Source organism: Oncorhynchus clarkii, unplaced genomic scaffold (genome assembly GCF_045791955.1).
Source record: "Oncorhynchus clarkii lewisi isolate Uvic-CL-2024 unplaced genomic scaffold, UVic_Ocla_1.0 unplaced_contig_716_pilon_pilon, whole genome shotgun sequence".
Classification (NCBI taxonomy): Eukaryota; Metazoa; Chordata; class Actinopteri; order Salmoniformes; family Salmonidae; genus Oncorhynchus; species Oncorhynchus clarkii.
Window position 1 is genome coordinate 3,747 of NW_027260855.1, and position 144,179 is coordinate 147,925.

Consider the following 144,179-nt stretch of genomic DNA (forward strand, 5'->3'; position numbering starts at 1 on the left):
TTGTGACACAGTGAATTATAAGTGAAATAATCGGTCTGTAAACAATTGTTGGAAAAATGACTTGTGTCATGCACAAAGTAGCTGTCCTAACCGACTTGTCAAAACTATGGTTTGTTAACAAGAAATTTGTGGAGTGGTTGAAAAATGAGTTTTAATGACTCCAATCTAAGTGTACATAAACTTACAACTTCAACTGTACACACAATGACACAAAGTGCCCATTTCAAAGCTACTACTGTTTTGCACAGAAGACCAAGCATAATATGTTGCTATTTTGTGAACCACTATATTTCTGTAATAAGCCATACTTTTAACCAACATGCCACCAATGTTAGAATAGTACCGTTGTGGCAGAGCTGCGTTTTGACATTATGGTGAGAGGCCAAGACAAGTTAAGCCATTTGCATTAGAGCATGAACATTAATCTATTTTTTCCCTGATCCTTACATGGACAGAGAACACAGAGTACAGGCAAGATGGCTGCTCCCAAAGTGACAGAGCAGAGGCGATATACACTGAGTGTACAAAACATTAGGAACACCTTACTAATATTGAGTTGCACCCCCTTTTGCCCTCAGAACAGCCTCAATTCATCGGGGCATGGACTCTACAAGGTGCCAAAAGCGTTCCACAGGGATGCTGACCCATGTTGACTCCAATGCTTCCCACAGTTTTGTCAAATAGGCTGGATGTCCTTTGGGTGGTGGACCATTCTTGATACACATGTGAAACTGTTGTGTGTGGAAAAACCCAGCAGCGTTACAGTTCTTGACACACTCAAACCGGTGCACCTAGCACCTACTACCATACCTTGTTCAAAGGCACTCAAATATGTTGTCTTGCCCATTCACCCTCTGAATGGCACACATACACAATCCATGTCTCAGCTCTCTAAGCTTAGAAATCCTTCTTTAACCTGTCCCCCCCTTCATCTACACTGATTGAAGTGGATTTAATGGGTGACATCAATAAGGGATCATAGCTTTCATCTGAATTCACCTGGTCAGTCTGTCATGGAAAGAGCAGGTGTTCCTAATGTTTCGACACTCAGTGTATAAAGGAAAATAAGTATCAGATGTCTAATGAAATAACATGCAATACACTTAGAAATATGATTACAATGTATGAAATACAGATGTATTTTGTTCAATGCCATGACTCTTTTTGCTCTAGCAAAGAACAGGCATTATGCAAGGAAAATTCCTTATTTATAAGATTTTGTCCTGATACAAACTTTGGCCTGACCCAATCTAGAAGTAATTGAGAATGATCAGCCATCATTTATGGCCCATAATTCTTTCAAAATGACATCACAAATCCAGACAACCTTCTGTCTTCCCTCTTTCATACTTCTATCAATAAGACAGCCATCTGAGTATATTCAATAAGTCATCCCTCCCTCCCTCCCACTCAATCCCCATCCTCTCACTCCCATGCAATGATAATAGCATAGATAGTGTGGCCAATTTAGGGGAGCGAAACTGTGTCTGTATCATTGATCATAAAATATCTAAGCTCCATAATTGCATTAAAAGTTAAACTAAGCCTGTGGACTGGATCTTTATGAAATGATGTTTCAGAGTCATTGTTGTATCCAGTACTTCTCCATATAACACTACTTGTATACTACTGTGTACGTCACCATAAGACCAGTTTATTCTGGACTACTGTTACTGCACTGAAAGAACACAACATATCATATCTTGAGTTAGAACAAATTAACAGGAAAACGTCAGTAATTATTATATATATATTTTTTAAACCTAAATAAATTCCAAAACAATGAACCAAAACAAACATAAAATCCAATATCAGGAAATGTGCCAATGAACACAGAGAACATAGTAGCTTCCACAAGCACCAAGCTTCCCCGTCACTCTCCATTCACTACTGTTTTATGGTGGTGACTGACTGTGGCAGTGGCAGGTCCATTAACACCTCCGCACCACACCGCCCAGCCCCCTCGATAAACAGCCCAGCCGGGGTCCACCCTAATGGGCCAAACTCATTCTCAGCCCAGCCTGTCTCCAGGTGTGGAAGTGTGGCCCTGTAATTGATAATTAAGGGGCAATAGCCCAGTGGTCAATGCAGACCCACAGCAGGGGAGAGAGAGGGAGGGGCCAGGCCCCACACTGTCACTCAAAGAAAAGAGAGCGGGAGAGAGATAGGTTGTTGGCTGCAATTCAGTAAGGGAAGCTTGGAGAGACAAACACACAAACAGGCAGGCATGGCTTGCACATTGGCAGGCATGAACGCAGGTATGAACTTAGGCAGGCAGGCATACCCTCACACACACACACAATGCTGAGAAACAGATAGATGTGATAAAGGAGGACCACACAGATGAATCACACACCCACACTGATCTGCAGCATACAAATTATAATGGAAAACACAGAGACTGACACACACACACACACACACACAGATAGTGCTGTAGGTGTGGCACAGTGGCAGAGGTACTGACTGGAACGTGTCTGTATGTCTATGGTGGCAGCAGTGTGAGGTTGCAGACGGTGCTGGTTGGTTGGTTGGTTGGGCTTCCACCCAAGTCTGAGAGGGATAGAGCACTTACAGTTACACCTCAGATCTTATCAATCACATAGAGCTGTGATGACAGCTGTTTAATCCACCTTGCCACTGTAGGTTTAGGCAAAGCAGCACATGACGATGAGCGCCTCTCAGATGAACACTTTACATGAACATGAAGGCAGAAGATGACAACATCTGCTTTTCCTGCAATGCTGCTGCACACAGATCAGTTTAGCCTTTTAGATCATAATGAATACGATTAAATGTTCAGGGGGAAACCTGATCCTAGATCAGCACTCCTACTCTAAGACGCTTCATGAATACGGGCCTCCACAGATCTTATAGTGCTCTTCCTTCACATGTGCAATTCCTCAGTCAGCTTCCATCATCATTCAACAGTAATGTTGTTGTGTAGATGAACCTCACAGGAGTTACTCAAAGGAGACTGTAGTTAGGAGTAATGAGAAGTGGCGTTTTATTCATTTATGTATTTATTGTCATTTTCCCCTTATCTGGTTTACTGCTCTTGAAAAGCATTAAGCCTGACAGGGGCTATCAATCAGCTGCTAATGGGTTGTGTAATTGCAGTCAGTTCCAAGCATAGAAATATAGTTACTAGAACGGAAATAAAAACGTGCATTCTAATGGGTACACTCAATATGGCTGCCGATCCACCAATTAAAGATCATTCACTTGAATGGGGATGTCCGTTCTAGTCGTGGTATTTCTTTGGTTAAAATTTGAGAGGCAGCAGCGTCACTCAGGGTGAAACCGGCCAATAGGCCTGCAGCATCAGCCAGTGAACTACAATGAACATTATCACATTTTGAAATCATGTCCAATTTATTTTACATATCTAAATGTCATATAAGTACATTTTTGTCGGCTAGTTTCAGCGACCTCCCCTTTTTCAAATTATGAACTATGATAAATATGTCAGAGTTGCAGTGATATCTTAAACTAAATAGACAGAGACCATCTTCTTATAAGGCTTTAATTGATCCAACATGAGTAAAGAGCAGAGACTGGGGGATTTTATACAAATCTGGCAACCCCGGTTTGAGTATCCCTGTTGCTCTCCAAGACAAGGCCACCTGGCGATCATTCTGATGCTATCTTAACAGATGTTGATGACAGGCAGTTTAAGAATCCAGCACGTGATACAGTCCTCCAACCATAATGAGAAGCTACAGTAAACAATCATTCCAGGTTAGATTGTGTACTAAATAGCCTAGTTTTCAGGGTGGAACTCGAGGAATAACACCTATACTGTCACCATGTTAACAACCCTTTACTGGCAGACACCGATTCTATCTGGTTCTTGTTTGTTAGCAACAGAAATCATTTTAAAACAGTTTCAAATGGAAAACAGAAAAATGGTTTCTTATTTGACAAGTCCAAGTAGTCTGTCGCTGTTTTTGAGTTCTCTTTCATTTGGGGTCCGATTCAGACATAGGAAATGTATGCCTTTTCCTACTCACTTCTCAGTAGTTGCTATTCAGACTTAAAGAAGATTTATGGTTGATCTAGGAATGTGGTCCGGAGGCTCCGTATGGACGCGTGAAACAATTGAGGAGCCTCCGGTAGCTTGCAGAGGCCAAATTGAGCTCTGTACTGCGTTGTCATGCACCTCCTAAATGTTGTAACAATGTGGAGGGCTCCGCATAGCTCCACATTGACATGATTGGTTGACGGTAGGTGGGGGCGGTACATCCTGTATAAACACAAACTCACTTCCTTGACAACACACATGGAGAATCTTTGACAAAATGCTATTATAACTAGATCACAAATAAAATACATCTTTATGATACCTTTTGTTTGGATTTCAAAAGATACCAAAAGGTATTTTAACTCCTGGAAAGAGATCGGGGATGTAATGGGGATAGACGCGGTAAAGAGGTTAATGGAATTCAGACCGTTTGGGGTAGAAGGACAGTGAGTGAATAGGCGCATATTCAACAAATCTGATTCTAACAAAGTGGATATTTATCAAATCCGTCATGATTGAGGTATTGCAACAGGCTCACAATGTGGCTACTAAAATCTGATTGTTTTCGCTGCATAACATTTAGAAGTGGTTGCTCATTTAGAAGAAACACTTTTCAGGTTTAGAAGAAGTGACTGCTAAGTGCTAACTCCCGTTTGTATTAGCTGATTAGCATAGCTAGCATAGAGAAATGGGTGGTGGTAGACAGTCGTTTTTAACTGTAATGCAGTTGATTGGTAACGATGACATGGACATGTATTTGGGTTGACTTCCATACCAGCATTATACTCCGATGTTTACCTGAAATACACATATAAACAATAGCCTAAATGTTGGCTAATTTTTCTGGGGGGCAGAGAAGATTCAGGATGGAGATGCAGGTGGGAAAACAGTGCAGCCTTTAAACTTCATGCTATCTTGGCTGTGCTCTTATATCAAGCACCGGGAAACGGACTCCAACATCTCAGAAGCGGTAAGGTCTAATCTTTTCGTTTAGCCAGTTGCTCGTAATTAAATGGATGCTTATAGAGATTAGCCCTGAATCACTACGAGTGGTGCGGTGCAGAACTATTTATTGGATGCCTATGACAGCAGTCTGAATGCTCTGACTTCTGCAGAGGCCCTATTGCTGTAAATGCTGTACTGGTTCTGCAGATATCCAATTGACCATAAATCGGCTTTTACCGAATGAAGGTGTGTAACAAGGTTTGCGGGTGTGGCTCCCTTGCGCACACTCGATAAATATAATTCCACCCCAGAATACACACCCGCTGGGTAGCCTACCAATTTGAAGAGGGAGTTGTTGTTAAATTTGTTTTTCTGTTCTTTCATCTAAAATAATCCCTTTAATACCGTGTACCTTTAATTTGAATTTGGTCGGCACCAGACTAGTAGACTATTGAGAATGTGTTCACAATATGGAAAGATAGCCATGAAAACATACACACAGTGTAGAAAGCATGCTTTTCCATGACAGACTGACCAGGCCAATCCTGGTGAAAGCTATGATCCCTTATTGATGTCACCTGTTATTTTAATTTCAATCAGTGTAGATGAAGGGGAGGAGACAGGTTAAATAAGGATGTTTAAGCCTTGAGACATGGACATGTGTAATGTGTGCCATTCAGAGGGTGAATGGCCAAGAACAAATATTTAAGTGCCTTTGAGCAGGGTATGGTAGTAGGTGCCAGGGCAACCGTTTGAGTGTGTCAAAAACTGCAACACTGCTGTGTTTTTCACACTCAACCACTTCCTGTGTGTATAGAGAATGGTCAACCACCCAAAGAACATCCAGCCAACTTGACACAACTGTGGGAAGCATTGGAGTCAACACGGGCCAGGATCCCTGTGGAAGGTTTGACACCTTGTTGTCCATGCTCTGACAAATTGAGTCATGTTCCTAATGTTTTGTACAATCAGTGGATAATTGTCTCCATTTCAGAACCCACCATTAGATTTAAAAACAGTGATTTTACACACATTTATGTTTAGGGAATAATCACAAATCCTACTTCATGGAACAATAGCATAACGGTGTGGAAGTTATTAGGGAAGGTCAGAAATCAAGTAGAGTATCTGTAGACACACCTCTGCCAGACCGCCATTTATGTGATCTCCTCCCAAATGAAGAGCTGGCTGGCACATGCATTTCCTCATGCTTAAGTTCAAGGTCAGAATGCAGAGAGAAAAGTATGTGAAAAATAAGTTCCATTTACACCATTTATTTGAAATCACCAACGTTTCTGCCTTCACCACGGCCCTGCAGCATGTGAAAGCCAGTCTTGTATGTGTTGACTACACTACAGCATAGGACCACAGTAGGCCCTCATCAGTGGCCTGTGTATTATTATAGAACCTTATAGAACTCCACATTCAGTGATAACTCGGTCACAAACATTTTGAAATATAACTAAACCCAAAGACATGTTACAGTGACTCACGTTCAGAAACAGTTTCAACGTGAGATAAACAGTCCATGGAAAGAGATGAAGAATCGAGATAAGCAAGTAAATAAACACACACACAAAGCCCCGCTGCCTTGCCACCCAATTATTTTCCAAACCACGTTACCATCCATCGGTTAGCCCTTTATAAAGTGGTTGGTACAATCTTCTAAATCTCCAGGCTTTTTCAGCGAGCAGCAGCCACAGATGACTAATGGACGCAGGGGCCAGTAATGCATGTCATTTGCAGAGACTGCATGTTGAGCAGGAGAGAGAGGGGAAGCAGCTTGAAGATCCTAATGTTACCTTTTAGTGGCAATTTGAAGATGTTTTTCCCCCAGGAGTGGCACTCTAACACCCACCCCCAGAACCCTCACCACCGTGACAACTCACAGATTACAGGAAACATGCAGATCTCAACACTTCACTTGATAGGCCTTGATAGTTCTCTGAGAAATACATTTTAATTAAATAATTACAATCTTTAAATACTTTAAGCTTTTGGTGTCATCTGCCTGCCTTTTGGGACTAATCTATTGGCCCATTACTCAGCCAGGCAAGCTCGCTCAACCACAAATAAACCATTTTAAATGATTTCAAATAGTATTTGGAGCAGGTTGGGTACAGAGCTGCCATTCCTCTTTGGTTGGTTTTCTTTCACCCGCTCTGTGATGATGTGTTGTGTAATTGAGGAGATCAGTCAGTGGAGGCCTATTGGTGACTGCTCCCCAACTCATTACCAGATGTTGGGAGGTCACTGCTGTTTACACACACACGTGAAATAAACAGTCAAGAGAATAGAAAGTAACAAAGTGGATACATTCATATGGACAAATTCACTTGGTTTGTGCAGGTGAAGAACCTTGAGATTTCATTGTATTTGATGGAAGCTGTGCTGTACAAATCTAATGAATTATAATATTGTTTAGTGCAGTGACAACGATGGTGGTGTTCATTCACTTGGAGGTCAAGGTGGAGGTCAATGTGTTTCTAGATATGGAAAAACAAAAACACTGAGCTTTTACACAACCGCCCTATCTGACATTTAACAAAAACAAACTTAAAGTAAACTTAAACACATGATCTCATATTCGATATGTAGCTAGCTGACCAAACTGTACACTGACTGGTAGTGGTGGGATATCCACAACCATCACATATTTAAGCTCTACATCTAGTCTAACTTTTTATTTATTAATCCCTATTGCTTTGATAGATGCCATATTTATTCATATCCCCTCTTATCAAAGATAAATGAAATCCCACCTTCCTTCAGCCTGACAGGCAGTGTCATCTGATAATGTAAGAATAAATGAGCAGGTTTCTGAACAGGAGTCTGATAAGGATGTTTGTAGAAAACTTGTTGTGGAAACAGTTTCCTATATACACACACACACCTCTGTTTTGCGCTTTGTGTTATTCGCTAAACAGGTTGTGCCCTTTATCCTTAAAGGGTTGCTCATGCAAGGATATAATCGTACTATATTGCTAAATATTGTAATCGCAAACCCACAAATACACACACTCCCTCTTTGAAGGGAACAGAAAAAAAATATGATTTGAAAAGTAACAATATCTAACTTAGTGACAGTTGAAATGACAGCTTGCCTCTCTTGGTTGATGGAGGTTTATACGTGTGTCGTGTTAATAGGCTTGAGCCTGATTGCAATATGCTGAGATAATATATCATTCCATTATTCACACAAACATTCCATTGTGAGCATATGAAAACCTTTCAATGGAGTTCAAATCTCGACAATTCCCCTTCAAGTCAGTATTTGACCGTTGGAGTCACATTGAATCCAGTCCAGCAACCTTAGACCACAGTGTGGACCCTGAAAGGTTACAGTCCAACAGAGTGATGATTGTCCAATCTCCTCCAATAGCAGAGCAGCAGCTTCTTCATGGGAAACGTAGTGCCAAGTGTCTGTGGTACTGAATGTTCCAAATAAATATACATTCTTATAAGGCAGTGTTCCATGTCACATCGGACAAAAGGATCAGGTGGAAAATCCTTTTAATAAGATGGGGATTGTGAAAAGGGGGAGAGCGTGAAGAGAAGTATCAGAGAGAAGCACATACAGTATGTTGGGAATCCTAGTGGCAGAAAAGTGGTACTGCAGCTTCTGATCTACTCAAAAGTTATAGTTAGCACCATTGTCTCCCTCCCCCCTATTTAAACTCAGGACTGCTTCCGAAACATGAAGATGTCTCTGGTCTTGGAGCCTCTCTTGCCCTCGGGGAGTGGGGTGGGGTTGGGTGAGGGGGAGGGTGAGGGTGACGGGGAGGCTGAGGGCTGGGGGGTGGCTGTGCCTCCATAGGGGCAGCTCTGGGAGTCGGGGTGCTCCCCAGAACACTCCACGGCCGGGATGTAGCGACTGTCCCACATCCCTGGACCGCACAGCTTACACAGGTCATGGAGGCTGCACGGGATTCTGGGTAACAGACGGAACTGGTAGAGCAGACTACGGGCCTGGTAGTAGGAAGGGTGGGAGAGAGAAAGGAAGAGAGAGAACGTAAGAGAGAGTCAAGGAATGGAGAGAAAGAGAGCATGTGAGAGAACAAGGGACTGGAGGAGAGGAGTGGCAGTGAATGAGAGAAAGGTTAAACACGAGGAAAACACGTAGAAAGGAGGAAACAGAAGGCAGCGAAGAAGCTATACCTCAAGACTTACAAAACAGCTAACAGTATCACACTTAGTATCATGGAGATTTGAATAACATTTGACTAAATCAATAGCTCCTTCAGACGTGGAAGAACATGATCTAACACAGCCAAAATCAATTAACGTGATCTAATTTAAACTAAATAGGGCTGAGCTGTTCAGACACATCAAACCTGATAGGGGTTCTATAACAGTCCTAACACCTGCATGCTAAAATGTGCTGTTGCTGCTGCAGCAGCACTACTAACATGGCATCCATAAACATACACACACTACCGGCCATGACTCAGAAATCCTCAACATGGCATCCATAAACATGAGGAGAAGACAGAGACACTACCGGCCATGACTCAGAAATCCTCAACATGGCATCCATAAACACGAGGAGAAGACAGAGACACACTACCAGCCATGACTCAGAAATCCTCAACATGGCATCCATAAACATGAGGAGAAGACAGAGACACTACCGGCCATGACTCAGAAATCCTCAACATGGCAGGATCACAGCAAGTATTTCAAGACTCCTTGAGGGCTGGGGAGCAACAAGGACTATTATGCTTTGTTGTATTACAAACGCCATTCCTTTTAAATCCCTTCGGCGCAGGCGATGAGTGTACACTGAGGGGATGAGTTAAGAATTAAACAGCCACCATAGTATGCTAACTAGAGGGTAAAATGCTAGCGTTGCATAACATGCTAGTATAGCCTAGCATAGCATGAGGAAAAGTGGCCCAGCCTTGGATGGAGTAACGCATCGTCATGCTAACGTTACCTTGCGCAGCACCAGCTCCCCGTTCATGTGCATGGAGAGGTTACTGAAGTGGAGCAACATCTGGTCGGTGGCTAACTGCTGCTCCGTCACGTCATCACCGTACAGCACGATGATGGCCACACACGCAAACAGATGGAAGTAGTCCGTCTGAGGGAGCGATAGCGTGTTATTGACAAAGTACATTTATAATGGACTGTGGAGAGCCTGCCTACAGTACAGTTTGTGTGTCTGGTTGTGTCTACATCCAACTCTAATCTCCATAACTAGTGTGTTGTATGAATGATGGTTATACCTATGGCAGGCTATAAACTCCTAACATTGTTACACACAGTTGCTAATACACATTGTTTGATATTGGTGTATGTATGCTAATGTTGTGTGTTTGTATTGTTCTATGTATACCAATTCCACGTACAACATGATAAAGTTGCTCTGTGTACACCAATGCCATGTACAACATGATGATGTTGCTCCGTGTACACCAATGCCATGTACAACATGATGTTGCTGTGCGTATGCTGATGTAAACTTGGGTACCTGGTAGTGTGCCCAGCAGGCCTCCCACATACGCAGGGCCTCTGTGTCGGGGAACTCCCGTTTGAAGCAGAGTAGGAGCCAGCGGTGACAGAACAGCAGCTGTAGGCCGTCCTCCCCCAGCTGGGTCAGGTGCTGGTGGAACCGGGGCAGCATCAGACGCAACAGCTCCCTCAGGTACATCTGGAACGCGGGAGAGAGAGATGGTTAGGGCACTAATGTGGATATGAATGTAACACCACACACACACACAAAATAAAACACGAGAATCACAGATAGCGAGAGAGAAAAGTGTGTGTAATAAAAAGAGAGAAAGACACTTTCTCTGTCCCCTTACCAGTTGTCTCTCCATGTCCTCGTCGCGGGGAGAGCTGATGAAGATGGTGTTCTCCATCAGGCCTACGAAGCACCAGAACGTGTCACTCTCATCCTGCACCTCGGTCAGCAGGGGGGCCACCAGGTCAGACATGCCCTGGCAGTAGCCCATCTCTGGGTTGAACACCGCGTAGTTCAGCAGCACACACCTGGAGGAAGAGAGGAACACCACCACAGACAATATCAAGAGATCATAGTCGCCTCATACTAAGTTATACATATTACCTCATACTAAGTCATACATAAAGTTTTACATACAAAGTCATACTAACCCATCACCCTAACCAACAGGTCGTATAGATGTTTAGACACTGTCGTTAAAACAATCAATTTAGACCAAATCAAATTGTATTTTTCACATGCTTTGTAAACAGGTGTAGACCAACAGTGAAATGCTTACTTCTCATCCTAACTATTCAGAGAGATAAATACACAATGAGTAATGATAGCTTGGCTATATACACGAGGTACCAGTACAGAGTCCATGTACAGGGGTACGAGGTCATTGAGGTAGATATGTACATATAGGTAGGGCCCTATAAAGTGACTAGGTAACAGGATAGATAATAAACAGTCACAGCAGTGTATGCAGTTAGTCAAAAACGTTAAGGCAAAAAGGGTCAATGAAGATAGTTAAACAGTTAACCAATAGCCACCCGGACTAACTATTTAGCAGTCTTATAGCTTGGGGGTAGAAGCTGTTCAGGGTCCTGTTGGTTCCAGACTTGGTGCATTGGTACCGCTTTCCGTTCGGTAGCAAAGAGAACAGTCTATGACGTGGGTGGCTGGAGTCTGATCATTTTTAGGGCCTTCCTTTGACACCGCCTAGTATAGAGGTCCTTAATGGCAGGAAGCTCGGCCCCAGTGATGTACTGGGCCGTACACACTACCCTCTATAGCGCCTTGCGGTCGGATGCCAAGCTGTTGCCAAACAAAGCGGTGATGCAGCCAGTCAAGATGCTCTCAATGGTGCAGCTGTTGAACTTTATAACGATCCGAGGGTCCCTGCCAAATCTTTTCAGCCTCCTGAGGGGGAAGAGGTGTTGTTGTGCCTTCACGACTGTGTTGGAGTGTGTGGACCATGATCAGTCCTTAGTGATGTGGACACAGAGGAACTTAAAGCTAAACAACACTATGGCATTAAAACAGAGTAAGCGAATGAATAAGACAAATATGAAAAGTGGTGAGACAATATTGGTCCATAATAATACATGAGAGTTCTAACCTCCCCCACCCCTACTCTACTTGACCCAGTTACTTTTACCAATACCGAGAACCAGCCATGAGTCACTTAACAGCCTGGTTTTGAAAGCCTTTAGCTCCTTCATTTAGGAAGCTATTAGCTGTAAGTATGCATCAGAACTAGTGCTCTAACAACTTACTGGGAGTCAATAAAGCATGAAAGTCATTAGCTAGCTTCCCCCAGGGTTCAGAATATGATATTCATGTACAATATTACCTCCTGTGCACTGGACTATGGGATAGGAAAGATGAGAAATGGAAAAGGTGAGGAAGAAAGGGAGGAGAAAAGAGTGGTAAGAGAGGAGAGAGTGAAATGTAGAATAAAGAGTGACAGAGGGAAGGATATGGATAGAGATGAGAGGAAAGACAAGTGGTAGGGGAGAGAAAGTGTAAGAGAAGAGAGGGAAATACCCAGACAGAGCCATCTGTCCTGACCTCATGATCTCCACATTGGGGTTGTTCTCTCCCCTGAAGAAGTGGTTGCTGCGGTCTGTTCTCACCACGTCCTTATCCACGGTGAACTGAACCTTCCTCCAGAAGTCACTGTGCTCCTCAGGACTCATAGACAACCTGGGCATGGCAGGGACAGACAGGGGTTTTTACTGGGTTAAATACTGGGGCTACGCACTAATGTCAACCAAACTTAAGGGCAGTTACTCAACTTCAAAAATGTACTTTTAATTTAACCCTTGATAGGATGTCAGGAAAAGGGTAGGGTGAGGATGTTGGGGCAATGTAAACCACTTAAACAACCTATGATCTAACCCTAACCCCCTCCCATCACTCTCTGGCTGAGAACCTGAACACGGAGGACCTGACCCCTACCCTAACGAGCAGAGCAGAGGGGATTTCATTAACACTATTTGTTTTCCATTGAGCCCCGCCAGGAACAATAACACTGGGCCTGATGCAACTTCACGCAACTGTTTACTTTCTGGGTCTGTGTTTGTCTGCCTCTCCCTCGGCGTCTCCTCCCTCACTCCCTTCTCTCTCCCAGTCCCTTGATCCCTCTCTCCCAGTCCCTTGTCCCCTCTCTACCTCCATGCCTCACTCTCCCTCTTCTTCCCTTTCTGGAGAACTGTCAGCAGCTGTACCTGGTCCTGCTACCAGAATCCCCTAATCGTGTAACTCAACATTAACATGTAAGACCACAGAGACACCAGACCTTGTAGAAAATAGATGAGCAAACTGAATCAACTCTCCACAACCCTCTCCTCCTCCAGTGTTTGTTCAGAACAGGTATATACTGACATCTCTCTCCTCTCCAGCAGGATCATCCATGTTTAACATCTTCAACAGTACTGGCTACAGCACAGAACATCAAATCAAACAAGCAATAATTGATTCTTCAAAATGTGACTTATATAAATAATGTAATGTTTTATTTCCATACAGAACTAATTGATTTAATTAACAGGGGCTGGTCGTTAGTCAGGATCACAAACAGATGATTATAAGGGTGTCATACATGTTCATGACAAGTCTAATCAGTTATTATACCTGTATCATAATGCATCATATCTGCAGGCTTTAAGTAGAGTGTTACCGGTGCCACCACCTTTAGAAGGCCGAGACTGTAGTTCCAGGGTCTTAATGATGAGCCAATGGCCCCCGGAGGCTCAGTCAAGTGTTTTTCCATCAGCCTCATCACATCACAGGAGGAAGAGAGCGTCTAATTGGCTGGTTTGGATGACATTTTCTGATGTAATCTAAAGGTTAATACGCCATTCCGCTGAAGACCAGACAATTATCATATCAATTCTGTGCACTCGTGCATCACACCTGTGCAAACATGCACACTGTGTGGAAGCTTAGGTAGCCTAGCGGTTAAGAGCAAACGGCCATTAACCAAATGGTCGCTGGTTCGAATATCCAAGCCGACTAGGTGAAACATCTGCCAATGTGCCCTGGATCAAGGCACTTAACTCGAATTGCTCCTGAAAGTGGCTCTAGACAAGCGTCTGCTAAATGACTCAAATGTCAAATGTAAATGTATTGAAAAAGAAAAAGGATTAGGGACAGACAGACAAGTAACGCTGGGAGGTTCAAATAAATGACTGGTTGAACCCTTTACTCTCTTTTAGTGTGTGTGTGGTGTGTGCATGCGTGGTGTGTGCGTGCGTGGTGTGTGCATTTCGAGCATATTGATAGAATATGAGAGTAGAATATGAGAATATGATTTGATCAGCGATTACATGTTTTTACCCAGGAGGCCTGTTAATTTACACCCAGCACTCCCATAACAACGTTCTGTAATTGTGTCTATTGATTGCTCCATTTGCAAAGTGAAACCACAAGGTGTGTGTGTGTGTGTGTAACAGTTAGCAGGATATGGCTTGGTGCCACCTTATTCCTTTGTATAAATTAACCACATACTGTATGTACCATTGTTATGAATGTCCTTCTTTCATCGAAAACAACACAATAGAACCCCCCCCCACCCACACACACACACGGTCAGCAGCAGTGCAGCTCCCCTGGATGGAGAGCCATTAGTTATAGTAAACCCCCCAGCCACCTACCTCCTCTGCTGGATGTGGTGGTACTCAGAGCGTTTCTGCAGTCTCCAGGCCTCTCTCTCCTGGGAGGAGGAGTCACAGCTGTAGTAGTGCAGTAAGAAGGGCCACACCTCCCCGCGGATGGATGGGTCAATGCCCCCAAAGAAGATGGCCTGAGGGGGGGGACGGAGAGGACATGATCAGCCTGGGTAGTAGAAGTCTAGAATTCAACAATGTTATTTACAGTAACTACACCAGGGTTCCCCAACTGGTGGCCCATTGGCCGAATTAGTGCTGTGGTGGTTTTATTTGGCCCCCCATTTATTGGGAGAATTTTTAAGAAAAAGTTTTTGACATGAGACTAAAAACACCAGGAAATCAGCTCCATGTCATTTTTAGTTAAGAAATCTGTTCAAATATTCCCATGCATAATAGAGACACGTGATCGTATACAAATGTAAGCAAGTTTGTCAGTCTTCCAAGGTCTTATCCCAGCTACACACTCACCTTGCGTAGCTTGTACTCCTCCTCCACCTGTCCGTTGTGGTTGAGGTGTCGGAGCCAGGTGGTGACGTCCAGGCGGCGGTACAGACGTTCCTCCGGGTGGGTCTCAGAGGACGGCAGGGTGGGTCTCCGGATGGAGAACTGCATACATGACTTCTCATCCACTACCTGGAAGAGAAAGAGAGATCGATAGGTGGGGGGAAGAGAGGGAGCGAGACAGATGGGTGTGGGGCAGAGAGCGAGAGATATCAAGGAACTAGCCATTATGCTAACACTGAAATAACATGGTATCTAGCCACAATGCTAACACTGTAGGAACATGATATCTAGCCCCAATGCTAACACTGTAGGAACATGATATCTAGCCCCAATGCTAACACTGTAGGAACATGATATCTAGCCCCAATGCTAACACTGTAGGAACATGATATCTAGCCCCAATGCTAACATGCCTCACCTGGTCTTTGAGCTGCGTCTCTCTGCAGCACTTCCACTGTTGGAAGACCTCAGCCAGCTTGTCCAGACCTGCGTGGTGGAAGTGGAGGACCTTATACTGGCTCTCCCTGCTGGCGATCACCAGCTGACCACTATTACACGCATCATCACTGGAATCACAACATACAGAAACACTGGCTGAAAGAAACACACATACAATGTTACTGCACTGCTAAAACATGGCTTATAACATATACAGCAAACTCTCAGTTGGAGAAGAATTTCAGAAACCTTTCCTGGATTGTCAAATACAGTCATTTTTTACATACATATAGGCCCAGTTTCTGAAGTGACTTTTCATTTTTGTAATCGCTGGACAATGATAATCCTCCCCTTTACCCTCACAGGCCAAACAACACAACTGTATGCAGGTGAGTTGTTATGAGAGTAAAGTTCCTGAGGTCTTAAAGTATCCAGACAACATGACCCCACATGACCCCTGGCTGACCTGAAGAAGAGGCGGAGCGACCTCATGTGACCCAGGTCGACCCGGAACACTCCCCCCAGCTGCTCCAACGCCAGCACCTTCTGCTGTTCCTCCCACCGCATGCCCTGCAATTGGCTGTTGTTCTCAGAGGGAGCGTGGCTGTCCAGGCTGGAGGCGGAGCTAGCCGAATGGGTCATGGACTCGTCGCACAGCTCCCTGAGAAAATGAGGGGGGGGGGAGAAGTTGAGTTGGTTATAGGATCAGATAAACTTACACCCACAACTATTACTGGCTCAATGCAAAACAGACCTTAGATCAGCGTCTAAGGGAAACTGATGGGACCATGATTTTGGAGAATCATTGCATTGCACACAGATGTAATTCTAACAACACATAAGCATAGATATGGCAAACAGGGTACTGTTTGTACAAACATGTACTGTTTGTGACTAGTGTTGAATATCAGGAGTCTATTTTACTGCCCTGTTGTGGTTCCTTGCTTTATGTCCTGGGATTGTTCTGGCTTAGACCATGGGACAGAGAAGAATGCATGGCGGTTACTGTGCAGGGGGGGAACCACGCACATCACACACACACACAGTGCACACAACAGAAACTGTACACACACACACACGTCACAGCGTCTGCCTTCCAATTTCCCCAGTCATTCCCCCACGGCCACTGTTTGTTTCCCCGGCACTGTAACCCGAGCTGGGGGTTCCTCTACTGCGTTAAAACACACACACACACACCTGGGTAAGGGGGTAAATCAAACAATTAACAACCAAAACACACCCCATGACAAGTCTCGGAGAGCCAGACCTGAGAAGCACAGTGACGTATTAATTGCAAATAGGGCCAGTAAACACAAGTCAATCATATGGAAAACATTCACATGTAAATGCTGTTTCCTTGTATGCCGATGGAACAGTATTTCTCTAAGTCCATAATAAATACAAACAGCCTATTGGTCCCATGAGAGGAGCCAGAGCTGGTCAGTTTCAAACTAAATCAATGGTAGTGAATTGATCATGTCTCGGGTTGTCACATACCTGTATATGGGAAAATAATGTGAGATCCATCGAGACAGCAAGGTCTCACCTCATTGGTCAGATTCACTGCCCTCTGGATCATGTATCAAATCATGAACAAGGTCCCAGTCCTGGGACACTACAGCACAGAGGAGTGGGGAGATTCTCTCTGCCTCAATATAAACCTAGTCATAGCAGACCTGGGTTCAAAAACTATTTGAAATCTGTCTGGAGTGCCCGGTGAACGGGCGTTGCAGATTTTGGACTTGTCTATCGGTTCCATTGCAACAGGAAATCTCAATCAAGCCCGGCAGAAGAATTTGAAATGATTTTTAAAAGTATTTGAACCCAGGTCTGCGTCATAGGCCTATTGTATTACATTGAGGTGCTGAGAGAACATACAGAAACCAAAAGTCTCACACTTAATGGTCTGCTTGAATAAAATCTGACAACATTTGATTGATTAAAACATTGCTTCAATAAAGGAATATTTAAACTGCGCTACATGCTAACTACTGTAACTGTCAGAGATATTGCTAAGCTATCTGTCTCTATGGGCTTTCCAGTTAACTAATCAGCATCAACAGAAGGTGTTGAACATGGACCTGTTTTAAATGTCGTCTACTTAATCAATGAAGTGAAGATAGCTTACAGTAACATAACAGTGGGTGCTTACGGAGAGGTTTTAAATGCCATTTACCTCAGTGGATCTCAATTAGCTAATGCTAAATATTCACACTAGTAGCTGATGCTGTTCTCTATAGCGACTACACTATAGCCTATGTATACAGTGTTAGACACAGACTATGCACTGAGTGGACAAAACATTAACACCTGCTCTTTCCATGACAGACTGAATCCAGGTGAAAGTTATGATCCCTTATTGATGTCACTTGTGAAATCCACTACAATCAGTGTAGATGAATGGAAAGAAACAGGTTAAAGAAGGATTTTGAGACGTGGATTGTGTATGTGTGGCATTCAGAGGGTGAATGCACAAGACAAAATATTTTAGTGCCAAGAACTGCAGCGGTGCTGGGTTTTTCATGCACAACAGTTTCCGGCGGGTATCTAGAATGGTCCACCACCCAAATGACATCCAGCCAATTTGTCGACTGTGGGAAGCATTGGAGTCAACATGGGCCAGCATCCCTGTGGAACGCTTGACACCTTGTAGAGTCCATACCCTGACAAATTGAGGCTGTTCTGAGGGCAAAAAGTAGTGTGGGGGGGGGGGGGGGGGGGGTGCAACTCAATATTAGGAAGGTGTTCTTAATGTTTAGTACACTCAGTATATGTCAACAGCATGTTTTGATGGAAAAGCTGTTTTAATGGCATGTCCCTCGTCAGGGGAGCTACAGCTACAAGCTCCCCACCTACGTGATGCTCTACCCTAGGGACAGAGCTCTGGCGTCACCCTGAGAACCAGAGACTGGGGCTCAACCCCCATGGTCCCTAAACTCAATGAATGATGTGGCTGTTGAGCAAGTAGAAGAGACTACACTTCTTGGTGTTCTATTAGATTGTAAACTGTCAAGGGCAAAGCATATTGATTGCATTGTTGTAAAGATGGGGAGAGGTCCGTCTGTGATAAAGAGATGCTCTGATTTGTTTTTACATCACATGCAACCAAACAGTTGTCCAGTCAGGTGCGGCAAAACAAATACCTAGAAAAGCTGCAGCTGGCACAGAACAGAGCAGCACGTCTGGCCCTCAAATGTACATGGAGGGCCAATGTCAATAACATGCATATCAGCCACTCCTGGCTCAGAGTGGACGAGAGATTGACTGAATCACTGTCGATCGTTGTAAGAAATATTGATGTGTTGAAAGTACCACGTTGTCTTTTCAGCCCGTTATCACAGCTCAAAAACCCAGTCCCCAAGTAAGAACAGAGACTGGGAAAATGACTACATGGTAACTCAGGCAAGAAATATGAAACACCTCAAGGAACAACGCGGACTGTGAAGAGACACACACTAACAGTTTTCTTTAGATGTTTTAAATGTAGCTTTACATTTGTGTTCTTATCTATTAGTGTTCTGCATGTTGTCATGTTCTATGTTGTGTGGCTGCTGCTTTTTCAACAGCTAATGAAATACACAAATATGCAACAATTTCAACAATTTTACTGAATTACAGTTCATAAGAGGAAATCAGTCAATTGAAACTAATTCATTAGGCCCTAATCAATGGATTTCACATTACTGGGACTACAGAAATGCATCAGTTGGTCACAGATACCTTAAAGAAAATGTAGGGGCGTGGATCAGTATACCAGTCAGTATCTGGTGGGACCACCATTTGCTTCATGCAGCGCGACACATCTTCATACATAGAGTTGATCAGGCTGTTGAATGTGGCCTGTGGAATGTTGTCCAGGTTCCAGCTTCCAGGAATTGTGTATAGATCCTTGCGACATGGGGCAGTGCATTATCATGCTGAAACATGAGGTGATGGCGGCAGATGAATGGCACGACAATGGGCCTCAGGATCTCGTCATGGTATCTCTGTGCATTCAAACTTGCCATCGATAAAATGTAATTGTGTTTGTTCATAGCTTATGTCTGCCCATACCATAACCTCACCACGAGACACTCGGTTTCACAACATTGACATCAGCAAACCACTCGCCCACACAACGCCATCTGACCGTTAGAGTTGAAACTGGCATTAATCCATGAAGAGCACACTTCTCCAGCGTACCAGTGGCCATCGAAGGTGAGAATTTGCACCCTGAAGTTGGTGAACAGCAGTCAGGTCAAGCCCCTGGTGAGAACGACCAGCACGCAGATGAGCTTCCCTGAGACGGTTTCTGACAGTTGTACAGAAGTTCTTCGGTTGTGCAAATCCACAGTTTCATCAGCTGTCTGCGTGGCTGGTCTCAGACGATCCCGCAGGTGAAGAAGCCAGATGTGGAGATCCTGGGCTGGCGTGGTTACATGTTGTCTGTGATTGTGAAGCCGGTTGGGCTCTGCCAAATTCTCTAAAACAATGTTGGAGGCGGCTTATGGTAGAGAAATAAACATTAAATTATCTAGCAACAGCTCTGGTGGACATTCCTGCAGTCAGCATGCCAATTGCATGCTCCCTCAAAACATGTGTTCTTCACATGTGTTTTGTGAAGAAAAAAATTCCCCAGCATAAGGTGCACCTGTGTAATGATCATGCTATTTAATCAGCATCTTGATATGCCACACCTGTCAGGTGGATGGATTATCTTGACAAAGGAGAAATGCTCACTAACAGGGATGTAAGCAAATTTGTGCACAAAATTTGAGAGAAATAAGCTTTTGTTCATATTGAAAATTTCTGAGATCTTATATTTCAGCTCATGAAACAGGGGACCAACACATGACATGTTTTTATACTAAACAAAAATATAAACACAACATCTAATCAAAACTCTGGGGAGGGCAGGGAAAGGAGGAGAGCTAAAAATAGGTTTTATGTTGTTATATAAATATATTATTGTACATTTGCATGGAAATTCACTATGATTTAATTACCTATGTTTAGGATTCTAACAATTGTACAGGGCAGCAAAATACTTTTGAGATACATTAAGAATTTAAAAGTTTTAAAGAAAAAAAATAGCAATTTTGTCCTACAGACGCACTACATTCAGTGGTTTAGAATACTGTACTGGAGCCATATATAGTTGAAGACGGAAGTTTACATACACCTTAGCCTAATACATTTAAACTACGTTTTTCACAATTCCTGACATTTAATCCCCGTAAAAATTCCCTGTCTTAGGTCAGATAGGATCTTGTTTATTTCAGCTTTTATTTCTTTCATCACATTCCCGGTGGGTCAGAAGTTTACACACATTCAATTAGTATTTGGTAGCATTGCCTTTAAAATTGTTGAACTTGGGTCAAATGTTTCAGGTAGCCTTCCACAAGCTTCCCACAATAAGTTGGGTGAATTTTGGCCCATTCCTCCTGACAGCGCTGTTGTAACTGAGTCAGGTTCTGCCCACAAATTTTCTATAGCATTGAGGTCAGGGCTTTGTGATGGCCACTCCAATACCTTGACTTTGTTGCCCTTAAGACATTTTTCCACAACTTTGGAAGTATGCTTGCTTTCCTGACTGATGTCTTGAGATGTTGCTTCAATATATCCACATCATTTTCCTTCTCATGATGCCATCTATTTTGTGAAGTGCATCAGTCCCTCCTGCAGCAATGCACCCCCACAACATGATGCTGCCACCCCCATGCTTCACGGTTGGGATGGTGGTGTTCTTTTTTTGTTTCATCAGACAAGAGGACATTTCTCCAAAAAGTACAATCTTTGTCACCATGTTCAGTTGCAAACCGTAGTCTGGCTTTGGAGCAGTGGCTTCTTCCTTGCTGAGCGGCCTTTCAGGTTATGTCGATATAGGACTCGTTTTACTGTGGATATAGATACTTTTGTACCGGTTTCCTCCAGCATCTTCACAAGGTCCTTTGCTGTTGTTCTGGGATTGATTTGCACTTTTGGGACCAAAGTACGTTCATCTCAAGGAGACAGAACACGTCTCCTTCCTGAGCGGTATGATGGCTGCGTGGTCCCAAGGTGTTTATACTTGCGTACTATTGTTTGTACAGGTGAACGCGGTACCTTCAGGCGTTTGGAAATTGCTCCCAAGGATGAACCAGACTTGTGGAGCTCTACCATTTTTTTCCTGAGGTCTTGGCTGATTTCTTTTGATTTTCCCATGATGTCAAGCAAAGAGGCACTGAGTTTGAAGGTAGGCCTTGAAATAAATCCACAGGTACACCTCTAATTGACTCAAATTATGCCAATTAGCATATCAGAAGCTTCTAAAGCCATTACATTTTTTGGAAATTTCCAAGCTGTTTGAAGGCACAGTCAATTTAGTGCATGTAAACTTCTGACCCACTGGAATTGTAAGTGAAATAATCTGTCTGTAAATAATTGTTGGAAAAATTACTTGTGTCAGGCACAAAGTAGTTGTCCTAACCGACTTGCCAAAACTATAGTTTATTAACAAGAAATTTGTGGAGTGGTTGAAAAACGAGTTTTAATGGCTTCAACCTAAGTGTTTGTAAACTTCTGACTTCAACTATAGATGCTGTACTGGAGCCATATAGATGCTGTACTGGAGCCATATAGATGCTGTACTGGAGCCATATAGATGCTGTACTGGAGCCATATAGATGCTGTACTGGAGCCAATAATAGCTTAACCATATAGATGAGTTTCAAAAGTGTGAAACAATAATAGCATTGGGAACACGTATGCATGCATGCACACACACAAAGCTACAATACACAGTCTCTCCCACACAACAACATAATGTACTCTCTCACTTTCTTACACTCCCTCTTCCCACTCACTTTCTTGCACACAGATTATTTCTCTCTGCATGATTCCTAGTGACATGTTTCCAGTCCCAGGCCCCTTAACAGTGTCAATTAAAGCTGAGAGCTGTGCTGTTCCAGAGGGGTTGGCTGCTGCCTGTAGGCCCCGACCAGACCACTCTCCATTCCTCTAATCCACCCAGTTGACACACAGCCCAGTACAACAACCCCAGGAGCAGGGAGGAATCAAAGAGAGTTTCACACAGACCCAGGGAGGGAGAGGGGGTGAAGAGGGGAGAGGAAGTACAGGGAGAAAAAAAATGGAGATTGAGTTAAAGAGAAACATTAGCGAAGGATAAAGAGAGAGAGAGAGCGAGAGAGCGAGAGAACGAGTGAAAGAGAGAAAGAAAAAGAGAGAGAGCGAGAGAGAGGAAGAAAAGGTTAGAGGCAGTGCAAGAGAAAGCTGCCAAGTCACACACTAACTGCACTTACAGTGTTAAATGGACAAACACACACTTCAAACTCCCTCATCCTGGGCTGTGTTTCTGGCCAAATACCTCTGTGTGGAAACGACCTCTGAGGGATGTATAAAGGAGAATGGCCATAAGGTCAGTACAGCAACATGATAGTGGTTTAGTCCAGATGGTTTAGTTGGTTGGAGCAGAGTGTTGGTAGAATTCCTGCATGGACCACATAATGAATGTGTGTGCTAACTGCTAACTCCTAACTGCTAACTCCTAACTGCTAACTCCTAACTGCTAACTAAGCGGCTTTAATTGAATCGATTTAGCGAAGGACAATGTGTGTGTTTTGGCCCATGTTGCCAATAAGAACCTTGTAACCTTGTAATTGTCTGCTTTAACAGCCCGTTCTCTCCTACAGTGACACATCCAGCCTTGGGAGGCAGTAATAGTTAACAAATTCTAATTTACAGACTTGCCTAGTTAAATAAAGGTTTAATTTAAAAAAATGCTGTGTGAAGTGTGAACCTCCCCCAATGACAGTAAGAGTACACTTATCCCCTTCTCTGTGGCTCCACCATGTGGTAGGTTTGGCCTATTACAACTACCTTGATCTGGTGAGAAATTCTGTCTTGCGAGGTGAGAAACTGGCATCTGGAGTGTAGGTTCAACATGATTCAAGGTTATAGCCGGTAAACACGGACGACCACTGCTGCTCTCTCTCGCTCTCTTTTTAAAACTCTTTTATAAAGTGGTGGGGAAACGATCAAATCGCCAGTTACCTAAAATATCCATAGGATATTTATGCAAATGGTTGCAGGTTCTTGTTGGCATTCAGTTTCAAATATGTATTTAACAAGTTGGATGCTTCTCTACCCAAATAATTGGAAAAGCATTTCTGTCATGTGCTTATATGCTTAAACTATTTCAATATGTCTCCACTGCGAGATAAGACACCAATATTCAGCGTCTGAACTGACAGACTGGATTCAATACATACATAAATTATAAATACCATGGAAACTACAGCTCCATTTGTGCCCTGCATATCAATAGCTAACTTGCATAGATAATTCACACAAAATCCAACTGATAATAACTCACCAAAACACCCCATTCATATCCATGTCTAACACAAGTCACAAACAAATACGTGCACACAACAGACCTGCATTCAAATACTGAAATCTTTGAAATACTTTTATTTGCATTAGCCTGATTTTTTCTATTGGTTTAATGATAACATGTAAACTCAAAGCCCTGATAAAGTATTTGAAAGGATTTAAATTACAATATGAACCAAGGTCTGTATTATCCACACACACAAGCCCATCCCCTCCCAGCTCACCTGCTCTCGTTGTCCAGGAACACAGAGCCGCTGCTCTCAAAGAGGGACTCGCTGACGGGCGACAGACAGAAGGGTGAGGAGAAGGTGGTGTCTGAGTCCGAGCCCATGGTGCTGTCCCTGCTCACCTCGTCAGCCGACAGCTCATCCCCCTCATCCGTCCCAGACTGGGACTGCTGTTGCTGGGGAGGAGGGGGCTCTATGCTGGCCTCCAGACCCAGGCCCCCTCCAATCCCAGTTCCGTTCCCAATCCTCTCCTCCTCCTCCCGGTCCTCATCTTCCTCCTGGGCAGGAGGGTGTCGGGAGTGGGGCCTGCAGGTAGGGTTAACATTAGCGTTACCGTAAAATGAGGATGAAATTCGACCAGATGGAAATTAAGGAAACAGTGTTCACCTATATTACGTTCAGGCTCAGTTGTCAGGATACAAGCAGTTATCACAATAAAACCTGTTACCGCGATGCAAGCAGTTATCACAATAAAACCTGTTACCGCGATGCAAGCAGTGTTCACCTCACAATAAAACCTGTTACCGCGATGCAAGCAGGTTATACAAGCAGTTATCACAATAAAACCTGTTACCGCGATGCAAGCAGTTATCACAATAAAACCTGTTACCGCGATGCAAGCAGTTATCACAATAAAACCTGTTACCGCGATGCAAGCAGTTATCACAATAAAACCTGTTACCGCGATGCAAGCAGTTATCACGATAAAACCTGTTACCGCGATACAAGTCGTTTTCACGATAACACCCGTTATTGCAATATCACCAGCTACAGAAGTCCATTACGTTCCCTTCCCCCCACTCTACCTGCGGGGCCTGCGCCGAGCGTTCCTGCGGACAGGTGAGCTCTCTGGGGTGATGTAACGCAGGGCCTCCTCGTCCTGTCTCTGGATGCGGGAGTTGGGAACCCAGGTTAGGATCAGAGTGGTTCCCAGGCTCTCATCCTTCTCCATGTGCACACACAGGTACCCTGAGGAGAGAAGGGAGTCATGAGAGAGATGGAGAAACATGGCCACAAACACACAGGAACACAGACAACAACACACACACACGAGAACACACACTCACCCTGATGAAATCATATCATCAGAGGATTGGAGACAGGTTGAGAAAGAGGACACACAAGAAAACACAAGAACCGAAGTCACTTGAGAAGATCACACTAAGAGAAAAGGATCCCAGAACCCAGTCAGTTCTCCTCAGGACAAACCTTCTTCCTATGAACCAGAAGTCAGATAGATAGATATACCAAATCTGGAGTCAATCTGACTTCTGGTTCATGGGAAAAATATTTTGGCCTGAGAACTATAATATATTAGACATCTATAACCTTAATAAGTTGATACACAAATATACTGTCCATAGCTAACATACCATACCATGATGGAAGAGGTGACAAAGTAGTGGCATACTGTACATGGAAACATTACTAGGTATGACACAAAACAAGTGAGGCAAAGAGGAAGTAACCTGAAAAGAAATAAGGAGATCTGACTCATGAACAAACAAGGAAATGCAGAGGTGAGAGACAATGAACCATACAGTCTCATATCTCTCAGGTGAGAGTTCATCGGTACATGGTGGAAAGAGAGAGAGACACTATAGGACACACTGGGAAGAGAAGAACAGCAGAGGAATAGGTGAACGCTATAGTCATAGCTGTGGCCTGTTCAGGAGGATGTAATGTTACAGAACATTCAGATAGAAATGTATGGTGTAGAACAAATATGATTGTCAGGTAGAATAGGTAATCGTGTTAGTGCTATTCATTACATTTCTGTGATGTTCAGAATAGTTCAGCTCACTGAATACACCCCAGGGTTGTATGTACTAGGCACCAAATGCAAGAAAACGGACTGAAACAGGAAGGGACTGCCTGAACTTGTCCGATAAATGCTTTTCTCCATTGCAAAGACGTTCGTTACGGTGTGCCCTAATGAATAGGACCCTTATGTAGGGGACTCTTAGACAGCTATATACTGTACCTGGGTGGTGTTCGGGCAGGCCCGGGAGGGGCTCGGCAGGGTGCACACACACATTGTTCTTGGAGAAGATGATCTCTCCGTCCAAGCCATTCCGCGAACCCGCCGACCCTGGGTTAAAGGTCAGGAGGTCCGAGGCCTTGGAGGAGGCGCGTCGCAAGAGCCGACCGAGAGACATCTACACCGACACCAGGACTCTGCGCCCATCCTCTGGGGTGGGGGGAGGAGGAAAGGTGAGAGAGGGGGACAGGTATGGAGAGACAGAATCAGGTCAGAATGGAGGACATGGGGCACTAGTGTTTTACAGTATGACATTTACCTATTCAAATGAACAAATCATATATAGAGTGCCTTCAGAAAGTATTCAGACCCCTTGACCTTTTCTCCATTATGTTACAGCCTTATTCTAAAATGTATTAAATTGTCTTTTCCCCTCATCTATACACAATACTCCATAATGACAAAGCAAAAAACTGTTTTTTATAAATGTTAGCTAATTTATTAAAAATAAAAACTGAAATATCACATTTATATATTCTTCATTTTACTTTTAGGTTGTGCAATACGCACAACCTAAAAGTAAAATGAAGAATATATAAATGTGATATTTCAGACTCCTGCCACTGAAAAACATCCCCACAGCATGATGCTGCCACCACCATGCTTCACTGTAGGGATGGTGCCAGATTTCCTCCAGACGTGACGCTTGGCATTCAGGCCAAAGAGTTCAATCTTGGTTTCATCAGACCAGAGAATCTAGATTTTTTTGTATGAAAAGAAACAAATAGAGCTAAGCACAGGCAAGATCCTAGGGGAAAACCTGGTTCAGTCTGCTTTCCAACAGACACTGGGAGACAAATGACCTTTTCAGCAGGACAATATCCTAAAACACAAGGTCAAATATACAATGGAGTTGCTTACCAAGACGACATTGAATGTTTCAATGTGGCCTAGTTACAGTTTTGACTCAAATCTACTTCAAAATCTATGGCAAGAATTGAAAATGGCTGTCTAGAAATGATCAACAAACCAATTTGACAGAGCTTGAAGAATTTTTAAAAGAATAATGTGCAAATATTGTACAATCCAGGTGTGCAAAGCTCTTAAAATGTCCTAACGTTTCTAAAAACATGTTCTCACATTGTCATTATTATTGTGTGTAGATGGGTGTGAAAAATATTATTTTATTAATTTTTAATTCAGGCTATAACAACATAAATCGAGGGCTGTGAATAGTTTCTGAAGGCAACGTATATAGTCATACATGGCAAAGCTAACTCTTTTACAGGTTGAGCTTTCATTTAAAGGCAGTGACAGACATTTGTACTCAAGTTACACTGTGATGTTTGTACAGTATTAGTGTGTTCTTACCCCGACAAGTCAACCCTGCCATGCAACAAAAACTCACAGTTAGTGTTTTCCTATGCCACGTCAACCATCTTGACTCACACACTTGGCTCTGTTAGTGTAGGCGTGTGTGCAAGTGTGTCCCCCACCTTGAATAAACACACACACACACACACACACTACACAAACCTGGTCTATCCTTCTATGTGAAATCCTAGTCTGTTATTAGGAGCTAACAGATGTCAGCATCTATGGCTATTCTCAACATGTCACACAACTGTGCACTATGACTGCTCTCACATGCCAGACTCATAGCTTTCACAGCAGCTGATGAGAGACTACACTATGACTAGTCTCATGTGCCAGACTCATAGCTTTCACAGCAGCTGATGAGAGACTACACTAGGACTGGTCTCATGCCAGACTCATAGCTTTCACAGCAGCTGATGAGAGACTACACTATGACTAGTCTCATGTGCCAGACTCATAGCTTTCACAGCAGCTGATGAGAGACTACACTATGACTGGTCTCATGCCAGACTCATAGCTTTCACAGCGGCTGATGAAAGAGACTACACTAGGACTGTAAACAAAATCATTTTGCTGTTCACTCCAGTCAACCTTTCTGCTATGACTGGAATTGGCCACTAGCGCTACTGGCATATCAGTGTTGGTCCATACTATGTAAGTTCCTCTGTGCGACCCTATGATAATGTAGCCTAGTTCCCTATCACTACAGTCTATGACATCGAACACATTCCCAGTGCCCCACTACTCCTGAATGTGTGGAATGTTCCCTCCTTTTCCTCTTCCTGAGAACCCGGAGTCATGACCTGTGACCCAAATGGCACCCTATCCCCTATATGGTGCACTACTTTAGTCCAGAGCCCTATGTGCCGAGGTAGAAAGTACTGTGCTACATAGAGAATAGAGTGCCATTTGGGAGGTAGCCATGTTTACCTTCTCTGATTAACTCTATGCCGCATGACTTCCTGTTAACAGGGCTTCAGGGTGAAGTTTCCCCTCGGTAAAGATCTAGGATCAGCTTCCCCTCTCCCAATTCTAACAATTTGTGGGGGAAATGCAAAACTGACACAAGATCAGCATCTAGGGGTAACTTCACCCTACTGGCTTATCAGGACTCGGACAGGAAGTCTTCTTACCCGGAATCCGGGCAAGGCCAGTGAGTATGTACTGTAGCCTGGTCCCAGATATGTTTGTGCCGTCTTGCCAACTGCTATGGTCTTTGGACTGACAATGATCATAGGAGTTGGCAGGGCAGGACAGCACAAACAGACCGGGTACCAGGCTAGGGAGAGTGAGTGAGGTACTCATTTGGCCGGGTAACACTTTACAATGATTAAGTTTCTCTCTTAGAACACTGCATGTCCACACTATTCTTCAGAACTACAACCATCCTAAAACCACTCTGACCATAGCGCTGAGCTGCTCACCTAAACATTTGCATGGTAACTGCTTACAGAACAAAGCCAATCCATTGAATTCACTTGCAAATGAGCAGTAGTAAACCAGGCTGAACTCACTATACCAGGTGTTCAGTGTCAACTATACCCCCCTGGACCTTCCATCCTCACCTCAGCAGATTAAAGCTACATTTCATAGTCCATTCTTCTTCTGATCGCCCCAGACAACAGCTACCCCTAACCAGTTGATAGACAGTGGAGATCTCCACCAAAACAGCGAAGTTAGAGGTTATTTGGTGGTAAAACAACAGCTATAGCCAGTTCTCTGTGTGTATCCATAGCCTGAGGTTATTCTGGTCGGTATGATAGCAGCAGGGCGAGAAGAGGTCAGAGTGTGATATGATTCCATATTCAGCGTATGACTAAGCAGGGAGCCTGACTGATATAGCACAATGCTCTCTCCTTCTTCCATGCTGTCATCACCTCAGTGTGTGTTCACACATTGCCTTGTCTCCTCCACTTTAGCCTCGGTCACCTCACACTGGTCCTACTGTAGCATTCCAACAATGGAGACAGCTTTCCAAAGAACGTGTTACTCTCCTGTGAGTGTGAAGTCTGCATTCGGTCATCATTTTTTCTGTAGCCATTAATCTAATTTAGTATTCATCTCCTTCTGCCTTGCTGTATGGAGATGTTTTGTCAGAAAAACATCAAACAAAACAGTCCTAAGGATTTTCTGAGACAACCAAACGTTCCCCAATGAGATTACAGAGCGAGTGTATCAGTACAGTATCCCACTGTGTCCTGCCAGCCTCAATGACTATAAACGCAGAGGATTCCAGTGCCTCAGATCAGTGTGTCCAAGTTCACCTCCGGGCCACGCTAACAAACTTGTCAGGCTGCTGACATTTGAATAGAGGAGGCTTCCATAATGAACTGCCTCTCCTGTTCATCTGGATCGTGACACCAAACCACTGCCTCAGGGGCAGCTAAAGGACTTTAAATAACCACATGGACTCTCAGTGAGTTGCAATCCCTCAGGCTGACTCACTTCCATGAGCAAAGAGTCAATAGACTATGTATCAGACACAGACAGAGCAATAAGTATTCTGTTTACATTAGACCTAGTAAAGTAGAGCTTGAATGGAAGTAGCCTAGGTGAGACAACTCGAATGGGAGCTGAAAATTGTTGGGTTAGCTCACCTTTCCAAATCACATTCACAAAGCATAGGCCTATAATTTGATCCTGTTATAGCTATAAACTGATAGATATGAAGTCAATGAGATAGCCATATGTACATTTTAGCTGTAGGCTATCAATAGCCTACGCGACATAGTAACGGAGGAGTATCCTCAAGAGTGGCGTCCCGTCCGTGATGACGAGGCTACATCAACTATTGACACATTGTACCAATGACAGGGAACATCAATTTGACAGGAGAGGATGGAGCAGCGGAATTCTCGCTGCCGCACCATTATTTTTCACGGGCCCGGTCCTTCTCCTGCCTCTCCGACATTGCTATCGGTTTGGCCGGGCAGGGATTTTATCTGTAGTTAAGCCTACCATCACGAATACATATTTTAGTCTAGTTGTCTGGCCTATGTCCTCAAATTTCTCCCCATCACATGCAGTGCACATCCCGACCAACCCGCATAGTTCGCCAAAGGAATAGCCTAGCCTAGGAAATAAGGGGGTCGTGTAGGCTACAAACAGCATAACCTTATCCATAATAAACGAGGTCGTTTGATTCTTTCTCGGTCATCGGTGTACACCTGTGCGAGCAGTGGACTTAATAAATAAATGCACACTCAAAAACACAGGCGATGCGGTCTTGCTTTCTCACCCTCTGTCCCACCCGAGACTACTGTCTTTGCCGCTTATCCATTCCGGAGCGATGTTTATGGTGGTTGTATCCGTGTAGTTTGAGGTCACGTCTTCGGTATTTTGTTACGCGGTGTGAGTGTTTGTATCCGTGCGGTCTTTCTCTACCGCACGCGGAGCTGCTATGTTTCTCTAACCCAACCCCCAAATTCCTCTGCTTCCGGGATGGCAGACTGGATAAAGGCTGCTTCTGTGAATGCACGGACCAGTCAACTATTAGGATCGCCTTACATTTGGAAGTATGTTTGTCTTATTAGCAAAAGCAAATGATCGTCAACACACCACAATGATATATCTAAGTAAGGCTGACCTTTTATCATAGTATGACGTTTTAGAGGTCAATGCCGAAAGCTTCACTGCAGTTGGCTGATCCCGAACTCACATGAGCATTATCAGGACCAGTGGAGCTGGAGTCGGAGCATCATGACGCGGATCTCAGATGTCCCGCTGGAACTCTTATATATGGCAGGTAAACCACTAGCAGCAAGGACAGACAATGAGCAATAATTTAAACAATAAACAGCACTTTTCAAAATTACTATTTAAAAACAAGGTATTTCGAGGGCAATGTTTTAAACAATAACAAAAAATAATTTAAAACATAAGCTAACATAACCATATTACAGGTATGATATTTTGTACAATTCAGAATAGTTTACAATATGTAACTGTATTGAGCTTAACTGCACTGAGTTATAAGGAAGATGTTCCAGATGGGAAGACTATTTTTATTTAACTAGGCAAGTCAGTTAAGAACAAATTCTAATTTACAATGACGGCCTACCCCGGACGACGCTGGGCTAATTGTGCCTTGCCCTATGGGACTCACAATCATGGCCGGAAGTGATACAGCCTGGAATCGAACCATGGTCCGTAGTGATGCCTCTAGCACTGAGAAGCAGTGCCTTAGACCACCCTCGGGACTATGAAGTAGATTAAGAAAGAGATAATTGACTGCACATTCAAACACTGAGTGGTGACAGCTCACTAATAGGAGAACACGAGAAACAATGCTTAGCTTAGGAGAAACAAACCCAGAGCTATCAATTGCCTTTAATGGTAACAATGTGGCAATATCACTGGAAGTCATTTGATGAGACTTAACACAGAGCCTACCATCATACTAGAAGAGTACAGAATGGGCATATTCTGGTCAATTTTAGATGTTCAATTAATACAAATAATTGTGTTGAGCCACTGCTGTCCTCCTCAGCACAATATTTATCAATTAATCAGATGTTATTTATAGAGAACATTTCTTACAGGTGATGCATTTCAAAAGTGCTTAACAAATAAAATAAAAGGTTAGAAAGATTTTTACAAATATTTATATATTCTTAGAGACAAATTAAAATAGTAAAACAACAATACATTTTGGCCTAGTGTTCTAGAATGACCACAATTCTCAAATTCACACCACTGTCTCAGCATCTCACCTGAGACAATGTCATGTAATCACTCATCTGCAACAACAAGGACATGGAGAGATATCTGATAGAGCTTTAACCCACACAGTTCACTTAGTTCACATCATTTTATTGAAAATACAGTTGAATATAAAAACATGATTTCCAAAAATTCTTCAGTGTAGTCTGTCCATTCAGAAACCCAGGAGTCTATTAGAGTAATGTCTTATCCAGGGTAGCAGTGATTGAGGGGAAACGTTGGGTGGAGGTTTTTGTCAGAGATGTGCTAGGTCAGGAGTTCCAGAACTACCTGAGAGGCTGTCTACTGGGTCAGAGTCCACTGAGTCATACAGTTCATAAGGCTCACAAGGTCCAGAGGACTTCAAACACCTCTGACATGGGCAGGGCCAGGCTGGTCACCGTCAGAACCTACAGACAGACACAGAAAGAAAGGATTATAAACAATATATCATATTATACTGTAGAATAGAATAGACAGGTAGGCAAGCAGAATTAGACTGTTCGTTCTACTATTTCTTAATTCTGAACTCTATAGAGGTAACTCAGACAGCTACAGCTCACCTTGGTGTCAGTCTGATAAGAGAAATCCCACACTTTCTTTCCGTTGGCCCATACATAGCGGGGTGGGGAAGGCACCCCGAACACTCGCAGCCCTCCCAGCACCAGCCCGTCCAGCGCCCCGTTCTGACGCAGGGGGTCACTCATCACCTGGGACTGGGTCAAATGAAAACCTTATTTATCCCCACTGGCAAACACACACATGTATAGTACCAGTATAGATTAGACATTAACAGTTAGGTCTACTGTTCACAGGATGGCAGGGAAAGAGTATGTCTTCTATCTTGATTGGATTGGACCTGGATCTCAATCTTGAGAGCATTGCTAGAAACATACTGTACTGCAGAAACATCCAAATCACCCTAGATAATTCTCTGATCTCCATCCTCTTTAAAGTCCAATTAGGGCCCTACGTTTTTCCTACCCAGTTGTCATGAAATACCTTGAAGTAGGACAGACAAAAGGTTTGATGGTCCGCACTCAAAAAGATGTCACATAAAGCTTACTTCCTTTTCTTCACTGCATCAGGGATAGCCTTGAAGTGGGCTATAACTTGGGCCCAGAGTTTTCCTTGCTCAGGTCATGTGATCAGGAAAAACTCAGGACCCTATGTGACCTCTACATCTCCTACCTGTCCAGCGATGAAGATAACATAGGAGTAGTCTCCTCTCTGGAAGGTGTCCAGACTGTCCCCGTCGTCCCAGAACAGGTCACCCCAGGCCCAGCCCCCAGCAGACAGCGCCACAGTCAGGAGGAAAGGGTTACTGCGAGAAGCTGAGGTAGTCAGGCCTGGCTCCTGTATCTCAGAGGGAGTTTGAGGGGATTTTTCATTGAAAGATATAATATAATTACTGATTAAGACAGGCAACAGGTTTTACACAAACTCATACAAGCTTCAAAACAACATTGTCAGATTAGTATGCAGAGAGTATTTCATTTGAGGTTTTATCACATAGTTTCACAAAGGAATTTTGGGTCTCTTGTTCTATGACAAATAACTTTAATTGATTTCATGATATAAGAGTTTGGCAGCTCATTCATCTCCTCCACCATCAGTATGTAACACCCACAATATGGGCCTAAGATGAAGCTTTGTCGCACAATGAAACAACAGACAACCAAATTCTATTGTGTACAGAGGACACACACCTGCTGTGGGATGATGTGTCCCTCTCTCACATGGACATTGATGGTGTCCAGAGGGGCTGGGAGGAGCAGGTACTGACCCTTGCTGTAGAACGGCTGGCCCTAGTGAGGAAGGGATGAAAGAGGTGACCACTGAAATATGGTTCTAGTATACACAGTACAACCGTATTACACATCTTTGCCTGGTCCTAAAGTAAGCCTTCAAGACCCTAAGAAAGGCTCACACAGATGGATTTTTATCAATCTGTGTGATGACAGAAAATATGGTCTTGGTCTCCTAGGAATCCCTTTAATCAGTTGCAAACTAATTGCAGTGACATTATGAAAGGCCTATAGAAATACACTGAGTGTACAAAACATTAGGATCACCTGCTCTTTCCATGCCATGGACTGATCCAGGTGAAAGCTATGATCTCTTGTTGTCACTTGTTAAATCCACTTCAATCAGTGTAGATGAAGGGGAGGAGAAGTGAAATAAGGATTTTTAAACCTTGAGACAATTGAGACATGGATTGTTTATGTGTGCCATTCAAAGGGTGAATGGGCAAGACAAAATATTTAAGTGCCTATGAACGGGGTATGGTAGTAGGTGCCAGGCGCACCAGTTTGTGTCAAGAACTGCAACGCTGCTGGGCTTTCAATAGTTTCCCGTGTGTATCAAGAATGGTCCACCACCCAAAGGACATCCAGCCAACTTGACACAACTGTGGGAAGCATTGGAGTCAACATGGGCCAGCATCCTTGTGAAAGGCTTTCGGCACCTTGTAGAGTTTGTGCCCCGACAAATTGAGCCTGTTCTGAGGGCAAGGGGGGGCCAACTCAATATTAGGAAGGTGTTCATAATGTTTTGTACGCTCAGTGTATAACTGTATTGAATCTCGGAGCTGTTTACATTGTGCAGACTGTACCAAGTCCCCGGGGGGAGGTAGGCAGCCAGCTCCACTGCCCCCTGCTCTAACACTGGGCTGACAAGCAGAGAACTCCCCCACAGGAACTGTCTGTCTATGGTCTGGCAGTTAGGGTCTGAGGGGAACCTGGGAGAGATGGACAGAGAGGAAGGGCCAGAGAACAGTATCAACACAGTAAATAAGATGTGTTACAATAGTATCCAAATGTTGAAGAGAGAGAGAAGGGACGTACTGGAGGAAGAGAGGCGTTGCCACAGTGTCTGCGGAGGTGTGTGCGTGGTAGAAGAGTGTGTAGAGGAATGGCAGGAGAGAGTAACGTAACATCACCGCGCTACGCATGGCTGTCTGGGCCTCCTGACCAAACACATAGGGCTCCTGGGGCTACACACAGAGCTAGAGTTACCTCAATTCATAATACATGGGACTGATGGACTGTTACATAGACACAGTGAAAAGACACTAGCAGGTCAGCCACCATGGTAAATAGGAAAACATTGTAACTTGGTTACATGGAGACAGTGCAAAGACACTAGCAGGTCAGCCACCATGGTAAATAGGAAAACATTGTAACTTGGTTACATAGAGACAGTGAAAAGACACTAGCAGGTCAGCCACCATGGTAAATAGGAAAACATTGTAACTTGGTTACATAGAGACAGTGAAAAGTCACTAGCAGGTCAGCCACCATGGTAAATAGGAAAACATTGTAACTTGGTTACATAGAGACAGTGAAAAGACACTAGCAGGTCAGCCACCATGGTAAATAGAAAACATTGTAACTTGGTTTCATAGAGACAGTGAAAAGTCACTAGCAGGTCAGCCACCATGGTAAATAGGAAAACATTGTAACTTGGTTTCATAGAGACAGTGAAAAGATATTAGCAGGTCAGGAAAAGATTGTGGTAAATTCCTATCCAACCGAGTTAACTGTAAAGACCATAAAACCACCCACCCACCCACACCCACACACACAGCGTTGGGCTTGTCGTTGTGGTTCCTCATGAAGGGGTAGAAGGCTCCAAGCTGGGTCCAGCGTACACACAGCTCCTCTGTGGTGTCCCCCCCGAACCCACACACATCCGCCCCCACCAGGGGCACCCCGAACAGGCCAAACAGCAGCACCGCTGGGGGGGTGGAGGGACAGGTGGATATTGAACATATTAATTCCCTTTATTCATTATTACTGTATTCATTATTTAACTTTGATGTCAGGCAGTCAGAGGCATCTCTCTGTACTTGCTAGCTACATAGTATCAAATAAATAGTAGGTGGTTCCATTACAAGTCTGGGCATTTTTCTATTCAAACCCCTCATTCAAATCCATGGATAACTACCACTGAAAAGACTAACTCTGTCTAGGCACTCTTTCAACTAAAGACAACAGAGACAAACTGCTGAGTAAGAGCACACTGCAACATGTACTGTCTGGATGGTGCATCGGTACCATTAGTACTCTGATGGCTAAAACACACAGGGCTTGTGAATGGCTTTGGGAATGTCGTTGAGAATAGGAATGGCTTGGAACGGAGATGGGAATGTTGGGGATGTCTTTCCCCTCACCAGGGATGGAGTATCTGAGCTGCTCCCAGTCGCTCCTCACGTCTCCCGTCCAGACTCCGGAGAAACGGCCAATGCCAGGGAAGGAGGAGCGGGACAGCACGAAGGGTCGCGACCCCCGAACCTTCACCAGGGCACTGAGAGGGTCAAAGGCTATAACTGATCTTCCAACTACAGTTACAAATATGTAATGTAGACAAGATAAATAAAATCAGCTTCATTCAAACAAGCAGAAGTAAAAGTGCCAACAGTCTCAGGATAAGTACGCACTGATCCCTGTGGTGCTGTGTCTGACCTGTGGGTGGCGCTAGCCTCCGTCAGCCCATAGAGGTTATGCAGGTTGTAGTGAGTGGACAGGTTCTGCTGAGCTGACATGCAGAGTGTACCAGTGTTCAGCTGTCCTCCAATCACCGCTGTATGACCGTATGGAGACAGAATGGAAATGAATGAATGAATTCACTAAATTCCTCTATTGATATTAAATAGACAGGAAACTACTCAGCTGCAGTACACTCACGTGGCACGTAGGGGGGGCTATCCAAATCACTGTCAGGACACCCCTCCACAGAGCCCTGCACAAAACTGGCTGGTTCATTCATATCCTGAGAACAGAGGGACAAGAGAAAGAGTATGCTGGATGCTGAGTAGCATTGACACAGCCTGGATGATGCAAGCTTGTTAGTGCAAATATAGAATAGAATATAGAATACAATACAATATAATAGGGGATCATTTCAGCCCTCTACAAGACATTTCTATCTGAGACACACTCACAATCCACAGGCCATCTAGCGGGACTCTGGAGTGGAACTCCCGAATGCAGTCCTCCCACCAGCTCTGTGTCTCTGGGTTGGTGAAGTCAGGGAACGCTGTCGGACCAGGCCACACCTGGACACAGAGGAAGACGAGTGAGGAACCAAACATGCATACCTTTCCACATAACGCACGCACGCACGCACGCACGCACGCACACACACACACACACACACACACACACACACACACACACACACACACACACACACACACACACACACACACACACACACACACACACACACACACAGCTTCAAGAGGGGGTTTTGTTTAGTGTAACCTTGGCATTTCAGAGGACACATTACTTGAATACACAATGGACATACACAATGTTATCAAGCAGATAAAAAATACGTTCTTTCCAAACTATTCACAGTATATGTAGCCCAGTTTACAGTGGGTCTCCAGATAGAGAAGTGAGAGTTTTAGGTCTGACCTTCCCTATGAGTGTCTGTCCTGTAGAGTTCCTGATGAAGACCCCTCTCCGCTGACCCTCATCAAAGGGTGGGTAAGTACCAGGGGGGCTGGTGCTGCTGATCCCAGGGTCCTGGGAAAGAGAACAAACAGGAAAGATGCCTCTAAAATAAATGACAGTAATGCTTTTGCTGCCATCTTGTGGATTGAGAAGGAAAGTTTCCTTGACTTGTACCTTCCAATACTGCACTTTTAACAATTTAATCACAACGCAGACTGTAATTTAGAATCAAAAATTAAATTGAACCACTATTTCAAGCTAATATGAGTTATTAGTGTGCCTATGTGTCCCACATGTTGTGAGGGTTGAGGCCTCTCTCTTACCAGGATGAGAATGTACTTCATGCCCTTCTGATGGAACTCCTTCACCATGTCTGGCAGGTCCACAAAGCGCTGGGGGTCAAAGGTGAACACCCGACGCTTGTCTGCGTAATCCAGGTCATTCCACTGCACGTCCTGACCAAAAACAAAAGCAGTTGAACTAAAGAGTGTAGTGAGTGTTTTCCATGAGTTGTGAACCCTCAGTGACATGATAATACTGTACTTGAGAGCGCAAACATCCAATTAGCATTAGCATGGAGAAAACCCATTGTAGCATGATAATACTATAATGAGTTTTCTCCATGCTAATCTGCTAATCCAATGTTGATGCTCATTCAATGTTAGCATTACCCAATAGTTGTCAACCCAAGTGATAATGTAGTACAATATAAGTGTTTTCTCCAGCATCTTTACCAGGGGGAAGTTGGCGTTGTGCATGCGTCGCACCACCTCTCGGGTTGCGTTAGTGGACCGGTAACCCCATCGACACAGGTGGAACCCCAGTGACCAATAAGGAGGCATCATAGGGTACCCTGGGGGAGGAGGACGGGATAAACATTAGCTATGATGGAAGATTCACAAAAGGTGAGAGCAAACCAACCTGCTCAAATTGGACTTACGTAGCAAAATTTGAATTTTTTAAATGTATTTTTACATTGGATAAAAGTAGAGACTCACAGCTATGGTATATCATACACTGCATGTTTGAGGAACAATGGGAAAGAAATTCTGCTTTGAAAGTTGATAAACTTGAACTCACTTTTGAGAAAACGGCCTTTGAATGTTTTGGTACCTACTGGAGCTATGATACCTATGATTTGGTACCTACTGGAGCTATGATACCTATGATTTGGTACCTACTGGAGCTATGATACCTATGATTTGGTACCTATTGGAGAGCTCTTTGTCTACACCCATTCAGCATTGTTCACACCCTCTTAAGCCTTAGCCCCACCCATCTCTTTAAGGAAAGATTCAGATTTAAAGTGGTAAAAGTAGTAGTCTACAATAATGAAAAGTTCCAGGTAAACAGAAAGTGTCCAGATAAAAATATTTTATAAATATTGATTGACTCTTACCCAGACACACTTAATTGATGGGTCATGTGAAAGAAATGCTATAACCCTAGCCACATCTTGCCAAGTGGATGGGTCTCTATAGAAGGTGTAAACGGCACAGCCAAATGGTTACCTGCATAGTAGCAATATCAGAAAGTGTCAAAATAAATATAATATACAGTATGTACAATAACAATATCAGTGATAGATGAGGAAGTTATATGCATACAATCAGGGGAAAAGTGGCTGAGCAGCAGGATAAAATAAATAATAGTAGCAGGAGTCATTTGAATAGAGGCACTGCAGATAGTGCTAATGGTCTGTCTGAACCACACATGAACAAGGGAATCTATATTTATTTGGAGAGCCTGTTTCTGTCCTGCCCTTGACTTTGGTGCAGGGTATGTGATGTCCATAGCCTCTTCGTCAGCAAAAATCCCTGATCTTCTCAAAAACATATGTTTGTGTAGCTGTGTCCAGGTGGTGCTTGTACAGGCAGACCATCCATGGGAGGAAGGATGTCAGCATTGCGCAGCAGCAGAGTCTGAATGCTCCTTGGCGACAACAACACCAGACTCCAGAGCATTGAAGCTGTAAAACAGGAAATAACCCCAAAAATATAGAAGACATCAATTCACCTCCCAAGTTTAGATAAGAAGAATAACCTCATACAATGCAATGAAAATGATATTCACCTGAAGTGCTGGTACCGCTTGAACTGTGGCAGCGACCTGAAGTACGGAGTCAGGTGTTGTTACCAGCCATAGCTTTCCACCAGCACCGTACCATCCTCCAGTCCAACCAGCTGTGGGATGTTGACTCCTGTCACAGTGCTGTCCTTCACAACACCAGCAATCTCAGACAAAGTGTTCACTCTGGTCTTTCTGAAGCGCTGTTTGATGAGGCTGAAGCACCAGTCGCGGGCAAACTTGGTGTGGCCTGTGATCAGGAAGTGAAGGCCCAGACTGTGGTGGAGCTTGTGTATGGTCCACCAGGCACAATACCAGAACACAAACTTGTTCTTGTTTCGGCCACTGCAGTTTTCACAATTCAGGTCCACACTCCGTAGTTGGTGAAGAAATGGTGCATGTAGTTGAAGAAATGGTGCATGTAGTTGATGACCGCGCTGCTGCCTTTGCTGGATGACATGCTTTCATCAATCAAGTAGTTGACTTGTTGTGGTATTACTTCACAGCAGACACCAAACAAGCCACACCATATTATGGTGGATGGTGCCTATATGGTGGATGGTGCCTATATGGTGGATAATACCTATATGGTGATGGTGCCTATATGGTGGATAATACCTATATGGTGGATGGTGCCTAATGGTGGATAATACCTATATGGTGGATAATACCTATATGGTGGATGGTGCCTATATGGTGGATAATACCTATATGGTGGATGGTGCCTAATGGTGGATAATACCTATATGGTGGATGGTGCCTATATGGTGGATAATACCTATATGGTGGATGGTGCCTCTATGGTGGATGGTGCCTAATGGTGGATAATACCTATATGGTGGATGGTGCCTATATGGTGGATGGTGCCTATATGGTGGATGGTGCCTAATGGTGGATAATACCTATATGGTGGATGGTGCCTATATGGTGGATAATACCTATATGGTGGATAATACCTATATGGTGGATAATACCTATATGGTGGATAATACCTATATGGTGGATAATACCTATATGGTGGATAATACCTATATGGTGGATGGTGCCTATATGGTGGATAATACCTATATGGTGGATAATACCTATATGGTGGATGGTGCCTATATGGTGGATAATACCTATATGGTGGATAATACCTATATGGTGGATAATACCTATATGGTGGATGGTGCCTATGGATAATACCTATATGGTGGATAATACCTATATGGTGGATAATACCTATATGGTGGATGGTGCCTATATGGTGGATAATACCTATATGGTGGATAATACCTATATGGTGGATAATACCTATATGGTGGATAATACCTATATGGTGGATAATACCTATATGGTGGATGGTGCCTATATGGTGGATAATACCTATATGGTGGATAATACCTATATGGTGGATAATACCTATATGGTGGATAATACCTATATGGTGGATAATACCTATATGGTGGATAATACCTATATGGTGGATAATACCTATATGGTGGATGGTGCCTATATGGTGGATAATACCTAAATGGTGGATAATACCTATATGGTGGATGGTGCCTATATGGTGGATAATACCTATATGGTGGATAATACCTATATGGTGGATAATACCTATATGGTGGATAATACCTATATGGTGGATAATACCTATATGGTGGATAATACCTATATGGTGGATGGTGCCTATAGGTGGATAATACCTATATGGTGGATGGTGCCTATATGGTGGATAATACCTATATGGTGGATAATACCTATATGGTGGATGGTGCCTATATGGTGGATAATACCTATATGGTGGATGGTGCCTATATGGTGGATGGTGCCTATATGGTGGATAATACCTATATGGTGGATAATACCTATATGGTGGATGGTGCCTATATGGTGGATAATACCTATATGGTGGATGGTGCCTATATGGTGGATAATAACTATATGGTGGATAATACCTATATGGTGGATAATACCTATATGGTGGATGGTGCCTATATGGTGGATAATACCTATATGGTGGATGGTGCCTAATGGTGGATAATACCTATATGGTGGATGGTGCCTATATGGTGGATAATACCTATATGGTGGATAATACCTATATGGTGGATAATACCTATATGATGGATGGTGCCTATATGGTGGATAATACCTATATGGTGGATGGTGCCTAATGGTGGATAATACCTATATGGTGGATGGTGCCTATATGGTGGATAATACCTATATGGTGGATGATGCCTAATGGTGGATAATACCTATATGGTGGATGGTGCCTATATGGTGGATAATACCTATATGGTGGATGGTGCCTATATGGTGGATAATACCTATATGGTGGATGGTGCCTAATGGTGGATAATACCTATATGGTGGATGGTGCCTATATGGTGGATAATACCTATATGGTGGATAATACCTATATGGTGGATGGTGCCTAATGGTGGATAATACCTATATGGTGGATAATACCTATATGGTGGATAATACCTATATGGTGGATAATACCTATATGGTGGATAATACCTATATGGTGGATAGTGCCTATATGGTGGATAATACCTATATGGTGGATGGTGCCTAATGGTGGATAATACCTATATGGTGGATGGTGCCTATATGGTGGATAATACCTATATGGTGGATAATACCTATATGGTGGATGGTGCCTACCTATATGGTGGATGGTGCCTAATGGTGGATAATACCTATATGGTGGATGGTGCCTATATGGTGGATAATACCTATATGGTGGATAATACCTATATGGTGGATAATACCTATATGGTGGATAATACCTATATGGTGGATGGTGCCTAATGGTGGATAATACCTATATGGTGGATAATACCTATATGGTGGATAATACCTATATGGTGGATAATACCTATATGGTGGATGGTGCCTAATGGTGGATAATACCTATATGGTGGATGGTGCCTATATGGTGGATGGTGCCTATATGGTGGATAATACCTATATGGTGGATAATACCTATATGGTGGATGGTGCCTATATGGTGGATAATACCTATATGGTGGATGGTGCCTATATGGTGGATAATACCTATATGGTGGATAATACCTATATGGTGGATAATACCTATATGGTGGATGGTGCCTATATGGTGGATAATACCTATATGGTGGATGGTGCCTAATGGTGGATAATACCTATATGGTGGATGGTGCCTATATGGTGGATAATACCTATATGGTGGATAATACCTATATGGTGGATAATACCTATATGATGGATGGTGCCTATATGGTGGATAATACCTATATGGTGGATGGTGCCTATATGGTGGATAATACCTATATGGTGGATGGTGCCTATATGGTGGATAATACCTATATGGTGGATATGCCTATGGTGGATAATACCTATATGGTGGATGGTGCCTATATGGTGGATAATACCTATATGGTGGATGGTGCCTATATGGTGGATAATACCTATATGGTGGATGGTGCCTATATGGTGGATAATACCTATATGGTGGATGGTGCCTATATGGTGGATAATACCTATATGGTGGATAATACCTATATGGTGGATGGTGCCTAATGGTGGATAATACCTATATGGTGGATAATACCTATATGGTGGATAATACCTATATGGTGGATAATACCTATATGGTGGATAATACCTATATGGTGGATAGTGCCTATATGGTGGATAATACCTATATGGTGGATGGTGCCTAATGGTGGATAATACCTATATGGTGGCCTATATGGTGGATAATACCTATATGGTGGATAATACCTATATGGTGGATGGTGCCTATATGGTGGATAATACCTATATGGTGGATGGTGCCTAATGGTGGATAATACCTATATGGTGGATGGTGCCTATATGGTGGATAATACCTATATGGTGGATAATACCTATATGGTGGATAATACCTATATGGTGGATGGTGCCTAATGGTGGATAATACCTATATGGTGGATAATACCTATATGGTGGATAATACCTATATGGTGGATAATACCTATATGGTGGATGGTGCCTAATGGTGGATAATACCTATATGGTGGATGGTGCCTATATGGTGGATAATACCTATATGGTGGATAATACCTATATGGTGGATAATACCTATATGGTGGATAATACCTATATGGTGGATAATACCTATATGGTGGATGGTGCCTAATGGTGGATAATACCTATATGGTGGATGGTGCCTATATGGTGGATGGTGCCTATATGGTGGATGGTGCCTATATGGTGGATAATACCTATATGGTGGATAATACCTATATGGTGGATAATACCTATATGGTGGATAATACCTATATGGTGGATAATACCTATATACCTACTGTACTCTATATCATCGACGGTATCCTTATGTAATACATGTATCACTAGCCACTTTATACTATACTATGCCACTTTGTTTACATACTCATCTCATTTGTACATACTGTACCCGATACCATCTACTGTATCTTGCCTATGCTGCTCTGTACCATCACTCATTCATATATCCTTATGTACATATTCTTTATCCCCTTACACTGTGTACAAGACAGTAGTTTTGGAATTGTTAGTTAGATTACTTGTTATTACTGCATTGTCGGAACTAGAAGCACAAGCATTTCGCTACACTCGCATTAACATCTGCTAACCATGTGTATGTGACAAATAAAATTTGATTTGATTTGATTTGATTTGGTGGATAATACCTATATGGTGGATGGTGCCTAATGGTGGATAATACCTATATGGTGGATGGTGCCTATATGGTGGATGGTGCCTAATGGTGGATAATACCTATATGGTGGATAATACCTATATGGCGGATGGTGCCTATATGGTGGATAATACTATATGGTGGATAATATATGGATAATACCTATATGGATGGTGCCTAATGGTGGATAATACCTATATGGTGGATAAGACCTATATGGTGGATAATACCTATATGGTGGATAATACCTATATGGTGGATGGTGCCTATATGGTGGATAATACCTATATGGTGGATAATACCTATATGGTGGATAATACCTATATGGTACCTATATGGTGGATAATACCTATATGGTGGATGGTGCCTATATGGTGGATAATACCTATATGGTGGATAATACCTATATGGTGGATGGTGCCTATATGGTGGATGGTGCCTATATGGTGGATAATACCTATATGGTGGATAATACCTATATGGTGGATGGTGCCTATATGGTGGATAATACCTATATGGTGGATGGTGCCTATATGGTGGATAATACCTATATGGTGGATGGTGCCTATATGGTGGATAATACCTATATGGTGGATAATACCTATATGGTGGATAATACCTATATGGTGGATAATACCTATATGGTGGATAATACCTATATGGTGGATAATACCTATATGGTGGATGGTGCCTATATGGTGGATAATACCTATATGGTGGATAATACCTATATGGTGGATAATACCTATATGGTGGATGGTGCGTATATGGTGGATAATACCTATATGGTGGATAATACCTATATGGTGGATAATACCTATATGGTACCTATATGGTGGATAATACCTATAAGGTGGATGGTGCCTAATGGTGGAAAATGTATTTGCTTTCACCAGTCTAGTTCTTTCACATAAGTGAAAGGAGATGAATGAAAGGAGATGAGGCAGCAAGTTCAGACTACTAGGACATTGGGACACAGACAGCCACTATCTTTCCCTTAGCCATTACCCAAAAGGAATTAGTTGTGACCCAGCAGTGGCCCGACCCACCACAGCAACATTGGGATATGAGACAAGAAAAGGATATTCAGTAACAGGAAGTTACAGCTAAAGGTCATATATAGCCATACCTATAACCTGGAGGTACTGTCTGACAACACTCTGAGGGTCAGGGCCCAGGAAGATGTACAGGTCCAGGATTCCTCCCACAGCCACCCAGGTCAGAGCAGGGCTAGGCTGCAGCACCACCTCTACAGAGAGGAGGTCAAACTCAGCTCCATCATGTAAATCTGTATCTTGATACAGTTGAAGTACTGTGCCATGTGAACACAACAAAATTCTGTCCAGAGCTGCTAAGTAGCATGATACATTACAAACTCTACTAGCTCAAACCAAAGCTATCCTATTAGAACAAAACATTTCTGCTTAAGGATATGGTACATGGAGCAACATGCTTTCTTACCCATGGCATTACTGTTGAGCAGGAAGACCCCGTGAGCCTGTCCATCCCCCTCCTGCACCATGTAGAACGGATGAGAGCCATAAAGGTTGGCATCGCCCTGCATGGAGGAGAAAGAAGACACATGACTTCCCACTCCTGACCATGATTTAAAAAGGAAACAAATGAATGATAATGATGACGATAATGATAATGACGTCAGACTCACGTGGGGCGCCATGTCCCTGTTCCAAAGGGTAAGGGAGGTCCAATTGAGGTCCAGGCTGAGGGGGGTGTAGTGTTCCCCCAGCCCAGACACCAGTGAGGAGGCCAGGGAGGTGGACAGCTGCAGGTACTGGTCAGCATACAGCAGCGGGGCCACCGTGGTGTTCACACTGACAGACAGAAGACAGAGGTGTCATGATTATGACAGTTGTAAGTCAGGACAGAGAGCATCTTAAGTCATGCTTATGGCAACTATAAGTAGGGACAGGGGCACCTTATGTCATGCTTATGACTGCTACAAGTAGAAACACAGCGATATAAATCAAATGAAATTGTATCGGTCACATACACATATTTAGCAGGAGTTATTGCAGGTGTAGCAAAATGCTTGTGTTTCTAGCTCCAACAGTGCAGTAGTATCTGCAAGCCAATTTACCCTTTGGGATCTATAAATCCTAACTGATCTTATGTGTTAGTCCTATGACATGGTTACAACAGTTTTATGTCAGGTTTATAAGATCTGATCAATGAACCAGTGCCAGACATATTAGACATAAAGAACAACTGACAATGAATACTCACAGGACACGGCCGTTGGATTTTCGGCGCACTATGAACCCAAAAGGGTCGGGTTGAAACTCAGTGACATATTGGTGGTCCTGGGTGTCAGTGTTACCCCTGGACTGGGCAGTGGATAAAGGAACTTCATATCGCCGGGACAACGGATCCTTCAACTGTCAGGAGAAGAAACGTGTTATGACTCTTACACAATAATGTGGTCTGAGGAGAATGATTCTCAGTGATGAGCGATTGGTTATAATAAAAGTCATGAAAAAGTAAAGAGAAAACATTTAGCAAATACTGTACGCCCTTTTCAGAGGCAGCACTTTTAAAATAAATGTTATAGAGAAAGACAATGGCAACCAAACCCTGTATCTCTGCAGTAAATATACGAGTGGTTTTCAGCCACAGAGACTCACCGTGAGGTGCAGTCGGCCTTCTGTCTCATCCAGGATCTCCAACCGGAGCGTAGAGATATCCCGGGGCAGGTAGGAGGGAGTGGGCCTCGTAAGGGTGGCAGCCTGGCCCCTGGAAGTGGGAGTGAGGGGCCCCATCCTGTAGCCGCTGTATGACGGGGGGTAGAAGCACCAGGGGGGTCCTCCAGAGAGGCCTTGAGGTAGGGGGGCATAGCAGCACCCTCTCCCCTGACACTCTGTCTGGCTCAGAACTCGGTCCCGGGCGCAGTCAAAGCGGCTCTCCAGGGCCCCCCTCCTACACTCTGCCTCTCTGGGACCACTGGAGATGGCTGGATGGGGGCCTTCCCACAGCAATCTGTGGCTGGGGGCTGGATGGGTGCTACCCCTCTGGAGGTTCACTATCTCCCTCTCACCGGCCTGTTTTGTTGCTGGATCTTCCTCTAAACCAGGTCTTACTGATAGGTGTATTGGTGTCTCATCTGGTTGTTGTTTGCTAGTTAACTTTATCAGTGACAACTTTTGGTCAGACAGGTAGCTAAGGTGTAAACAAGTTATCAAGGCCAGGGTGAGCAGGGCTGAGAGAGACAGGGCAGACAGACAACTAGACAAACCCATGGCCTGTGTCGAGTTGGGACATCTGGGAGGTGTTAGGGAAAAACTGTCTCCAAATGCTGACGAGCCCGTATGTCAGTGTAGAAGTCTGAAAAATTATATGAAACGGTCGCCTAGGCTAATTGGCAACTATGGACTTACTACAACAAATTGTGGACCTACCACTTACTATAGATGTTATTTGTCAGCTGACAGACGTAACGTTACACAGTCTACACACATTAACAAGGAAGTGTGCAAGCTAGCTAGAACAAACTGTAGCTAGAATTGTATGCCTAGTGCATACATAGCTAAACGTTAGCAAGGGATATTAGAAAGCGGGTGAAAATTAGGAGATGAAAAGTATGCATTTTCCCCAAGACTTACTCTAGGGCAGGCCACACAAAATGCATTGAATGTCGCTTGTCCTCGCACATGGAAAGTTGTTGTTGAACTGGACTGAGACATTTCGACGGCATGCCGCTAGGGACAAACTGGGCGCTGCCTATTGGGCTACCACACAGTGGAAGTAACCTATACTTAGATTATTTGAGTGCATCTATCTAAAACGTCTTGTGTTGTTTAAAACTACCAATACAAACATTATCCATTATGCTCATGTGTTAATTGTAATGAATGTGAAGTGAACCCGTTTCCAATTACTGGGACTTAGAGAATATTTAGGATATTGAGGCACCATGTGAACCACTAGTTTTGAGTGATTAGATTTCGCAAAGCTTCAAAATGAATTAGTAGCTACAGTACAGACATCATGTTATCACATTCGGAAAGTATTCAGACCCCTTGACTTTTCCACATTTTGTTATGTTACAGCCTTATTCTAAAGTTGATTAAATCGTTTTTCCCCCTCATCAATATACACATATAGTGACAAAGCAAAAACAGGTTTGGTTTTTTTTTGCAAAATGTTTACAAATAAAAACGAAATATCACATTTCCATAAGTATTCAGACCCTTTACTCAGTACTTTGTTTGAAGCCCCTTTGGCAGCGATTACAGCCTCAAGTCTTCTTGGGTATGATGCTGCAAGCTTGGCACACCGGTATTTGGGGAGTTTCTCCCATTCTCTGCAGATCCTCAAAAAAAAAGACAGAATATTTGGTCTGGTGGCTTGGTTGTCATCACTTCAAAGGTTGGTGTAAAGTACTTTTTGGTCTTAGGCTGTGGGTGTGTCATAGACCATCCACGCCTCTCTTAACTTGGAGTAGCATTTCTGGAAAGTCAGCTCCTCAGCACAGGTGTGCATGGCCAGGTATGTGTTCAGCAGCAGGTGGGGGAAGCAGGAGGTGAAGTAGGACATAAAGCCTTTTGGGAATGTCTGATGGAGATCAGGAATTTCATCGTAATGGCTACTCTATGGGAAACAGCATACAGTTTATCGAATGTCACTTGCACACATTTAGTGAGGCTATCAATACCGAACAAAAATACAAACACAACATGTAAAGTGTTGGTCCCATGTTTCATGAGCTGAAATAAAAGACCCCTGAAATCATCCATACACACAAAAAGCGTATTTCTCTCAAATCTTGTGCAGAAATTTGTTTACATCCCTGTTAGTGAGCATTTCTCCTTGCCAAGATAATCCATCCACCTAACTGGTGTGGTATATCAAGAAGCTGATGAAACAGCATGATCATTACACAGGTGCACTTTGTGCTGGGGACAATAAAAGGCCACACTGAAATGTGCAGTTTTGTCACACAACACAGTGCCACAGATGTCTCAAGTTTTGAGGAAGCGTGGTATTGACATGCTGACTGCTGGAATGTCCACCAGAGCTGTCGCCAGATAATTTAATGTTCATTTCTCTGCCATAAACTGTCTCAAAAGTCGTTTTAGGGAATTTGACAGCATGCCCAACCAGCCTTCCAAACGCAGTCCACGTGTAACCTCGCCAGCCCAGGACCTCCACATCCGGCTTTTTCACCTGTGGGATTGTCTGAGATCAGCCACCCAGACAGCTAATGAAACTAAGGAGTATTTCTGTCTGTAATAACATCCTCTTGTGGGGAAAAACTAATTCTCTCTCATTGGCTGAGCCTGGCTCCCCAGTGGTTGGGCCTTTCTCCCAAGTGGGTGGGCCTATTTACTCCCAGGCCCACCCGTGGCTGCGCCCCTGCCCAGTCATGTGAAATCCACAGATTAGGGCCAAATTCATTTATTTAAATTGACTGATTTGCTTATATGAATTGTAACTCAGTTAAATCATTGACATTTTTGCATGTTGTGTTTATATTTTTGTTCAGTAAATTAAAAAGGAGGCTGTAGTCACAAATAAATATGTCTATATGTTATATATTTGATGAATTCTGATAACAATCTTAATTTTTTCAATAATTAAATAAGTATTAATGTTACACAATTAACTACTAATACCAATATAGTTTTTCATTCGAGTGGCAGCACCTTAGGGCAGCAGTATCTATGTACAACACTGGTCACTTTAATGCTTACATACTGTTTTACCGACTTCATATATATATATACTGTATTCTAGTAAAGGCTCATCCTATATAACTACTGCTGTACACACCTTTTCTATTCATATACTGTCCGTACTGTCTGTACACACCATTATATACACAGTGTACAAAACATTATGAACACCTTCCTAATATTGAGTTGCAGTGTGTCTTGTTTGCAATGAAACTGTCCCTGTTTGTAAATAATTAAATCTGGGACCTCATTAGGAATCTGAGCATGGTACTTTCAAAAGTTAGGCCTACCATTCCATCCCAGGCCTACAGACGCAGGAAAAATATGCTTTAACTGCTGGCTGATCTTCTTCCTTGGCTTAACACAATGAGAGAAGGTCACAAGTGCTTCCCTAAAAGCTGTCTGGGTTTAGAAATGTTCTATTGTTCAGAAAGCGAATAGTTCATCAATTGATAGTGACAGAACTAGATTACATCCCAAGTAAAGTACATTTTGTGTCTCCTCGGCTATAAAAGGTTGTAGCTATGCCTCAATGTCAAAGAAACAAAACAATGATACAGTGCCTCGTGAAAGTATTCACGCACTTGGTGATTTTACTATTTTGTTGCAGTACAACCTGTAATTTAAATTTATTTTTATTTGGATTTCATGCAATGGACATAAACAAAATAGTCAAAAAATTGAAAAGTGGTGCGTGCATATGTGTTCACCCCCTTTGCTATGAAGCCCCTAAATAAGATCTGGTGCAACCAGTTACCTTCATAATTAGCTAAATAGAGTTCACTTGTGTGCACTCTAAGTGTCACATGATCTGTCACATGATCTCAGTATATATACACACACACACCTGTTCTGAAAGTTCCCAGAGTCTGCAACACCATTGCAAGTGACCAAAGACCTCTCCAAACAGGTCAAGGACAAAGTTGTGGAGAAGTACAGATCAGGGTTGTGTTATAAAAAAATATCCAAAACGTTGAACATCCCACGGAGCACCATTAAATACATTTTTTTTAAATGGAAAGAATATGGCACCACAACAAACCTGCAAAGAGAAGGCCACCCACCAAAACTCACAGACCAGGCAAGGAGGCTATTAATCAAAGAGGCAGCAAAGAGACCAAAGATAACCCTGAAGGAGCTGCAAAGCTCCACAGAGGAGATTAGAGTATCTGTCCGTAGGACCACTTTAAGCCGTACACTCCACAGAGCTGGGCTTTACGGAAGAGTGGACAGAAAAAAGCAAATTGAAACGTTTACATCGTAACACTAGATGTTTTAACATTAAAGTTAAGAAACTGCTTGTCTAAACCTTGATTCAGTGTAATTTTGATTATGCCTGCTCTGCTTGGTATAGTGGGCTATCAAAAAATCTGTTATCAGTTACGTATATGCTGAATGTCCCCCCTAGGATCCATATATGGGTACAGGAGTTCCGGGAGGTGGGCTTGTTGACTGTGTTGACTGTCAACAAGCCTGTGACTGTGTCTATAACCAACACAGTCACAACACCAGAGCTAGTGTTATGTCTTGTAAAATCTTCGAGGAGCAAGTTTTTCCATACAGGCATTTGTCTATGGAAGCCAAGCCTTCTCTTGGAGATCAAGAAAATAAAAAGTAAAAATAGCTTTAAAAAGCAGGCAAAGGTTTCCATTTGGACAAGGTTGTCTAAGAAAGGGAAACCACACCACTGCCCCTTGTGCCCCCTACAGCTGGTCAGGTGTTTTTATTTGAAGGATCAGTATGATGTGCAATTAATATATTATTAAAGTGACTATGCATGGATGACAACAGAGAGTAGCACTGGTGTAAAGAGGGGGGGGGGGGGTGCAAATATTCTGGGTAGCCACTTGACTAGATGTTCAGGAGTCTTATGGCTTGGGCCTAGACTTGGCGCTCCGGTACCGCTTGCCGTGCGGTAGCAGAGAGAACAATCTATGACTAGGGTGGCTGGAGTCTTTGACAATTTGTAGGGCCTTCCTCTGACACCGCCTGGTATAGAGGTCAAATTTAATGATGGTGTTGGAGTCGTGCCTGGCCGTGCAGTCATGAGTGAACAGGGAGTACAGGAGGGGACTGAGCACGCACCCCTGAGAGGGCCCCTGTTCACTCATCAGTGTGTTGTTACCTACCCTTACCACCTTTTATTTTACCTTTATTTAACTAGGCAAGTCAGTTAAGAACAAATTCTTATTTTCAATGACGGCCTAGGAACAGTGGGTTCTGCCTGTTCAGGGGCAGAACGACAGAACGGCACCTTGTCAGCTCGGGGATTTGAACTTGCAACCTTTCGGTTACTAGTCCAACACTCGGCTACCCTGCCGCCCCACCTAGGGGCGGCCCGTCAGGAAGTCCAGCATCCAGTTGCAGAGGGAGATGTTTACTCCCAGGGTCCTTAGCTTATTGATAAGCTTTGAGGGCACTTTGGTGTTGAACACTGAGCTGTAGTCAATGAATAGCATTCTCAAGTGAAATCGTCTGGGTCCACATTGTGCATTTTGTTATATATGTCTGTTGCCAAAAATAAATTAAATTCAATTCAATGAGCTGCCCTTTTACGATTGATTGTGTCGCTGCTTCAGGTTTCAGCACCACAATGTAAGTTACTAGAATCTGTCTTATTGTGATGTCAATAAGTCTGATAAATAGACCTACATCATGGGCAACAAACATACTGTTTTGAACAAAAATAAATTATAGTATTAGCAAGCTATCAAAGTTGACCTGGAGTCCTCCTTCTCATATTCACTTTCTCCTTCTCAAACTGAACAGAACATAGGCTAGGCCTAATCAACAAATATTCGGAAAAAGCTTTTGACAGGTTTTTGATCAGTAAGAGCAGAGCAGGCCAGGGCTCAGGGTTGGAATGTCCATTGCAGTGTGTAATACAGCCTAGTTGTATTTACACCATCTCAGCAGCTATCATAGAAATATAACTTTGCTCTGTGCTTCTCCAAGCATGCACTTTGTAGCCGATGGTCTCAATAAAATGTCCACAGCCTTCACTAAATAGCCTATAGGCACACTTGATATTGCACGCCCTGTGGAGAATCAGAGATGGGGGCGACATCGGGCACACAGCGATATAAATAGCCTGATAAAAAATTAATTCTAAAAAAATGAGAAATATTGACATTTCATCAATTACAAATGACAAGACTCTCCCCTGAACTAGAGTTATAAAATAATAAACCCTTCCCTGAGGGTTAAAAATTGAAAAAGCATGACCCTCCTCCAGTTTCCTCCAGGTAACCATTATGTAAATGTATATCCTTAAGCATTTCACTGCACCTGCAATAACATCTGCAAAATGTGTACGAGACCAGTAACATTTTATAATATACAATTACTAGAATAATATAACACATACAGTATATCAATAGATATGATGTAATTCATTACCAATGGACAGAACACTTACCTTGTTTCTTATGGCCCATAGAAGACTTACAACAGACTCCTCTTTATATGCTCCTTTGCGTTTTTCTAGATCTGCAGAGGGAGGAGCGACAGCCAGTAAGCAAACAATGATAACTACATCTACAGTATAGCAAGAATTGATCCAGAAGTATGTCGTCACGAGAGGCCATCATTTTGTGATTCCACCAAGAAAGGAGATGTTGCTGTAGCCTGGTCCAGATCTGTTTTAGCCAACACCTCTGACAATCATTGTCGTGCCAGTCATGGTGCTCTTGAGTTGGACCAGGCTAAAGTGGCTGTGATGTACAGTACTTCAATTATATTAAGGACTTACAGCCTGTTGGTGTTCAAATACTGGTCCTCAGACACTTAACTTTCAGGAAGATCCTCAGTGATGTGTTCCATCCAGTTCCTCTTGACCACTGTTTCTGCCTCTGACTCCAGCTGATTGATGATGGCATCATACAACTCCTTCAGACTATGCAACAATCCAGTCACTCACATCCTACAGGGGAAAACATGGCTTAATTCCTCAAAGATCTCCTTTATTACCTTATTGCTGTATATAGCTAAGGGAGCCCACAATTTCAGATGGCCAGAAAATAACTAAATAAAAGATTTAGCAAGCATGATATGCATAATGCTCTAATTAATGACTCAAGGCCAAACAGACTCCAGAAAGAGATTCCAGTCATCGAGAAAGAGGGCTACAGGATTGCCTCTTGTAGTTCTATTTACTGTATCCCCATTGTAGTTATTTTTGGTAAGATTTATTCAGGGAATAAAATGACTTGATTTTCTATTGTAACTAAAGGTGACCAATTATACTTGATCGTGACCTGGAAGAACATCAGTTGTTTCTCCAGGCTCCAGAATGGGTGTTTGAGCACGCTCTCAGTAGAAGGCCTCCACTTGGGCTCTTATAATCAGCATCTATTCTATCAGGTGTTTGGCCAAGTTCTCTGGGATAGTGTGAGAAACACGCTGTGGTAGGATTTTAACAGTGAGGCAACAACAATACAGAACTGATTTTTCCTGCTCAGAGTGAGGCTTTTATTTGCAAAGTGAGGATAAAGAGCCGGCAAACTGTACAATTATTTACACAATCAAATAAATAGACCTTACCCTGTCTGTCTCTAAAACCATGAGAATACAGGGTTCTTATACCCCTACCCATAATGCATTTAACCAATAAAAACAAGGCATTTCACACACTCAATCAACATTCAAAAGACATGAATTACAATATAAATGTCTTCAGATCATAAACATACTTGAACATACAGTATACATGCACACATATCAATAAGGGGGCTTCCCCTGCTTTAAGCATTAATACAACCTGGGATATAAACATGTACATCCCCCGGGATAGGCTACTACCACATTACCCGTCCCAGTCAATAACTATGCAGTCGAACGCACCACTGCTTGCCCATCAATTCTCAGACCAGGAAATTAACAGAACCCTCTTCAATAAACAAAGAATACAAGATAATCATACTCATTTCGGACTACCTTCACATTTTAAAGCTGCAATATGTCACTTTTTAGGCGACCTGACCAAATTCACATAGAAATGTGAGTTATCGATCTGTCATTCCCATTGACAGCAAGTCTAACAAGCTGTAGATGTTCTATGTGCACTATTTATATGCTTCCCGTTCTTTAGTTTCATTTTTACTCCTTTTACTTTCAGTTTTGTACACCAGCTTCAAACACCTGGAAATACAATATTCTTACTATTGAAGAGATATTTCACCACAGTTTAGATGGTGCAATGATTCTCTACACTATATTACTTGTTTTGTCACAAACTGAAATTAGGCAAACTATTGAAATTTAAGAAACCAGGAATGGCAGAGTGATTTCTACATATTGCACCTTTAACGAACTCATCAACATTCTTTTTGAAGGACTATCATCAATCCAGATGCCTAGATATTTATTAGTTATCAATGAGGGCACCATCCAATGTACGTATGCATAAATCATCAGATACATTTTTTACGTGATATGGAATATAATATATACTTGGTTTTACCTTGCATTAATTATGTAACAATTTCAGTTAATAAAGGCTTTCGGCAAGACAATAAAGGCAGATTAAAGCTCTGACAGAACCTGGTCAGCCATCGGTGAAATAGCATACACAACAGTGTCATCTGCATACAAGTGAAAGTGATTGCTTCTTCTTCAGACAAACCACTATTGTTCATGTAAAAAGAACCGTGACATTACAGTGTACTGGCATAGATTGGAGGTTTGCTGGTGTGGGATGGAGTACTTCTCAGCGGAGCGCCTGACTTCACACTATGGTCACATTTTTTTAGTTGTTGGCTTGGTTGTCGTCACGTCAGGCTCTGGGTGTGTTCTCTTCTGCCGTCTAAGTTTCGTGTTGGACTTGAGGTAGTAATGTTGTAAAGTCAGCTCCTCAGCAAAGGAACGCACGGCGAGGAAGGTGTGCAGCAGCAGGTGGGGGAAGCGGGAGGTGAAGTAGGAGACAAAGTCATCAGGGATGGAGCCCAGAGTCTCCTGGACCTCCTTAGGAGAATCGTGGTAATGGTGTTTCTATGAGAAACAACATGTTGCTTATAAAATGTCATTTACACACATTTAGTTTCTTGTGTCAGATAAATACTACATTTAACAGGTTTATGGGGGTAGTAGGTGGCATGTTTTTGACTAATTAAATAATGTTTTGCAAATATGTTATTATTATGCTTCATGTGTATTTAAAAAATATAATTTTACCCCTTTTTCTCCCCAATTTCGTGGTGTCCAATTGTTTTAGTAGCTACTATCTTGTCTCATCGCTACAACTCCCGTACAGGCTCGGGAGAGACAAAGGTTGAAAGTCATGCGTCCTCCGATACACAACCCACTGCTTCTTAACACAGGGCACATCCAACCCGGAAGCCAGCCGCACCAATGTGTCTTAGGAAACACTGTGCACCTGGCAACCTTGGTTAGCGCGCACTGCGCCCGGCCCGCCACAGGAGTCGCTGGTGCACGATGAGACAAGGACATCCTTACCGACCAAGCCCTCCCTAACCCGGACGACGCTAGGCCAATTGTGCGTCGCCCCATGGACCTCGACAGAGCCTGGGCGCGAACCCAGAGTCTCTGATGGCACATCTGGCGCTGCAGATGGGGGCGACACCCTTAACCACTGCGCCACCCGGGATGTCAATCATTTGTGTATGGTAATTGTATTTGGACAGAACACACCTTGTTTCTTATGGCACGTAGAAGACTTTTAACAGAGCCCTCTTCATATGCTCCTTTACGTATTTCTAAATCTGTAGAAGGAGGAAACACAGCCAGTAAACAAACAACAATTCTATTAAGATACAGAATTATGATATCAAGAAAGTTTGTCATTAGTGTAATATAACACAACAACAAAACAGAGATGTTGCTGGTGTCTGGTCCAGCAATAAACTCATCTTGCAAATGTAGTCATGTCATTCATGACACCTATGATCTGGATGTTAGTGTTACTAGAAATATACTGTAATAGAAAATGGCTTTACAGGCTGCAAAGTGTTGCTGTTCAAACGCTGATCTCAGACCAGTCACTAACCTTTCCGCAGAACTGCTGTGATGTGTTCCATCCAGTTATTCCTCACCACTTCCTGTCCCCCTGACTCTAGCTGCTGTATGATTGGACCATCCAATGTCTCATTTACAATTCTGTCACTCACGTCCTACAGGGGAAGACAGTACTTTAATTAATCCAACATCTCGTTTACCACCCTCTTGCTGTATGCTCAATGGACTCCACTATTGCTATATATTCTATTGATAGAATACCCAATGTTTCTGTTGTTGCAGTTACATTTTTCCCTACTAGAATTAAAGTATATTGTAATCTAGCTAACTGACATTAGCTATGCATTGATTATACTTAATAGTGACCTGGAAGAACATCAGTTTTTTCTCCAGGCTCCAGAAGAAGGGGTGTTTGAGCACGCTCTCAGCAGAAGGCCTCCTCTGGGGCTCCATGTTCAGCATCTGTTCTATCAGGTCTGTGGCCACGATGTCCTCTGGGAAAGATAAGACCAAACACACACACAGACACAGTAACCATGGGCAGGTTCAAGGACAAGGCACTTTGTTCATTCAAAAACATGGTGATGAAAGTACCCACACTGGACACACCACATCATATGAAAGTACCCTCACTGGGCACACCACGTCATATGAAAGTACCCACACTGGGCACACCACGTCATATGAAAGTACCCACACTGGACACACCACATCATATGAAAGTACCCACACTGGACACACCACATCATATGAAAGTACCCTCACTGGGCACACCACGTCATATGAAAGTACCCACACTGGGCACACCACGTCATATGAAAGTACCCACACTGGACACACCACGTCATATGAAAGTACCCACACTGGGCATCACCACGTCATATGAAAGTACCCACACTGGACACACCACGTCATATGAAAGTACCCACACTGGGCACACCACGTCATATGAAAGTACCCTCACTGGGCACACCACGTCATATGAAAGTACCCACACTGGGCACACCACATCATATGAAAGTACCCACACTGGACACACCACGTCATATGAAAGTACCCACACTGGGCACACCACGTCATATGAAAGTACCCACACTGGACACACCACGTCATATGAAAGTACCCACACTGGGCACACCACGTCATATGAAAGTACCCACACTGGGCACACCACGTCATATGAAAGTACCCACACTGGGCACACCACGTCATATGAAAGTACCCACACTGGACACACCACATCACCCACACTGGTCATATGAAAGTACCCACACTGGACACACCACGTCATATGAAAGTACCCACACTGGGCACACCACGTCATATGAAAGTACCCACACTGGACACACCACGTCATATGAAAGTACCCACACTGGACACACCACGTCATATGAAAGTACCCACACTGGACACACCACATCATATGAAAGTACCCACACTGGACACACCACGTCATATGAAAGTACCCACACTGGACACACCACGTCATATGAAAGTACCCACACTGGACACACCACTGGTCATATGAAAGTACCCACACTGGACACACCACGTCATATGAAAGTACCCACACTGGACACACCACATCATATGAAAGTACCCACACTGGACACACCACGTCATATGAAAGTACCCACACTGGACACACCACGTCATATGAAAGTATGAAAGTACCCACACTGGACACACCACGTCATATGAAAGTACCCACACTGGACACACCACACACCACGTCATATGAAAGTACCCACACTGGACACACCACGTCATATGAAAGTACCCACACTGGACACACCACCACACTGGACACACCACATCATATGAAAGTACCCACACTGGACACTGGACACACCACATCACGTCATATGAAAGTACCCACACTGGACACCACGTCATATGAAAGTACCCACACTGGACACACCACGTCATATGAAAGTACCCACACTGGACACACCACATCATATGAAAGTACCCACACTGGACACACCACGTCATATGAAAGTACCCACACTGGACACACCACGTCATATGAAAGTACCCACACTGGACACACCACATCATATGAAAGTACCCACACTGGACACACCACGTCATATGAAAGTGGACAACTGGGTAATATTTGGTGGAGATTTTGATCAATGAGAATATAACCTACAGTATATTTACCCACTAAAAAGACAGCCAACAGTTGTTGAAAGTTTGTTGTTATCACTATGCTTTAGACCATCTACTGTAAAAGCGCAACCAAATTACAATGGGAAAATAATGTCAATTGTTGGTTTGTTGTTACCTAAATGTGTTATCACTGCACTTTCAAACATTTAAAACAAAGTTAAAATGGGAGTGTCAGATATTGTGTTTATTTATACAACTACTTAATGTGTTATTACTGTGCTTCATCTAATAGCACAATCAAATGAACTGGATTCAGTTGATTACATTAAAAGTAAATGGTGCAAGTGATTAATGACATTTTGAAATTCTGCGCAGATTACATAGGAAGATATTTATTACAGTTACATCAAAATGTGGCCACGGATGTGTTACTCATTTTAAGGTTGAATAAATACTGTTACAATAGTTTATAAGATAACTTTAGGCTAAGGCTATATTACAAAAGTAATTTTGAATTGTGTTTGGTTTACAACGCAACCAAATATCAACATTTGAAGAGTTTCATTCTAAAACACTATTTATCCATTTTCAGAAAGTTTGGTAAATCAGCTTTAATTGTTTAAAGAAATTCTGAAAGAGATTGGTGTGTTTTTTTTTCACAATCTAACCATGGCATGGGGTTGTTCAATGACAGACGTGTTTGTTTAAAATCTATCACTTGATGGTTTCACAGTTCTATATATCTGTCTCACTCAAAGATAAATCATTTGTACTGCTAGGTTTTACACATGCAAATGTAACAAATTACTAATTGTTTACTAAAGAAATGTACAAATGATACTTTGTGACATCAATATTAAAACTTTTTTGTATTATTCAATACAGTAATATCTGTATGTCAACCATTTACATGAACATTTTAGACATTTAGCAGATGCTCTTATCCAGAGTGACTTACTTAGTGCATTCATCTTAAAATAACTAGGTGAAACAACCACAAATCACAGTCAAATATCCATTTCAGCTAAATAATGGACATATATAGTTTAGCAAAAAAACAACATTTTCATACACATCATACAAATCTATGAATAAAAACAGTAACATTTGACACACACATGAAGGTACCCATAAGCAATCATTTGTGAAGAAAAAACACAAATGTGAAAAATTGGTAGTTGTAGCGTTTTGGAAATAAGCTCTTCATTTGAAGGAGATTATCTTCTGTTTAGATAGTTCTATCTGTGCCACTGACTTAGTCTGGCTTAGACTGGCTTTAATTCCAGTTTGTCTACAAATTAATCATTTAGATGTTGGATGAGCGTCTCCAAAAACCTAAGTTACAGAAATAGGACCAAATCAAATCAGATCAACCTTTAAATGCACTTTAAAGGTGCACTATGCAGAAATCGCTCTGTCATTTCCTGGTTGTTAAAACTCAAATAGTCTGCCTACTTTCAATTTATGTTACAAAATAAGCTAGTATAGTGTAGAGCAGGGGTATTCAACTCTTTGGCACCCACCCTACGAAGTCCGGAGCCTGCTGGTTCTCTGTTCTACCTGATAATTAATGGCACCCACCTGGTGTCTTAGGTCTAATCAGAACTTGATTATGTGTCATTATATGTATTGTCTATTTTTAGTTGAATCCTGGGCTAAATATAAACAATAGCTGTTGATGACTTGGTGTATAGGCCTAAATAGCATCATGGATGATATATGATTGATAAAGTATGTTTACCTTTAATTTGCTCTGTTAAACCTACACTTTGGAATTACTTCGATAGCAACAGTGAATCTATTTAGGTTTTAAGTGGAGATCTCTCAGCAATCCTTCTCATGATAGCACATTGGTAACTGACTATAAAGCAGGACTGGGCTTGGTCAAAGCCCTGGATCAAAGGGATAGCTGTAGATAGATCTATTCCCCAGTAGGAGGTGCTGCCCAGCCTATAGTTATTTACTGATAGTGTATATAAAGTTGAAGATCTGACTAGGGTTGCAAAGCTATCAGTCCTTTTCCAAAGTTACTGGAATTTTCAGTACTTTTGGTAATTAACAAAAAATCTATGTCAATCTATGTAACTTCGGTAATTTATACTTTAACAACTTTTTTGAAAAATATATTCATATATAGTATTAATTTTATATTTCTGTGTCCATATTGTCATTGAGTTTCTAGTAGATAGACCATTATTTTTCAAGAGAAAATAGCAAAATTAATGAAAAAAGTATCTTATCAACAATGGCATTATTTTCAATTACCTCTGAAACTCATCCAACTATTAATTATTTTCTCAACTGCCACCAGTTTGATTCCAAAACACTGACAATAAATACATATTCACATACTGTAGCAAAATAAATAAGTGTGTAAAAAATATATAAAGATAAATTAAAGATTCTGGTAGATTCTGGTAGTTTACTAGTAAACTTTGAAAGTTTCCAGTAATATAACCTCCCTTTGCAACCCTGGATCTAACATTGTTTCAATGGAACAAATTCAACATATTTTATATAAGGTTTGTCTCTGTTGAACATTGGTTACCATGATGCATAATCCTGTGGTTGAAATTTCACCCTCAAAACAACAGTTTACGTTTTTGACTTTTTGCAAATTCAATGTATTTTACACATAGATTCTACATCCCAATACGTTGGCAAATTACATTCAAACAATGTTGATTTAACCAGTTTGTGCCCAGTGGGTATTTCATCTGAACCAATGTGATGATTATAATGAAGAAGGACACAGAATTTTAGTTGAGACAAAGATGATGACAAAAGCAATCAATGGCAGTGCTTATTATAACATTTTATCAGGCCTCTGTCAAAGACAACATTACAGATCACTATTCCATAGGGTCAAATTCTGGCTTGGTGTCTACAGATGTAGGATCTTAATTTGAATACTCTTTTGTTGTTGAGAATTTTCCTGCTTGGCAGGAAATGCAAACTTGTAGTGTATTTGTGGTTTAAAAAGTATTCTAAAATGTGTAAATTCCTCTTTGAAATTTCTGAATTGATTTGCCCTAACAAAAAATGTATTAATCCCTAAAAAAATGTTAATTAAGTATAAACTAAATAATAATTCATATTTCCTGTTGCTGCAAGATTATTTTCCTGCTGAAATTATGCTCAGATTATGATCCCACATTTACATGGGCCATTTACAGGAATGAGAACAATACTCGATTTGGTTAATCATAAGTGAGAAGGCACAATGTTTCAGGTCATATATTTATCAACAATATGCCATTTAAAAACCCACAACCATCATTAGCACATAGCCTACATTTTCTTTATAGTTAATTTTCAAAGTTAGGCTACATGATGCCACTGCAAAGAAATTACTATTTTCCTTTACTTTAAATTAATTAGTACTCTAATGATCATTTCAGAAACAACCTGTCACATCTGCTCCTGCCACACCCCCTAGTGGACATCCGGTGTCTCCTTGACCTGCAGCCACTGCTCCAGTACACTCTCTCTCTCTCTCTCTCTCCCCTCCCTCTCTGTTTGTGTGTGATTGTGTGGTTGGAGACACGTGTGCTGGAGCCAGAGCGGCTCCTTACCAGCTGCAACCCGTTCCATAATCAAGAACTCTACAAATACTCAGTCCTGCCACTTCTACTTTGCCAGATTCTAATCTCTGTTCAGTCAGTCATGCTTCTAGCTATTTGTTATTATTTAAGATCCTGTTGTGCCTGTTTCCTTGCCTGACGCTGTTTCTCCTCTCACTGCAGTTTTGCTGCTCTGACTCTGGTTCCTGTCTCCTGTTCCATATCTCACCACCGTGCTACTCTGTCTGCATTCAACTCACCCTCACTCCCTTGGATTCCCCTCCGGATCTGTTTACCCTGTCCCAACCCAGCTCACTCCAACCTCAGCCTCCACATCTGGTTTCCTACAACTCCTCCGAGCTTCCCTGGATCTGCACTTCATCTCTCCCTGTGTTACAATAAATATCTTGGTTCATTCATCCCTGTTTCCTGGTCTGAGTCTGCTCTTGGGTTCCCCTGTGCTAACACAACCTTTCAGTTGTACCTTACCATGTTTGTCTTTCTGTAATCCGTTAAGGTTGTATTTGCCATCCATGATATTAGCAGTCTGCCGATAGGGTTCTCCAAAGGGATGTTTGCCTCCTGTCAACACATAGTAAAACACACAGCCGGCAGAGAAGATGTCCACAGCACTGGTCTGTAGAGGAAGAGGAGTGTCTTTAATAATAGTTGTTTCAGAACAGTACCACAATCACTACTAGTTCTAATCTACAGGCAACCTTAAAGAATAGTTCACAAATTTGTCAAACTATAGTTAGGATTCCATCCAATTGGCGACAGATTTTCATGTGAATATTCTAAAATCTACATAAAGAAACATTTGTGTTTTCCTGCCTGTAGTGTGTTCCCACCAACCGGACTTGTTAAGGATAACGATCAGTGCGTCATGACGTAGTTCACACATTTCCTTTTTTGTCATGTACGGAATCAAACTCAAAAATGTTTCCATTGCATTTTCAATTCTACTCATAGTTTTGTCACAAAAAGGGTTGAATTCAATAGAAATGTGTCTACTCTGGTCTTGGCACGTGCTCTCTAGCTAGCAGATACAGTCAGGGTAGGCTAGTCGACATGATGAGACTATGATGGATAAGAGACAGAATATTTTTGTCAAATGGAAGTCAAACATCGATCATCATGTCACCAGAATAAGACCCTCAATATTTATTGGAAAGGAGCATCAAGCTCATCACCTTTCACTTTTTGGGGGCAGCAGTGGTTAGAGCGTTGGGCCAGTAACCGAAAGGTTGCTAGATTGAATTCCCGAGCTGACAAGGTAAAAATCGGTCGGCAGTTAACCCACTGTTAACCCACTGTTAACCCACTGTTCCTAGGCCGTCATTGTAAATAACAATGTGTCTTTACTGACTTGCCTAGTTAAATAAAGGTCAAAAATATTTTCAAAATCACCCTCCTGTCAAGTTCATCATTTATTTAACCTGTAGCCTAATAAATGGCTTGGTTTCCGAAGTCGTAGTGGGAGGACCACACAACATATCATCGTATGACTCCAAGTTTACTTCAGTATGATGGTTATTATATCAGTGACAGAACGACAGATTTGTACCTTGTCGGCTCGGGGGTTTGAACTTGCAACCTTCCGGTTACTAGTCCAACGCTCTAACCACTAGGCTACCCTGCCGCCCCAATGTTTGAGCATGAAGCCGTTTTTACTGCCATTTTCCACATAAATCATTTTACAGACACAAAAAGATCCCACCATGTCGAACGAACAAATTATCTATTGGCAATCATAAAATTGTACAGAAACTTCCTGGTTCCATCATTTTTAATGGTACACTTTACTGGCATAACATTTTTGGATTAAAGGGGTTATTGTCTAATGTCGAGCATGGTCCACATCCCACACCATGGTTGTGTAGATGGTGCCCATCTTTCTTATGTATGTGTAATATACTGTAGCTTGATCTCCACAACAGAAGATCAACTTTTTAGGGTGAACTGTTCCTTTGAGCAATGGGCCAATCCTGTTTTACTCCTGTAAGGAAATCCCAATTAGCCTATTTCATCACATTTCTTTCAAGATTATCTCTGAATCTGTAATGACTTGAACAGTTCTCTGGTCTAGTGTAAAGATCAGGAGCTACTCACAGGGTTTACTTTCCTGCTGTCATCCAGGACCTCTGGGGCATTCCAGCCCATGGTGCCAAGGGCTCCAGACCTCATGCTGTAGCTTTGTCTGCTGTCCGCTAACTGCTTACTCATCCCAAAGTCTGAGATCTTGACCGTGACTGAGTCAGAATGGTCTTTCAACAGGATGTTGTGGGGCTTCACATCACGGTGGACTGGGGAGAAAAGATCAGGATGAATCAGTCTACTGGAGTTGTGGGAAGATCATAGATCTGATCAATGATAATATAAGGAAAAGTCATCAATACTGTAACTTCATTAGGATTATCTACAGTCTACAGCATTTACTGGGCTCCTGAGGGGTGCAGCGGTCTAAGGCACTGCATCTCAGTGCTATGGGTGTCACTACAGACCCTGGTTAGATGCCAGGCTGTATCACAACCGGCCGTTATTGGGAGACCCATAGGACGGCGCACACTTGGCCCAGCGTCATCCGGATTAGGGTTTGGCCAAGTGGTTTCTTAACTGGCTTGCCTAGTTAAATAAAGGTTCAATTAAACTGTTTTAAAAATGTAATTAGAACCTATGTTGTGAGAGTGCAGGTGTTCCAGTCCCATCATGGTCTGCTGCAGCAGCATCACTGGGTTCAGTCCGCGAAGGTCAAAAGGATTTTCTTTAGTAAAACACTGGAAGAGACACCCAAGTATTAGTGCGCTGATGAACACCAAGCATTCTAACCTTGGAATGTACACTGAACAAAAATATAAATGCAACATGTAAAGTGTTCGGCCTATGATTCATGAGCTGAAATAAAAAATCCCAGAGATTTTCCATACACACAAAAGTTGTGTTTCTCTCAAATTTTGTGCACAAATTTGTATACATCCATTAGTGATACTTTCTCCTTTGCCAAGATAATCCATCCAACTGACAGGTGTGGCATATCAATAAACTGATTAAACAGCGTGATCATTACACAGGTGCACGTTGTGCAGGGGACAATAAAAGGCCACTCTAAAATGTGTAGTTTTCTTACACAAACACAATGCCACAAATGTCTCAACTTTTGAGGGAGTGTCCAGCAACTTCGCACAGCCATTGAAGAGGACTGGTACAACATTCCACGGCCCACAATCCACAGCCTGTGTTGCAGTGCATGAGTCAAATGGTGGTCACACCAGATACTGACTGGTTTTCTGATCCACGCTCCTACCCTTTTTAAGGTATCTTTGACTAACAGATGAGTATGATCTGTAGTCCCAGTCGTAAAATCCATAGATTAGAGTCTAATGAATGTATGTCAATTAACTGTTTTCTTATATGAACTGGAACTCAGTAAAATCGTTGAAATTGTTGTATTTATATTTTTGTTCAGTATACTGTATATTCTAACACAGATAATCATTATGTGAGACTGTTATAATAATCAAGTTTTAACCCCTTGGATAAGTCAGAGAATAAAATAGTGAGTCATTGACTTAGACCTTATCTAAAGAGACGGCACACAGCTCGATGGCGATGTATAGGAATTGCCTGTCCTTCTCAGTGCAGAAGTAGCGGACGACGTGGGGATTGTCGTCCAATTGAAGAAGCAAAGCGACCTCTCGATCAGCATTGCTTTGTTTTGCTAGTTCAATTCTCTTCACTGCCGCAGGACGCTTGTTGGCATCATCACAATGGAAGTAACCCCTGGAGGATAGAGGGAGAGAAAGATAAACATTTAGTCAATGAACCGACCGTAAAGGCATTTTTGCTGCAAAGAGGGGATTTGGGTTACAAACACATTTCCACAATAACGTTTAAGCTGGTTTACCTGAACACAATTCCATCGGCACCTTTTCCAAGATGGTTATTGGTGTAGTATGTTATCTTTCCAACCGATTCCTCGTCTGATGCTGTATCGAAATGAAAACGCTGTGTTCAGACAGAACATACCACCCTACTGTACCTTTATTGTCAAGACACAGAACCTTATCTGTTAAATCAAAGGCTTATGAGAATTATACATATGTAGGATTTAAATTTGAGCGAGTTTGCTACAGCAGGAAAATAATCCAGGAAATGTAAATGATTATGTGGATTATAATTAATTTGTGGACTTTTGTGTAGGGGTTGATAGATTTTTCGGGACAATCAAGACTGAAATTTCTAAGTGGAATTTACAAACTTCAGAAGCCTTTTTAAACCTCAAATACACTACAAGTTTTACATTTCCCACATTGCAGAAAGTTCTCTAGCTAAAATGACACATTGTATTAGCATAATTGGGAGCATTGCACCTATTGCTGTCTTGCCTTTAACATAATCTGTAAGGAGTATTGAAATGATTGGATTTATGTTGCATACATGCTCATGTAAATTGGGATCCAAATTGGAACTTTAGGTTTTAACAAACATGTCAAAATGGTTGATAGCTCACCAAGTGCAGCAGGTTTTCCTCCAGTCCCAGGAAATATATTGGAGGCAGGAGGTAATGCAGGACCTAAAATAGGACACCATACATATCAAGGGGGATAATAATTATGGACCTGACTGTATATAATGCACAACATCATGTCATTGAGAACTATCATACCAGCACAATGGTAGATATACCGTGTAAAATATATTTGAAAGATATAAAACACTAGCAGGCTGTGTGTGTTTATACAATACAAGACCTGGCTGAAGATGTCATTACCTTCCAATGCAATGCTCCCTGAAGAAGATTCTCCAATGTTCAAACCATCTTCTAGATCTCTAACAGCTTCCTCTAGAGAGAGAGAGGAGAGTGGAGAGAGAGACAGAGAGAGAGGAGAGGAGAGAGAGAGAGAGGAAAGAGAGAGAGTCACAACAAATGGATAATCTGATATGTCCCATTGAATTATTACATTATAAAGGGCGTGTCTATATATTACATGGGGTCTTCAAACTGGGGTCTGCACCCCCCTAGGTGTCCACGCATGTACTGCACCCCCCTAGGTGTCCACGCATGTACTGCACCCCCCTAGGTGTCCACGCATGTACTGCACCGCCCTAGGTGTCCACGCATGTACTGCACCCCCCTAGGTGTCCACGCATGTACTGCACCCCCCTAGGTGTCCACGCATGTACTGCACTCCCCTAGGTGTCCACGCATGTACTGCACCGCCCTAGGTGTCCACGCATGTACTGCACCCCCCTAGGTGTCCACGCATGTACTGCACTCCCCTAGGTGTCCACGCATGTACTGCACCCCCCTAGGTGTCCACGCATGTACTGCACCCCCCTAGGTGTCCACGCATGTACTGCACCCCCCTAGGTGTCCACACATGTACTGCAGGTGGTTCACAAATATATTATTAAATAAAGTGGATTTTTTTAAATCAATATTGCTAGTAATAACATAATAAACTAAACGTACATTGCATGACTACAATATAAAAGAGGTAAATATGTTATTTCTTATCATGTCAACTTTATTTCTCAACTCTTAATATTCAACAAAGCATCTGAGATAGGCTTTGAAAAAGCACCCACAAGTATTTTGGACATTCATTATTTCCAACACATGGCTAACCTTTGTTCAACCAGCTAAACAGTTGCTACTTGAGAAAATGTGTTTGGAGTTACCTTTCTATCTAATAGGCTATGTTAGAGTTTACACTTCCTCTTCCAATTATAATGTGGGGATGTTAAAATAATAAAAACTAAATCCTGGAGCCATATAACTGCAGACAAACGCTTCTTGCAGCCATCAATGAGCTTTCTGCACCTTTCTACTGACAATTTGTGCAACTTTTCAGCAGCAAACTGCTCTAATTCTTCAATGTTTGAGGGGTGCATGCCTTCCACCAACTGCAGTTTTCAGATTTTGCCATGAGTTTACAGATCTGGACTCTTCGTTGGCTACTTCAGAACAGTCCAGCATCTCTTCCTAACCATTCCTGGGTGCTTTTTGATGTATGTTTTAGAGGCGTTTTTGGACACTGGGTTGAACATCGGACTCCAAAACACCTGATAATCTGCTGATTTCATGATGCATTGCACACGTTCAATGCCCCCAGCACCGGAGGCAGAAAAGCAACCCCACAGCATTATCAAACCTCCCCCATCTTTGATTGTGGGGATGGTGTTGTTTTCTCCTTCAGCAGTGGGGTCTTCCTCTGGTTACCAACAACCAAATGAAGCATTCAAAGAAAATACCACTTTCCCGACAATTAATGAATTATGTATGGGGGAGGTTCAATAATGCTGTATGGTTGCTTTGCTGCTTCTGGTACTGGGGGCCTTGAACATGTGCAAGAAATTGTAAAATCAGCAGATTATCAAGCTGTTTTGCAATGTTCAACCCAGTGTCTAAACACTGTGTCTCTGTTGAATGTTGTGGGTCTTCCAGCAAGACAACAACCCCAAACACACACAAAAAACACCCTGGAATGGTTCCAAAAGAAGCACTGAACTGTTCTGGAGTGGCCAGTGAAGAGTCCAGATCTGAATCACATCCACACGGCAAGATCGAAAAACAGCAGTTGGTGGAGGCCATCACTCCAACATTGAAGAATTAGAGCAGTTTGCTTCTGAAGAGTGGGCCAAATTGCAGTAGAAATGAGCAGCAAGCTCATTGATGGCTACATGAAGCTTTTGTTGGCTGTTAATAATTTTGTCCATGCCATTGTAAACTTAAGGGGGGTCCCTGGGTCGCCGATTTGCCTGGGTGTGGGTCCCTGGGCAAGACAAATTTGAAGACCCCTGTATTACAGAATACTACACAAGAACATTTGTCTTACTGAGTATTCTAAGTATTAATTACCTAGAGGGAACTTGGCAGGTAAGGAAATGAATCTGCTTTTGATGGGGTAAAATGGAGAACAATGCATGCATTCAGAATTGAAGGATCAGTTATGGTCAGACAGCTTATTTTGTTTGACAAAACAGACACTTTCAAAGCACTTTCATTACCTTTCAATACATTGATTGCCTTCCCCGGAGGGCAGGAACATTTGAAATTCTATTCATAGGCCAGTAAGCCTTGTCTGTTACTATGTTGTCCTAGTAAGTTTTCTGGCATGATGAAGTTAGGGTGAGGGTAGGGTTAACCCTAACCCTGATCTCCAACCGCTTGTCTCTACCTTGCTGAGGATGCTGTACTCTGGTCAAATTGGGTGGTAATGAAATTCTGCTGCTTAATGACGTTAATATTGAGAGTATAATGGTCAGTTATGGTCTGCTTCTTGTCTGTTAAGATAACCACTTACAGATTCTTAGATATTTAGCTTTTGAGTTGTGACTGGGTTACATTTGTACTTTACCTTAATTAAACAAACATCAGAGTGTCACCTATGTTCTTATCCACAGAATGGGAAAGAGTGTGACAATGTGTAAAATGCCATATTCTACAGTAGTCCTACAAACTGCACCAAGAAGAGGAAGAGAGAGGACATTACCCAGATCGATGACCAGATGAGGTTCCTGTTTCAGCAGAATCCTGTAGAAGGCTGATTTAACTTCTGGCCCTCCTGACTGTACGGCTTTGTACAACTCTCTCATCTGGTCCTGGCTGGTATTGGCAGTTTGAATATTAGAGTACACCTCAGGATTGATCATGCCCCTTCTGAGCAGATCATCTGCTATGGGCATCACCTTGCGAACCCTCTGGATGAGCTCAGCCCTGTGTCTATCCACAAACTCAGCAGCTGGTAGTCAGTTTAGAAAAGAAAGAGTTAAAGTTATCAAGACAATATTAGACAATCCCACTTGGTGTATGTGCCCTAAATGGACAAGACTAAACATGTAGGAAGCTGGGAGGTTTTGTTTACATTCAGGATAGGACAAATGTGAAATTCTAGTCATAGGCCAGTAAGCCTTGTCTGTTACTATGTTGTCCTAGTAAGAGGGAGAAAGAAATGACTGAGTTTGCTGGCTCAATTAAGGTAGGGTTAGGGTGAGGGTAGGGTTAACCCTAACCCTGATCTCCAACTGCTTATCACTCCCTTGCTGAGAATGCTGTACTCTGGTAAAATTGGGTGGTAATGAAATTCTGCTGCCTAATGACATTAACATTGAGAGTATAATGGTAAGTTATGGTCGGCCTCTTTTGTCTGTTAAGACAACACTTACAGAGACTTACATATTTAACTTTTGAGTTGTAACTGGGTTACATTTCTACTTGACCTAATTTAAACGAACATCAGAGTGTAGCCTATGTTCTTGCCCACAGAATGGGGAAGAGTGTGACAAATGGTAAATGTGTAAAAATGCCATATTCTACAGTAGTCCTACAAACTGCACCACAAAGAGGAAGAGAGAGGACTTTACCCAGATTGATGACCAGAAGACGTTCATTTTTCAGCAGAATCCTATAGAAGGCTGCTTTAAGTGGTGTCCCTCCTGACTGCAATGCTTTGTACACCTCTCTCATCTTGCCTGGGTTGGTCTTGGAAGTTGAAATATTAGCAAACATTTCATATTGGATCATGCCCCTTCTGAGCAGATCATCTGCTATGGGCATCACCTTGCGAACCCTCTGGATGAGCTCAGCCCTGTGTCTATCCACAAACTCAGCAGCTGGTAGTCAGGTTAGAAAAGAAAGAGTTAAAGTTATCAAGACAATTTTAGACAATCCCACTTGGTGTATCTGGCCCTAAATGGACAAGACTAAACATATAGGAAGCTGGGAAGTATTGTCTGCACTCAGGTTCGATACACATCAAATTGTCATCATACTGTAATAGTTGTCCATGTAATATCAATGGTGTAGTATTAATGCTCTCTAGCAGTATGATTCTTGCTACCTTAATGTCATTTGTTATCATTCCTCACAATGTGCATCTTTTAGGATGCCTTTTTATTTTATAACTACAAAACATGGTAGACAAATTATATACAAATACAGCAAGTTAACTACAGCAGTTATCTGCAACTTGCACAAATCAATAGAATTATTTTTGAGTTGATCACAAAGCAAATATGTCACATTTACCATCCTCTTTTGATGTCATGGCAGCAAACTAAGAATGGTGAGAAGTAGTTTGTTCTGGAGAGGGAGAGAGAATGACAGAATGAGTGAGTAACAATGCATTAAACATTTCACCAGGACAGAAAAAAGGGTATAGGCTATCCCCTACAACTGATAACCAAACTTTACACACATTATGTCCACTTCCCCTTTCCTATAACAAACATGAGCTGACCATACCCAATCTTTAAAGAGGTCCTGATTAAAGAAAGTAAACTAAATAAAAATACAGAAAGAAAGTTGCACACTCTATATTCTTCCAACAACTTAATGAGTGAACCTATGGGTTTATCCATTTAATTGCTGGGAGCATATTTAAAGTGTGCAACTTTCTGTCATTATTTTTCTCCACTTCCTCTTTCCTCTCACTAGTCTTCTCTCGACAATGTTTACTTTTTGTCTCCAGATTTCTCTGTTTGAGTCATGTTTTACGGCCTCATGAGGGTCTCCTACTTGAAGCAACTAACTTCCTAACTACACACATGAAACATCCAGTTTAATCCTGTCCTATAAGAGTGGTATTCTATCCCATTTCACATATAACCATATCCTTGACCCTTCTAAAAGTCTGATAAACCTTGCCAAAATCACAATGTTCTGGCTCCTGTAGTTGGTTTGAGATCATGTTAAGGTCAATTGCTCACTGGTAAGGTCTGTTCTTTGCTTAAATTTGTATATCCTGTAAAATAATTTTTTATTTGACCTTTATTTAACTAGGCTAGTCAGTTTAAGAACAAGTTCTTATTTTCAATGACGGCCTAGGAACAGTGGGTTAACTGCCTTGTTCTGCCCCTAAACGACAGATTTTTACCTTGTCAGTTTGAATCCCCAATCTTCCAACCGTTCAGTTTCTAGTCCAACACTCTAACCACTAGGCTACCTGCTGCCTCAACAAGAATCCTTGTTAGCGTTACAATTCATGATGATATTTTGTATGGATGGTCGTTTAAGTAGAGGATTTACGTCATTTCGTAATAGCTGCATGGTTGGAGATATCTGTTCTATGTAGCTAATTGATCTTGCCATGTTTGGGGAAAATACATTTGTGGAGTGGTTGAAAAATGAGTTTAGTTTTTATTTTATTTAACTAGGCAAGTCAGTTAAGAACAAATTCTTATTTTCAACGACGGCCTAGAAAAAGTGGGTTAACTTCCTTGTTCAGAACGACAGATTTGTACCTTGTCAGCTCAGGGAGTTGATCTTCCAACCTTTCAGTTACTAGTCCAACGCTCTAACCACTAGGCTACGCTCCAACCTAAGAGTATGTAAACTTCCGACTTTAACTGTAGACTTCTACCTACAGTTTATACATATTATACACATTTTACAGACACAATCTATTTTACAATAGTTATATTTTGTTTGTTTTTAGTCCTTCCTCTATTTCTGATGTCCATCCAGTTTGATATCTATTTGTAACTGTGCTATTTCACAAAATGTATGAACCTCTATATGGTTGTTTTCTTTCTATTATTTAAGTTTTACTCTGTTTCTAATGCTGTACCTGCGAACTGGTGGTAATAAAGCATTATTTAATACTACAGTTTCTGGAAAGAGTTAATCTATCTGCTAAGCTTAAGAAGGGGACTATTTTACAAGGGCAAAATACACAATGTACACAGCATGAATAGAATAAAGGGATGGTAGTTATGGTACCAGATAAATCAAATTTCAAATCAAATCAAATTTTATTTGTCACATTCGCCGGCACAGGTTAGTCGAGGTAATTGAGGTAATATGTACATGAAGGTAAAGTGACTATGCTTAGACAATAAACAGAGAGTAGCAGCAGTGTAAAAATGGGAGTGAGGGGGAAGGGTCAATGCAAATAGTTACAGTAGGGTAACCATTTGATTAGATGTTCACGAGTCTTATGGCTTGGGGGTAGAAGCTGTTAAGAAGCCTCTTGGACCTAGACTTGGCGCTCCAGTCTCTCTTGCCATGCGATAACAGAGAGAACAGTCTGTGACTAGGGTGGCTGGAGTCCTTGGCAATTCTTAGGGCCTTCCTCTGACACCGCCTGGTATAGAGGTCCTGGATGTCAAAAAGCTTGGCCCTAGTGATGTACTGGGCCGTACGCATTATCTTCTGTAGTGCCTTGTGGTCGGAGGCGGAGCAGTTGCCATACCATGCGGTGATGAAACCAGTCAGGATGCTCTCGATGGTGCAGCTGTAGAACTTTTTGAGAATCTAAGGACCCATGCCAAATTTTTTCAGTCTTCTGAGTGGGAATAAGCATTGTCGTGACCTCTTCACGACTGTCTTGGTGTGTTTGGACCATGATAGTTTGTTGGTGATGTGGACACCAAGGAACTTAAAGCTCTCAACCTGCTCCACTACAGCCCTGTCGATGAGAATGGGGGCGTGCTCGGCCCTCCTTCTCCTGTCGTCCACGATCATCTCCATTGTCTTGATCACGTTGAGAGAGAGTTTGTTATCCTGACACCACACTGCCAGGTCTCTGACCTCCTCCCTATAGGCTGTCTCATCGTTGGCGGTGATCAGGCCTACCATCGTAGTGTCGTCGGCAAACTTAATGATGGTGTTGGAGTGCTTGGCCATGCAGTCATGGGTGAACAGAGAGTACAGAAGGGGACTGAGCATGCACCCCTGAGGGGCCCCTGTGTTGAGAATCAGTGTGGCAGATGTGTTGTTACCTACCCTTACCACCTAGGGCCAGCCCGTCAGGATCTCTAGGATCCAGTTGCAGAGGGAGGCGTTTAGTCCCAGGGTCCTTAGCTTAGTGATGAGCTTTGAGGGCACAATGGTGTTGAATGCTGAGCTATAGTCAATGAATAGTATTCTCACGTAGGTGTTCCTTTTGTCCAGGTGGGAGAGGGTAGTGTGCAAAAGAGATTGCGTCATCTGTGGATTTTTGACATACTTTTACAATTATTTTACCTTTGTTTAACTACAGTAGGCAAGTCAGTTAAGAACAAATTCTTATTTACAATGACGGCCTACTAAATGGCAAAAGGTCTCCTGCGGGGACGGGGGCTATGATTAAAAATGTAAAAATTAAAACAATATAAATATAGGACAAAACACACAAGAGAGACAACACAATACTACATAAAGAGAGACATAAGACAACATAGCAAGGCAGTAACACATGACAACACAGCATGGTAGCAACACAACATGGAAGTAGTACAAAACATGGTACAAACATTATTGAGCACAGACAACAGCACAAGTGGCAAGAAGCTAGAGACAACAATACATCACACAAAGCAGCCACAACTTCTGAAAAAGGGGGAGGCTTGCAAGCCGAAGAACACCATCCCAACCGTGAGGCACTGGGTGGCAGCATCATGTTGTGGGGGTGCTTTGCTGCAGGAGGGACTGGTGCACTTCACAAAATAGATGGCATCATGAAGTAGGAAAATTATGTGGATATATTGAAACAACATCTCAAGACATCAGTCAGGAAGTTAAAGCTTAGTAGCAAATGGGTCTTCCAAATGGACAATGACCCCAAGCATACTTCCAAAGTTGTGGCAAAATGGCTTAAGGACAACAAAGTCAAGGTATTGGAGTGGCCATCGCAAAGCCCTGACCTCAATCCTATAGAAAATGTATGGGCAGAACTGAAAAAGCATGTGCGAGCAAGGAGGCCTACAAACCAGCTCTGTCAGGGGGAATGGGCCAAAATTCACCCAACTTATTGTGGGAAGCTTGTGGAAGGCTACCCGAAACGTTTGACCCAAGTTAAACAATTTAAAAGCAATGCTGCCAAATACTAATTGAGGGTATGTAAACATCTGACCCACTGGGAATGTGATCAAAGAAATACAACCTGAAAAAAATAATTCTCAACTATTATTCTGACATTTCACATTCTTAAAATAAAATGGTGATCCTAACTGACCTAAGACAGGGAATTTCTACTAGGATTAAATGTCAGAAATTGTGAAAAACTGAGTTTAAATGTATTTGGCTAAGGTGCATGTAAACTTACAACTCCAACTGTAAGTAAGAATGCTGTTCATCGATTACAGCTCAGCATTTAACACCATAGTACCCTCCAAACTCGTCATTAAGCTCGAGACCCTGGGTCATGACCCTGCCCTGTGCAACTGGGTCCTGGACAATCTGACGGGCCGCCACCAGGTGGTGAGGGTAGGAAACAACATGTCCATCCCGCTGATCCTCAACACTGGGGCCCCACAAGGGTGCGTTCTCAGCCCTCTGCTGTACTCCTTGTTCACCCATGACTGCGTGGCCATGCACGCCTCCAACTCAATCATCAAGTTTGCATACGACACTACAGTGGTAGGCTTGATTACCAACAACAACGAGATGGCCTACAGGGAGGAGGTGAGGGTCCTCGGAGTGTAGTGACAGGAAAATAACCTCACACTCAACGTCAACAAAACAAAGGAGATGATCGTGGACTTCAGGAAACAGCAGAGGGAGCACCCCCCTATCCACATCGACCGGACAGTAGTGGAGAAGGTGGAAAGCTTTAAGTTCCTCGGCATACACATCACGGACAAACTGAAATGGTCCACCCACACAGACAGCGTGGTGAAGAAGGCGCAACAGCGTCTCTTCAACCTCAGGAGGCTGAAAACACTTGGCTTGTCACCAAAAACACTCAAACTTTTACAGATGCACAAACTAGAGCATCCTGTTGGGCTGTATCACCTGTTACGGCAACTGCCCCGCACACAACCGTAAGGCTCTCCAGAGGGTAGTGAGCTCTGCACAACGCATCACCGGGGGAAAACTACCTGCCCTCCAGGACAACTACACCACCCGATGTCACAGGAAGGATAAAAAAGATCATCAAGGACAACAACCACCCGAGCCACTACCTGATCACCCCGCTATCATTCAGAAGGCGAGGTCAGTACAGGTGCATCAAAGCTGGAACCGAGAGACTGAAAAACAGCTTCTATCTCAAGGCCATCAGACTGGTAAACAGACATCACTAACATTCAGTGGCTGCTGCCAACATACTGACTCAAATCTCTAGCCACTTTAATAATTAAAAATTGGATGTAATAAATGTATCACTAGTCACTTTAAACAATGCCACTTTATATAATGTTTACATACCCTACATTACTCATTTCATATGTATATACTGTACTCTATACCATCTACTGCATCTTGCCTATACCGTTTGGCCATCACTCATCCATATATTTACAGTGCCTTGCAAAAGTATTTGGCCCCCTTGAACTTTGCGACCTTTTGCCACATTTCAGGCTTCAAACATAAAGATATAAAACTATATTTTTTTGTGAAGAATCAACAACAAGTGGGACACAATCATGAAGTGGAACGACATTTATTGGATATTTCAAACTTTTTTAACAAATCAAAAACTGAAAAATTGGGCGTGCAAAATTATTCAGCCCCCTTAAGTTAATACTTTGTAGCGCCACCTTTTGCTGCGATCACAGCTGTACGTCGCTTGGGGTATGTCTCTATCAGTTTTGCACATCGAGAGACTGAATTTTTTTCCCATTCCTCCTTGCAAAACAGCTCGAGCTCAGTGAGGTTGGATGGAGAGCATTTGTGAACAGCAGTTTTCAGTTCTTTCCACAGATTCTCGATTGGATTCAGGTCTGGACTTTGACTTGGCCATTCTAACACCTGGATATGTTTATTTTTGAACCATTCCATTGTAGATTTTGCTTTATGTTTTGGATCATTGTCTTGTTGGAAGACAAACATCCCAAGGAGCACTGTGCAAGCGATAATATTGAAATGGAAGGAGTATCAGACCACTGCAAATCTACCAAGACCTGGCCGTCCCTCTAAACTTTCAGCTCATACAAGGAGAAGACTGATCAGAGATGCAGCCAAGAGGCCCATGATCACTCTGGATGAACTGCAGAGATCTACAGCTGAGGTGGGAGACTCTGTCCATAGGACAACAATCAGTTGTATATTGCACAAATCTGGCCTTTATGGAAGAGTGGCAAGAAGAAAGCCATTTCTTAAAGATATCCATAAAAAGTGTTGTTTAAAGTTTGCCACAAGCCACCTGGGAGACACACCAAACATGTGGAAGAAGGTGCTCTGGTCAGATGAAACCAAAATTGAACTTTTTGGCAACAATGCAAAACGTTATGTTTGGCGTAAAAGCAACACCATCCCCACTGTCAAACATGGTGGTGGCAGCATCATGGTTTGGGCCTGCTTTTCTTCAGCAGGGACAGGGAAGATGGTTAAAATTGATGGGAAGATGGATGGAGCCAAATACAGGACCATTCTGGAAGAAAACCTGATGGAGTCTGCAAAAGACCTGAGACTGGGACGGAGATTTGTCTTCCAACAAGACAATGATCCAAAACATAAAGCAAAATCTACAATGGAATGGTTCAAAAATAAACATATCCAGGTGTTAGAATGGCCAAGTCAAAGTCCAGACCTGAATCCAATCGTGAATCTGTGGAAAGAACTGAAAACTGCTGTTCACAAATGCTCTCCATCCAACCTCACTGAGCTCGAGCTGTTTTGCAAGGAGGAATGGGAAAAAATGTCAGTCTCTCGATGTGCAAAACTGATAGAGACATACCCCAAGCGACTTACAGCTGTAATCGCAGCAAAAGGTGGCGCTACAAAGTATTAACTTAAGGGGGCTGAATAATTTTGCACGCCCAATTTTTCAGTTTTTGATTTGTTAAAAAAGTTTGAAATATCCAATAAATGTCGTTCCACTTCATGATTGTGTCCCACTTGTTGTTGATTCTTCACAAAAAAATACAGTTTTATATCTTTATGTTTGAAGCCTGAAATGTGGCAAAAGGTCGCAATGTTCAAGGGGGCCGAATACTTTCGCAAGGCACTGTAAGTCTGTTTTTGCCTCTTCATGCGGTGACGTCGATAGACCAGTCGTGGAATTAGTAGGGTTCCAAGTAGCTCTAGGTAGCTAGCAGGCCTAGCTAGGCCTCCCCTCAGCAGCCACCACTGGTATTTATTGTAAGGACCCTGGGTTTATAAGCTCGGAAATCGTCCCTGCCGCACGAGCATGCTTTTGCGGCACAGTCGATAGCGCACCGGACCTCGGGCTCGAAGGTTGAGGGTTCGAGACCTGCTCCCTGCTGTTTCATTACATTGGTGTCAGAAGTGATCAGACCTCGCATCCACGACAGTGCATGTGCTTGGCCGATGAGCGCGTTCCTGTAAGACGTAGAGTCGCAAGCTAGCGCGAGGATGTGCTCCCTGCCTGTTTCATTACATTATTATACCTTACCACAAAAGATAGTCATAATCAAACATCCCTTACTACAGCAAGTTGGTGGCATAACAAAAACACGTTCTAATTGTGACTCCTGACAAAATGTAAATTGTTTGAAACTGTGAGAGCCTGTAAGCATGCCATTATCATGTGCAATTACAGTCAAATAATGTAGGACAAAACTGTCACACTTTTGAGCAATTTGCATCTTATCTTTAGTGTGCTGAGTAGGGCTGGACGATATACTGTATTCTACAATATACCTGTATTGATGCACGGACCCGTTTGGGTTTTTACTTTATCTTCTATAACGGTATTTTAATGTTTGGTTTGTTAAATGTAATTCGTTGTGTGTAACGTCAATTTTTATAGTTTACTTCTCTACTTAAGTCCTCTCTCTCCACCCTCTCTCTGTCTCCATGCCACACAGACCTAGCCCCGCCACTTAAGAAGCGCATTTGTTGTTCCTCGACCACGAGACACTTGCGTTCAGCCTCTGCATGGTTAATGCAGAACATGTTTTCACTTTGCTCTTAATAGAAATCCACTAGTGTTCTATAATTACACCATTAGTTTGTTTCTAGATTGTCTTTTCTTAGCAAGTTAGGCCTAAATCTTGTTAACCGCCAATGCTAATTGCTAGCTAGCTAATAAATGTAGAGTCAGAGCAAACGTAATTAGCGATGCAGCATGATATTACCAGTGATGGTGTAGACCTAAATCTGCATGTTTTTTTGTGTAACAATATCTTCTAAATCAAATAGGAATGTGCAAAGCAATAATATGTTACCTACATGAAGTAGCTAAGAGAAAACATTTGATGTAGCCAAAGATTATATGGTCCCCTAGGAAACACAAACTATTTGTTTCCTACCCTGTCACAAGAACGCCTCCTTAGTATTTGACATGACAACGAATGAAAATGCCATCTGTATTCAAAGTGCCCACTACTATATTCTAACTACAGAATTAGAATAATCATTCTATCTCCATTATTCCAACAGTTCACCCAGATGTTTTGCTCTAAATCGCAATTGCATCACTTGGTTAAAAATAAAGCCTAGATTGTTTTCCCATATCGTGCAGTAATTAGTGACAATGCCAATTTTTTTTAGGGGGGCGGGGTTGAAGTTGAATTGAACAGTACAAAACAATCTGAATGGAGAAAGACCTATTGAAATCACTTAGAATGTACAATATACTGTACAGAACTATAAACGCAACAATTTAAAAGATTTTACTGAGTTACAGTTCATATAAGGAAATCAGTCAATTGAAATATATTGATTAGCCTCCTAGCACAAGGTGCACCTGTGTAATGATCATGATGTTTAATCAACTTCTTGATATGCCACACCTGTCAGGTGGATGAGAAATGCTCACTAACAGGGATGGAAACAAATTTGTGCACCAAATTTGAGAGAAATAAGCTTTTTGTGCATGTGGGAAATTCCTCTGACTTTTTTATTTCAGGTCATGAAACATGGGACCAACACTTTACATGTTGCGTTTATATTTTTGATCGATGTAGTATGAATATTACAAAATACCCACCTGAAGTAAATTAATTCCACTTAGAAAATAAATAAATTACCACAAACTACTACAGCTAATAATTGTAATACATTAAATACCTATTCATCTGTCATTCACTGACAATGGATATGATTGAATAAAATATTGCATTACATTGGATCATCATTAAGGAATATAGGATGAGAGAAAATAAATATAATTCCTCCATCAAAGAATAGACAAAGAAACTCAAGCCCATAACCTGGAATGTAAAGGGAATACATTGTAATCATCCTATCATGACTTGTTGCCAAACCATGTGTTCGAATAACCATACTAACATACTGTATACTACAAACTTAACATACCATTAGTTCATTTTAGTATACTGTAAACGAACAGTATCATTTCAGTTGAGTGTACTAGCTCTTCGCCAGTCTACCAGAAGTTGATGCTGTTGCTATGCAACCTCTTGCTAGCTAGTGTTATGGGTGTAAGATGGCGCAGTGATGCCATCTGTTGGTAAATGTTCATTACTGCAACTCTTGTGTTTTACCGGGGTACTTGAGATACCCGGATGTGTTGTGATGTACTGAACAAGACTGGTTACTCGCATCAATGCCTCTGTCTCGTCATTTAACATTCAAACATGGTGTCAGAGTCGGATAACTAACCATGCTTTCCACAAATTAGAGTCTGGTTTACAAACAAATGCTTATTTGTGTAAAATTTCGCCCGGAATTGGCCTTAGCTAGAGTGAGTTTGCTAGTTAGCTTCAGTGTTGTTAGCACCGGTTAGACATGGCAGCGAACATTCCCCCTCCCGCCGTTATGAAGCTCAGCGGGGATTGGAGCACGAACTGGGATACGTTTAGAAGTGAATGGGAGGACTATGCTCTAGCAACGGGACTTCTGGAAAAGGAAGATGAGGCAGTGGCTGTCACTTTGAGGACTATAATGGGAACTGAATGCTGACACGTATACAAACACAACCTGAACCTAACAGCAGCTCAGCAAGGCAACGCTATAGCTATTCTTGATGCTCTTGAACATTACTTTACGCCAGCAAAGAACGTCATCTACGAGCGTTATGTTTTCAGTTGTTGCAAACAGGAGGACGGGGGGAGTCCATTGACAGCTTTGTCACTAGGTTAAGGGAAAAGGCAGCTCCATGTGACTATGGTGCTTTAAGAGATGAACTGATCAGAGTTAAGATTGTGCTTGGCATAACTGATGAGGGCACCCGCAGACGTTTGCTGAGAGAACGTGACCTGATGCTGGTCTTGTCAGTGGAGACATGCCGTGCAGCAGAGCTTACTGATATACGGATAAGGTCCATGGAGCTAGAAAGGCAACATACAGACAATGTCAATGCTACATTCAGGCAGCCAGTAAAGAAATTCCCCTTTGCTACAGCTAATGCTAATACTACAGCCAACTCTGCAGTAGACAGCCCCAATACATGCCAATATTGTGGCATTTCTCATGGACGAGGAAAAGAACTGCCCAGCCTATCGAAAAATATGCAAATCCTGTGGTACAGCTAATCACTTCGCAAGGGTCTGCATGAAAAGCAAGAGAAAGGAGGGTAAAGTGCACTCCATGGAAACAAACACAGATGAAGGGAACGACAGCACAGAGGATGTACATGCTAGTGAGTGCATAGGGGCAGTGAGGGCAAAAGGAGAAAAGTGGTTTGTCACTCTGCTACTTAATAATAAACCACAGCAATGCCAGCTAGATTCAGGGGCCACATGCAACGTTATGAGCCTTAAAGACAAAAGGAGGCTCGCGCCCAGAGACAAACTCACACAGAGTAGCACCAAGCTGAAACTGTATTCAGGCCAGTTCATGACCTCCAGAAACACACCCTTGAGTTTGAAATAGTTGAGGCTAGTCAACAGCCATTACTGTCACGTTCTACATGCGAGCGCCTTGGGCTTATTAACTTCACCATCCCAGCTGATCTTAACATTATAGACAAAGTCCAGGCTGGGCCCCTGAGCAAGGAGACACTCCTAAGCAAGTACCATGATGTCTTCAACGCACCGGTTGAGTCAGTTCCTGGGGAAGTACACTTTGAGTTGGACGCAGCAATCCAGCCTGTCCAGTGTGCACCCCGCAATGTACCAGTGGCCATGAAAGCAGCTACGAAGGCTCAGCTTGACAAATACGAAGCAGATGGCCACATCATATCCGTCACCGAGCCTACAGACTGGATAAGTAATATGGTTATCGTCAAGAAACCAGACAAGCTACGGATATGCATTGATCCTAAACACCTCAACCGGGCTCTGTGACGTTCACATTACATTATGCCCACGTTGGAGGATGTTCTTTACAAGCTCCCAAAGGCCAGAGTCTTCACGCTCGTGGATGCCAGAGATGCCTTCCTGCAGTGCAAGCTCAACGAGCCCAGCAGCTACATGACCACCTTTTGGACACCCTGGGGCAGGAAGAGGTGGTTGAAGCTTCAGTTTGGTGTCTCCGTGGCTCCAGAGGTGTATCAGCGGAAACAGCATGAGATGTTGATGGGACTCAGTGGCGTGGAACCCATAGCAGATGACATCCTCGTAGTGGGCTGTGGGGACAGTGATGAGGAGGCAGAATGTGACCATGACGCCAAGCTGCTGGCCCTGATGGTCAGATGCAGACAGGTCAAGCTAAGGCTAAGCATAAAAAAGCTTCAGTTTAAAGTGCCAGAGGTCCGCTTTCATGGGCACATCTTGTCCTCCACCGGATTGAAGGCGGATCCTGAAAAAGTGAAGGCTGTCTTGGAAATACCCCACCCATCTGACGTGAAGGGAGTGCAGCGCTTCGTCGGATTCCTACCGCGGCTCTCTGAAGTGTGTCAGCCACTGAGGAGACTCATGGACAAGGACACCATCTAGCATTGGCTCCCAAAACATGACGCAGCAGTGAGGGAAATAAAACAACTGGTCACCCAGACACCTGTACTGCGATACTACAATTTATCAAAACCTGTCACGATTCAGAGTGACTCAAGCCAGTATGGACTTGGCTGTTGCCTCATGCAGGAGGGCCAGCCTGTGGCATTCTTCTCTAGGGCACTCACCCCAACAGAGCAGAACTATGCCCAGATAGAGAAGGAGTGCCTCAGCATTGTGTTTGTATGCCAACGCTTCGACCACTACCTGTACGGGCGCGACAATATTACCGCAGAGACAGATCACAAGCTCCTTATTGCTATATTCAGCAAGCCTCTCCTGAATGCCCCAAAACGACTGCAGAGCATGCTACTGGCCTTACAAAACTACAACCTCAAGGTGGTGTATAAGCCAGGGCCAGAGATGTATGTGAGTGACACGCTCAGCAGGGCTACTGCATCAGGCACTCACACACGCTCCATGCATGAACAACACGCAGTGTGCAGCTTACAAACAGAGCAAGTGGATGTTGAACGCATCAACCAGGCTGACTACCTCAATGTTACGGACCAGCGCCTTATACAAATCAGACAGCACACAGACAGGGACGGGCAACTCCAGGCATTGAGGCCTGTGATTCTGATGGGCTGGCCCGACTGCAGGGAAGAAACTGCTTTAGGCGTCAGAGAATATTGGCCAGTCAAAGAGGAGCTCAGTGTTCAAAACGGAGTAATATTCAAGAGTCAGAGAGTCGTTATTCCACGGTCTCTGCTCCCTGAGATGTTGGCACGTGTGCACTCAAGTCACATAGGAGGTGAGGCCTGTTACAGACAAGCACGTGACACACTGTATTGGCCAGGAATGCAGAGTGAAATCAAAGACTATGTCAGTAAATGCACAATCTGCAATGAATATGCCATTGAGCAACAGAGAGAGACGATGATGTCCCACAAGCTACCGATGCTCCCCTGGCAGATAGTAAGTCTAGATCTCTTCCAGCACAGTGGCAAAGACTTTCTGCTGGTAGTCGATCATTACTCAGACTTTTGGGAGATCGACCTCCTCCCCGACCTCTCAGCAGAGACAACGATCAAAAGCTGCAAGGCTCAGTTTGCCCGCTATGGCCAGCCAGATAGGGTAATTTCAGACAATGGACCCCAATTCTCCGGAGTTGAGTTCCGAAAATTTGCTGCAGGATGGGAATTCGAGCACGTCACTTCATCACCACGACACCCAAAAGCTAATAGGAAGGCGGAGTCCGCAGTAAAAATCGCAAAGAACCTCTGCAAAAAGGCTCTGCGAGAGGGCAAAGATGCCTGGAAAGCAATCCTGCAGTGGCTCAATGCCCCGACAGAAGGCATGGATAGCAGCCCGGCACAGCGCCTCATGGCACGGCCCTTAAAAGCAGCTCTGCCAGTAGCCAGCACTCTCCTGGAGCCATGTGTGGTGACAGACGTGCTGGTGAAGCTTCGTCACAGAAGACAGGTCTCCAAGTTCATCTACGACAAATCAGCAAAAGACTTACCTGAGCGTGAAACGGTGCGAATGAAGGGGACCGGACAGGCCTCTGGAGACTCTGATCCTGTGTACAGAAAGTGTCACCACGCTCCTACTTGGTCGAAGTGAATGGATCACTGTACCGTCGTAACAGGGTTGACCTTCGGATTGCTGAGCCAGCACCTACTCAGAACCCTGATGGCCAAAGGGGTCGCATGACAAAAGACAGAACCCCAGCAAGTCACATGGGGCCTGAGGCACTGGGCGAAGAGCCAGGGGATCACAGGTCGGCCGCTCCCTCGCACCATCAATTCTCCCCTTAGACATTGAGGTGACACGCCTGTGCGGGAACCCGCAGTCCTCGCAGACAAGCCCCCTGTCTTTTCACGCTGCGGGCGTCTGTTCCAGCCACCAAAAATACTTAATCTGTAGGTTTCCCATCAGGGATTGTTGACAGACAGAGATAAAAGTGAAGAGAATATCAAAATGTGCTGTTGTTACCTGAGAAAAAAAGAAAAAAAATACTAAACTGTTCATGTTGGAAATTGCTACTAGGTTTGTTTTGTTAGTGAATTGACACCTCCTGTGCTATTTTATTAAATGGAAGATGTTATGGGTGTAAAATGGCGCATTGATGCCATCTGTTGGTAAATGTTCATTACTGCAACTCTTGTGTTTTACCATGGTGCTTGAGATACCCGGATGTACTGAACAAGACTGGTTACTCGCATCAATGCCTCTGTCTCGTCATTTAACATTCAAACAGCTAGTTAGCATAACAAATTACTAGTTAGACATTTTACAACTTCGTGTGTGTTCTTAAATTTAATCTGGAGTGCGCTCGTAAATTCAGAGCGTTTCGCTCTCTGAGCAAACACTGGATGCTCAGGCGAGAAGTAGGGTTGATTTGAGCTTTCTGACCTTACAAGGGCAGTCAAGCACCCAAGCTAACATTGGCCAGCTACTTCTAGACACAAATGAGTGACCACTCTACTTTAATTTTTTAAAGTTAAGAACAAATTCTTATTTTCAATGACGGCCTAGGAACAGTGGGTCAGCACTGCCTTGTTCAGGGGCAGTACGAAATTTTTACCTTGCCAGCCCAGGGATTCGATCTTGCAACCTTTCGGTTACTGGCCCAATGCTCGAATCACTGGGCTACCCGTCACCCCAGGTAACCTAGTTTGGCTACAAATAAAAAATCTAATTAACAACTACACGCCCTAACAGAGATGGCTAGGCAGTTGTCATGTTATCCAGAGCGTTAGTGACTAACTGTGCTGCTGGCAATTTAATTACGCTTTTTTGCCGATATTTACTGACACCGGCCATATTCAGCTGTTGAGTGCTCCTAAAGTCATTATTCTGCGCTCGGATACTCAGATGATAGTGCTCTGGAATCGGAGTAGATTGCAATTGAGAACGCACGACTATACCATTTAGCTAAACTAAGATTGACGGGAATAATCAAGTCAATAAACATTGGGTAGTTAGTTAGCCTATAGGTAATATACGGGCAAGTTTGATGTATAAGTAGCCAACTAACGTTAGGTAGCTAGCTAACATACCGGTACATACTGACATACTGACATACTAACATACCGGTACAAACCTAAGTTAACTTCTTTACATTTTTCATAATTCGTTAAAGCAATGCATTTGTATCTACACTCGTACTTCGGCTACATATTTTCCGCCATTTTCTTCAAATTTGAAAACGATGTGAAGCCACGCCCATTTCCTGAAGAATTGCATTATGGCCCTAAAGTACAGAAATAGCACTGATAAAACATCTTTGGAAATAGTGTACTCTGCGTGTATAGTTCATATTTTGCAAATTTAGAACGACATCCGGGAACTTTTGGCATACTAATTATATCCATACAATGACCAATAAGCATACTTTATACTCAATTCACGTCACACATAGTACGGTTAGAGTATTCAACAGAGCTCTGGAGTGTCAGCGATGAAGCAAACAATACTTTGGGTTATGCCCTGCAATAAAAACACAATCAGATCACATTTCTTTGTGTCTGATGTACAGCACAACACTAACAGAGACAAGATAAGATAAAAGTAGAAAAGATAAACACATTATGCTTTTACCAGTGTTCAGTTCAAACTCCCTTTGGAATATCTGTCTAAATACATGAGTAATTAATGTTAACTCACCTAAAAAAATAAGCAACACTGTATCAATGTGTTTAAATGAAGAGTGAGAGCTGTGGAATAAGAGCTGTGAAATAAAGAAATGTAATTTTTTCAGTCCCACCCAAATCACATGGCTGTCAAACAAGTTGCCCTTCCCTTGTCTTGAGCACTGTTAAGTTTCGCTTGGTAGAAAACAAGAGTTACGCATTTTGGGTGACGCCCTGCATTAAAAACACAACCCGATATTTCAAACACCCTTTGGTATATCTGTCCTAGCCTGCACAGGAAGACAGGCACTCAAATAGTCTTGATTCAAGAGAGAAAAGCTGTCACTAACAGCATCTGCAGCAGTAAGCAAAACAATTTCAGAGAAATCTACACACAGAGCTCACATACATAACACCGTTTTATTTTAAAAGGCACAATGGCCCCATCTCATGATTTATCAATTATCAAGTCATCACCTATAAACACATCTTTACAGCAAATAGGCTCACTGAGGGAACATTGCACAATAAAACTACCATTGTGTATCGATGTGCACTGAGAGTCAGGAAGCAAGTTCAGGGAGTGAGTGATTTAATCAATAAATAAAACATAATAAGAACCTTGAACAACACACAGACATGAAACTGAAACAATGACACCTGGGGAAGGAACCAAAGCGAATGACATACATAGATAGGGTAGGTAATCAAGGAGGTGATGGAGTTCAGGTGAGCGTCATAATGCGCGTAATGATGGTGACAGATGTGTGCCATAACGAGCAGTCTGGTGGCCTCGAGGCCGGAGAGGGAGCACACGTGACAATTATCAACTTAAGTCTTCCAAAAACATCAACACAATAATTCCTCCCTTGCCTTGCCAAGTATTTTGTGCCCAACACATCAAATCAAATTGTATTGGTCACATGCACCAAATACAACATTTCACCTTACAGTGAAATGCTTACTTATACAAGCCCTTAACACTTATTTTTCTTAAACCCTCATTGTTGGTTAAGTAAAAAATAGAAGTAATAGTAAAAAATAAAAGTAACAAATAATTAAAGAGCAGCAGTAAAATAACAATAGCGAGGCTATATACAGGGTGTACCAGTACAGAGTCAATGTAATATGTAAACCGGTTATTCAAGATAATATGTACAATACTTAAATACCTCAAAATACTTGACATTAGGAGAGATTCTAGTGAAAATAAAATATCTCTGTTACTAAACAGTACGGCCTAAACTAATTCATTTCCACCCTGGCTTCTTGATGCTTCGGGGGACCTTGAGGACGGATACATTCTGAGCCTGGTTTGTTTTGCTGCTCCCCCCTGTCGGCAGCTCCCAGGCAATGCAGGCCTGGTCCTCACCAGTACAGGACAGAGCCACAGCGTCTGCAGGCCTTGGGCACAGTGTGTGTGTGTGTAATTGCTTTAATTCCAAAGAGCTGCTACTGTCTAAATACATAAGTAAATCATGTTTTCAACTCAAAAAAATAACCAACACTATCACTGTGTTTAAATGCATTGTGTCCTGTCTGTGTAGTGAAGAGTGAGCGCTGTGGAATAAAGTTAGGGCATCATTTCAGTCCTGCCCAAATCACAGAGCTGTCAGAGAAGTTGCCCTTCCCTTGTCTGAGCACTGTAAGTTTTGTTTGGTAGAAAACGACAGTTATGCCTCAGGGAGGGGAGGTAAGAGAACATTTAATCAAATCAAATTTTATTTGTCACATACACATGGTTAGCAGATGTTAATGCGAGTGTAGTGAAATGCTTGTGCTTCTAGTTCCGACAATGCAGTAATAACCAACAAGTAATCTAACTAATCTAACTTTCGGAAAAGCTGACCACGACTCCATTTTGTTGATCCCTGCCTACAGACAGAAACTAAAACAAGAGGCTCCCACGCTGAGGTCTGTCCAACGCTGGTCCGACCAAGCTGACTCCACACTCCAAGACTGCTTCCATCACGTGGACTGGGAGATGTTTCGTATTGCGTCAGATAACAACATTGACGAATACGCTGATTCGGTGTGCGAGTTCATTAGAACGTGCGTTGAAGATGTCGTTCCCATAGCAACGATTAAAACATTCCCTAACCAGAAACCGTGGATTGATGGCAGCATTCGTGTGAAACTGAAAGCGCGAACCACTGCTTTTAATCAGGGCAAGGTGTCTGGTAACATGACCGAATACAAACAGTGCAGCTATTCCCTCCGCAAGGCTATCAATCAAGCTAAGCGCCAGTACAGAGACAAAGTAGAATCTCAATTCAACGGCTCAGACACAAGAGGCATGTGGCAGGGTCTACAGTCAATCACGGACTACAGGAAGAAACCCAGCCCAGTCACGGACCAGGATGTCTTGCTCCCAGGCAGACTAAATAACTTTTTTGCCCGCTTTGAGGACAATACAGTGCCACTGACACGGCCTGCAACGAAAACATGCGGTCTCTCCTTCACTGCAGCCGAGGTGAGTAAGACATTTAAACGTGTTAACCCTCGCAAGGCTGCAGGCCCAGATGGCATCCCCAGCCGCGCCCTCAGAGCATGCGCAGACCAGCTGGCCGGTGTGTTTACGGACATATTCAATCAATCCCTATACCAGTCTGCTGTTCCCACATGCTTCAAGAGGGCCACCATTGTTCCTGTTCCCAAGAAAGCTAAGGTAACTGAGCTAAATGACTACCGCCCCGTAGCACTCACATCCGTCATCATGAAGTGCTTTGAGAGACTAGTCAAGGACCATATCACCTCCACCCTACCTGACACCCTAGACCCACTCCAATTTGCTTACCGCCCAAATAGGTCCACAGACGATGCAATCTCAACCACACTGCACACTGCCCTAACCCATCTGGACAAGAGGAATACCTATGTGAGAATGCTGTTCATCGACTACAGCTCGGCATTCAACACCATAGTACCCTCCAAGCTCGTCATCAAGCTCGAGACCCTGGGTCTCGACCCCGCCCTGTGCAACTGGGTACTGGACTTCCTGACGGGCCGCCCCCAGGTGGTGAGGGTAGGCAACAACATCTCCTCCCCGCTGATCCTCAACACTGGGGCCCCACAAGGTTGCGTTCTGAGCCCTCTCCTGTACTCCCTGTTCACCCACGACTGCGTGGCCACGCACGCCTCCAACTCAATCATCAAGTTTGCGGACGACACAACAGTGGTAGGCTTGATTACCAACAACGATGAGACGGCCTACAGGGAGGAGGTGAGGGCCCTCGGAGTGTGGTGTCAGGAAAACAACCTCACACTCAACGTCAACAAAACTAAGGAGATGATTGTGGACTTCAGGAAACAGCAGAGGGAACACCCCCCTATCCACATCGATGGAACAGTAGTGGAGAGGGTAGCAAGTTTTAAGTTCCTCGGCATACACATCACAGACAAACTGAATTGGTCCACTCACACAGACAGCATCGTGAAGAAGGCGCAGCAGCGCCTCTTCAACCTCAGGAGGCTGAAGAAATTCGGCTTGTCACCAAAAGCACTCAAACTTCTACAGATGCACAATCGAGAGCATCCTGGCGGGCTGTATCACCGCCTGGTATGGCAACTGCACCGCCCTCAACCGTAAGGCTCTCCAGAGGGTAGTGAGGTCTGCACAACGCATCACCGGGGGCAAACTACCTGCCCTCCAGGACACCTACACCACCCGATGTCACAGGAAGGCCATAAAGATCATCAAGGACATCAACCACCCGAGCCACTGCCTGTTCACCCCGCTATCATCCAGAAGGCGAGGTCAGTACAGGTGCATCAAAGCTGGGACCGAGAGACTGAAAAACAGCTTCTATCTCAAGGCCATCAGACTGTTAAACAGCCACCACTAACACTGAGTGGCTGCTGCCAACACACTGACACTGACTCAACTCCAGCCACTTTAATAATGGGAATTGATGGGAAATGATGTAAATATATCACTAGCCACTTTAAACAATGCTACCTTATATAAATGTTACTTACCCTACATTATTCATCTCATATGCATACGTATATACTGTACTCTATATCATCGACGGTATCCTTATGTAATACATGTATCACTAGCCACTTTATACTATACTATGCCACTTTGTTTACATACTCATCTCATTTGTACATACTGTACCCGATACCATCTACTGTATCTTGCCTATGCTGCTCTGTACCATCACTCATTCATATATCCTTATGTACATATTCTTTATCCCCTTACACTGTGTACAAGACAGTAGTTTTGGAATTGTTAGTTAGATTACTTGTTATTACTGCATTGTCGGAACTAGAAGCACAAGCATTTCGCTACACTCGCATTAACATCTGCTAACCATGTGTATGTGACAAATAAAATTTGATTTGATTTGATTTGACAATTCCAAAACTACTGTCTTATACACAGTGTAAGGGGATAAAGAATATGTACATAAGGATATATGAATGAGTGATGGTACAGAGCAGCATAGGCAAGATACAGTAGATGGTATTGAGTACAGTATATACATATGAGATGAGTATGTAAACAAAGTGGCATAGTTAAAGTGGCTAGTGATACATGTATTACATAAGGATGCAGTCGATGATATAGAGTACAGTATATACGTATGCATATGAGATTAATAATGTAGTGTAAGTAACATTATATAAGGTAGCATTGTTTAAAGTGGCTAGTGATATATTTACATCATTTCCCATCAATTCCCATTATTAAAGTGGCTGGAGTTGAGTCAGTGTCAGTGTCAGTGTGTTGGCAGCAGCCACTCAGTGTTAGTGGTGGCTGTTTAACAGTCTGATGGCCTTGAGATAGAAGCTGTTTTTCAGTCTCTCGGTCCCAGCTTTGATGCACCTGTACTGACCTCGCCTTCTGGATGATAGCGGGGTGAACAGGCAGTGGCTCGGGTGGTTGATGTCCTTGATGATCTTTATGGCCTTCCTGTAACATCGGGTGGTGTAGGTGTCCTGGAGGGCAGGTAGTTTGCCCCCGGAGTGCTTCTATAGGAAGGGGGACAAAAGAAAAACGATTAATATAAACGTCCATCTTTAATCAAGTAAACATACATACGAGGCTGTTGCACAGAGAAGGTTATACATACACTGTTACATCCAATTATAATTCTGTCACTCCTTCCCTCCAGCCATAAATAGTACACCATAAAAGTATTGTTGTTCCATTTAGCTGGAAAGATACCCATACCTTGTTTCTTGTGGCACAGAGAAAATCCCTGACAGACCCTCCTTTATACAACCAGAATTTACATAGATCTGGCAAGAGAAAATACATGCAATGAGTATTCCACACAGTACATTCTAATAATTTATTCTAAAACCTGTAAAACACACCAATCCCCTCGTCAAGTCTCATAATGCAGCAAGATTGAAATACCTCACAATGTCCTGGTTTAAAGTTAGATATCCTATAAATATAGTCTACCTGTCAGGAAATCTTCAGCCGACTAGTTCTCCACAAGGCATGAAAACTAAAACATACCAACGAGCTACATAGGAAAATGACTATATAGTGCAAGTTAAATACTCATGAATGCAATAGTCACAGTGAACTTAATCTGTCTCAACATTTATTTCATATACAGGTAGCATATTTAGTAAGCAAATATGTTGAGGATAAAACTTGTTAAGGATATAAATCTGTGGATAAAAATCAGTGATGACATAGTGTACACAAAATGTACTTTTTCACTTAAGTTTTCATGTACCAAATAAAACTCAGAAGTTGAATGTGTTTCCATTGTATTTTCAATTCTACCAATAGTTTTGTCACAAAAACTGTTGCATTAAATAGAAATGTGCCTACTCTGGTCTTGGCATGTGCTCTCTAGCCAACAAATTCGTAGTGGGAGGACCACACAACATATCATCGTGTGACTCCAAGTTTACTTCAGTATGATGGTTATTATATCAATATTTGAGCATGAAGCCGTTTCCACTGCCATTTCTCACATAATTCATTTTACAGACACAAAAAGATCCCACCATGTCGAACGAACAAATGATCTATTGGCAATCATAAAGTTGTACCTAAACTTCCTGGTTCCATCACATTTAAAAATATATACATATAATATGACTTTACTGGCATAAACTTATGGATGGAAAGTGGTTCATCTTTTATCCCCAAAAGTGGTCTAATGTCAAGCATGGTCCACATCCCACACCATGGTTGTGTAGATGGTGCCTATCTTTCTTATGTATGTATATGTAATATACTGTAGCTTGATCTCCACAACAGAAGATCAACTTTGATTTTAGGGTGAACTGTTCCTTTGAGCAATGGGCCAATCCTGTTTTACTCCTGTAAGGAAATCCCAATTAGCCTATTTCATCACATTTCTTTCAGGATTATCTCTGAATCTGTAATGACTTGAACAGTTCTCTGGTCTAGTGTAAAGATCAGGAGCCACTCACAGGGTTTACTTTCCTGCTGTCATCCAGGACCTCTGGGGCATTCCAGCCCATGGTGCCAAGGGCTCCAGACCTCTGCCTCTTACTGCTTACTCATCCCAGTAAGATGATTTGCTTCCACTGGTCCTGGGGCCCGTAAGGTCAACGGCATCATGAACTTTACCAAGTACCAGGACATTTTAGCCAAAAACCTGGTTGTCTCTGCCAGGAGGCTTACACTTCCAAAAAGACAATAACCCCAAGCACTAATCAATATAATCACAAAATCAACATTGTGCAATGGCCATATCAGTATCCTGTGGTTTGAATTGAAGAGGGTAGTCCATAAGAGCAGGCAAATGATATCAAGGATCTGGAAAGATTCTGAATGGAGGAATGGTCTAAGACCTCTCCGAACGTGTTCTCCAATCTCGTAAAACATTTTAGATTAAGGCTCAGTGTAACAGTGTAATTATCCTCTCAAAGGGAGGGTGCTGGAGTATTGAAAACAGGGGTGCCAATCATTTTGACCCCTATCTTTTTTAGTTTGTTTTTGTATTACCTGTTAAAAATATATATTTCTCTAAACAATTGTATTAGTATAAAATGTCCTCATTTTTTACTTACCATATAGCTCAGTATTTGTATGTTTTATATTACATATTTATATACTATAGTATTGTAGTCTTTTTTGCTCATCTTTATCAAGATTGCTAATAATTATCAACTTGACTGCATATAACGCACAAAATCATGTCATTGAGAACTACCATATCCACAAAGGTGGATATAAACCATACATTTTATTATTGTCAATAAAGATAAGAAGCCTAAAGAGGACCTGAGCGAGAAATGATAAAATAAAACACCTGGCTGAAAACATCCTGTAGATCTCCCTGAAGAAGATGCTTCCATGTTAAAACCATCTCCTAGAGCTCCAACAGGGCCATCTAGGGGGAGAGAGAGCGAGAGAGACACAGAGACAGAGAGATGGTAGATAAAAACATTAAAGTAGAAAATATGGTAGATTAAGTTCATTCAAAGCAAGTTACTGTAATACAACTCTCGAAAAGTTTACTTTGAGATAATCTTTCTAATTCTACAGGATAAATAATGATATTTCATAAATTCCCTAAAAAGAGGTGGTTGAGAGTTAGGCCAGTAATTAAGCAAAGACCGTATTTCTCATCACCCTTAAATATATATTTTTTAACGTTTCAGCTAGTTGGTTCTGGTTCATCTTCCTCAGGATCTCCAGTGTAATCTTCACAGCTTCCTCAGGTTGGTAGGTCCCCACCATCTTATTGATAGTGTCCTTTCTGCCAGGGTACTCCAGTCGTCTCACTGGGATACAGAGGGAAACCTTCTACGCCTTCACATAAATGTATTCTGCACTGCTTTACCCAAATCATTCAGAGTGGCCAGCAGCAGCTCAGGAACAACTGCCATTGTGGGTCTTTTTACCTTTAGTTCACTAGACAAGTCAGTTAAGAAAAAAATTGTTATTTTCAATGACTGCCTAGGAACAGTGGGTTAACTGCCTTATTCAGGGAATGTTTACCTCGTCAGCTCGGGGATTCAATCTCACAACCTTTCGGTTACTAGTCCAACGCTCCAACCACTAGGCTACCTGCCCCCTGGGCTCCATGCAATGTGAACACAGAAATTTAGAACCAGGAACACATATAGCCCTTGGTTCTCTCCAGACCGGACTTCCCTTAACCAACACAAAAACATCCTGTGGTGTTCTGCAATAGACTTCCCTTAACCAACACAAAAACATCATGTTGTGTCAATAGCGTCGAACAGCCCCCGTAAAATGCAACTTTTAGGGAAGTTAGAAACCAATATACACAGGCAGTTAGAAAAGCCAAGGCTAGCTTTTTCAAGCAGAAATTTGCTTCCTGCAACACAAACTCAAAAAAGTTCTGGGACATTGTAAAGTCCATGGAGAATAAGAGCACCTCCTCCCAGCTGCCCACTGCACTGAGGATAGGAAACTCTGTCACCACCGATAAATCCCCTATAATTGAGAATTTCAATAAGCATTTTTCTACAGCTGGCCATGCTTTACACCTGGCCACCCCTACCCAGGTCAACAGCACTGCACCCCCCACAGCAACTCGCCCAAGCCTTCCCCATTTCTCCTTTTCCCAAATCCAGTCAGCTGATGTTCTGAAAGAGCTGCAAAATCTGGACCCCCACAAATCAGCCGGGCTAGACAATCTGGACCCTTTCTTTCTAAAATGATCTGCCGAAATTGTTGCAACCCCTATTACTAGCCTGTTCAACCTCTCTTTCGTGTCGTCTGAGATTCCCAAAGATTGGGAAGCAGCTGCGGTCATCCCCCTCTTCAAAGGGGGGGGGACACTCTTGACCCAAACTGCTACAGACCTATATCTATCCTACCCTGCCTTTCTAAGGTCTTCGAAAGACAAGTTAACAAACAGATCACCGACCATTTCGAATCCCACCGTACCTTCTCTGCTATGCAATCTGGTTTCAGAGCTGGTCATTGGTGCACCTCAATCTAGAAGAAAAAGAAACGCACACCTATTAAGACGAGGTGCTGGCTAGCGGAGTAGAAACTTGAAAATAAAAGAGAGCCGCACACTAAGAGCTCAGATGCAAAAATGTAATATCAACGTTTCGACAGCCAAGCTGTCTTCATCAGGGTATAATCACAAACACTGCGGGATGACTCGTTTATATAGTGTCAAAAGACACAGGTGTCTGCAATCATGGCCAAGAGTGGCCTAATATCATTGATTAATAATCAAATATTAAAATGTCATACAAAGAACAGCATACAAACAAATGGATAGCATACGATCATATATTAATTTAACTACACAAGTTTACAAACAATTACAATGGCAAAGTCACAATAGTCACAAGAATGGCTTCAAATCAAAGTCTACGTTGAGACCGAAGGGCGCAGGGGTCTTTAAATTAAAGATTCAGGCAGCCTCTCGTTTTAACAATAAATTATCAAGGTCACCCCCTCTCCTAGGGAGGGTGACATGTTCGATGCCAATGTAACGCAGAGACGAAATCGAGTGGCCTGCCTCCAAGAAGTGGGCCGCAACTGGATAAGTAAAGTTTTTACACCTAATGGTGCTACGATGCTCTGAGATACGTACTTTTAATTCGCGCTTTGTTTTACCTACATAATTTTTACTACAAGGACAAGTTATAAGATAAATAACTGCCTTAGTGGAGCACGTAATAACACCTTTTATTGGGATTGATTTCCCTGTTTGTGGGTGTTTGAAGGATCTACATGTATAAGTGCCATTGCATTGAGCACAGCCATTACATTTGTAAGTTCCATCCAGTAGGGGCGCAAAAAGACATTGTTCAGGAATATCTTAGGGTGGTAAATCAGAGTTTACCAATTGGTCTCTGAGATTTCTGCCCCGCGAGAATACGACCAAGGGAAAGTCCGAAAACACATTACCGAGACTATCATCGGATTTTAGGATGTGCCAATGTTTGTGAACAATTCCCTTAATTTGTTCAGAGCACTTTGAATAGCGGGTAGTTAGAACGCAATAATGCGTCTTTTTGCGAGACTGACCTTGAAAAAGGTCATGTCTCGTTTTGTTTTGAATTTTCTCAATGGCAATATTAATCTGATCATTCTTGTAGCCCCTCTCCTTGAACTTTCTTTGCATCTCAGACATATTTCTGTCGGATTGTTTTTTGCAAATTCTTTTGATTCGACAGAATTGGCTGTAGGGCAAACTATTTTTCAAGGGAAGTGGGTGACAACTATCAGCCCTCAACAAACTGTTACGATCAGTAGGCTTCCTGTAAAGATCAGTGTATAGAACATTATCTTCACACAAGATCAGAAGATCAAGAAAACTGATTTGACGTGTATCAGATTGCATAGTAAATCTCAGATGCTCAGAACAGGAGTTAAGAAAAGCATGGAACGCCTGGAGCTGTTTTGCATCACCCTCCATAGAACAAAAATATCATCAATATACCGTTTCTAAATAATGATGTGAGGCAAGAAAACATTTGAGAGGATTGAAAATAGACTGTTTCTCCATGTAACCCACATACAAATTAGCATAGTTAGGAGCCATGGGGGATCCCATAGCAGTACCTTTCGTCTAAATAAAGAAATCATTTAGAAACATGAAATAGTTATGCGTGAGTACTATTTCAGCCAATGTTACAATGCAGGCACTGGAAGGTAGTTCATTAGGGTCACGTTGCAGAAGAAAATGTTCCATAGCTTCAATACCGCCCTCGTGTGGAATATTAGTGTATAATGACTCAACATCAAAAGCAACTAACAAGGTATTCTCAGGGAGAGGATCAAGAGATTCAATGATAGAGATCATACTGCTGGTGTCCTTTACAAAGGAGGGGAGCTGTTCTGCGAGTGGTCTAATAAAAAAGTCAACAAAAGTAGATAGAGGGGCCGTTACTGCATCAATGCCCGCTACAATAGTGCGCCCTGGAGGTTGTGTAACATTCTTGTGTAATTTCGGCAAAGTATAGAAAGTGGCAATTTTAGGGTGTTGAATAGCCAAAAAAGCATGTTCTTTTTTGGTTATCTGACCAGAACTTAAATACCCATCTAGGACAGTCAAGATAGTATTCTGAAATTGGGAAGTGGGGTCACTTCTGAGTTTCTTGTAAAAGGTGTTGTCAAGCAGCTGTCTATGACACTCATGTACATAAGCTGTCCTATCCATGAGTACAACCGACCCACCCTTATCAGCGGGACAAATAAGGACTGACGTATCAGATTGTAAATCAAGCAAAGCTTGTTTTTCATTCTTGGGTAAATTATGGAAAGATTGGGATCCCTGTTTATTCTTAAGGAGAAGTCCAACATCATTTTCCACAAGTCTGCAATATGTCTCGATAGAGTGATTGCGATTGGCTGGAGGTATAAAATAACTCTTGCTTCTAAAAGGAGTCGGAGTATGTGCAGGAGAGCAACCTACTGGTTCAATAGAAGTGTCAGAATTAGGGGAGCTAAAGTATTCCCTTAAACGGATGTTTCTAAAAAAACTTAAACATGTCTACCTTAACATCAAAATCGTTGCACTGAGTTGTAGGCACAAAAGATAACCCTTTATTAAGCAAAGAGACATGGGCAGGGCTCAATATCTTGCTTGATAAATTAAAGACTCAGTCCCGTGGGTTCTGGGACCATGTGAACGGTCTCTGCCTCTGATAGTCGTTTCTTCTTACCCCGTCGGGTGCGACATCTCGTCGATGCGCGTGCCTGCGGCCTCCTCTGCCCTTCCGTCCGTCCAGTCTCTCGTTGAATAAAAAACTACCACTGGAAGCCGATGAGGCGCTGGTTGTGGAGCGTTGATCAGACAAGGGTGGATAGAAGTAAGCGGCATCCCTCCTGCGTCTGTCATGGAGAGGGGGAGCAGGACCTCTTTTGTCAGGGTTTCTCCAGAAGTAGACTTTACCATCGGCCTTGTCTTTTTTGTCTTGGTTGAATTTCTTGATTTCAAATTCCTTTATTTCTGTAGACAACTTGTCCTGGAGCGCTTGGTTAGTTTTCATCAGTTCATTGAATATGCCATCATCATTAACAACTGTTTGTAGAGCTGTGCGTTTGTCTTTAATCGTGTTATCCATTTCAATAAAATCCTTCAACTGGTCAACAATTAATGTCATTAAATCAATAGAGCATTTGTTCAGGATGGCACACCAGCGCTCACAGTAATCATCTGTGCGCTGTCCCAATGATGGTTATTTTTGCCATCTGAGTCCCCGTGGAATAATGCCTTGACGCACATAATCAATAAGAGTGACTATATGTAGATGCGTTCTCGTCTGGCGCTTAGATAAATGTAACAGTTCTTTCGAGAGGTCGGAATTACCTCCCGGCATGTCAAAAAGGGACTCCGAAATAATGATCTTATCACGCTCCCTTTGACTATATTCAAAGTAATCTTGTATGGGTCTATGACCAGTGTCAGGAAAATAATTATCATTCGGCATCGTTTAAGAGCTTTTTTTGTCGGTAGGGTGCTGTTTACTGGGTAACAGAACGATCTTCTAGAAGAAAAAGAAACGCACACCTATTAAGACGAGGTGCTGGCTAGCGGAGTAGAAACGTGAAAATAAAAGAGAGCCGCACACTAAGAGCTCAGATGCAAAAATGTAATATCAACAGGCAAGCTGTCTTCATCAGGGTATAATCACAAACACTGCGGGATGACTCGTTTATATAGTGTCAAAAGACACAGGTGTCTGTAATCATGGCCAAGAGTGGCCTAATATCATTGGTTAATAATCAAATATTAAAATGTCATACAAAGAACAGCATACAAACAACAAATGGATAGCATACAATCATAGATTAATTTAACTACACCGCCTCTCCTTCCAGTTCTCTGCTGCCAATGACTGGAACGACTGGTATTACATTTTTGCATCTGAGCTCTGAGCTCTTAGTGTGCGGCTCTCTTTTAATTTCATGGGTGCACCTCAGCCATGCTCAAGGTCCTAAACGATATCAAATCAAATCAAATTTTATTTGTCACATACACATGGTTAGCAGATGTTAATGCGAGTGTAGCGAAATGCTTGTGCAGCAAGACAATACTGAAAGACAATTCATTGACCTGGCCAAGGATTTTGACTCTGTCAATCACCACATCCTCATCGGCAGACTCAATAGCCTTGGTTTCTCAAATTATTGCCTCGCCTGGTTCACCAACTACTTCTCCAACAGAGTTCAATGTGTCAAATCTGAGGGCCTGTTGTCTGGGCCTCTGGCAGTCTCTATGGGGGTGCCACAGGGTTCAATTCTTGGGCCGACTCTCTTCTCTGTATATATTAATGATGTCGCTCTTGCTGCTGGTGAGTCTCTGATCCACCTCTACGCAGACGACACCATTCTGTATACTTCTGGCCCTTCTTTGGACACTGTGTTAACAACCCTCTAGACGAGCTTCAATGCCATACAACTCTCCTTCCGTGGCCTCCAACTGCTCTTAAATGCAAGTAAAACTAAGTGCATGCTGTTCAACCGATCGCTGCCTGCACCTGCCCGTCCTTCCAGCATCACTACTCTGGATGTTTCTGATTTAGAGTATGTGGACAACTACAAATACCTTGGTGTCTGGTTAGACTGTAAACTCCTTCCAGACTCACATAAAACATCTCCAATCCAAAGTTAAATCTAGAATTGGCTTCCTATTTCGCAACAAAGCATCCTTCACTCATGCTGCCAAATGTAAAACTGACCATCTTACCGATCCTCGACTTTGGCGATGTCATTTACAAAATATCCTCCAACACCCTACTCAACAAATTGGATGCAGTCTATCACAGTGCCATCCGTTCTGTCACCAAAGCCCCATATACTACCCGCCACTGCGACCTGTACGCTCTCGTTGGCTGGCCCTCGCTTCATACTCAACGTCAAACCCACTGGCTCCAGTTCATCTACAAGACCCTGCTAGGTAAAGTCCCGCTTTATCTCTGCTCGCTGGTCACCATAGCTGCACCCACGCGTTCCAGCAGGTATATCTCACTTGTCACCCCAAAGCCAATTCCCCCTTTGGCCGCCTCTCCTTCCAGTTCTCTGCTGCCAATGACTGGAACGAACTACAAAAATCTCTGAAACTGTAAACACTTATCTCCCTCACTAGCTTTAAGCACCAGCTGTCAGAGGAGCTCACAGATCACTGCACCTGTACATAGCCCATCTATAAATAGCCCAAACACCTACCTCTTCCCCTACTGTATTTATTTATTTATTTTGCTCCTTTGCACCCCAGTATTTCTATTTTGCACACTCATCTACTGTTAAATCTACCATTCCAGTGTTTTTCTTGCTATATTGTATTTACTTCGCCACCATGGCCTATTTATTGCCTTTACCTCCCTTATCTCACCTCATTTGCTCACATTGTATATAGACTTATTTTTCTACTGTATTATTGACTGTCTGTTTGTTTTACTCCATGTGTAACTCTGTGTTGTTATATGTGTCGAACTGCTTTGCTTTATCTTGGCCAGGTCGCAGTTGTAAATGAGATCTTGTTCTCAACTTGCCTACCGGGTTAAATAAAGGTGAAATAAAAATAAAAATAGATTTAAAAAGTCTACGAATCACAAACCAAACTCTACTTAGTGCCTCCGTCTTTTATCCTCTCACTAAACTACTTTCATCAATGTTTACATTTTGTCTCGAGATCTATCTATTTTTCGTTCATGTTATTAGCTCTCATGAGGTTTTCTGCTCAAAACTAGTCATTAGCTGACTACACCCATGAAACATCAAGTTGAATCCTGTCCTAAGGGTGGTTTTCTCATAATTTCATATCGTTATTTCATTACACACAACATATCCCATACTACTTACGGGAAAGCCATACTACTTACGGGATGGGATAGTCTTCTGCTCTTGCTGATGTTGAGTCAGCTTATACCCAAGTGGGATGGGTTAGAGGCGTGTCTGATAAGTTCAGGTCTACCAGTACCATGCAGGGTGTGATTTACTGTAGTAGGGAATGTAGAGAAGTCATAAGCCCTTAATCTAAACAAGGAAGGTAGAAACACAGTATGAGAGAAAACAGATGTACACTATAGATGTACAGTACGTTTTAGAGTAGCTACTGTACAATAAACAGCAGGCCCCTAATTAAATGAAGAAAAGTAACCAGAATAATTCAACATCAAAAGTTTAAATGGACAATGTAAAAAATCTGACATTTATTATACAGTTGAGTTCCTTTATTTCAGTCAGTAGGCCTACACTGTTTTGTTGAGTCCAAACTTGCATTCCTGCAGGACCAGAAGATTGATGATTTTTATTTATCACACAAAAGCGATATACTGTCTGTTCTTTATGTTCACTTCCTGTTTTCTGTAAAAAGCATGAGCTGACGCACACCCAATTTATGTAGCGGTGCTGACTAGCGGAGAGTAAACTGTATAAAAATACAGAAAGTCACACACTCTGTATATATGCAACTTTCTGTCATTATTTTTCTACACTTCCTTTTTCCTTTCACTAATCTTCTCACGACAATGTTTACTTTTTGTCTCCAGATTTCTGTTTGAGTTATGTTTACGGCCTCATTAGGGTCTCCTACTTGAAGCAACGAACTTCCTAACTACACCCATTAAACATCCAGTTTAATCCTGTCCTATAAGAGTGGTATTCTATCCCATTTCACATATAACCATATCCTTGACCCTTCTAAAAGTCTGATAAACCTTGTCAAAATCACAATGTATACAGTATTAATAGAATAATGGGATACTACTTATGGTACCAGATAACTTATTCTGCTTCCACTGATGTTGATAGCTTGTGAGACGTACACCGAATGAGGATATACTTCCTCTGAAAGTGGGATGGGTTAGAGGTGTGGCTGAGAAGTTCAGGTCTACCAGTACCACTAACAACGCAGGGTGTGATTTACTGTTGTGGGGAATGTAGAATGTAGATAAGAAAGGTAGAAACAGTATGAGAGAGAAAACAGATGAACACTACAGATGTACAGTGTGCTGTAGAGTAGCTACTGTACATAAAACAGCAGACCATAAGGCCCTATTCAATGAAAATCGATAACCCAGAATAAGTCAACAAGTTTCGATAGACATTGAGAAAAGCATGTTTGAAATGATGATACAATTTAGTTTCTTTATTTCACTCAATAGGCCTGATGTTTGTATTGTTGTGAGAATAACATGAGTCCAAACCTGTATTCCTGCAGGACCGGAAGATTGATGATGATTTTGACACAAAACCGATATCTGGGTTTCATTAAGAGGCCAACTGTCTCTAGTCCACTATTCTGCTGATGAATACTCATTTCAGCAACCCCTTCATGAAAGGATATCTAAGGGTTCAGATAGCACTAGAGAGTACTGCCCCGTATCACTGCCTGTCCTGCATCTGCTGGCCTTAGGAGGACGATACTATACTGCCAAGAGATGAGTCCTACTTTGCTGTACATGGCCTTCAGGTCAGAGACGGAAGAGGAAGCGAGAGAACTCACTCATTCCTTTTTTTCTGGTTCATGTACAGTCAATAAACATAGCAGACCAGACCCAGCTGCTAATGCATTGTTCCCTATGGGAAAGCCACCCCTTAAGCCGACCGGAACTGTGACAATTATTTTCAATGGCAAACGGCCTGAGTGGGAGATCTTTATTCATCCATCAACTTTTCTTGAGGTCTCTAGGGCCACGCTCATGAGGGTGGAATGATCTGAACATGGTAGACATGTCTTGTATAGAACTGGCATCATTCCCCATTTTACATGACAGAGAACCATGTCTGTTCTACATAATATACAGTATTTCTATCCAGTATTTCCATCTGAGCATTCTGTAAAGTTAAACTCAACCCAGGTGGACTCCATGATAGGACAGTGCACACATGAATCATCTATGTAACTAGTTTATATTCTGAACATAAATATGTTGGGTATTAATTATACCCTACCACAACAGATAGGCATAATCCTCCCTTATTACAGCAAGTTGGTGGCATAATAAAAACACATTTTGAGGAAGGTCTTCCGCTTTCTCTGGTGGAATCATATACATATACGGGTTGGAAGCAGCAGTTAGAAATCTTTCTCCATAACAAAGGTCCCTGAAATGCTGAAGGTCAAATAGGAACACTGTGCTTCACTATGTAGTGATCTGTAACTGTTACTGCACATCCTGACAACAATGCAGTGGATTGTGAAATACAGTTGACTCCTGTTGTGAGAGCAACTGAGCATGCCGTTATCATGTGCAATTACAGTAAAATAACATAGGACAAGAAAACTGTATCATTCGTTTGAGCAGTGTGCATCTTATCTGAAGTGTGCCGAGTGATGAAATTAACATAGATATGGTGTTAATAATTGACCACAATGATTGGTCATACATCTACTATATTTGATCTGATTGGCCATATATCTACTATATTTGATCTGATTGGTCATACATCTACTATATTTTATCTGCATGCCACATACTGAGGAAAATATTTGACTACTAGTATGAAGCAAAAGATGCAGCCTTGCTGTATAGCTAAGTTTAATAACAGAATTAATAATTATTTTTATGTGGTACTACATATTCATAGGCCAACTATTAACAACTGTATGTGTTTTGCATTGTTCCCATACGGTAACTGATTTTGTTATAGGAAACACACAATAATCATTCAAAACAAACCAATAAAGTTATGGAAACTTTAATAGATGAGTATTTTAAGAACACAATGAAAACAAACTCCATCTTTGCACTAGTCACCATACAAAACAGTCATCATACAAAAAAGGCAACATAATATTGAAACTGGTTAGAAGAAAATATATAAAAATTCCTATGAATTTGAAAATGTTATAGAGGGGGCCATTTCACATGGTAAACTATAAAAGAAAATGTATGAGAAAAGTACCCGGTTGATTAGCCATAATAGATTACTGTTTGGTCACAATACATATAATATTACACAGGCTTGATGAATAAGATAAGTTATAATATAAAGATATACAATGTTCTTTAAGAATGAAACAAAAAAAGACATCTCATATCTGCATAAGTTCACAACAAATTCCTTTAATATTGTCGGTCCAAAAGGACTTCACTTGCTATAACTTATTCAAACATATATACACAATAGCCATGTATGTAGGCTACATTCTGTGATCGGAAGCATTACAGTCATAGTCGTCTGACAAACTGAAAACACATTTTCAACAACCAAAACCATTAAATATATTTGTGTTGTAAAAGTTCTGTACATACATTTTTGTTGGTCCAAAGTGTTGACAAAGTGTACAAAAAGAGATATTCAATAACAGGCTGCCTTGTCTGGCAGCATCTGTCTAACTGGCCTCTCTACCTTCTATTGCGACCTTACTTTTTCACAGTGATGTTGTACGCAACAGGTCCTCTGAATGTGAAGCCCAAGTAGAATGTGACATTTTCATTGCCATAGGGAACTGACGCTGCATACAGTGGATGGATAGTGAACTTCTTTTTAGGACCCACAAGGTAGACGGTTCCATCTTCTGTCCAGCCAGAGACACGCTTAAACAGCTTTGTGATCACTGGTGTTGTCCACATTTCCCCACGAAACCACTTCATTCTTTTCACTGACACAGAGAGGAGCTTTGTGGTCATTTCAACTTTGCTTTTGTGGACAATCTTCTCCCATCCAGTTCCATTCCCCAGGAAAAAATGCGTGTAAATCCTCCTTTTTCGCTGTGGAATATCCTTCATTTTGGTCCAGTAGCTTCTTTTCAGGAATTCAACAGCTGACTGTACAATGTCATATTTGCTCTCTTTGTCTTGATCCGTGTCATGCTCTTCTGGCCAAAACAGCAATGTGAGTAAGAAAAGAGCACTTGAAAGGCATTTCTGTTTCTCTTTAGGAAATTGCTGACTAAGTTTCTGAAGATCTTTGAGAGTAGCCAGTTTTGGAGACAGAGTAGAAAGGCAGCTTAGGGCAACGTGAGATGCTATGTAATTGACCAGATCCATCTGATCCATCCTCACCCTCAGAGGGTTGGTAGGATACAGAAATATGATATCTTCCAGCACTTTCACTTGGTCTTTATCCTTCTGGTGAGTCAGGAGGGATAAGATTGTGGTTATATTTCCACCACCAAGGCGATAGATTATCATGCGTTTTGTGAAAGGAGTTTGGACTAGGTTGGACTCTGATGTTTTTTGGGCAGTGCTGAGTGAAAAGTCACTGAAGTACTTCCCATATTCGGAGGCCTGTCTCACTAACCACTTCATGGGATTGAATATCTTCATCTCAGAACTTTCAATAGTCTCCTCCTCATCCGCACCAATGTCAGCTTGAAAGTAACTCAGGTCTTCTGAGATCCAATCAAGGGATTCGTGCAGAGTAGTTTGCAGGTTCTTCAGTTTGCTGTGAAAACATTCCCAGGGTTCCTTGACTTCTTCAGGAACATAGTCTGTGAGCAAGTACTTCAAACTTTCTGAATGACCATGTGCCTTGTTTGAAAACACACGCAGTGAGGAAATTAGCTTTAACAAGCTGAATCCGACTTCAACAGCTGCAAAAAAGCCTGAATTGTTCATGGAGTTATGGTCTGCGATTGCGACCTGCTCACATTCTTGGAAGCATTCCATAGCTTTCAGTGCAGTTTCTACTGCATCAGCTGTGTTTTCTACGGTCTTTGGGACGTTCTCTATTGCTTTACACTTGCCATTGAACCAGCTCCTGTAGACCTGACCTTTGGTGTTCAGGATGTAGGAGTTGTTAGGCATCTTTTTGCCTGCTATTTCTGCCCACTGTTCTGCCTCTTCAAATTTGTTGTGTCTGTAGTTCAGGCGGGCAAGCTGCTGAGCAAAGAATGGATCTTTGTTGAAACGTTTATATGCCTCCTTGAGGAGCTCGATTGCCTTGTCAGGGCCATCATTTTTACTCACATGTTCAATGAGTGGAGAAAAAAAGCTGTCAGATTCATCACCTTTGCTTATTCTGCAACGCTTCATGAACAGGGCTCGCAGAAACTTCAAGTAATCCTCTTTTCCAAACCTGTGTTCGAAAAGCACATCCTCATGAAGAAGATCCATTGCTAATCTGCCTTGAGTCCCTTGACCTTGCTGGTGGTCACCCAAAAGCTGCTGGAGAATTTCCTTTGCTACAAATGGATGAATGATTCGGATTGATTCAATATATGTTCTGTCATCTCTCAGGTGTATGAAGACGAGTTTGGCCGGCTCACTCAGTGATCTCTCAAACGTATGCTGGCGAAACCTATCCATGTGAATAGTTAGAGCTAGCAGAGTTTCACAGTGGGACTGGGAAATGAAGGAGTTCTGAACATATGTGTTCAGCAATGCCACATAACGAATGAGGCGAGTGACAACAGATCCATGGTCAATGCCTTGCAGCAGATGTTTCACAAATTGTTCAACATACTTGACAATCTTTTTGTGCTCAAATTCTTCACTCATCAAGACGAATGTCAAGATGAATTCTGGCTGGTACTGTTCTTCAAGCTTCTGCCGTTTCCCAGCAAACTGTCTCTTCTCTTCTTTTGATAGTTTGTGAGTGACAGCTACATTCTGCAATGGCAAGTCCTTGCACATCTTCTCTGGGTTATGGGATCGTCTGCAGCTCAACAGAATGAAACACAGTGTTCCTTGCGCAATTTTTTTAGTGTAGCTTGCAACCTCTAATTCATGCTTCAAATCATCCAGATGTTCTTTGTCACAGTCCTCAACCAACAGGAGTACTGGGAGGCATTTCTGGGAATCTTTTTCTTCGTACTCTCTAAGTTGAACAGCATGCTCAGAGACTATGGTAGCAGAGTATGACGGTTTCACAACAGCACATCTTAGGTCTTTTCTGTTGTTCCACAGCACCTGCCTTACCACTGTGCTTCCACCACTTCCTGGGTGATGGTAGATGTTGATACTGTTCACAGCTAATTGGTCTATACTCCACTTCTGAGTGTCGCTGAGAAGTTTTGAGACGTCCCAGTAGGCATCCCGTTGAATGACATCCCCCACAAACTTCTTCTCTGCAAGCCAAAAATTCATCCAGCTCACTCTACTCTCACTCTGTAAAACTGTCTTTCAATGTTTTCTTTCTCTGCCTCGATAAAGTCATCACTACTTTCATCACAATGGTAAACACTGAGAATCTCTAGAGAATACATCCTTTCCTCGTCACGGGTCTCAAAAGGGCACTGTCCTTTAACATGGGTAGACAGATGTTTGGTTGCTCTAGTGGTGACATGTTGAATACGTTGAAGTGTGGCATTCACATGGCTCATTTTCATCCCAACAACACTGGAGGGGTTCACAGTTTCTGTTCCACATGAGAGCTCAGCAAAGTGTTGCCATTTCTGATAGTTGTCTTCAGATTCTGAGATACAGATGATGTCATCATGACCCTCCATGTCAGTGAAGAATACATTGAAGGTGTGCAAGAGTGGTTTCTCGACTGGGGAGGTGAGAAGCAAGACCACAGTGAATGTGCCTATTGGCAAAATCTGTTTGCAGATCAGTGACACGGAATCCCTGAGGAGTGTCATTTTTGTTTTGATCCATGTCATTTCATCGGAGGGACTTTCATTTCCTTGATAGTCATTCCGTCCATTGCAAAAGATCCAGCTGGTTTGCTCAAACAAATGCAGGTGACTCACAAAGTCTCCAATGCTCATGCCATCTGGGATTTTGTAGTTCTGCATGAAATGCATATTTGCAGCATGGTGCTGAATGTATTTACTGCAGAATCCTGACACTTTGGAATCAGGGTCAAAATCGAACACACAGAAAATGTTCATGTTGAGCAAGAAGGCAATGCTGCTCAAGTCATCTGGTTGGAACTGGTTAGTGACAAGAATGTACCATTTCCAAGTGAAAGTTGAAAAGACATCTTTCACGGACGCTATATAGATGTATTTTTATGGATGTTCAAATTGCATATGACATTAAAGCTGTATTTTTATGGATTTTGAAGAGACGTCTCTGCCAGATGTTGAAAACATATAATCAGCCCTTTGACTTTTTCCACATTTTGTTACGTAACAAACAGCCTTATTCTAAAATTGATTAAATTAATTGTTTTCCTCAATTTTCACACAATACCCCATAATAACTCAAAATTGAGACTCAAAATTGAGCTTAGGTGCATCCTGTTTCCATTGATCATCCTCAAGATGTTTCTACAACTTGATTGGGGCGGCAGGGTAGCCTAGTGGTTAGAGTATTGGACTAGTAACCGGAAGGTTGTAAGTTCAAACCCCTGAGCTGTCGTTCTGCCCCTGTTCCTAGGCCGTCATTGGAAATAAGAATTTGTTCTTAAAACTAGTCCACCTGTGGTAAATTCAATTGATTGGACATGATTTGGGAAGGCACAAACACCTGTCTATATAAAAAGTACCACAGTTGACAGAGCAAAAACCAAGCCATGAGGTCAAAGGAATTTTCTGTCCATCATTCTTAAATGGAATAAGTTTGGAACCATCAAGAGCTTTGAATCTGGTTTTTAGGGCGGTGCTAAAGTGATCTTAGAAGTAAACAGCGGCTTTGAGAATGATGGTCGCATGTAATGATGAGCAAAAAATGACTTACCCCCCTCACTGTCCATTTCTTGTTTTTAAACGATGAGAGATTGGAGGTGGAGAGAGATTGTAAAACAGAAATAGTTGCTTTATGCATGCTGTACCTTACGACATGAGACATGACACGTCACGATGTAACAGAGGGTCCGTTATTTCAACTAAAACTTCAGAGTTTATCTGCTGTGTGAATAACGAGGCATAAATAGAGTCATTACCATGTTGATCAATGCTTGAATAGAAACCTAGTTCACACCCCGGATTTTGAAGTCAACACAGTCACTACAGTCCCATTAGTTTTCTTTGTAGCCTTGTTTGAATGTTGCGGTTGCGCACATTTGTACGGAATGGGGTGAGTTTACTTTAATGAGCATGCAACTGCAGAATGGTTGTTAAGACACTAACAGCTTACAGACGGTAGGCAATTAAGGTCACAGTTATGAAAATGTAGGACCCTAAAGAGGCTGCTAAAATGTTTAGTTGATTACAAAATCACAAGGTAATGAATGCAGGTCTAGACACGGTTCCAAAATAATGGCTCAAGTCTCTTTGCTACAGTTAATAGATAGTTTGATATTTTCTTGAACATTTTCCAATACTAAGTAGCTAAATAAATCGTCAAATTAAGTTTAATCTGTTGTCTCCAAGCAAAGTAAATATTGGGCTTACCAATGGGGCGGGTGCAGATAAACCAGACGTTGGCGGGGATATTTTCCTCTGCAAAAAAAATATACTCCAGTTTTAGATTGCAGAGATAAAACAGACGCCCAAGAGGTTTGAAACAAGGTTAGGTATTTATGCCTCGTTATTCACACAGCAGATAAACTCTGAAGTTTTTCACCTGACAGAAATAAAGGGATAGAAATAAGTTTTGCTTTGTTGCCGCACTCTCGACAAGCATAGCCTACAGGGTATAGTTCTCACCTTGTGAAATTGTTCTAGAATACTTCTCCTCGTGAAATTGTACCATTGCATACAGAAATATGTTTAGCTCTTAATACGCCTCACATCGTTATTTTTTTATGAAAAACTCGGGAAAAAAAGAAGATAACGTAATTGCAACTATAAGTCGCACTAGTTATGAGCTAAAATCTAAATTGCTAAAATATTGTTATATAAATATTCATACACATAGCTCATATAAACAAAGACATTCCATCGCAAGAACACATACACCCAGCCATAAGACTGACCCCCTCTGTTCTCTTCTTTCACGACCCACTCTGCTCTCCTGTATCAGATTTCCAGACACACAAATATCTCCTTGTATAAACACACATCTCATCCCCCTCTACTGGTTGGGGGCCAAGAGCAAAGGACTTTTGCTGTGCACCAATGGGGCCCGCTCTGGCTAGAGCAAGGCCCGCCTCCAACCCTTTGTGACCAGTCAGAAGACTAAAACGACAAGACTCCACCTACTTTATTCTATGTATAAAAATGAATGTAACCGTTGTATAAGGCCTCTTTTTCACCTGACTCCTTGCCGAGTTATATGAACTAGATCCGTGCACGTAAAACTGCGGGACAAGATATCTTTGACTCATTAAAACTGTCTTTTGTTACAACTGAAATCCACTCTGTCCAGCGTCCGTGATTTGGTCTCAACTCTCCAGTATTTAAACACTAACAATATACATCTATAGAAGGCTCATCTTTCCAGCTGGTAGATCTTTGTCTGCTGCTGTACTTGAGATGGTTGGTGTCGAATGCGTTCTCGCGGTCAGTCTCTTTGTGAAAAGCAAGGAACCGAACGCGTCATAGAAATGACGCCATTAAAGGGGCGGGCTTTTATCGGTAAATTTCGTTTAGGAGAAAAGGAGAGTTATCGGTGCAAGCAAGGCAGCCACTGGCAAGGTGTCATGGACCCCCCTCTGGCTTGCAGCGGAAGTCAGTTACATAACAAGCAATACTTGCATTTCTTATGTTTGCTTTGTCCCAAGAACTGAAAAAATGTCAAGTTCAAAGTCCCAAATATAATGCTGATTTATTTGGCATTTTCACTCAAGCAAGGATATCTTGTTGGCAATGCAAAATGAGAAAATTGTGAAACAGTGGTTCTCTATTCTTGCATAATCAGGATGGTATGTTAAGTTTTTTAGACATTGAATAATTAAGCAATAAGGGCGAAGGGGGTGTGGTATATGGCCAAAATAATCTACTATGACTAACGCTTCGATCACACCAACATTGTCCTTGCATTTTGGTACCCCAGAATTACATTCATTGCGCAATTACCCTGTCGGTGTGTCCGACAGCATCCTTGCGCAAAATAGCACGCAGCATCATCTGGATATGTATGCAACAAAAGTTCAACATTCACCTTCTGCTACCATTTCTGTCAAGCCGTCTATCTATACATACAGTTTGGCGCATAGGTTCAAAAAATCCAACATATGCACCACACCGAACACCATGCAATGCAATGCTGCAAGGCAAATACAGTGTTTCATTGATAATGAATGTAATTCTGGTGTACCAAAATGCACTGATGCTGTTGGTGTGTTCAAAGCGTAAGGGATGTTCTTATGCACAATGCAAGTGCCTGGACACAGCCCTCAGCCATGGTATATTGGCCATATACCACAAACCCCCAAGGTGCCTTATTGCTATTATAAACTGGTTACCAACTTATAGCAGTAAATATAAATGTTTTGTCATACAACTGGTATATGGTCTGATTTACTGTACCACGGCTGTCAGCCAATCAGCATTCAGGGCTCAGACCACCCAGTTTATAATCCAAATTATAATGGGTGGTTTGGGTGGTTTGAGCCCTGAATGCTGATTGGCTGACAGTCATGGTATCTCAGAGCGTATGCCACAGGGGTTAATTAAGCAATAAGGCACGAGAGGATGTGGCATATGGACAATATACCACAGCTAATGGCTGTATCCAGGCACTCCGCCATGCGTTGTGCCTAAGAACAGCCCTTAGCTGGGGTATATTGACCATATACCACATCCCCTCGTTCCTTATTGCTTAATTAGCCCATTAACCAAATCATTCATTTTGACTTTAGCTTAAAACTCTAATTTGACAAAATGCACAAGTAACATTTTTAGGGATGTATACTAAACAAAAATAGAAATGCAACATGCAACAATTGTATTTTACTGAGTTAAAGTTCATATAAGGAAATGAGTCCATTAAATTAAAAATATTAGGCCCTAATCTATGGACTTCATGACTGGGCATAGGCCCACCCACTTGGCATCCAGGCCCATCCACTGGGGAGCCAGGCCCAGCTAATCAAAATATGTTTTTGCCCCTATATGCATGAAGTCACGTCTTTCTCTGCTATTTTACATCTTTCTTTTGCTATTTTACAGCATAAACAATCATGGACCAAAGCGTGTTATAGATCACTTTATAAATCAAATCCTTTGTATTGTCTTCAAAATCTTAAACTAACAAGAGGTAAGCCTGTGCTTTTTGAAATTTTCTTTGATAAAAAGTAGGCCTAGGGCATACCATCTCATACCCCCTCAATTCCAGTCTTGGTTTTAACCTCACAGCTCTTCACTGGCACAGAAGTACGCTATTTAAAAAGTGCATGGTGGGTGGAGGAATTGACTGACAAATCTATGGATATAGCAGCCTATAGCTTTGTTTTGTCTATCAAAGAGGTAGGCCTACCTCTTATTTCTTAAATAGGAAGACAAATAGGCTTCAACATAAAGCCCTCTTGTTGTTAGTAAAGTCTAATTAAAATGAAGACAGTTTAAATGAATGCCTCCTCGAATTTGCCTATTTTCAGCACCATGAGCTGTCCATTTCTGATTGATTGTGCCGCTGCTTCAAGTTTCAGCACCACAATGTAAGTTACTTGAATCTGGCTTATTGTGATGTCAATGAGTCTGATAAATTGGCCTACATCATGGGCAAGAAACATATTGTTTTGAATAAAAATCAATTATAGTATTAGCAAGCTATCAAAGTTGACCTCTGATCCTCCTTCTCATATTCGCTCTCTCCTTCTCAAACTGAACAGAACATAGGCTATAGGCTAGTCCACATACACACATTTTTGGGGGACTAGGTCTAATTAACAAAAACAAATTCTGAAGAAGCTTTTGACTTCCACTGAACTGCCGCACAGCCTACACAGCGGCGCGATTGGTTAGGCAGCAAACAAACAGTAAGAGCAGAGCCAACCCGTGCTCAGTGTTGGAATGGCCATTGTAGTGTGTAATGCTGCCTAGTTTTATTTACATCATCCCAGCAGCTATCATAGGAATATAACTTTGCTCTGTGCTTCTCCAAGCATGCACTTAGTAGTCTATAGGCTATGGATCATTTGATTGAGACCACACTAAATAGCCTATAGGCTATGGATAATTTGATTGAGACCACACTAAATAGCCTATAGGCTATGGATCATTTGATTGAGACCACACTAAATAGCCTATAACCTGTGGATCATTTGATTGAGACCACACTAAATAGCCTATAGGCACACTTGATATTGCACACCCAGTGGAGAATCAGAGATGAGGGGCGGCATCAGGCACACAGCGATATATCGCCTGATAAACAACTCATTCTAAAACACTGAGAAATATTGACATTTCATCAATTACAAATGACAAGACTCTCCCCTGGACTAGAGTTAAAAATACTAAACCCTCCCCCGAGGGTTTGAAATTGAAAAAGCATGACCCTCCTCCATTTTCCTCTGAGTACCCATTATGTAAATGTGGATCTTTCCCTAAGAATTTCACTGCACCTGCAATAACATCTGCAAAATGTGTACGAGACCAGTAACATTTGATTTGATTTTGATAATATACAACTACTAGAATAATACAATACCAATCAATAGATATGATGTAATTCATTGCCAAGAGACAGAACACTTACCTTGTTTCTTATGGCCCTTATGCGTTTTTCTAGATCTGCAGAGGGAGGAGCGACAGCCAGTAAGCAAACAATGATAACTACATTTACAGTATAGCAAGAATTGATCCAGAATTATGTTGTCACGAGAGGCAATCATTTTGTGATTCCACCAAGAAAGGAGATGTTGCTGTAGCCTGGTCCAGATCTGTTTTAGCCAACACCTCTGACAATCATTGTCATGGTGCTCTTGAGTTGGACCAGGCTAGTGGCTGTGATATACAGTACTTCAATTATATTAAGGACTTACAGTCTGTTGATGTTCAAATACTGGTCCTCAGACACCACCTTTCAGGAAGATCCTCAGTGATGTGTTCCATCCAGTTCCTCTTGACCACTGTTTCTGCCTCTGACTCCAGCTGATTGATGATGGCATCATACAACTCCGTCAGCTTTGACTATGCATCAATCCAGTCACTCACATCCTACAGGGGAAAACATGGCTTAATTCCTCAAAGATCTCCTTTATTACCTTCTTGCTGTATATAGCTAAGGGAGCCCACAATTTCAGATGGCCAGAAAATAACTAAATAAAAGATTTAGCAAACATGATATGCATAATGCTCTAATTAATGACTCAAGGCCAAACAGACTCCAGAAAGAGATTCCAGTCATCGAGAAGGAGGGCTACAGTATTGCCTCTTATCTAAAAAAAAATTCAGAATGGCACAAATTCCCCGATTTCAGGGTACACATGTCAACATGTTTGCTTTCAGAGCATATTTGATCAAAATATATCCCATATGTACTGTATCCCCATTGTAGTTATTGTTGGTAAGATTTATTCAGGGAATAAAATGACTTGATTTTCTATTGTAACTAAAGGTGACCAATTATACTTGATCGTGACCTGGAAGAACATCAGCTGTTTCTCCAGGCTCCAGAAGGGGTGTTTGAGCACGCTCTCAGTAGAAGGCCTCCACTTGGGCTCTATAATCAGCATCTATTCTATCAGGTGTTTGGCCAAGTTCTCTGGGATAGTGTGAGAAACACACTGTGGTAGGATTTTAACAGTGAGGCAACAACAATACTGAACTGATTTTTCCTGCCCAGAGTCAGGCTTTTATTTGCAAAGTGAGGATAAAGAGCCGGCAAACAGTACAATTATTTACACAATCAAATAAATAGACCTTACCTTGTCTGTCTCTAAAACCATGAGGGTTCTTATACTCCTACCCATAATGCATTTAACCAATAAAAACAAGGCATTTCACACACTGATCAATCAACATTCAAAAGACATGAATTACAATAGAAATGTCTTCAGATCATAAACATACTTGAACATACAGTATACATGCACACATATCAATAAAGGGGCTTCCGCTGCTTTAAGGATCAATACAACCTGGGATATAAACATGTACATCCCTCGGGATAGGCTACTACCACATTACCTGTCCCAGTCAATAACTATGCAGTCGAACGCACCACTGCTTGCCCCTCAATTCTCAGACCAGGAAATGAACAGAACCCTCTTCAATAAACAAAGAATACAAGATAATCATACTCATTTCGGACTACCTTCACATTTTAAAGCTGCAATATGTCACTTTTTAGGCGACCTGACCAAATTCACATAGAAATGTGAGTTATCGATCTGTCATTCCCATTGACAGCAAGTCTAACAAGCTGTAGATGTTCTATGTGCACTATTTATATGCTTCCCGTTCTTTAGTTTCATTTTTACTCCTTTTACTTTCAGTTTTGTACACCAGCTTCAAACACCTGGAAATACAATATTCTTACTATTGAAGAGATATTTCACCACAGTTTAGATGGTGCAATGATTCTCTACACTATACAGTATATTACTTGTTTTGTCAAACTGAAATTAGGCAAACTATTGAAATTTAAGAAACCAGGAATGGCAGAGTGATTTCTACATATTGCACCTTTAACGAACTCATCAACATTCTTTTTGAAGGACAGACTATCATCAATCCAGATGCCTAGATATTTATTAGTTATCAATGAGGGCACCATCCAATGTACGTATACATAAATCATCAGATACATTTTTTACGTGATATGGAATATAATATATACTTGGTTTTACCTTGCATTAATTATGTAACAATTTCAGTTAATAAAGGCTTTCGGCAAGACAATAAAGGCAGATTAAAGCTCTGACAGAACCTGGTCAGCCATTGTGTCACGTTTTATCAAGGTGGGTGGAATTAGGCGCAGAGAGCAGGTTTCAGTGATTCGACAGTTTATTCTCCTGCGCAAAAAAACCACGTCAACCCAACATACAGGGTGAATAATCCAACACAGGATCAAAAATAGACCGGAGAAATAACACACATGTATGTACTACACCAAATGACATGAATAAAAAAACAATCCCGCACAAAACAAGGGCGGGACAACCTACTATATATATAAGGACGCTAATTAAACTAAAATACACACAGGTGAAACTAATAAGACAAAACCAACAGACAAACGAAAAAGGGATCGGTGGTGGCTAGTAGGACGGTGACGACGACCGCCGAGCTCCGCTGGAACAGGCAGGAGAGCCAACTTCGGTGGAAGTCGTGACACATTGGTGAAATAGGATACACAACAGTGTCATCTGCATACAAGTGAAAGTGATTGCTTCTTCTTCAGACAAACCACTATTGTTCATGTAAAAAGAACCGTGACATTACAGTGTACTGGCATAGATTGGAGGTTTTGCTGGTTTGCTGGTGTGGGATGGAGTACTTCTCAGCGGAGCGCCTGACTTCACACTATGGTAGGTAGTAATGTTATGTCTTCACACTACTACATTAGGTAGTAATGTTGTAAAGTCAGCTCCTCAGCAAAGGAACGCACGGCGAGGAAGGTGTGCAGCAGCAGGTGGGGGAAGCGGGAGGTGAAGTAGGAGACAAAGTCATCAGGGATGGAGCCCAGAGTCTCCTGGACCTCCTTAGGAGAATCGTGGTAATGGTGTTTCTATGAGAAACAACATGTTGCTTATAAAATGTAATTTACACACATTTAGTTTCTTGTGTCAGATAAATACTACATTTAACAGGTTTATGGGGGTAGTAGGTGGCATAGAGGATGCCTGCATCCTCTCATGTTTTGACTAATTAAATAATATTTTGCAAATATACCAACATGTTATTATTATGCTTCATTTGTGTATTTTAATATAGTATGGCAATTGTATTTGGACAGAACACACCTTGTTTCTTATGGCACGTAGAAGACTTTTAACAGAGCCCTCTTCATATGCTCCTTTACGTATTTCTAGATCTGTAGGAGGAAACACAGCCAGTAAACAAACAACAATACTATTAAGATACAGAATTATGATATCAAGAAAGTTTGTCATTAGTGTAATATAATACAACAACAAAACAGAGATGTTGCTGGTGTCTGGTCCAGCAATAAACTCATCCTGCAAATGTAGTCATGTCATTCATGACACCTCTGATCTGGATGTTAATGTTACTAGAAATATACTGTAATAGAAAATGGCTTTACAGGCTGCAAAGTGTTGCTGTTCAAACGCTGATCTCAGACCAGTCACTAACCTTTCCGCAGAACTGCTGTGATGTGTTTTATCCAGTTATTCCTCACCACTTCCTGTCCCCCTGACTCTAGCTGCTGTATGATTGGACCATCCAATTTCTCATTTACAATTCTGTCACTCACGTCCTACAGGGGAAGACAGTACTTTAATTAATCCAACATCTCGTTTACCACCATCTTGCTGTATGCTCAATGGACTCCACTATTGCTATATATTCTATTGATAGAATACCCAATGTTTCTGTTGTTGCAGTTACATTTTTCCCTACTAGAATTAAATAATATTGTAATCTAGCTAACTGACATTAGCTATGCATTGATTATACTTAATAGTGACCTGGAAGAACATCAGTTGTTTCTCCAGGCTCCAGAAGAAGGGGTGTTTGAGCACGCTCTCAGCAGAAGGCCTCCCCTGGGGCTCCATGTTCAGCATCTGTTCTATCAGGTCTGTGGCCACGATGTCCTCTGGGAAAGATAAGACCAAACACACACACAGACACAGTAACCATGGGCAGGTTCAAGGCCAAGGCACTTTGTTCATTCAAAAACATGGTGATGAAAGTACCCACACTGGACACACCACGTCATATGAAAGTACCCACACTAGACACACCACGTCATATGAAAGTACCCACACTGGACACACCACGTCATATGAAAGTACCCACACTGGACACACCACGTCATATGAAAGTACCCACACTGGGCACACCACGTCATATGAAAGTACCCACACTGGACACACCACGTCATATGAAAGTACCCACACTGGACACACCACGTCATATGAAAGTACCCACACTGGACACACCACGTCATATGAAAGTACCCACACTGGACACACCACGTCATATGAAAGTACCCACACTGGACACACCACGTCATATGAAAGTACCCACACTGGACACACCACGTCATATGAAAGTACCCACACTGGACACACCACGTCATATGAAAGTACCCACACTGGACACACCACGTCATATGAAAGTACCCACACTGGACACACCACGTCATATGAAAGTACCCACACTGGACACACCACGTCATATGAAAGTACCCACACTGGACACACCACGTCATATGAAAGTACCCACACTGGACACATCACGTCATATGAAAGTACCCACACTGGACACACCACGTCATATGAAAGTACCCACACTGGACACACCACATCATATGAAAGTACCCACACTGGACACACCACATCATATGAAAGTACCCACACTGGACACACCACGTCATATGAAAGTACCCACACTGGACACACCACATCATATGAAAGTACCCACACTGGACACACCACGTCATATGAAAGTGGACAACTGGGTAATATTTGGTGGAGATTTTGATCAATGAGAATATAAGTCTATTTACCCCTACACGTTTGTTGTTATCACTTGCTTTAGACCCACTAAAAAGACAAGCCAACAGTTGTTGAAATGTGTTTGCACTTTCAAACATTTGTTAAAATACCATGAAAGTACGGGAAAAGACAAGAGGAAAACGCGACTATATGTGCTTAGCCACTTTGACTTTCGACGCCGATTTGCTGCTTTAGACCATCTACTGTAAAAGCACAACCAAATTACAATGGGAAAAGAATGTCAATTGTTGGTTTGTTGTTACCTAAATGTGTCATCACTGCACTTTCAAACATTTAAAACAAAGTTAAAATACCAATGTCAGATATTGTGTTTATTTATACAACTACTTAGTGTTATTACTGTGCTTCATCTAATAGCACAATCAAATGAACTGGATTCAGTTGATTACATTAAAAGTAAATGGTGCAAATGATTAATGACATTTCGAAATTCTGCGCAGATTACATAGGAAGATATTTATTACAGTTACATCAAAATGTGGCCAAAGATGTGTTACTCATTTTAAGGTTGAATAAATACTGTTACAATAGTTTAAGATAACTTTAGGCTAAGGCTATATTACAAAAGTAATTTTGAATTGTGTTTGGTTTACAACATTTGAAGAGTTTCATTCTAAAACACTATTTATCCATTTTCAGAAAGTTTGGTAAATTAGCTTTAATTGTTTAAAGAAATTCTGAAAGAGATTGGTGTGTTTTTTTTCACAATCTAATCATGGCATGGGGTTGTTCAATGACAGACGTGTGTTTAAAATCTATCACTTGATGGTTTCATTTGAGTTTTTTTGCTAAATGCTATATATCTGTCTCACTCAAAGATAAATAATTTGTACTGCTAGGTTTTACACATGCAAATGTAACAAATTACTAATTGTTTACTAAAGAAATGTACAAATGATACTTTGTGACATCAATATTAAAACTTTTTTGTATCATTCAATACAGTAATATCTGTATGTCAACCATTTACATGAACATTTTAGACATTTAGCAGATGCTCTTATCCAGAGTGACTTACTTAGTGCATTCATCTTAAGATAACTAGGTGAAACAACCACAAATCACAGTCAAATATCCATTTCAGCTAAATAATGGACATATATAGTTTAGCAAAAAAACAACATTTTCATACACATCATACAAATCTATGAATAAAAACAGTAACATTTGACACACATGAAGGTACCCATAAGCAATCCTTTGTGAAGAAAAAACACAAATGTGAAAAATTGGTAGTTGTAGCGTTTTGGAAATAAGCTCTTCAATTGAAGGAGATTATCTTCTGTTTAGATAGTTCTATCTGTGCCACTGACTTAGTCTGGCTTAGACTGGCTTTAATTCCAGTTTGTCTACAAATTAATCATTTAGATGTTGGATGAGCGTCTCCAAAAACCTAAGTTACAGAAATAGGACCAAATCAAATCAGATCAACCTTTAAATGCACTTTAAAGGTGCACTATGCAGAAATCGCTCTGTCATTTCCTGGTTGTTAAAACTCAAATAGTCTGCCTACTTTCAATTTATGTTACAAAATAAGCTAGTATAGTGTAGAGCAGGGGTCTTCAACTCTTTCCCTACGAAGTCCGGAGCCTGCTGGTTCTCTGTTCTACCTGATCATTAATGGCACCCACCTGGTGTCCCAGGTCTAATCAGAACTTGATTAGAGGGGAACAATGAAAAAACGCAGTGGGACTGGCTTCGAGGTCCAGAGTTCAGTTTGAGGGGTGTAGAGAATCCATATAAACTGCTGTGAAGTATAATTACCATAACCCAAAATATTGTTGTCTCAACTGTTTGAAACTGGTTTACAAATCCAAAGTAGAAGACGCAAAAACAAAACATTAGAGCAGGAAGTATAGAAATAGAGCACATAGAACAGATCTACTGCTACTTAGACTTGCTTTCAAGTAGAATGATGGATCTATAACTCACATTTCTATGTGAATTTGGTTGGGTCGCCCAAAAAGCTGCATATTGCCACTTTAAATAAAGTTTGATTTCATTATTAATTTGTAGATTACATTTGAAATTAACTAAAGTTTGAAACCCTAGGCCTATATGAATTGTCTATGTTTAGTTTAATTCTGGGCTAAATTTAAACAATAGCTGTTGATGACTTGGTGTATAGGCCTAAATAGCATCATGGATGATATATGATTGATAAAGTATGTTTACCTTTAATTTGCTCTGTTAATTTGCTCTACACTTTGGAATTACTTCGATAGCAACAGTGAATCTATTTTAAGTGGAGATCTCTCAGCAATCCTTCTCATGATAGCACATTGGTAACTGACTATAAAGCAGGACTGGGCTTGGTCAAAGCCCTGGATCAAAGGGATAGCTGTAGATAGATCTATTCCCCAGTAGGAGGTGCTGCCCAGCCTATAGTTATTTACTGATAGTGTATATAAAGTTGAAGATCTGACTAGGGTTGCAAAGCTATCAGTCCTTTACCAAAGTTACTGGAATTTTCAGTACTTTTGGTAATTAACAAAAAATCTATGTCAATCTATGTAACTTCGGTAATTTATACTTTAACAACTTTTTTGAAAAATATATTCATATATTGTATTAATTTTATATTTCTGTGTCCATATTGTCATTGTGTTTCTAGTAGATAGACCATTATTTTTCAAGAGAAAATAGCCAAATTAATGAAAAAAGTATCTTATCAACAATGGCATTATTTTCAATTACCTCTGAAACTCATCCAACTATTAATTATTTTCTCAACTGCCACCAGTTTGATTCCAAAACACTGACAATAAATACATATTCACATACTGTAGCAAAATAAGTGTGTAAAAAATATATAAAGATAAATTAAAGATTCTGGTAGATTCTGGTAGTTTACTAGTAAACTTTGAAAGTTTCCAGTAATATACCCTCCCTTTGCAACCCTGGATCTAACATTGTTTCAATGGAACAAATTCAACATATTTTATATAAGGTTTGTCTCTGTTGAACATTGGTTACCATGATGCATAATCCTGTGGTTGAAATTTCACCCTCAAAACAACAGTTTACGTTTTTGACTTTTTGCAAATTCAATGTATTTTACACATAGATTCTACATCCCAATACGTTGGCAAATTACATTCAAACAACGTTGATTTAACCAGTTTGTGCCCAGTGGGTATTTCATCTGAACCAATGTGATGATTATAATGAAGAAAGACACAGAATTTTAGTTGAGACAAAGATGATGACAAAAGCAATCAATGGCAGTGCTTATTATAACATTTTATCAGGCCTCTGTCAAAGACAACATTACAGATCACTATTCCATAGGGTCAAATTCTGGCTTGGTGTCTACAGATGTAGGATCTTAATTTGAATACTCTTTTGTTGTTGAGAATTTTCCTGCTTGGCATTAAATGCAAACTTGTAGTGTATTTGTGGTTTAAAAAGTCTTCTAAAATGTGTAAATTCCTCTTTGAAATTTCTGAATTGATTTGCCCTAACAAAAAATGTGTTAATCCCTACAAAAAATGTTAATTAAGTATAAACTAAATAATAAATCATATTTCCTGTTGCTGCAAGATTATTTTCCTGCTTTAGCAAACTAGCTCAAATTATGATCCCACATTTACATGGGCCATTTACAGGAATGAGAACAATACTAGATTTGGTTAATCATAAGTGAGAGGTCATATATTTATCAACAATATGCCATTTAAAAACCCACAACCATCATTAGCACAGACTACATTTTCTTTATTTTCCTGCCACTTCCACTCTGCCAGATTGTAATCTCTGTTCAGTCAGTCATGCGTCTAGCTATTTGTTATTATTTAAGATCCTGTTGTGCCTGTTTCCTTGCCTGACGCTGTTTCGCTGCTCTGACTCTGGTTCCTGTCTCCTGTTCCATATCTCACCACTGTGCTACTCTGTCTGCATTCAACTCCGGATCTGTTTACCCTGTCCCAACCCAGCTCACTCCAATCTCAGCCTGCACATCTGGTTTCCTACAACTCCTCTGAGCTTCCCTGGATCTGCACTTCATCTCTCCCTGTGTTACAATAAATATCTTGGTTCATTCATCCCTGTTTCCTGGTCTGAGTCTGCTCTTGGGTTCCCCTGTGCTAACACAACCTTTCAGTTGTACCTTACCATGTTTGTCTTTCTGTAATCCGTTAAGGTTGTATTTGCCATCCATGATATTAGCAGTCTGCCGATAGGGTTCTCCAAAGGGATGTTTGCCTCCTGTCAACACATAGTAAAACACACAGCCGGCAGAGAAGATGTCCACAGCACTGGTCTGTAGAGGAAGAGGAGTGTCTTTAATAGTTGTTTCAGAACAGTACCACAATCACTACTAGTTCTAATCTACAGGCAACCTTAAAGAATAGTTCACAAATTTGTCAGACTATAGTTAGGATTCCATCCAATTGGCGACAGATTTGTGTTTTCCTGCCTGTAGTGTGTTCCCACCAACCGGACTTGTTAAGGATAACGATCAGTGCGTCATGACGTAGTTCACACATTTCCTTTTTTGTCATGTACGGAATCAAACTCAAAAATGTTTCCATTGCATTTTCAATTCTACTCATAGTTTTGTCACAAAAACGGTTGAATTCAATAGAAATGTGTCTACTCTGGTCTTGGCACGTGCTCTCTAGCTAGCAGATACAGTCAGGGTAGGCTAGTCGACATGATGAGACTATGATGGATAAGAGACAGAATATTTTTGTCAAATGGAAGTCAAACATCGATCATCATGTCACCAGAATAAGACCCTCAATATTTATTGGAAAGGAGCATCAAGCTCATCACCTTTCATTTTTTGGGAGCAGCAGTGGTTAGAGCGTTGGGCAAGTAACCGAAAGGTTGCTAGATTGAATTCCCGAGCTGACAAGGTAAAAATCGGTCGGCTGTTAACCCACTGTTCCTAGACCGTATTTGTGAATAACAATGTGTCTTTACTGACTTGCCTAGTTAAATAAAGGTACAAAATATTTTCAAAATCACCCTCCTGTCAAGTTCATCATTTATTTTACCTGTAGCCTAATAAATGGCTTGGTTTCCGAAGTCGTAGTGGGAGGACCACACAACATATCGTGTGACTCCAAGTTTACTTCAGTATGATGGTTATTATATCAATATTTGAGCATGAAGCCGTTTTTACTGCCATTTCTCACATAAATCATTTTACAGACACAAAAAGATCCCACCATGTCGAACGAACAAATTATCTATTGGCAATCATAAAATTGTACAGAAACTTCCTGGTTCCATCATTTTTAATGGTACACTTTACTGGCATAAACATTTTGGATTAAAGGGGTTATTGTCTAATGTCGAGGATGGTCCACATCCCACACCATGGTTGTGTAGATGGTGCCTATCTTTCTTATGTATGTGTAATATACTGTAACTTGATCTCCACAACAGAAGATCAACTTTTTAGGGTGAACTGTTCCTTTGAGCAATGGGCCAATCCTGTTTAACTCCTGTAAGGAAATCCCAATTAGCCTATTTCATCTTCTTTCAAGATTATCTCTGAATCTGTAATGACTTGAACAGTTCTCTGGTCTAGTGTAAAGATCAGGAGCTACTCACAGGGTTTACTTTCCTGCTGTCATCCAGGACCTCTGGGGCATTCCAGCCCATGGTGCCAAGGGCTCCAGACCTCATGCTGTAGCTTTGTCTGCTGTCCGCTAACTGCTTACTCATCCCAAAGTCTGAGATCTTGACCGTGACTGAGTCAGAATGGTCTTTCAACAGGATGTTGTGGGGCTTCACATCACGGTGGACTGGGGAGAAAAGATCAGGATGAATCAGTCTACTGGAGTTGTGGGAAGATCATAGATCTGATCAATGATAATATAAGGAAAAGTCATCAATACTGTAACTTCATTAGGATTATCTACAGTCTACAGCATTTACTGGGCTCCTGAGGGTTGCAGCGGTCTAAGGCACTGCATCTCAGTGCTATGGGTGTCACTACAGACCCTGGTTAGATGCCAGGCTGTATCACATCCGGCCGTGATTGGGAGACCCATAGGACGGTGCACACTTGGCCCAGCGTCATCCGGATTAGGGTTTTGCCAAGTGGTTTCTTAACTGGCTTGCCTAGTTAAATAAAGGTTCAATTAAACTGTTTTAAAAATGTAATTAGAACCTATGTTGTGAGAGTGCAGGTGTTCCAGTCCCATCATGGTCTGCTGCAGCAGCATCACTGGGTTCAGTCCGCGAAGGTCAAAAGGATTTTCTTTAGTAAAACACTGGAAGAGACACCCAAGTATTAGTGCGCTGATGAACACCAAGCATTCTAACCTTGGAATGTACACTGAACAAAAATATAAATGCAACATGTAAAGTGTTCGGCCTATGATCCATGAGCTGAAAAAAATAAAAGAAATGTTACACACACAAAAGTTGTATTTCTCTCAAATTTTGTGCACAAATTTGTATACATCCATTAGTGAAAATTTCTCCTTTGCCAGGATAATCCATCCAACTGACAGGTGTGGCATATCAATAAACTGATTAAACAGCATGATCATTACACAGGTGCACGTTGTGCAGGGGACAATAAAAGGCCACTCTAAAACGTGCAGTTTTGTTACACAACGCCACAGATGTCTCAACTTTTGAGGGGGTGTCCAGCAACTTCGCACAGCCATTGAAGAGGACTGGTACAACATTCCACGGCCCACAATCCACAGCCTGTGTTGCAGTGCATGAGGCAAATGGTGGTCACACCAGATACTGACTGGTTTTCTGATCCACGCCCCTACCCTTTTTAAGGTATCTTTGACTAACAGATTCATATCTGTAGTCCCAGTCGTAAAATCCATAGATTAGAGTCTAATGAATTTATGTCAATTAACTGATTTCTTATATGAACTGTAACTCAGTAAAATCGTTGAAATTGTTGTATGTTGTGTTTATATTTTTGTTCAGTATATATTCTAACACAGATAATCATTATGTGAGACTGTTATAATAATCAAGTTTTAACCCCTTGGATAAGTCAGAGAATAAAATAGTGAGTCATTGACTTAGACCTTATCTAAAGAGACGGCACACAGCTCGATGGCGATGTATAGGAATTGCCTGTCCTTCTCAGTGCAGAAGTAGCGGACGACATGGGGATTGTCGTCCAATTGAAGAAGCAAAGTGACCTCTCGATCAGCATTGCTTTGTTTTGCTAGTTCAATTCTCTTCACTGCCGCAGGACGCTTGTTGGCATCATCACAATGGAAGTAACCCCTGGAGGATAGCGGTAGAGAAAGATAAACATTTAGTCAATGAACCGATCGTAAAGACATTTTTGCTGCAAAGAGGGGATTAGGGTTACAAACACATTTCCACAATAACGTTTAAGCTGGTTTACCTGAACACAATTCCATCGGCACCTTTTCCAAGATGGTTATTGGTGTAGTATGTGATCTTTCCAACCGATTCCTCATCTGATGCTGTATCAAAATGAAAACGCTGTGTTCAGACAGAACATACCACCCTACTGTACCTTTATTGTCAAGACACAGAACCTTATCTGTTAAATCAAAGGCTTATGAGAATTATACATATGTAGGATTTAAATTTGAGCCAGTTTGCTACCACAGCAAAATAAACAACTGAACATTTTAATTATTATGTAGATTATAATTAATGGACATTTGTTTAGGTGTTAATGCATTTTTTCAGAACGGAAAATCAAATCTGAAATTGTAAAGTGAAAATAACAAACTTCAGAAGCCTTTTCAAACCTCAAATACACTACAGGTTTTAAATGTCCTGCATTGCAGGAAAGTTCTCCTGCAATAGGGTGATGAAATTAAGATCCTACATATACAGTAGGCCTAGCTACAATTACACATTCTATTAGTTTAGCACCTATTGCTGTGTTGAATTTAACATCATCTGTAAGGAATATTGAAATGCATACATGCTGTTGTAAATTTGGATCCAAACGGGGGGAATACTCTTTGGTCAATTGGATCTTTCGGTGTGGTTCTTGGGTGGTTTTAACAAGCATGTCAAAATGGTTGAAAGCTCACAACGTTCAACTGATTATCTTACAGTCCCAGGCAATATATTGGAGGCAGGAGGTAATGCAGGACCTAAGATTGGATAACATCAATCATACAGTGGGCTCCATAATTATTGGATCCCTTGATAAAGATGAGCAGAAATACTATAAACAAAATACAATACTGGGCTATATTGTATGCTCAAATATTTTCATAAAATAATATTATTTTATACTAATACAATTGCTCAGTGAAAGAGAAGTAATTAAAACAAATCAAAAAAAGATGGGGGTCAAACGTATTGGATCCCCGGTTTTCAAAAAATAAATGACAAATGTATGCAGTTTGCTCAAAACAATAGTATTATTTTTGAGTTGATCCCAAAGCAAATATGCTGTTGTAAATCGGGAACCAAAAGGGGGAATAGCCTCTGATCAATTGGAACTTTAGGTGTGGTGGATGGTTTCAAAATGTCAAATAGTTGATAGCTCACCAACTACAGCAGGTTTTCCTCCAGTCCCAGGCAATATATTGGAGGCAGGAGGTAATGCAGGACCTAAGAATGGATAACATCAATCATACAGTGGAATCCAAAAATGATTGGAGCCCTTGATAAAGATAAGCCAAAAAAAATCTAAAATAAATAATTAAAATACTGAGCAATATTGTATGCAAAAACGTTTTGTTTTAATATCTACTAATACAATTGCTCAGAGACATATATTTTGTTTAACAAGTAGTAAAAAAATGACACAGCCTTCCCATTGCTTGGAAGGCAGCCACAGTTCGTCCTTTATTTAAAGGGGGAGATCAAGCTGATCCTAATTGTTATAGGCCTGTTTCTATTTTTCCCTGTTTATCAAAAATGTTGGAAAAACTTGTCAATAATCAACTGACTGGCTTTCTTGATGTCTATAGTATTCTCTCGGGTATGTAATCTGGTTTCCGCTCAGGTTATGGATGTGTCACTGAAACCTTAAAGGTCCTCAATGATGCCCCCGTTGCCCTTGATTCTAAGCAATATTGTGCTGCTATTTTTATTGAGTTGGCCAAAGCTTTTAATACTGTAGACCATTCCATTCTTGTGGGCCGGCTAAGGAGTATTGGTGTCTGGTGTCTCTGAGGGGTCTTTGGCCTGGTTTGCTAACTACCTCTCTCAAAGAGTGCAGTGTTTAAAGTCAGAAAATCTGCTGTCTCAGCCACTGCCTGTCACCAAGGGAAAGGCACCAAAGGCTCGATACTAGGCCCCAAGCTCTTCTCAATATACATCAACAACATAGCTCAGGCAGTAGGAAGCTCTCTCATCCATGTATATGCAGTCTTATACTCAGCTGACCCCTCCCCGTGTTTTGTGGTAAATACTCTACAACAAAGCTTTCTTAGTGTCCAACAAGCTTTCTCTACCCTTAAACTTGTTCTGAACACCTCCAAAACAAAGGTCATGTGGTTTGGTAAGAAGAATGCCCCTCTTCCCACAGGTGTTATCACTACCTCTGAGGGTTTAGAGCTTCAGGTAGTCACCTCATACAAGTACTTGGGAGTATGGCTAGACGGTACACTGTCCTTCTCTCAGCACATATCAAAGCTGCAAGCTAAAGTTAAATCTAGACTTGGTTTCCTCTCTCGTAATAGCACCTCTTTCACCCCAGCTGCCAAACTAACCCTGATTCAGATGACCATCCTAAATTACGGAGACATAATTTATAGATCGGCAGGTAAGGGTGCTCTCGAGCGGCTAGATGTTCTTTACCATTCGGCTATGTGATTTGCCAGCAATGCTCCTTATAGGACACATCACTGGACTCTATAGTACTCTGTAAACTGGTCCTCTCTGTATACCCATCGCAAGACCCCATGGTTGATGCTTATTTATAAAACCCTCTTAGGCCTCACACCCCCCTATCTGAGACATCTACTGCAGTCCTCATCCTCCACATACAACACCCGTTCTGCCAGTCACATTCTGTTAATAGTCCCCAAAGCACACACATCCCTGGGTCACTCCACATTTCAGTTCGCTGCAGCTAGCGACTGGAATGCGCTGCAACAAACACTCAAACTGGGCAGTTTTATCTCAATCTCTTCATTCGAGTGCCTCATGGACACTCTTACTGACAGTTGCTGCTTTGTGTGATGTATTGTTGTCTCTACCTTCTTGCGGTTTTATTTATTTATTGCTACTTTTACCCATTTTTCTCCCCAATTTCATGATATCCAATTGGTAGTTACAGTCTTGTCTCATCGCTGCAACTCCCATACGGACTCGGGAGAGGCGAAAGTCGAGAGCCGTGCATCCTCCGAAACACAACCCAACCAAGCCGCACTGCTTCTTGACACAATGCCCACTTAACCCGGAAGCCAGTCACACCAATGAGTCGGAGGAAACACTGTGCACCTGGAGACCGTGTCAACGTGCACTGCGCCCGGCCCGTCACAGGAGTCGCTTGTGCGCAATGGGACAAGGACATCCCTGCCGGCCAAACCCTCCCCTAACCTGGACGACGCTGGGCCAATTGTGCATCACCCCATGGGTCTCCTGATTGAGGTTATCTGTAACAGTCTGGACTCGAACCCAGAATCTCTAGTGGCACAGCTAGCATTGCGATGCAGTGCCTTGACCACTGCGCCACTCGGGAGGCCACCCTGTGCCCAATAACGTTTGTACCATGTTTTGTGCTGCTACCATGTTGTGTTGCTACCATGTTGTTGTTATGTTGTGTTGCTGCCATGCTGTGTTGTCATGTGTTGCTGTCTTGCTATGTTGTTGTCTTTAGGTCTCTCTTTATGTAGTATTGTGTTGTCTCTCTGGTTGTGATGTGTGTTTTGTCCTATATTTATATTGTATTATTATTTTATTTTTTATCCCAGGCCCTGTCCCCGCAGGAGGCCTTTTGCCTTTTGGTAGGCTATCATTTAAAATAAGAATTTGTTCTTAACTTACTTTTTCTATAATGTTTTATAACCCCACATTCTATAACCCCACATTCCTCCATACAGAGTCTTCTTTCTAGATTCTTGATATCCTTATTTTGCTGTTATGGACTGCCCTCTTCAATTCAAACCACAGGTTTTCAATGGGGTTCAAGTCCGGAGACTGAAATGGCCATTTCAAAATGTGGCTTTTGTAGTCAATTAATAAATTATTTGTGGAGTTGGATTATTGCTTGGGTTAATTGTCTTGCTGGAAGATCAACTTGCAGCCAAGTGTCAGACTCCTGGCAGAGGCAACCAAGTTTTTGTCTAAAATGTCCTGGTCCTTGGTAAAGTTCCTTATGCTGGGGCCCCAGGATCAGCGGAAGCAAAACAGTCCCATAACATCTAAGATCCACCACCATATTTTACTGTAGGTATGAGGTACTTTTCTGCATATGCTTCTGTTTTTCAATGCCAAACCCACCATTGGTGTGTGTGGCCAAAGAGCTCTATTTTCACTTGGATGGGAACTACTTCTATCGTCAGATAACATGAAAATAGAGCTTAACCACACCAGCGGTTGGTTTGGCGGTAAAATATGGTGGTGGATCTTTGATGTTATGGCCCTAATTTGCTTCCACTGGTCCTGGGGCCCTTAAGGTCAAAGGCATCATGAACTTTACCAAGTACCAGGACATGTTAGACAAACACCTGGCTGCCTCTGCCAGGAGGCTTACACTTCCAGCAAGACAATAACCCCAAGCACCAATCAAAATCAATTGACCACAAAATCAACATTGTGCAATGGCCATATCAGTATCCTGTGGTTTGAATTGAAGAGAGTAGTCCATAAGAGCAGGCAAATGATATCAAGGATCTGGAAAGATTCTGAATGGAGGAATGGTCTAAGACCTCTCCGAACGTGTTCTCCAATCTCATAAAACATTTTAGATTAAGGCTCAGTGTAACGGTGTAATTATCCTCTCAAAGGGAGGGTGCTGGAGTTTTGAAAACAGGGGTGCCAATCATTTTGACCCCTATCTTTTTTATTACTTGTTCAAAAAATATATTTCTCTTAACAATTGTATTAGTATAAAATAATACAACTCCCTCCTTTTTTTACTTACCATATAGCTCAGTATATATTATTTATTTAATAGAGTCTTTTTTGCTCATCTTTATCAAGATTGCTAATAATGATCAATCTGACTGCATATAACAAAATCATGTCATTTAGAACTACCATATCCACAATAGTGGATATAAACCATACATTTTATTATTGTCAATAAAGATAAGAAGCCTAAAGAGGACCTGAGCGAGAAATGATAAAATAAAACACCTGGCTGAAAACGTCCTGCAGATCTCCCTGAAGAAGATGCTTCCATGTTAAAACCATCTCCTAGAGCTCCAACAGGGCCATCTAGGGGGAGAGAGAGCGAGAGAGACACAGAGACAGTAGATAACAAATTATAATAGAAAATATGGTAGATTAAGTCGATTCAAAGCAAGTTACTGTAAATACAACTCTTAAAAAATGTACTTTGAGATAATCTTTCTAATTCTACAGGATAAATAATGATATTTCATAAATTCCTTAAAAAGAGGTGGCAGGTTGCCTAGTGGTTAAGAGTGATAATTAAAAGGTTGCTTGTTTAAATCCCCAAGCTGACTATGTGAAAAATGTGTCAATGTACCCTTGAGCAAAGCAACTTAACCCTAGTTGCTCTGGATAAGAGTGTCTGCTAAAAAGTTAGATAGTAAGCAAAGACTGTATTTCTCAACACACTTACATTTGTTTTTTAACGTTTCAGCTAGTTGGTTCTGGTTCATCTTCCTCAGGATCTCCAGTGTAATCTTCACAGCGTCCTCAGGTTGGTAGGTCCCCACTATCTTACTGATAGTATCAACTCTGTCAGTGTTCTCCAGCTGGCTCACTGGGATGCGTTGAGGGAAACCTTCCACGCCTTGACGAAGATACCATTTAAATTTGTCCATCTCTGCTTTACCCAAATCATCCAGAGTGGCCAGCAGCAGCTCAGGAACGGCAGCCATTGCTGGTCACTGAGAATAAGACATGGAGGCTGTTAGCCCTCGGCTAAGTGCAGTGTGAAGACAGCTTTGTAGATCATTGAGGATAAGACATGGAGGCTGTTAGCCCTCGGCTAAGTGCAGTGTGAACACAGCTTTGTAGATCATTGAGGATAAGACATGGAGGCTGTTAGCCCTCGGCTAAGTGCAGTGTGAACACAGCTTTGTAGATCATTGAGGATAAGACATGGAGGCTGTTAGCCCTCGGCTAAGTGCAGTGGGAACACAGCTTTGTAGATCATTGAGGATAAGACATGGAGGCTGTTAGCCCTCGGCTAAGTGCAGTGTGAACACAGCTTTGTAGATCATTGAGGATAAAACATGCGAGGCTGTTAGCCCACGGCTACATGCAGTGTGAAGACAGCTTTGTAGATAATTGAGGATAAGACATGGAGGCTGTTAGCCCACGGCTACATGCAGTGTGAACACAGCTGTGTAGATCATTGAAGATAAGACATGGAGGCTGTTAGCCCACGGCTACATGCAGTGTGAACACAGCTTTGTAGATAATTGAGGATAAGACATGGAGGCTGTTAGCCCTCGGCTAAGTGCAGTGTGAACACAGCTTTGTAGATCATTGAGGATAAGACATGGAGGCTGTTAGCCCACGGCTACATGCAGTGTGAACACAGCTTTGTAGATCATTGAGGATAAGACATGGAGGCTGTTAGCCCTCGGCTAAGTGCAGTGTGAACACAGCTTTGTAGATCATTGAGGATAAGACATGGAGGCTGTTAGCCCACGGCTACATGCAGTGTGAACACAGCTTTGTAGATCATTGAGGATAAGACATGGAGGCTGTTAGCCCTCGGCTAAGTGCAGTGTGAACACAGCTTTGTAGATCATTGAGGATAAGACATGGAGGCTGTTAGCCCACGGCTACATGCAGTGTGAACACAGCTTTGTAGATCATTGAGGATAAGACATGGAGGCTGTTAGCCCTCGGCTAAGTGCAGTGTGAACACAGCTTTGTAGATCATTGAGGATAAGACATGGAGGCTGTTAGCCCACGGCTACATGCAGTGTGAACACAGCTTTGTAGATCATTGAGGATAAGACATGGAGGCTGTTAGCCCTCGGCTAAGTGCAGTGTGAACACAGCTTTGTAGATCATTGAGGATAAGACATGGAGGCTGTTAGCCCACGGCTACATGCAGTGTGAACACAGCTTTGTAGATCATTGAGGATAAGACATGGAGGCTGTTAGCCCTCGGCTAAGTGCAGTGTGAACACAGCTTTGTAGATCATTGAGGATAAGACATGGATGCTGTTAGCCCTCGGCTACATGCAGTGTGAACACAGCTTTGTAGATCATTGAGGATAAGACATGGAGGCTGTTAGCCCTCGGCTAAGTGCAGTGTGAACACAGCTTTGTAGATCATTGAGGATAAGACATGGAGGCTGTTAGCCCACGGCTACATGCAGTGTGAACACAGCTTTGTAGATCATTGAGGATAAGACATGGAGGCTGTTAGCCCTCGGCTAAGTGCAGTGTGAACACAGCTTTGTAGATCATTGAGGATAAGACATGGAGGCTGTTAGCCCACGGCTAAGTGCAGTGTGAACACAGCTTTGTAGATCATTGAGGATAAGACATGGATGCTGTTAGCCCTCGGCTAAGTGCAGTGTGAACACAGCTTTGTAGATCATTGAGGATAAGACATGAGGCTGTTAGCCCACGGCTACATGCAGTGTGAACACAGCTTTGTAGATAATTGAGGATAAGACATGGAGGCTGTTAGCCCTCGGCTAAGTGCAGTGTGAACACAGCTTTGTAGATCATTGAGGATAAGACATGGAGGCTGTTAGCCCACGGCTACATGCAGTGTGAACACAGCTTTGTAGATTGAGGATAAGACATGGAGGCTGTTAGCCCTCGGCTACATGCAGTGTGAACACAGCTTTGTAGATCATAAGACATGGAGGCTGTTAGCCCTCGGCTAAGTGCAGTGTGAACACAGCTTTGTAGATCATTGAGGATAAGACATGGAGGCTGTTAGCCCACGGCTACATGCAGTGTGAACACAGCTTTGTAGATCATTGAGGATAAGACATGGAGGCTGTTAGCCCACGGCTACATGCAGTGTGAACACAGCTTTGTAGATCATTGAGGATAAGACATGGAGGCTGTTAGCCCACGGCTAAGTGCAGTGGGAACACAGCTTTGTAGATCATTGAGGATAAGACATGGAGGCTGTTAGCCCACGGCTACATGCAGTGTGAATACAGCTTTGTAGATCATTGAGGATAAGACATGGAGGCTGTCACGGCTGTTACAGTGCAGTGTGAACACAGCTTTGTGTGAGGATCATGGATGCTGTTAGCCCTCGGCTAAGGAGTGTGAACACAAGATCATTGAGGATAAGACATGAGGCTGTTAGCCCACGGCTTAGTGTGAACACAGCACGGCTACTAAGTGCAGTGTGAACACAGCTTTGTAGATCATTGAGGATAAGACATGGAGGCTGTTAGCCCACGGCTACATGCAGTGTGAACACAGCTTTGTAGATCATTGAGGATAAGACATGGAGGCTTTTAGCCCTCGGCTAAGTGCAGTGTGACCACATCTTTGTAGATAATTGAGGATAAGACATGGAGGCTGTTAGCCCACGGCTACATGCAGTGTGAACACAGCTTTGTAGATCATTGAGGATAAGACATGGAGGCTGTTAGCCCACGGCTACATGCAGTGTGAACACAGCTTTGTAGATCATTGAGGTTATAGTGCAGAACACAGCTTTGTAGATCATTGAGGATAAGACATGGAGGCTGTTAGCCCACGGCTACATGCAGTGTGAACACAGCTTTGTAGATCATTGAGGATAAGACATGGAGGCTGTTAGCCCTCGGCTAAGTGCAGTGGGAACACAGCTTTGTAGATCATTGAGGATAAGACATGGAGGCTGTTAGCCCACGGCTACATGCAGTGTGAATACAGCTTTGTAGATCATTGAGGATAAGACATGGAGGCTGGCTCACGGCTACATGCAGTGTGAACACAGTTTTGTAGATCATTGAGGATAAGACATGGAGGCTGTTAGCCCACGGCTACATGCAGTGTGAACACAGCTTTGTAGATCATTGAGGATAAGACATGGAGGCTGTTAGCCCACGGCTACATGCAGTGTGAACACAGCTTTGTAGATCATTGAGGATAAGACATGGAGGCTGTTAGCCCTCGGCTAAGTGCAGTGTGACCACATCTTTGTAGATAATTGAGGATAAGACATGGAGGTGTGAACACAGTTTTGTAGATCATTGAGGATAAGACATGGAGGCTGTTAGCCCACGGCTACATGCAGTGTGAACACAGCTTTGTAGATCATTGAGGATAAGACATGGAGGCTGTTAGCCCACGGCTACATGCAGTGTGAACACAGCTTTGTAGATCATTGAGGATAAGACATGGAGGCTTTTAGCCCTCGGCTAAGTGCAGTGTGACCACATCTTTGTAGATAATTGAGGATAAGACATGGAGGCTGTTAGCCCACGGCTACATGCAGTGTGAACACAGCTTTGTAGATCATTGAGGATAAGACATGGATGCTGTTAGCCCTCGGCTAGGTGCAGTGTGAACACAGCTTGGTAGATCATTGAGGATAAGACATGGAGGCTGTTAGCCCTCGGCTAAGTGCAGTGTGAACACAGCTTTGTAGATCATTGAGGATACGACATGGAGGCTGTTAGCCCTCGGCTAAGTGCAGTGTGAACACAGCTTTGTAGATCATTGAGGATAAGACATGGAGAAAGTTATCTGTAATATACTTTAGATACACCGCAGCAAACATGCCCACCAACTTGTTACTATCATATATATTTTTTACAAGAAAAACTGTTACGTTTCTCATATGTCACATGCACTTATTTAAGTATTTTTTGGGCAGTGAACAAGATCAAATTGTTTTCGGACATCACACAGCAGAACAGACTGTGGTAGACCTGGGCTTGCTATGTGTGCTTTTGGAAGCTTTGCTAGGAAGCACGGACTTGATGTTTCACTTTCACTCTTGCCAGAGCTGTATTTATATTTACTGTACATTGACTATAATAGTTTGTTGTACTCCCTATAAAGACAATGTACTTATTTATTTCAATCCCCAGAAAACAATGTTCACACTGAAAATAATACAATGCATTAAACTTCACAAGCACAACTGATAAGGAAGTCTACAATACACTAACCAAAATGTACTTAGTGCCTCCTTCTTTTATCCTCTCACTAAACTACTTTCATACATTTTTACATTTTGTCTCCAGATATCTATTTTTGGGTCATGTTATTAGCTCCCTTGAGGTTTCCTGCTCAAAACTACTCATTTCCTGACTACACCCATGAAACATCAAGTTGAATCCTGTCCTAAGAGTGGTTTTCTCATCATTTCATATTGTTATTTCATTACACACAACATATCATTCTTGACCTTAACCCTTCTAAAAGTTTCAATCTTTTCAAAATCACAACATATGCTGTATTTATACAAACCAAAGCCATACTACTTACGGGATCTAATAGTCTTCTGCTCTTGCTGATGTTGAGTCAGCTTATACCCAAGTGGGATGGGTTAGAGGCGTGTCTGATAAGTTCAGGTCTACCAGTACCATGCAGGGTGTGATTTACTGTAGTAGGGAATGTAGAGAAGTCATAAGCCCTTAATCTAAACAAGGAAGGTAGAAACACAGTATGAGAGAAAACAGATGTACACTATAGATGTACAGTACGTTTTAGAGTAGCTACTGTACAATAAACAGCAGGCCCCTAATTAAATGAAGAAAAGTAACCAGAATAATTCAACATCAAAAGTTTAAATGGACAATGTAAAAAGTTTGTCAATTATTATACAGTTGAGTTCCTTTATTTCAGTCAGTAGACCTACACTGTTTTGTTGAGTGAATAACATGAGTCCAAACCTGCATTCCTGCAGGACCAGAAGATTGATGATTTTTATTTATCACACAGAAGCGATATACTGTCTGTTCTTTATGTTTACTTCCTGTTTTCTGTAAAAAAGCATGAGCTGACGCACACCCAATTTATGTAGCGGTGCTGACCAGCGGAGAGTAAACTGTATAAAAATACAGAAAGTCACACACTCTGTATATATGCAACTTTCTGTCATTATTTTTCTACACTTCCTCTTTCCTCTCACTAATCTTCTCACGAAAATGTTTACTTTTTGTCTCCAGATTTCTGTGTTTGAGTTATGTTTACGGCCTCATGAGGGTCTCCTACTTGAAGCATCTAACTTCCTAACTACACCCATGAAACATCCAGTTTAATCCTGTCCTATAAGAGTGGTATTCTATCTCATTTCACATATAACCATATCCTTGACCCTTCTAAAAGTCTGATAAACCTTGTCAAAATCACAATGTATACAGTATTAATAGAATAATGGGATACTACTTACGGTACCAGATAACTTATTCTGCTCCCGCTGATGTTGATAGCTTGTGAGACCGAATGAGGATATACTTCCTCTGAAAGTGGGATGGGTTAGAGGTGTGGCTGAGATGTTCAGGTCTACCAGTACCACTAACAACGCAGGGTGTGATTTACTGTTGTAGGGAATGTAGAATGTAGATAAGAAAGGTAGAAACAGTATGAGAGAGAAAACAGATGTACACTACAGATGTACAGTGTGCTGTAGAGTAGCTACTGTACATAAAACAGCAGACCATAAGGCCCTATTCAATGAAAATCGATAACCCAGAATAAGTCAACGAGTTTCTATAGACATTGAGAAAAGCATGTTTGAAATTATGATACAATTTAGTTTCTTTATTTCACTCAATAGGCCTGATGTTTGTATTGTTGCGTGAATAACATGAGTCCAAACCTGTATTCCTGCAGGACCGGGAGATTGATGATGATTTTGACACAAAACCAATATCTGGGTTTCATGAAGAGGCCAACTGTCTCTAGTCCACTATTCTGCTGATGAATACTCATTTCAGCAACCCCTTCATGAAAGGATAACTACCGGTTCAGATAGTATTAGAGTACTCACTCCAGTGCTGCCATGGATCACTGCCTGTCCTGAATCGACATCTGCTGGCCTTAGGAGGATGATACTGTACTGCCAAGAGACGAGTCTTGCTTTGCTGTCATGGCCTTAAGGTCAGAGATGGAAGAGGAAGCGAGAGAACTCACTGTCTCCTTTTTTTCTGGTTCATATACAGTCAATGAACTAAGCAGACCAGACCAGGCTGCTAATGAATTTTTGTCTGTGGGAGAGCCACCCCTTTGCTGAGGTCTCTAGGGCCTCAGGAGAGTGGAATGATCCTGTTTTGCGTAGAGCTGGCATCATTCCCCATTCTACACTGAACAAAAATATATAAACGCAACATGCAACAATTTCAAAGATTTTACTGAGTTAAAGTTCATACAAGGAAATAAATTAATTTGGCCCTAATCTATGGACTTCACATTCCACTGGGCAGAGGCGTAGCCACTTTGGAGCAAGTCACAGTCAGACTTAGTTTTTCCCCACAAAAGGGCTTTATTACAGAGAAATATTCCTCAGTTTCATCACCTATCTGGGTGGCTGGTCTCAGACGATCCCGCAGGTGAAGAAGCCGGATGTGGAGGTCCTGGGCTGGTGTGGTTCCACATGGTCTGCGGTTGTGAGGCCTGTTGGACAAATTCTCTCAAACAACGTTGGAGGTGGCTTATGGTAGAAATTGTTACGTTAAATTCTCTGTCAACAGCTCTGGTGGACATTCCTGCAGTCAGCACGCTCCCTCAAAACTTGAGACATCTGTGGCATTGTGTTGTGTGACAAAACGACACATTTTAGAGTGGCCTTTTATTGCCCCCTGTGTAATGATCATGCTCTTTAATCAGCTTCTTGATATGCCACACCAGTCAGGTAGATGGATTATATTTGCAAAGGAGAAATGCTCACTAACAGTGATGTAAACACATTCGAGCACAGAATTTGAGAGGAATAAGAATTTAGTGCGTATGGGAAATTCCTGGGATCTTTTATTTCAGCTCATAAAATATTGGACCAACACCTTACATGTTGCATTTATATTTTTGTTAAGTATACATCATTGGACAGGAAAATTTGCAACGCTCGCTCACTATAAAAAAATAATTGTTTTATTAGACAAGTTTAAAGATTGACGTTTCAGCCTTCAATGGCCTTCTTCAGAATAATCACAACGTGAATGGACAAGTTCATATAGGGCATAGGGAAGACGACTTGTGAGAAAACTCTCCTCAGCGTGTGGTGCTAATGAGAGACAGTGTGGTAGACCATACAGGTTGTTACTCAGGGTGTGGTGCTAATGAGAGACAGTGTGGTAGACCATACAGGTTGTTACTCAGGGTGTGGTGCTAATGAGAGACAGTGTGGTAGACCATACAGGTTGTTACTCAGGGTGTGGTGCTAATGAGAGACAGTGTGGTAGACCATACAGCTTGTTACTCAGGGTGTGGTGCTAATGAGAGACAGTGTGGTAGACCATACAGGTTGTTACTCAGGGTGTGGTGCTAATGAGAGACAGTGTGGAAGACCATACAGGTTGTTACTCAGGGTGTGGTGCTAATGAGAGACAGTGTGGTAGACCATACAGGTTCTTACTCAGTGTGGTGCTAATGAGAGACAGTGTGGTAGACCATACAGGTTGTTACTCAGGGTGTGGTGCTAATGAGAGTCAGTGTGGTAGACCATACAGGTTGTTACTCAGGGTGTGGTGCTAATGAGAGACAGTGTGGTAGACCATACAGGTTGTTACTCAGGGTGTGGTGCTAATGAGAGACAGTGTGGTAGACCATACAGGTTCTCATGGTGTGGTGCTAATGAGACAGTGTGGTAGACCATACAGGTTGTTACTCAGGGTGTGGTGCTAATGAGAGACAGTGTGGTAGACCATACAGGTTGTTACTCAGGGTGTGGTGCTAATGAGAGACAGTGTGGTAGACCATACAGGTTGTTACTCAGGGTGTGGTGCTAATGAGAGACAGTGTGGTAGACCATACAGGTTGTTACTCAGGGTGTGGTGCTAATGAGAGACAGTGTGGTAGACCATACAGGTTGTTACTCGGGGTGTGGTGCTAATGAGAGACAGTGTGGTAGACCATACAGGTTCTTACTTGGGGTGTGGTGCTAATGAGAGACAGTGTGGTAGACCATACAGGTTGTTACTCAGGGTGTGGTGCTAATGAGAGACAGTGTGGTAGACCATACAGGTTGTTACTCAGGGTGTGGTGCTAATGAGAGACAGTGTGGTAGACCATACAGGTTGTTACTCAGGGTGTGGTGCTAATGAGAGACAGTGTGGTAGACCATACAGGTTGTTACTCAGGGTGTGGTGCTAATGAGAGACAGTGTGGTAGACCATACAGGTTCTCATGGTGTGGTGCTAATGAGAGTCAGTGTGGTAGACCATACAGGTTGTTACTCAGGGTGTGGTGCTAATGAGAGACAGTGTGGTAGACCATACAGGTTGATACTCAGGGTGTGGTGCTAATGAGAGACAGTGTGGTAGACCATACAGGTTCTCATGGTGTGGTGCTAATGAGAGTCAGTGTGGTAGACCATACAGGTTGTTACTCAGGGTGTGGTGCTAATGAGAGACAGTGTGGTAGACCATACAGGTTGTTACTCAGGGTGTGGTGCTAATGAGAGACAGTGTGGTAGACCATACAGGTTGTTACTCAGGGTGTGGTGCTAATGAGAGACAGTGTGGTAGACCATACAGGTTGTTACTCAGGGTGTGGTGCTAATGAGAGACAGTGTGGTAGACCATACAGGTTGTTACTCAGGGTGTGGTGCTAATGAGAGACAGTGTGGTAGACCATACAGGTTGTTACTCAGGGTGTGGTGCTAATGAGAGACAGTGTGGTAGACCATACAGGTTGTTACTCGGGGTGTGGTGCTAATGAGAGACAGTGTGGTAGACCATACAGGTTGTTACTCGGGGTGTGGTGCTAATGAGAGACAGTGTGGTAGACCATACAGGTTGTTACTCAGGGTGTGGTGCTAATGAGAGACAGTGTGGTAGACCATACAGGTTGTTACTCGGGGTGTGGTGCTAATGAGAGACAGTGTGGTAGACCATACAGGTTGTTACTCGGGGTGTGGTGCTAATGAGAGACAGTGTGGTAGACCATACAGGTTGTTACTCGGGGTGTGGTGCTAATGAGAGACAGTGTGGTAGACCATACAGGTTGTTACTCAGGGTGTGGTGCTAATGAGAGACAGTGTGGTAGACCATACAGGTTGTTACTCAGGGTGTGGTGCTAATGAGAGACAGTGTGGTAGACCATACAGGTTGTTACTCAGGGTGTGGTGCTAATGAGAGACAGTGTGGTAGACCATACAGGTTGTTACTCAGGGTGTGGTGCTAATGAGAGACAGTGTGGTAGACCATACAGGTTGTTACTCAGGGTGTGGTGCTAATGAGAGACAGTGTGGTAGACCATACAGCTTGTTACTCAGGGTGTGGTGCTAATGAGAGACAGTGTGGTAGACCGTACAGGTTGTTACTCAGGGTGTGGTGCTAATGAGAGACAGTGTGGTAGACCATACAGGTTGTTACTCAGGGTGTGGTGCTAATGAGAGACAGTGTGGTAGACCGTACAGGTTGTTACTCAGGGTGTGGTGCTAATGAGAGACAGTGTGGTAGACCATACAGGTTGTTACTCAGGGTGTGGTGCTAATGAGAGACAGTGTGGTAGACCATACAGGTTGTTACTCAGGGTGTGGTGCTAATGAGAGACAGTGTGGTAGACCATACAGGTTCTTACTCAGGGTGTGGTGCTAATGAGAGACAGTGTGGTAGACCATACAGGTTGTTACTCAGGGTGTGGTGCTAATGAGAGTCAGTGTGGTAGACCATACAGGTTGTTACTCAGGGTGTGGTGCTAATGAGAGACAGTGTGGTAGACCATACAGGTTGTTACTCAGGGTGTGGTGCTAATGAGAGACAGTGTGGTAGACCATACAGGTTGTTACTCAGGGTGTGGTGCTAATGAGAGACAGTGTGGTAGACCATACAGGTTCTCATGGTGTGGTGCTAATGAGAGTCAGTGTGGTAGACCATACAGGTTGTTACTCAGGGTGTGGTGCTAATGAGAGACAGTGTGGTAGACCATACAGGTTGTTACTCAGGGTGTGGTGCTAATGAGAGACAGTGTGGTAGACCATACAGGTTGTTACTCAGGGTGTGGTGCTAATGAGAGACAGTGTGGTAGACCATACAGGTTGTTACTCAGGGTGTGGTGCTAATGAGAGACAGTGTGGTAGACCATACAGGTTGTTACTCAGGGTGTGGTGCTAATGAGAGACAGTGTGGTAGACCATACAGGTTGTTACTCAGGGTGTGGTGCTAATGAGAGACAGTGTGGTAGACCATACATACTCAGGGTGTGGTGCTAATGAGAGACAGTGTGGTAGACCATACAGGTTGTTACTCGGGGTGTGGTGCTAATGAGAGACAGTGTGGTAGACCATACAGGTTGTTACTCAGGGTGTGGTGCTAATGAGAGACAGTGTGGTAGACCATACAGGTTGTTACTCGGGGTGTGGTGCTAATGAGAGACAGTGTGGTAGACCATACAGGTTGTTACTCGGGGTGTGGTGCTAATGAGAGACAGTGTGGTAGACCATACAGGTTGTTACTCGGGGTGTGGTGCTAATGAGAGACAGTGTGGTAGACCATACAGGTTGTTACTCAGGGTGTGGTGCTAATGAGAGACAGTGTGGTAGACCATACAGGTTGTTACTCAGGGTGTGGTGCTAATGAGAGACAGTGTGGTAGACCATACAGGTTGTTACTCAGGGTGTGGTGCTAATGAGAGACAGTGTGGTAGACCATACAGGTTGTTACTCAGGGTGTGGTGCTAATGAGAGACAGTGTGGTAGACCATACAGGTTGTTACTCAGGGTGTGGTGCTAATGAGAGACAGTGTGGTAGACCATACAGGTTGTTACTCAGGGTGTGGTGCTAATGAGAGACAGTGTGGTAGACCATACAGGTTGTTACTCAGGGTGTGGTGCTAATGAGAGACAGTGTGGTAGACCATACAGGTTGTTACTCAGGGTGTGGTGCTAATGAGAGACAGTGTGGTAGACCATACAGGTTGTTACTCAGGGTGTGGTGCTAATGAGAGACAGTGTGGTAGATCGTACAGGTTGTTACTCAGGGTGTGGTGCTAATGAGAGACAGTGTGGTAGACCATACAGGTTGTTACTCAGGGTGTGGTGCTAATGAGAGACAGTGTGGTAGACCATACAGGTTGTTACTCAGGGTGTGGTGCTAATGAGAGACAGTGTGGTAGACCATACAGGTTGTTACTCAGGGTGTGGTGCTAATGAGAGACAGTGTGGTAGACCATACAGGTTGTTACTCAGGGTGTGGTGCTAATGAGAGACAGTGTGGTAGACCATACAGGTTGTTACTCAGGGTGTGGTGCTAATGAGAGACAGTGTGGTAGACCATACAGGTTGTTACTCAGGGTGTGGTGCTAATGAGAGACAGTGTGGTAGACCATACAGGTTGTTACTCAGGGTGTGGTGCTAATGAGAGACAGTGTGGTAGACCATACAGCTTGTTACTCAGGGTGTGGTGCTAATGAGAGACAGTGTGGTAGACCATACAGGTTGTTACTCAGGGTGTGGTGCTAATGAGAGACAGTGTGGTAGACCATACAGGTTGTTACTCAGGGTGTGGTGCTAATGAGAGACAGTGTGGTAGACCATACAGGTTGTTACTCAGGGTGTGGTGCTAATGAGAGACAGTGTGGTAGACCATACAGGTTGTTACTCAGGGTGTGGTGCTAATGAGAGACAGTGTGGTAGACCATACAGGTTGTTACTCAGGGTGTGGTGCTAATGAGAGACAGTGTGGT

The 144,179-nt window shown here is 42.2% G+C and overlaps 4 protein-coding genes and 1 pseudogene across 9 annotated transcripts; all 5 read right to left on the reverse strand.

Moving 5' to 3' along the window:
* Positions 1-6,246: 6,246 nt before the first annotated feature.
* Positions 6,247-30,945, reverse strand: LOC139401930 (TBC1 domain family member 16-like). The gene is made up of 13 exons (XM_071145948.1): positions 30,732-30,945; positions 26,120-26,326; positions 24,942-25,104; positions 24,133-24,441; positions 16,002-16,196; positions 15,510-15,663; positions 15,062-15,274; positions 14,579-14,727; positions 12,492-12,626; positions 10,777-10,963; positions 10,443-10,622; positions 9,906-10,052; positions 6,247-8,938 (listed from the first exon to the last, which is right to left on the reverse strand). Exons 2-13 carry the CDS (start codon positions 26,292-26,294, stop codon positions 8,648-8,650), a joined length of 2,298 nt encoding a protein of 765 aa, XP_071002049.1. The 5' UTR covers positions 26,295-26,326; positions 30,732-30,945; the 3' UTR covers positions 6,247-8,647.
* Positions 30,946-32,284: 1,339 nt separating this feature from the next.
* LOC139401929 (lysosomal alpha-glucosidase-like) lies at positions 32,285-48,033 on the reverse strand. 2 transcript variants are annotated; one of them, XM_071145947.1, is made up of 19 exons: positions 47,065-48,033; positions 46,667-46,818; positions 46,089-46,254; positions 45,884-45,980; positions 45,552-45,671; positions 38,391-38,509; positions 37,980-38,111; positions 37,618-37,728; positions 37,140-37,253; positions 36,883-36,967; positions 36,661-36,778; positions 36,369-36,502; positions 35,781-35,932; positions 35,041-35,189; positions 34,793-34,934; positions 33,904-34,002; positions 33,386-33,550; positions 32,758-32,910; positions 32,285-32,604 (listed from the first exon to the last, which is right to left on the reverse strand). In XM_071145947.1, the coding sequence occupies exons 1-19, from the start codon at positions 47,674-47,676 to the stop codon at positions 32,539-32,541; spliced, it is 2,886 nt and encodes a 961-aa protein (XP_071002048.1). In that variant the 5' UTR covers positions 47,677-48,033; the 3' UTR covers positions 32,285-32,538. The 2 variants fall into 2 exon arrangements, with proteins under 2 accessions (XP_071002048.1, XP_071002047.1); XM_071145946.1 differs by having other exon boundaries at positions 33,386-33,556.
* Positions 48,034-54,555: 6,522 nt separating this feature from the next.
* On the reverse strand, positions 54,556-87,275 carry LOC139401932 (serine/threonine-protein kinase/endoribonuclease IRE1-like). 3 transcript variants are annotated; one of them, XM_071145952.1, is made up of 16 exons: positions 87,102-87,239; positions 74,491-74,694; positions 71,794-71,847; positions 71,130-71,378; positions 70,259-70,507; positions 67,534-67,605; positions 67,273-67,335; positions 66,667-66,748; positions 66,338-66,542; positions 65,437-65,539; positions 64,875-65,068; positions 63,252-63,399; positions 57,451-57,578; positions 57,116-57,239; positions 56,761-56,831; positions 54,556-56,100 (listed from the first exon to the last, which is right to left on the reverse strand). In XM_071145952.1, exons 3-16 carry the CDS (start codon positions 71,810-71,812, stop codon positions 55,849-55,851), a joined length of 1,959 nt encoding a protein of 652 aa, XP_071002053.1. In that variant the 5' UTR covers positions 71,813-71,847; positions 74,491-74,694; positions 87,102-87,239; the 3' UTR covers positions 54,556-55,848. The 3 variants fall into 3 exon arrangements, with proteins under 3 accessions (XP_071002053.1, XP_071002052.1, XP_071002051.1); XM_071145951.1 differs by lacking the exon at positions 74,491-74,694 and adding an exon at positions 84,955-85,427; XM_071145950.1 differs by lacking the exon at positions 74,491-74,694 and having other exon boundaries at positions 87,102-87,275.
* A 17,855-nt stretch (positions 87,276-105,130) lies between these two features.
* Positions 105,131-115,361, reverse strand: LOC139401931 (sterile alpha motif domain-containing protein 9-like; annotated as a pseudogene).
* A 1,447-nt stretch (positions 115,362-116,808) lies between these two features.
* LOC139401933 (serine/threonine-protein kinase/endoribonuclease IRE1-like) lies at positions 116,809-137,777 on the reverse strand. 3 transcript variants are annotated; one of them, XM_071145953.1, is made up of 14 exons: positions 137,728-137,749; positions 136,821-136,974; positions 132,022-132,292; positions 131,571-131,651; positions 127,809-127,871; positions 126,676-126,757; positions 126,347-126,551; positions 125,458-125,560; positions 124,896-125,089; positions 123,447-123,594; positions 118,281-118,408; positions 117,946-118,069; positions 117,594-117,664; positions 116,809-117,358 (listed from the first exon to the last, which is right to left on the reverse strand). In XM_071145953.1, the coding sequence occupies exons 3-14, from the start codon at positions 132,281-132,283 to the stop codon at positions 117,188-117,190; spliced, it is 1,632 nt and encodes a 543-aa protein (XP_071002054.1). In that variant the 5' UTR covers positions 132,284-132,292; positions 136,821-136,974; positions 137,728-137,749; the 3' UTR covers positions 116,809-117,187. The 3 variants fall into 3 exon arrangements, with proteins under 3 accessions (XP_071002054.1, XP_071002055.1, XP_071002056.1); XM_071145954.1 differs by lacking the exon at positions 127,809-127,871; XM_071145955.1 differs by lacking the exons at positions 127,809-127,871; positions 132,022-132,292 and having other exon boundaries at positions 137,728-137,777.
* Positions 137,778-144,179: the final 6,402 nt, after the last annotated feature.

What these genes read in the sequence shown, in the direction of transcription:
- LOC139401930 (XM_071145948.1), bottom strand. Translation starts at nt 26,294, where the DNA reads ATGTCTCTCGGTCGGCTCTTGCGACGCGCCTCCTCCAAGGCCTCGGAC. An exon ending in AGCTCAAAGACCAGGTGAGG is followed by an intron (nt 15,275 to 15,509) that starts CATGTTAGCATT and finishes ACACCCATCTGT; the next exon opens with CTCGCTCCCTCTCTTCCCCC. An exon ending in CACCACATCCAGCAGAGGAG is followed by an intron (nt 12,627 to 14,578) that starts GTAGGTGGCTGG and finishes TGCCATGCCCAG; the next exon opens with GTTGTCTATGAGTCCTGAGG.
- LOC139401929 (XM_071145946.1), bottom strand. Translation starts at nt 47,676, where the DNA reads ATGGGTTTGTCTAGTTGTCTGTCTGCCCTGTCTCTCTCAGCCCTGCTC. An exon ending in AAATCCAACGGCCGTGTCCT is followed by an intron (nt 46,255 to 46,666) that starts GTGAGTATTCAT and finishes TCTGTCTGTCAG; the next exon opens with TGTGAACACCACGGTGGCCC. An exon ending in GAGGCTAGCGCCACCCACAG is followed by an intron (nt 36,503 to 36,660) that starts GTCAGACACAGC and finishes TGACCCTCTCAG; the next exon opens with TGCCCTGGTGAAGGTTCGGG.
- LOC139401932 (XM_071145950.1), bottom strand. An exon ending in TCATCTGGTCATCGATCTGG is followed by an intron (nt 67,606 to 70,258) that starts GTAATGTCCTCT and finishes CTCTCTCTCTAG; the next exon opens with AGGAAGCTGTTAGAGATCTA. An exon ending in CCTGCACTCTCACAACATAG is followed by an intron (nt 65,069 to 65,436) that starts GTTCTAATTACA and finishes TTTTCTCCCCAG; the next exon opens with TCCACCGTGATGTGAAGCCC.
- LOC139401933 (XM_071145953.1), bottom strand. Translation starts at nt 132,283, where the DNA reads ATGGCTGCCGTTCCTGAGCTGCTGCTGGCCACTCTGGATGATTTGGGT. An exon ending in GTGCCGTCTCTTTAGATAAG is followed by an intron (nt 125,561 to 126,346) that starts GTCTAAGTCAAT and finishes TGTCTCTTCCAG; the next exon opens with TGTTTTACTAAAGAAAATCC. An exon ending in CCTGCACTCTCACAACATAG is followed by an intron (nt 125,090 to 125,457) that starts GTTCTAATTACA and finishes TTTTCTCCCCAG; the next exon opens with TCCACCGTGATGTGAAGCCC.